Source organism: Ictidomys tridecemlineatus, chromosome 13 (assembly GCF_052094955.1).
Source record: "Ictidomys tridecemlineatus isolate mIctTri1 chromosome 13, mIctTri1.hap1, whole genome shotgun sequence".
In the NCBI taxonomy this organism is placed as follows: Eukaryota; Metazoa; Chordata; class Mammalia; order Rodentia; family Sciuridae; genus Ictidomys; species Ictidomys tridecemlineatus.
In genome coordinates, this window is record NC_135489.1 from 92,102,486 (window position 1) to 92,246,664 (window position 144,179).

Sequence of the window (144,179 nt, forward strand, 5' to 3'; positions counted from 1 at the left end):
AAGCTGGTAAAATATTGCAAATTTACATTTTTGTGCATTTTCTTGATATTATTCAAATGTGATTCACCTTACTTTGATCAGAGAATTTTTTTGGGGGGGAAAAGATTCTATTATGAAAGTGTAATGGATTTTTGGAGACCACTTTATTCTTTGTGTTTTTCTAGATGGGCAAAAGTCTTTTTATGGAACTTACATTAGCTAATTTTCTATGCTCTAGTGCTTTTGAACATATAGGAGGGATTTGGTCCGAAAATTGTCAATAGCTTATCTGATATCTTATTTTTCAACTTAGCTTCTAAAAGTTAGTTTTGGCATTTAAAAATATAATTGTAATCAAGGCTGTATTTTTTGTACTTAGTTAAAGCAATATTAATTTATTGAATTACATTTAAATTTTAAACCTATCTTTGTTTCTTTAAAGCTAACAAAGTTGGGTAGCATGTCCTTATATGGATATGTTAGTGTTCCATTTTAATTGTTTTCATAGTAAGTTAATCACACATGATATAGGCCTTTTATAAATGTCTTATGTTTGTAACTTTTCATTTAATTGTTATTAAATTAGAATCTTCTGTTAAATAAAGCAAAAGTATGCCAAAAGGAATGCTTTGAACATAACCACATATGCATCAGTAACATGCAAATTTTGACATGCAAACAATAAAATACAGTCACATTCACTTAAAGAGTTAGATTAAAGTCATGCATGCTAAGGCAACTTCTTTGCATGGCCCACTGACGGCATAATTGTTATAGTAGTTTTTTGGGGTAGGTATCAGGGATGGAACTCAGGGGCACTCAACCACTGAGCCACATCCCCAGCCCCTATTTTGTATTTTTATTTAGAGAGAGGGTCTTATTGAGTGTTGTGAAAAGAACTTGTTGGGTTTAAAAAAAAAGTCTTACAAAACAAGGCATGGTGGCACATACCTGTAACCCCAACTACGTGGGACCTAAGGCAGAAGGATCCCAAGTTAGAGGTCAAGCTAGGCAACTCAGTGAGACCCTATCTCTAAATAAGATAAAAAGAGCCAGTCAGTGATAGAGCGCTTGCCTAGCACACATGAGACCTTTAGTTCAATCCCCAATATCACCAAAAATCAAAACCACAAATATCTCACTAAATTTAAATCTTTTAAATGGTTTTGCATTTAGTTTTAAATTTAGTTGGGGCTCAACTTTGTGGGCAGTGTAGAGAAAAATTCAGTCCCATGTGCCTCCCCTGTATAACATTGATATTCCAACAATATCTGTTGAACAGTTCTTCATTTCCTTCCTGATGTCAAAGTTGCCTTGATTATTCCTAGCAGTTTATGTTTCATATAATTTTAACAAATATCCTTGTTCAGGTCCAGGGAAAGAAAGCTGTCAGTAATTTGGCAAGGAATCACACTATAAATTAATTTTGGGAAAAATGAAGTCTTTTTCATATTGAGTTATTATATCATGAATGTAGTATATCTCTTCTATTAGGTTTCCAATATAATTTTATTATTACCTTTATAAACATCTTGCACATATTTTTAGATAATCACAGTTATTCTTCTTTATTTTTATTACCACTATAAAAGTTCCTTTTTAAAATTATATTCTCTAACTTGTGTTGCGAATGTGTTAGAAACACAGTGACTTATCATTTGCCTTGTATCCACAATCAGTTCCCCTTTTCTAAGAATTTATCTGCATAATCTCTTGTTTTTTATATGACTGATAATTATGTTGTGAATAATGGCAGTTATAATTCATTCTTTCTGATATCCGTAATTTAAAATCTAGCACTGAGATTTGCCTTAAGACATACACAGGTCATGATCAGTTTTTATAAATGTTCACACACGCTCACAAAATGTTTATTCTGACAATAAGATTGAGTATGCTATATACATACATTAGATTAAGTCTATTAATTGTGTGGTACAAATCTATTTTTTTGTTTGGTTTTGATACCAGGGATTGAACTCAGGGGTGCTTATCCACTGAGCTACATCCCCAGCCCTTTCGTGTATTTTATTTAGAGACAGGGTCTCACTGAGTTGCTTAGCGCCTCACAGTTGCTGAGGCTGGCTTTGAACTCGAAATCTTCCTGCCTCAGCCTCCGAGTCACTGGGATTCCAAGTGTGTACCATGGTGCCTGGCTCAAATCTACATTTCTTCTTAATCTGATAATTACTAGTGAAGTATATTAAAAATTCCTATCATATTATGGACTAATCAGTTTCCCCTTGAAATTGTGACAGCTTTCATATTTTTGGAGATCATTTTTAGGTTGTAAGTTGAGAACATTTTTTACTTTCTTAGTTTACAAAAATAGAAACACCTCTTATCATTATTTATGTTGTTCATATACCTCTTCAACTTTTTGCATTAGAGTTTGCTTTGTCTCATCTGACATTTTACACATCCTAGACTCTTTTACTGTCTGTGGAGTCAGTTTTCCATAACAACTACTTGAGATAATTCAACTTAAAAGGAAAGAATGTTTGTTTGGGCTCAGTTTTGGAGGTTTCAGTCCTTGGCTGGTTGGCCCTAGTGCTCTGGGGCCTGGGAATGAGGCAGTGCGTCCTGGCAGGAGCGCATGGGAGAGCACCTTCCAATCTCACAGTGACCCAGAAGCAGAGAGAGGATAGGAGGGGGAAGGAGGGGCTGGGATCCTGATTTTTCCATGGAGAACACACTCCCAATGACCACTAGACTCAGCCTCTAAAGTTTCCACCGCCTCCCCACAGTCCAGAGCTGGGGACTAACTCTAACATAAGGGGACTTGGGGGACATTTCATACTGAAGCCATAGCGCTATCATTACATTTTTTTCCCATTATTGTGATGTATTTGAATTTCAGTATATTTTTTATACATCCAAATTAACTTATTCCAAGAACTTACAACTTGTTAATTCATACAGTCAATGGTTGTTTATCCATTTGATCAGGCTAATCATTCCTTCTTACATTTCTAATCTCTCAAGTTCAAAATCCTTAAAAAGGACCTGTAGTGACAGTGCATCGATGATATGTTTTGGTTTTGCCTGAAAAAATATTCTTATTTTCCCCAGATTAAAAGTTAGCTTCCTATAAAATTCCAGTTTGGCAGTTATTTTCTCTTTGCACTTTGAGGCTGGTGTCTCTTTGTCTCCAGGCATCACTGTCACTAAGAAGTCTGCTACTGTCAGTTAAATTGTCGTTTTACTGAAGAAAGGAAATCTGACTTTTCCAATGATCGTTTTCAAGATTCCTTTTACTTTCTTCTGAAATTCTGCTTCAGTGTCTCTAACTACTGAGATACCCTTTCCATGTCTCTAAAATCAAAACGACAATGGAACTCATTATACACCCTCAGTCTAAGAACACCAGGTCTTACTTCTTTGAACATACCCACTTCTCCCCTGGTCTCCCCTTACTTGTAGAACTCAGATGTATTTTTGACTTTTGCCTTCTATCCTCTGTTTTATTTCTTGCCTTCCTTTTGTGTTTTCCATCTTCTGGATCTTTTTACGCTGCATTTTGGGTCATTTCTTTAGATCTTTCAGTTTACAATTTTATATTAAGGCGTGTTTAATGTGCTCTTTACCTTACCATTGGGTTTTAAATTTCAAACATTGAAATTTTCATTTCTAGAAGTTCTTTAATAAACCTATTTGGTATTTGACAGTGCCATTTTTATTTCCTTTCCCATGTTTTCAGTTCAGTTTTTAAAATATCACTATTTTAACGACACTTAAAATTTTTTACCTGAGAGGTACCTGGGATTGAACCCAGGGGCATTAACCACTGAGCCACCTCCCCAGACCATTTTTATTATTTTTTTTTGAGACAAGATCTCCCTAAATTGCTGAGGCTGGCTTTGAACTTGCGATCTTTGGACTTGCCTCAGCCTCCCAAGCCCCTGGGATTACAGACAAGCGCCACCACATCTGTCATGAATTGTTTGATGGGACTTTTCTCCTGAGATGTCTGAGGAATCTCTAGTGTTTCCCTGTAGAATGGATCTATTTCCTCCTTTCTAGCAACCTGGGTATAATTAACCTGGCATTATAGAAATCTATTATCTTGATTTGGGGTTTTCCTGATCATGCAGGTTGTGTAAGTTCAAATCTTACATCTATTTGAGGAAAATTAACATCACCCCTAAAAAAAGATTCCCGTCCAGACAGACAAGTCCCTCTTTTTCACTTTCTCTCTTTCCACGGCCCAGACTTTCCTTTCAGCCCATCATTGCAGGAAGGATATTACCTTCACCATCTGAATGAGTTTCACATCCCCCATGTGTGAGCTTGTGTGGGCTTAAGACCATGTCTTCTGTCCCCACAAGACTGCTACATTCAGACCCTTTGGTAACCAAGATGGCCAAATGCCTCTAGGACAGTGTGGGAGAAGTGCCACCTAACAAGCTAGCTTTCACTTCCCCCCTTATTTATGGCCCATGAGTACTTCACACTTTTTTGAAAGCTTGGCCAGGCATTTTGAGTATCTTTATGAAACTATTTCAACCTGTAGTTTTTTTGATGTGTGTGTGGTGCTGGGGATTGAACCCAGGGCCTTGTACATGTGAGGCAAGCACCCTACCAACTAAGCTGAGTCCCCAGCCCAGTTCTTGGTGTTTTGTTGCAGAATTTCTAGGCTAATCAGCTGGCATGACATGAAATATTGCATGAAACAAAACTGCAGATTTAAATATTTTAATATTTTCTCCTTTCAGTCTTTTGTTGAATTAATTCATGGTTTTGGAGACCTATGAACCACACAAACACATATATTTAAACTTTTGCAGTATAAACATGAAGAGAAACATTTTTTGAATAAAATATTAGAGGGTTCAATCATCTTTCTTCAGAGTCTCTTTGATATTCAAGCAATATTCTTTTTGAAATGTATATGTTGTCATCATTGTATTTTTTCTTTTTGTAGTTTTTTTTTTTGAGGGGGAGGGGTTTAGGGCAGCCACTGCTGCTGAGGCTTGAACCCAGGGCCTTCCACATGCTAAATATGCTCTTATTACATAGTTGCATGTCCAGACCTATTTACATTTTATTTTGAGACAGGGTCTCACGCTACTAAGGAGGCTGAGGCCAGATTCAGCATCTTAGCAAGGCCGTGTCTCAAAATAAAAAATAAAAAGGATTGGGGGTTTATGTCAGTGGTAGAACATCCCTGGGATCAATTCCTAGTACTGAAAGGAAAAAGAAAATGCTGAGGATAGTTGGAGAGGGAATGTTTGAGGATGCCTAATTCTATGAGGTACCCAGTTCACTAAGATGTTTCCATGTCACAAGGATTACTGCTTTATTATACGTTATAACCATGGCAGTGAGGCTAAATAATGCTCAGAAAATTAGGAAACCTTCTCTCCTTTAGTTACAAGGGTTTTCCTCCAATCAGATGATCTCTTTCATTTAAATCACAATTTATGTCTATAATTGTCTTGTAGCTTCTAGTTACAAGGCAGCTCTGTAAGATCTACATCTTAAATCAATGTATCACACACATAATTATTCAAATGGGGAAAAGTCAAACTTCTCTGGTAGTTTTGGGGAAAAAAAAGCTTGACCAAAACTTCCATGTCATTTTGATTTTAGAGACATGAAGAGTTTGAGTAAAACATATACACTCCATCAATTCCAAGAGACGTATTTTTCTAGATTTTACAATTTCCAATATCAGGATGCATGTTAAAAGTCTGAAGTTACAATTATAATCAGTTTGTTTTAATTTTCTTAGCTATACGTGAAATACATCCTACAGTACCTGGTGTCGGAGGTCAGAATCTAGTCTAGAAACCTAATCTAGCAACGTACTATCAATGATTAGCTAAAATACTAAGCTGAACCCATGGCCGTGCGGCAACAAAGCTTTCAAGGGGATGCATTCTATCAGAGTAGAAATGCACATGTCGCTTATGGTGACCAGGCACTGTTTTTGGAGTTTTACTTCTTCATTTTATTTCTTACAAGTATCATTTTGACTTCATTTTCATTATTAGCTTCATTATTAGGAGCAGGGCAGTGAAGCACAGAGAGGTCGAGTTGGTCAGCATCCTACACATGATGGATGATTTAGTGTTTCACTTAAAGCGTTTATCTGCTGGAAAGCAACAAGTATTGCTGAAACATTTGATTAAAACATGCTAATTTTTAATACCTGCCAAACAGAAGTCTATTTGCAGAATGAGTAGTCAAATAGTTTTCCTGAGGCCCTACCAGCAGGCGGAATAATGATCCTCTGCAAAAATATATGGAACCCATAAATATACGACCTTACGTAGCAAAGGGACTTTGCTGATGTGATTAAAGGTGCAGATCTGGAAGTGGGATTATTTTGGATTCAGGTGAGCTCTTAAAAATCAAAGATTCTGGGCTGGGGATATAGCTCATTTGATAGAGTGCTTGCCTCGCATGCACAAGGCTCTGGGTTCAATCCCCAGCACCACAAGAAAAATAATAAATAAATAATCAAAGATTCTTTCCCAGCTGCAATGAACGGGTAGACGGAAACTGCCAAGGGCAAGCAAACAACATTTCCTAAATCCTCCAGAAAGGAATGCAGTCCTTTGATACTTAATTTTAACCTAAAGAGACCCTCATAGGACTTCTGACCTACAAAACTATAAGAAATGAGCGGGGGAAAAGGTGGTGGTGATTGGTTGCAGCAGCAGCAGCAGGAATTGAATCCAGGCTATCTGGGCCACCCTGAACCCAGGAGTACTACACAGCACATGAAACCATTTCAGCACGGGCAGCCACCGAGTCTGGCTCTCGCCACGGCGTCTGGGCGCTGTCGGACGGGCAGTAGCCTTGCGGACGGAGCCGGGTCTGGAGGTCCGCGGGCCCGCGATCCCGGGTCCTGGGCCTGCAGACCCGCGGCGAAGTTCGCGGGAGAGGAGCGCCGAGAACTCAGCGGCATTCCTACGCCCGCCTTCTGTCGACCACAACAGTGGCCGCAGCTGCGATTCACCCGAAGGTGTCTCACCCGAGGCCGCGCGTCCTAGGAGGCGGTCGCTACCCCGCTCCTTACCAGCCCTGACCCGACGCCAGTCCCCAAGCCTTTTCCAATTCCTTTCAGCAGCCAAAGCCGGCTCAGCACGGAGAGCGACTGCAAACCCCGCGATAGTTGCAGTTCCCGCGGGCTTTTCGGATCGGCGTCTCCTGGGGAGAGGATGTCCGGAGGTTGGCCCCGCCCACAGGAGCCGAGGTCTTCTTCTCGCGATACTCTGGTGACAGCTCGAGAGCCCATTCTCGCGGGATTTCCTCAGTCGGGCTTGGAAGTGGCGGTGGGCTGTGGAGGGAAGCCCGACCCTGAGGGGGAGATTAGCTGGGACCCGGTGCCCACCTCCGGTTCCCCACCGGCGGCGGGGCCCGCGTCGACGAGGGGAGCGCCACCTGGCCAGCCTCACCCAGTGCCCCGGCTCGGACGCCGCCGACCCGCTCGGCTGGGCCCTCTGACCCTCTCCCGGCCCCGCGAGGGGCTTGGGGGCGATGCGCGGAGCGCGGCTGGCGGTGGCGTGGGCCGCAGCTGGCCCGCACGCCCGCCAGGGGTTCGGTGCGGCTGGGCTGCCCGGCCCCGCCCCCCGGCCCGATGGATCTGGAGGCCCCGAGGTCGCGCGCGGAATCCGCCCGCAAAGGTATGGACTCCGCGCTTGCCGCGGCGGACACCTGCCTGCGGCGTCGCGCCCGCGCCCCCCCCCCCCCCAGGCCGAAGCGGAGCGCTTTGCTCCCTGGAGTGACAGCTGCCAGTCCGAACCCCTTTAGGGCTGGGACCCATTCAGCGATTCAGGGTGGTGGACCTGGCCTCTGCAGTCAGACTCCCTGCAGCACTGCCGAGCCACCTGGCGCAGTGTCCCCGTCTGTGAACTTGGCGTCAGTGCCGAGTTTTTGTGATTGTTAAATTAGACGGGTGTCTGCAGAGCTTTATGCGATTGCCCACGTGGTGCCGAGACGTCATTCTTCATCAGTGTACGCCCCGTGCCGGGCAGGGGGGTCGTTAAGGAGAGGGGCGAAGGTTGCGATATTTGTTTAGTTCGCTTACTTTTAGTGCACAGTTTTAATACGTGCTGTGTTGAGGCAGGGGTTTATATGCTGCCACAAGTCGTCGGGGAGCTATTCTTGTCCTTAAATTAGTAGCTTACCACATATTGAGTGTTTTTTTCTGATTGCTTATCGACTCGCTTTTCCGTTGAGTAAGGTGTTTATCTCATTAAATAGATGAGGAATTGAGGGGTAAGTCTCACGAAGGACAGTGCCAGCCTGAACTCTGAGGGCTGATATTGTTGACGTTGCCCTTCAGGGTCCTCTAGTATGTACACACGTGTGCCTATAGGAGTCTGCAGGTAAAAGCAAACAGATGAAGCTGCAGAGCAGAGATGGTCACTGGGATGCTCATTTGCAGTTAAATCTAGTCACTTGGCTATTTAGGGAAAGTGCCAGTGGAAGGAACAGAAAGCTTAGGGGCCAGGGGTGGGAGCCTGCTTGTCATATTCCAGTAGCAAGGAGGGTGAATCAAAGAGGGTGAGAGAACAGATCATGGTCTAGCATTACTTTCAGTCCTCCATTCAGTCCAACAGGAAATCCTCCCAATTGAAGCAGTTTGTTCTGGAGTCTGGATAGTGAGAGATTCCTCCCTAGCTCAGACCCTATCTGTTTAGTTCCAGAAATTATCCAAACTCAGGAAGCAGAAAGATACCCATAAGTTATGTGATGCCCTTCACGTTTTTTTTTTTTTTTTTTTTTTTGCACATGCTGAACCACTGAGACACACTTCTTAGACCCCTTTCCCTTTTTTTTTTCTTTGAAATTTCATGTTGAGACAGGATGTTGCTTAGGTTGCTAAGGTGATGGTGATGTGCATTAGGGCAAAGGTCACCAAGCTACTACCCACTCACAGACCAAATCTAGTCTGATACTTCCTTTTGTAAATAAAGTTTTATTAGAACTCAGCCCCATTTGTTTATTATCTGCAGTTGTTTTTGCCTTACAGTGACTAAAGAAAGTATGGCCTGCAAAACTTAGAGTTAGCAAAAAATAGCTAATATCTGACTTATTACAGATATTACAGTAGGCTAGTATTTGCTTTAGAGTGATGGTGGCATGGAGGAAAGTGATATTTTTGAAGTAGAATCAGAAAGATTCTGATGGATTGGATATGGGAGTAATATAAAAAGAGGATTAAGGGTTGACTAATTGTCTTCTACCTTGAAAAGTTAATTATAAATGATCCCAGTTAATCAGATGCAGAAAGACAAGTCATCATTTTTTACATTAATTTTTCTCTGCTTTATAAGATACAATGGCTAGTGAATAATTGGTGCTTCAATCATATGTTGAACAATAGATAAAGAATTAAGTCTTAAAAAGGAGAAGACATTTGCTAGGTAGACAACCTACATCAATCGATGTGTTAAGAGTTGTAGTAAGGGTAACTCTAGGTTTTAATTCTCAAACAGCACTATTGTTAAAACAAGACCCACTGACCCATTTGCTATTTTACTCTTACAGTAGATCAGAGTGTTAATTTCACATTAAAACTCTGTCTTTCAGAATAGTGTAACAGTTCTCAGTTTGGATTGAAAGATTAGTAGAAATGGGGTTTTCCCTGCTTCCTTATGATTGCTGTGATAAAACCTCCTTACCAAAATTAATGGGAATTATGGCTTTACTTTTGAGGAACAATTGGTGAAAAATATCATAAGGAGTTATTCTTGCTTAAGACAATATAAACGTCATATTATAATCATGGATGTTATGAAAATCTAATTAGAGATCATTAGGAAGACTCTAGGAAACTACTTATCTTAATGAGAAATGTGTAAGAAAAATAATTCTTAATATTCTTGTGATCATAGTCATATAATACTTTGGATTCTTGCCGTAGAAATTCCATTTGGAAAAATTTTTACTTAGCTTCCTCTATTTGGTACCTTTCAAATTGTACTAATAGTATACTTTATCAAGAACTCCTCTCCATTCACAGTGCTGTATCTTCAGGATGGAAAATAAACAGTTCAGCACAGGATAAGTTTACAAATATAGAGATCAGACTCCTGAAAGAACAATAGGGTCTTAGAGAACTTAGAATTTCCTAAAAACCTCACTATTTGAAACCTAGAAGGGAAAAGGTTGTGACAAAGCTGTGACATCACCCTGTAATTGGAGTTTCCCTTGTCTAGTTGAATACCAATTGGAACAGTGGTTTAGAAGCAGCAATATTGACCATGGAAAAAAAAGCACCTGTCTCCAGAGAAAGGAGGTGGGAATAATTTTAAAAAGATGCAGACAGATGAACCACAGAAACATTGCTGTCCAAAGGATTTAGCTTACTTTTTACCAAGTCCTACTCAATCTTAACTTTGTCATATCATGAATAATATATAATGTTCGTGAGTCAGTAGGAGTAGTTAAATCAGTGGTTCACCCTGGCTGAGCATCAATCTCATATTTGAATTCAACAATAACAATGAAACAAAATAATAAAACCAGATGCCCATGACCCATATGTACTGAATCAGAATCACCAGGGGTATTATGGCATATCATCAGGATAAGAGTGACAGGAAGTGAATTATATGCCCTTTGTTTATTATAGGACATCTGATAACATATTTTAGGAAAATATCTACACATAAATATATTTTACTTTGTCTCAGTTAATTTAAAAAGATTTTTGGATTCTTTTTTTTCTCATGGTAGTGGATAAGATGTTATTTATAAGCTAGATCTGAAAATTTTCTTTTCTTTATTATTGTAGACAGGTGGCTTCCAGGAGAAAGATGTCTTGCTCCTTCTCCACATGATGAAAAACTTTGTGAAGCAAGCATAAAATCTATTACAGTGGATGAAAATGGCAAGTCATTTGCTGTTGTCTTATATTCAGATTTTCAAGAAAGGAAAATACCTCTTAAAAGACTTCAAGAAGTAAAATCTGCTAAAGTTTGCTCCAGGAGTTTTATATTTGATGATGAAGATTTGGAAAAACCATTTTTCCCAGACCGAAAATTTCCATCATCTGCTAATGCCTTTAAATTATCTGAAGATGGAGACTCTATTCCTTATACTATTAATAGGTATTTGAGAGACTACCAAAGGGATGGAGCTCAGTTTCTCTATGGACACTACATCCAAGGAAGAGGGTGTATTCTGGGTGATGACATGGGACTTGGAAAAACAGTTCAGGTATTTATTCTAGTTAGATTATAATTAAACTTCAATAATGTCATTATATTATGTACAGGAGTGGATTCTGTGTGCAAATCTCTATTTGTACTACCATTATGATGGATATTTGTGTGTGTACATGTGTGTGTGTTTGTTTTTGTCTCACCAACTGGACAGAAAAATCTCAAAATTGACTGTCTCTATTTTATCTTCAATACCTATTTAGTACCTTTGAAATATATTATGTTTTGGCATTACTTGACTTTGGTATTATTTTACCTGTGGTAATATTTACATTATATTTATATAAATTAGTATATACTAATATGTATTGATATATATTAATATTTATATTATGATATCAATTATATTTAATATAAACTTTCTTAATAATACTTTAGGAAGGAAAGTATTCTACATTTGGTATAGGACATGGCATGATTTCCTACAGGTCTTTTATGCATATCATTTTGAGTTTCTCATATCACAAGTTTCCTGATCTGAAATGCCTGAACTACTTAGGTATTCAATTGATGGACATTCCCTTAAATGTATACCAGAGTTTGTATATTGTGTACTTTTCTATAGAGGGTATTTTGTTAGTTTTATGTTGGTGTAAACCAAATTACCCCCAAATTCAGCAGCTTAAAACAATACACATTTATCATCTCATAGTTTCTGTGGGTCAGGAGTCTGTGTGCAGCTTAGCTGGGCCCTCTGGCTCTGCCTCTTTCGGGCTGCTGTCTCATGTTGACCTGGGAGGATGCGCTTCCTAGCTCACATGGGTGTTGGTAGGATTTGGTTCCCTGTGGCTTGTGGGACTCAGGCCTCCCATGCTTCTTTGCTGCTTGGACCTTGTTATGGAACATCTCACAACACATAGCTTGCTTTATCAGGAAAAGCAAGTAATAGGGCAAGAGAGAGTGCTAGGAAATGGAAGTCACGGTCTTGTAACCTAATTACAAAAACGTTGTCCCCTCCTTTTGCCACTTTCTGTTCACTGGAAGAAAGTTGCTAACGCCACTTCAAGCTCAACTAGAGGAAGGTTGTGAATACAGAGAAGTGAGGATTGCTGGGAACTCTATCAGAAGCTGCCTGCCACAGGCTCCTTAACTTAGATGTTCAAAGAGGTCTGTGATCCAAAAGGATTTGAGTTTTGAATCTAGACTTTATGCTGAACAGTCACCCTGGGTTTCCAGAAGTGTCTGTCTAGATTGTGATGAAGGCCTTCTGTGTTTCCTTCCTAGTTGAAGTTATGCTATTTTATTCAGTGATACTTCCATTGGTTAGTGGAGCTTAAAGGTAAGTGAAAAACTCAATTTAACATTTAAAAACAGGGTTTTTGTGTGAAAAGGTAGGCTAAAATAAAATCCTCCAATATTCATAGCATGTTTGCTTTTAGCCATCCTCTGTGTTTCTTTACACCCAGGCAATGAAGGTGGTTTAGGCCTCCACACGGGAGGTGCTGAGTTGTTAGTGGGATAAGTGAATTTGTTTGCTTGGGAGGGTAGATAACAAGAATAAAGAAAGGAACCTTCGGGATTTGACCAAGATAAGTGGAGAAGTTCTAAAGGAAAATAAGAAAGCTCTGGTATGACTAGCTTTACATATACTTGTACTGTTTTGTATGTACTAGAATGTTCTTTAGTATTCTTTGACTAATCATTGCGTGTGTATCTTCAAAATCAGAAACGTGACGGTATTATAAAAAATGACCATCTAAAATGAATACAGTTCAAATTGTGCACATTTAGCCTCAAATTAGAAGCTCATCTTTCATGCCCAAGCTCCTGTTTACAAAGAAATTCCCTTTATTTTCCATTTTACAGGATTATTTTTAACGGCTGATCTTACTGCAGAGTTGCTGGTTTCCTTGGAAGGCTTTGAGCTGCTGTGTTATGTACTCTGTGCCATGAAAGTCTTAGGAAATAGTTTTTGTACTGATTTGATACCAGGCTGGATTTGTCTGATCCTTTGGGACTCACTTCTTTGATTATTGTTGTAACTTGAAGAATAATTTCTATATAAATAGACCATTTAGCAGAGCTTCTATAGATTAGATATAGATATAGATATAGATATAGATATAGATTGAACCAATTGAAGAAATGTGGACAATAGTTTATGAGTTCATTCGAATTTCAAAATACTATCGAATTGGGTAATGAAAATAGACCAGCGGCGTTTACTATTTTAACTATGGTTCTGTCTTCTTTTCTTCTTCATCCCCTGGTCCCTTTTCCTAATTTTAGCCTCTGCGTTTTCTCCTTTTTGTTTTCAAACTTGGTCATATAATGAAATTAAACTTTTTTTTGAGATGAGATATCACTACATTCTCCAGGTTATTCTAGAACTCCTAGATCGAAGCAATCCTCCTGCCTCAGCCCTCTGAGTAGCTGAAACTATAGGCACCCAGCTTTTTCTAAAGCTTGTTTTACATACCAAATAGTGTCTTTCCCTTATTTTAAATTTAAGAGGAGACAAATTTGATATTTTGTATTCCACCAGGGGTGAGGATTGAAAAATGTCCATTTGGTGTGGTGACAAAGAAGTCATTAGTATCTTCAGCAAAAGCTATTTTGCTGGAGTTTGTGTTAGTTTTATATTGAGTAAATGAAAACATGGAAAGGAGAAGTGTACTTACCTCTTTAAGAAATGTGACTTTGTGTACTATAGTGTCACAGCCACATCAGTGTTTATAGCAGCTCAATTCACAATAGTTAAGCTATGGAACCAACCTAAGTGCCCTTAACAGATGAATGGATAAAGAAAATGTGGTACATATACACAATGGAATATTACTCAGCCATAAAGAGGAATGAAATTATGGCATTTGCTAGGAGATGGATGGAACTAGAGACTATCGTGTTAAGTGAAATAAGCCAATCCCCCCCCAAACAAAGGCTGAATGTTCTCTCTGATATGCGGATGCTGACTCACAATGGGGTATGTGGGGAGAAGTGACCAGATTGAACAGGGGGGAGTGGAGGCACAGGAGGGGGAATGGGAATGGGAAAGAGAGCAGAATGAATTGGACGTCAATTTCCTATATTCATATATGAATACATGACCAGTGAATTCCACATCATGTACAACCTCAAGAATTGGAAGTTATGTTCCATGTACATACAATGTCAGAATACATTCTACTGTCATGTTTAACTAAAGAGAACAAATAAGAATAAAAAGAAATGTGACTTTGGAAGGGGACAGGAGTGACCTAGTAGCAGTTGAAGGAAGTGGTGTGGGATTTTAAGGGAGTTTCTTCTTTGTGGTTTTATGTTTGGGGATCAGACATTCTTAAGTATTTTTTAAGTGAATTGAAAGGTTCTAGTTAAGAGGGAATAGTTGAATATGCAACATATATAAATATATGTACACAAATAGAAATTAACAAAAAGTAGAGTTGCATAATCACTACTATTTTATAATCAGCTTTTTTTTCTATGTTGTCAAAGGTTTTAAACTGATTTTTTTCTCCAACATCTTATCAAACTTTTCAAACAAAAAGAAGAGTTAAAAGAATTGTGCAATGAAAAGCTATATATCAGCTACCTAGATTTTGTTAACATTTCATTCCTCATGGTTTTATCACATACCTATCCATCCATCAATCTAACTTTTGCTACATTTTAAAGTGGCAGACATCTGTATATTATATCCACAAACACTTAAGTATGTATTTCATTAACTAGAGTTCAATACTTTTAAATAGCCTCTGAGGAATAGTTGCCTAAAATTAAAGTGAATATATATAAGGAGTGAAAAAATATATATATATATACTTTTTAATGCATATATCATTCACATATATTTCAATGTATGTGTGTTTATGTGGGTGCCTGTATTTAATTAAAATAAGATTACAAATCATAAAAAGGAAATATCTTCAACATACTGTTCAAGGAGTTTTGAAGTGTATATGTCTGGTAATCAATATGTTGATCAAGATACAGAATGATTCTTTCATTCTACCAAATTTACTTATGTCCCTTTCCAGTCAATACCCTGGTTACCTGAACTTTTCATTACACATTGTCTGTGATTCAGTGTTAAATTATATTCCAAGATGTTGTCGGAGTCCAAAATGTTATGAATATTTATATGAAGAAATTCAATCATTTCTAAGCTTCAGTTACTTATTTTTGAATATAAAATTTTGAATATAAAACTTTAAGCTTAACTGATTCAAATACTTACAAAGTGTAAATTCTGAGCATGTATCAAAGATCTTTTACTTAGGTAATATTAAAAATATTTAAATTGTCTAATGCTTAAATAAGGTTATTTGCCTCCTTTAATTTATGTGAGCCAGTTTGTTCACATTAATCTAATGCCTGAATTATTTAATAGATGTTTATTTTGTATTCTTTTGTTTACTTTTTCCTACCCATGCCCCTTCAGTGTATATTCTCACCACCTTTTTGTCCCTAACCCCTCAATCAACTGAATTTCACATTACTGAATCGATCAGAATACCTATCATCTAGACTTTTCCAGCACCTAACACAGTGCCTGTCATGTAGTAGGGAGTAAATACAGTTTTATTAAAGCATTAATGAATTTTAGATTGAATTGGGTAATAGTATGGTTCTGTGGTTATCGCTTTTATTTAATTATGTGCCAGGCTTTTTAATGGACATTTTTCACTGAACATTTGTATTAATTAGGTATTATTGCCTCTATTTTATTGATGAGAAAGTAAAATTTATAGAGCAGTTGTATAAATTGCCTATGGTCACATAAATAGTATAAAGCTGGTTGGTCAAATTCTGAAGTTTTGCTGTAACTCTTGCAAATTAAAATGCAAATTTTGTTAGACTATTTTAAGGCTTAGGATAAGATTTGACCATTCTTGGTATAATATTATTTTGTAATCTTTTTGACAGCATAATTTCCTCAAAATCTACTATATTATAACACTTAAGATTATGTATAGGGAACCAAGTTTCCTTACTTTAAAGGAATGATACTACAAAAATAGCTACTGGTTATTGGATTATTGATATGTACTAAAACACATTATATTCTTTTTTTTTGCTTTTTCAAAGAACAAAAATAACTTTGATGATGCCATTGTACACAATGAGTTCTTATAAAAATGTAAGCTATAATTTTTTTTTTAATTAGGTGAAATACACATAACATAAATTACCATTTTAAAGTATACAATTTAGTGCACTTATAATGCTGTACAGCTCCCACTTCTCTCTAGTTTTCCAAACTTTTTCATCATACACCCATATCCATTGTGTAACAATTTTTTTTATTTCTCCCTTCCCTCATCCCATAGCAGCCGTAGATTTTCCTGTCTCCATGGATTTTCCTCTTCTGAATATTTCATATAAAAGAAATCATGCAATATATGACATTTTGTGACTGATTTCTTTCACTTATGGTAGTGTTTTCAAGTCTAATTCAAGTTGTATCCTGCTTCCTTTATATGGCTGAAAAATATTGCATTGTATATATATAACACAGTTTATCTTTTTATCCTTTGATGGACATTTTGACTATTATGAATATTTCTTCTAAAAACATTAATGGACAGGTTCTATATAGACATGTGTTTTCATTTCTCTTGTATGCAATTTTTGTAGTGGAATTCCTTAGAGTGGAATTACTGGGTCATCTGATAATTCAATTTTTTTTTTTTTTTTTGCCTTGAGGAACTAATCATACCATTTTCCACAGTGCCTATACCATTTTACATTCCCACCAACAATGCACAAGGTTTCCTGTTTCTCTGTCTCATAAATTTTATAATGTCTTTTCATTATAGCCTAGTATTTATAAAGTGATATCTCATGATGAATTCAATTTGCATTTCTCTAATGCTGTATGATGTTGAATGTCTTTTATGTGCATTTTGGCCATTTGTATATTTTCTTTGGAGAAATAAATATTTTAAATCTTTTGTCTGCTTTTTAGTTGGGTTGTCTTTTTTATTATTGAATTATAAGAATTCTTTAAATATCTTAGATATTAAACCCTTATATAATATGATTTGTAAATATTTTTTTCCCATTCTTTAGGTTGTCTCTTCATTTTCTTAATACTGTTTTATGATGCACAAAATTTTTTAATTCTTATAAGTACAGCTATTTTTATTTTGTTGAACAAGCTATAATTTTCATGAATGTGTGTATTAATAAAAGAGAGTCATTCATTCTATCCATTATTCTTCCTCTTGCTGATTTCACTTGAATATGGGTCTTGAAGACCTTCCTTTCTGTTATTAGGGTCTACTTTTTTATGACTTTTATGTCTTCTTGATGAATTCACCACTTTATCATTATGAAATATGCTTACATTTTTGGCCATACTCATTTTGAAATGTCCTTCACTTGATATTAAGATACTCACTCCAGTATGCTTGCTTTTAAATGGTATTCCCCCCCCCAATCCTTTATTTCAAGCTACCATTGTCTTTCAAAGTGTATCTTTTGTACATAGCTCTTTTGTCTGTTGTGACAATCTCTGACATTTAATTGGAGTCTTTAGTCCATTCTAAAAAATATCTATCAATCAAAAGAAGGCAGGAAGGAGTAAGAGTAGCTTTTACAATGTTGAGATATGTTCCTGTTATCCCTAATTTTTCTAGTGTTTTGAACATAAAGGGGTGCTTTGTTTTGTCAAATGCTTTTTCTGCATCTACTGAGATGATCATATGATCCTTATCTTTAAGTCTATTGATGTGGTGAATTACATTTATTGATTTCTGTATGTTGAACCAATCTTGCATCCCTGGGATGAATCCCATTTGATCGTGGTACATGATCTTTTTGATATGATTTTGTATTTGATTTGTCAGAATTTTATTGAGAATTGTTGCATCCATGTTCATTAGAGATATTGGTCTAAAGTTTTCTTTTTTTGATGTGTCTTTGCCTGGTTTTGGAATCAGGGTGATATTGCTCCCTTTTTTTCTATTTCCTGAAATAAATTGAAGAGTATTGGTATTAGTTCTTCTTTAAAAGTTTTAAGGAACTTGACTGTGTATCCATCTGGTCCTGGGCTTTCCTTGGTTGGTAGACTTCTATTTCGTCACTTGAAATTGATCTGTTTAAATTGTTTATATCATCCTGATTCAATTTGGGCAAATTATATGACTCTAGAAATTTTTTAGTGCCTTCAATATTTTCTATTTTATTGGATTACAAGTTTTCAAAATAATTTCTAATTATCTTCTGTATTTCTGTACTGTCTGTTGTGATATTTCCTTTTACATCATGTATGTTAGTAATTTGAGTTTTCTCTCTCCTTCTCCCTTAGCATGGCTAAGGGTCTGTCAATTTTGTTTTTAAAAATTTTTTCAAAGAACCAAGTTTTCTGTCAATTTTTTGATTGTTTCTTTTGTTTCAATTTCATTGATTTCAGCTCTGATTTTAATTATTTCCTGTCTTCTGCTTTTGGTGTTGATTTGTTCTTCTTTTTCTAGGGCTTTGAGATGTAATGTTAAGTCATTTATTTGTTGACTTTTTCTTCTTTTAAGGAATGAACTCCATGCAATGAACTTTCCTCTTAGAACTGCTTTAATAGTGTCCCAGAGATTTCAATACATTGTATCTGTGTTCTCATTCGCCTCTAAAAATTTTTTAATCTCCTCTTTGATGTCTTCTGCAACCCATTGTTCATTCACTAACATATTATTTAGTCTCCAGGTGTTGGAGTGGCTTTTATTTCTTATTTTATCATGATTTCTAATTTCATTCCATTATGATCTGATAGAATGCAGGGTAGTATCTCTACTTTTTTATATTTGCTTAGAGTTGCTTTGTGGCATAGTATATGGTCTACTTTACAGAAGGATCCGTGTGTTGCTGAGAAGAAAGTGTATTCTCTCATTGAAGGATGAAATATTTTATATACGTCAGTTAAGTCTAAGTTATTGATTATATTATTGAGTTCTATTGTTTTTTTGTTAAGCTTTTGTTTGGAAGATTGATCTAGTGATGAGAGAGGTGTGTGTCACTCAAAATTATTGTGTTGTTGTTTATTTCACTCTTGAACTTGAGAAGAGTTTGTTTGATGAATGTAAGATGCTTCATTGTTTGGGGCATATAGATTTTATAATTGTTAAGTCTTGTTGGTGTTGGTGTATGGTTCCCTTGATCAGTATGTAGTGTCTTTCTTTGTCCTTTTTGATTGACTTTAGTTTGGAGTCTACTTTATTTGATATGAGAATGGAAAGCCCTGCTTGCTTCCGCAGTCCATGTGAGTAGTATGATTTTTCCCAACCCTTCACCTCTAGTCTGTGGATATTTTTTCCTATGAGACATGTCTCTTGGAGGCAGCATAATGTTGGATCTTTTCTTTTTTTTTAATTTTATTTTTTTGATCCAGTCTTCTAGTTTGTGTCTTTTGATTGGTGAGTTTAGGCCATTAACATTCAGGGTTATTACTGAGACATGATTTGTATTCCCAGCTATTTTTGTTTAATTTTGATATTTAACGTGATTTGGTTTCTCCTCTGATTAAATTTTCCTTTAGTGTAATCCTTCCCTCTGCTGATTTTCATCATTGTTTTTTATTTCCTCTTCTTGGAATATTTTGCTGAGGATGTTCTGTAGTGCAGGCTTTCTAGTTATAAATTCTTTTAACTTTTGTTTATCATGGAAGGTTTTTATTTCATCATCAAATCTAAAATTTAGTTTTGCTGGATATAAGATTCTTGGGGTTGGCATCCATTTTCTTCCAGAGCTTGGTATATGCTGTTCCAAGATCTTCTGGCTTTCAGGGTCTGGGTTGAAAAATCTGCTGAGATACAAATTGGTCTCCCCCTATATGTGATCTGATTCCTCTCTCTTGTGGCTTTAAGAGTCTATCCTTATTCTGTATGCTGGGCATTTTCATATAATGTGCCTTGGTGTATATCTGTTGTAATTTTGTACATTTGGTGTCCTCTAAGCCTCTTGTATTTGGTTTTGCACTTCGTTCTTCATGCTTGGGAAGTTTTCTGATATTATCTCACTAAAGAGATTGTACATTCCTTTGATTTGAAACTCTGTGCCTTCCTCTATCCCAATAACTCTTACATTTGGTTTTTTGATGCTGTCCCGTAATTTTTGGATGTTCTCTTCATGGTTTCTAACTTTCTTCACTGTGTGATCAACTTTATTTTCCAGATTGTATACTTTGTCTTCATTATCTGATGTTCTTTCTTCCAAGTGATCTACTTTGTTGGTTATGCTTTCTATTGAGTTTTTAATTTGGTTTATTATATTCTTCATTTTAAGGATTTCTGACTTGTCTTTTTTTTTTTTTTTCAGGGTCTCTATCTCTTGAAGTAATCTTTTGCTACCTGTATTTGCTCTCTTATCTCATTGTTGGAGTGGTCAATTTTTGCCTATATTTGCTCATTTAGGTCATTCTTTAATTCACAGATCATTTTAATTATGAACCTTCTGAACTCCTTCTCTTACATTTCATCAACTTCACTGTCCATGATTTCTTTTATTATAGTGTCCTGGTTTGTTTGGGGGCACTTTCTTCCCTTGTTTTTTCATATTGTCTATGTGTCTTCCTTTCTTGCAGAGTGGATCTGAGATATTACAGTTTCTTCCCTTTATTCTTGTATACCTCACCTTGATGTGGGGCTTCTAGACCCTGCTGGTGTCCCTCAGTATATGCTACTGCATCTAAAGGTGGTGGTGGCAATAGCTGAGGTAACTCAAGATAACAGTTAAGGTGCCCCAAGAGGGAAGCAGAGATGGGACTGAAAGGGTGGGCCTCACACTCCCTTTGGGATGCCTGCTCTGAGATGCAGCTGCTTCTAGGCCCTGTCTGCTATCAAAATGTTAGGATTACTGCCTGGGGAAGGCTATGGTGATGACGGTAGTGTCCCAAGATGGAAGTGGGTTAGGCTTAGGCTCTCAGGTATGTGTGTGTGTGGGAGGTGAACTCAGACCTACACCAGACCTGGGTCCTACGAAAGTCAGTGTGAAAGGCTCTGAGCTGGGCCTGGGCTCCCGTGGTGGTAGTCTTTTGGTCGGAAGAGGCGGCCCTGTGACAGAGGCTAGGCTCTGGCCCGTGTCTGCCCCGTGGGTGGAGGGGTGGACCGGGGCCTGTAGTTATTTTCTTTAGTGTGGCTCTTTTAGTGATGAATTGACCCAGTTTTTTGTTATATAAAATTATCTTTACTCTTCATTCTTGAATATTTTTACAGGGTATAAAAATGTAGGTTGCTTTTATTTTCTATGAAACTTTGAGAATATTCTGTGTTGTAGGTCTTCCATTGTTTTTAGTGCAGGGCCAGCTGTTTATCTGCCTATTAGCAGCTTTATAGGTAGTTGTTTTTTCTTCCGTTTTTAATATTTATTTTTTTCTGTGTAGCACCTATTTGTGGATATTTGTAAGGCTTTTAAAAAATAAATTTTAATTGTAGATGGACACAATACCTTAATTTTATTTATTTATCTTTTTGTGGTGCTGAGGATTGAACTCAGTGCCTCACACAAGCCAGGCAGGTGCTCCACCACTGAGCCACAACCCCAACCCCTGTAAGTTTGTTTTTTATTTTTGTTTTGATTGGTCCCCAGCTCCCCTTTGGTTTGGTGTTCTTATTAGATATTGAATCTATGCTTTTTATTTTTTATTTTTTGGATAATTTTCAACTTTGATTTCTTCAGATATTTCTCATGTGCCATTCATTCTTCTGTCATTTGTGATTCAGATTATTGGTATTTACATGTTTAAAATATCTTTTTCTATAGTTTTTCTGATTCTCTCAGTTTGTTTTTTAGTTTTAATATTTCTATAATTTATTTTTAAGTAATGATCAGTTCTTTCCCCCATATAGAACCCTCATACACCTTCCCTCTAGTCTTTAAAACAATCATGCCAATATTATTTTGCCATTTTTATAGATAATATTTAGAGAGATTAATTACCTTGTTCATGTTCACGTAGCTGTCAAATATCCAGAGCCAGTGTCTTATTGATTCAGTATTTCTTGCTGCTTGTATGTGAAATGATGTGTTCTTTTTTCTATCTTTCTTTCTCACTTGATTTTTGGGTAGTAGCTATAATTCAAAGTGGTGGTTGTATTGATGAATTATATTAGATTATCTTAAAATAACATTCTGTCATTCTACTTTTATTTATTAGATGAACAAAAATGTACAGATTTATGAGCCAAATATTACTCTTGTTTTGGAGTTATTTTTCTACGAGGAAAGAAGAATTTATACAGTTTATTCTAATAGAGGATAGGAAGAGATAGTTTCATGGATAGAACCAAATAAGAAAGTAATGTCCTTCCTGATGGAATTACGAAAATATTCACTGAGTGGGTACTACCTAGCATGGAAGACATAGCAATATGCTTTTTCCTATTATAATGTACTTGTTTATTGATACAAGTGAGGAAAATCAATACTAGTTTTTCATTTTATATTTCCCTTCAACAAATCTATTTTTATGTACTTTGTCACTAATTGGATAGTCATGTAATCAGTGATATTTTGTATCACAATACATTATCCACAATGATTAAAAAAATATTTCCTTTATCCCAGGTTATTTCATTTCTGGCTGCAGTGTTGCATAAAAAGGGAACACGTGAGGATATTGAAAATAACATGCCAGAATTTTTACTAAGAAGTATGAAGAAGGAACCGCTTTCTTCTATAGCAAAAAAGGTAAAGTATATAGAAATATTCAACTCATGAAGCTGGAATTGCAGAGGCACAGAGGAACATTTAAACGTCACACAACATACTATAAATCTAAAACTAAGAATTTAAAAACATTAAAATATTTATTTCATAGACCTAATTTTTGAAGGATTACCAGTTTCATCCTCTAGTTAAATTTGATTGTCTCTCAGAATGGCAGAATATAATTTCAGCTTGAATTTATTTTGAGATTTAAATCTATTACTTGGTTATATTTACATGATTTGCTCAGATTTATTTGTTAAGCTTCCATGAATGCATATATAAAGTTAATTGAAGTCTTCATTATGTTGGTTTTTTTAATGCAAGAATGAAAAGGAGACAGTTATGGATATTGGTAATGAAAGTATGTCATTGATATTTAAAGTTGCTTAGGGGACTGATTAGGTCTCAAAACTATGAAACAAATTCTCCCTATTCAAGGAAGCTGAAACTTGAAAGACTAAATATCTGCTCGTCTCTGTCTGTGTGACTGTGACTGCTATTCATATTCTTACTCCAGCTTTCTACTTCATAAATATATGTTTATAAATATACACAGTTATTACAAAAATAAGATTTCTAATAAAGCAGTGCAATGCACCAAAAGTATATTATACTTCTGTGTCTTTTATATTATCCTCAGCATCCAGGAAACTGGATGAGAACAAGGATGAAGTGATTTTATGAGATCATTATTTTATTATGATAATGAACTACTTGCCACAAGTTTTAAAATAGCCTGCTTCATACAAATCTTATGTACAAGATTACTGAGAAGTCCAAGTTTACTTTTATCTATTGTAAGGGCTGTTTGTAGGCAGAATTTTGAGAAGTATTGACTTAAGTTATTATAATTAAATTCTCTTATTATTTTTAATAGCATTAATGCATCCTGTCAGATTTGATTGGATCCTAAAAAGCATGGTGATTGATAATGTATCTAAGTATTGGAGATTGAAGTATTGCTTTTAGCCCTGGATTTAGTTCTTTTGTTCTAAATTTAGTGCAGGGCTTATGTATCTTTTGTGTGCTACTTGTGATAATTAACAGATGGGTGGGGTGGGGTGGAAAGGGAAGTGTAAAGTAATATTTTAAAATTTAAATATAATTAAAGATATTTAAAATATTTTAGAACAAGAATAGGAGGAGAGAAAAGTACTTATTTGATGGTATGATAAAATATACTGATAGCTATCTCAGTTGTCATTAATGCCTCTTTTTCTTTCTTCTCTATGAATTTGTGTGTGTGTGTGTAAATTCCTTGCTATAATACATATTGCTATTATTCTGTCTTCTTTAGTTGACTTATTTATTGATTTATATTCAGCCTTTTTATATTCTAAAACATTTTGTTAAAACTAAAATGTTCCTTTTTTTTTGGCGTGGGACAGTGCAGATAGTGAGGTTTGAACTAAGGGCCACTCAAAAAAACTGAGCCACATCCCCAGCCTTTTTTTGTATTTTATTTAGAGACAGGTTCTCACCAAGTTGCTTTTGCTGAGACTGTCTTTGAACTCGAGATCCTCCTGCCTCAGCCTCTTGTGCTGCTAGGACTACAGGCATGCACCACCATGCCTGGCTTAAAATGTTCCTTTGAGAACTGCTTCAGCTGCATTCCATAGATATTGATATGATCTTTTCATTATTCTTTTCTAAATTATGTACAATTTATTTTTCTTCTCTTTTACCCAACTACTATTTTAAAGAGAAGTTTTTAAATTTCCAGGAGAATAATATTATTCCAGATGAATAATATAGCCTCAGTGTTTTCTCTGTGGTTAAATTCATGGTAAAGTGCCGGGTTTCTGTTAGCAACTAAAAGGCTGAGGGGGTCACTTCATTTGAACTGGGCTAACTGGGCTGCGCAAAATAACCACACAAGAGACACAAATACCTTTTTCTTTGGGTTCGCTGTGACAGCTCCTCTGACCTTAAGGGTCCACAGAAAGAGAGAGAGTGAGAGCACACAGTGACCCCTTTTATTGAGGAGAAACTATTCAAATGAGGCAAGGGGTCAGGTTTCAGGGGGCTGAGTCTATCTTCATGATGTCCACTGTCAGCAGGTTCACTGACACCTAGGTAGGCCACACCCAAGGGCACAGTAAGAGAAGAGGACACACACAAGGCACTTCCATGGAAGATTCTATCCTAAACAGGGCAAGGGGTTATATTACAAAGGAACAGGTGAGCATAGCTTCACCCATGGGGCTGTAGCAAGACACACCCATGCACGAGACATCGACCCTTGAACCCATAGTAAAGTGTTTTTAATGTTCTGATGTTGTACTTTGTGTAGTCTTTGTTTTCAAATGTCTACTTATGTCTTACATTCTTTGTTATTATGGTCATACAGTATTTGTATTTAATCACTTTGTTAATTGTATTAAAATTCTTGATGCTGTTTTGATTTTCTTTATATTTATTTGAGGATTGAATCCTAACAGAAATATAATAAATTTTCCTGCTGTGACTTTGAGTTTGTTCATTTCTTTTTGTGTTTGTAATGGTTTTTGCTTGTTCAACATTGTCAATTCTTGTTTCATACTTCTTGTTTGTATATTGCTCTCACACTTAATTGGCAGTTTATTTGCATGTAGAAATCTAAGTTTAAAGTTTTATCTTGTGAGTTTACCAAGATAATTTTATTATGTTCTGTTAATTTATATTGCATATGAAGGTTCAGTGCTGAACTGACTTGTTTTTCCTTGAAAAGGAAAATTTTTGAGGGTGTTGGGAGTGTTTAGGACTTTATCTTTGAAATTCAAACATTTTCCTTGTTCCTAACACTCAATGTAGAATTCTTCCAAATAAGTTCCACTTTAGAAAAATGTACCCAGTATTTTATGTAGGGGAAGCTGGGGACTAAAATCAGCTTCTTTGGCAGATAATTGACAATCTGTACCTTCTTAAGAGTCACTCAGCAGTTTCTTTTCTTGACCCTGAGCCTCAGCAGCTCTGTATGGGTTTGTTTTGCTTCTTGTTTCAGATTCCTTTTAGGAAAAGTGCCTTTTCCTGCTCTTTCATAGATGCAGGATGGACTCCTCAGTTTATGTCAGTTCTTATCTGCTCCTGTACTGTTTGGATTTGCTGATAGTGCCCCTCTAGGCACTCTATCACTATTAGAGATCTATTTTTATATTTGTTCTTTTGTTTTATTGGTGTCAGCACATACATGTGTTCAGTTAATCATTTGAACTGGAATTTAAAGTTTTTAATGAGCTCATCATTGACATCATATAGTATTTCCCAGAAATAAATACAAAGTTATGACTGATGAAATTCTGGAAACATCCGTCTGTATTGGTCCATTTAAAGCAATGTGCATTTTTGAAAGTTAGCTAACAGAACAAACAAGTTTCTTTACACTTATTATGCTAATGCCAAAATTACAACAGAATCCTGAAAAATTAATATCAGAACTCCTTGAACCCCTTTTCCTTTTTAATGAATTGAATGTTACAAATTAAGGAGTGGTAGATTTGAAGAATGTGTGCAGAATATGATACATCTCACATACATTTATAAACTTTTCAACTGAATAAATCATCAAAAATGCATGAAATAGATGTGCCAAGAATAAATTCCTAAAGGGAAAGACATGAACTGTGCATTTCAAATACTGATCTTGGAAGGATTCTTTAGATTTAGGCTAAGTTTAGATTGTAGTTCAGTCTGTATGAAGATGAATCATAGTAAATTTATTTTAAAGTATTACTATCTTGTATGATAAAACTTTAGAGATTCTAAGTGAAATTCATCATACAGAGGAGGAGCTTATTTTTGGCATTTACAAAACCAGCATAAGCAGTAATATTAGTGAATGAACATAAATACTTTCAATTATTTTATTTACTAAAAAGAATTTCTTTCGTCCCCCTTACTAGCAAGAAGATTATGTTGCAAACAAAGCCACTATGAACATCCTTATGCATTTATCTTGGCAAATTGTACAGTTTTAACTGTTGGATAAATTCTTGGTATTGCAATTGTATTATAGGTACTACTGGAATTGTAGAAAACTTACTTACAAGGGCTCAGGTGGAATTTGGACCTAATATTTTCATATTGTAAAATCCAAAATTAGAAGGAGGTCTACAAGTGGATTTAGTACTTGGAACCCTGAGTTTATATTTGAAAGTAGGAGAAAAATGGAATCATAGGATAAACTCCAAAGGGTAAAAGTATTTTAAATGAACCGACTATGACAAGAAAGTGCTCATATATGTTTCATGATGGGATGGGGAAAGGAACTCTCACATTCAGGAGGTTAGTCGTCTTCTCTTTCTAAAACATAGTCACAGATATGACTTCTTACAGGTGATTAATGGCTTAGATGAAATGTTGCACAGAAGGGAGGGCAGTATGTAAAGCAGTATATTATTATTTTATTTTCAGTATGTTTAATCGGATCATCTATCAGGTAACGTTTTTTTAGAAAAGAAGCTGATAATTCTGGTAAATATAGCAGGTTAGGAATATTGGTAATAGTGAGACTATTAAAAGTTAAACCTTAAAAGTTTCTGAAGACAGCAGTATTCAGAGTAAGTACAGGAAATATCAGTAGAATGCTAAAGCATTCATGTGAAAAATAAATATGTTAGTAATCTTAAAAAGGACTGTTTTTGCTGAAGGCTGTGCTAGTTAGCTTTCTGTCACTGTGACAGAATAATTGAGATAAATGTTGTATAAGAAGAAAAGCTTTAATCTGACTCACAGTTTTGGAGATTTCAGTCCATGGTCAGTTGGTTCATAAATTATGAGCCTATGATAAGCCATTGGAGAGCATACCAGAGGAAGCTGCTTATGTCATCATGGTTGGGAAATGAAAGAGAAAGAAAGGAATCGGGGGCAGGGTCCCAATATCTTCTCCAACAGTGCATCCCCAATGGCCTAAGGTCCTCTCAGTAGGCTCCACCCCCCTAATAGCTCCATGTGCTGGGGACAAATTCCTTAACACATGGGCCCTTGGGGGACATTCCATTTCTAGAGTATAGCAGAGGGTTAGGAAAGATGTCCTTTTTGCATGACTTCAAGAAGGAGCAGGAGGACAGTTGAGATAATAAGCATCTTGAAAATCATTGCTATAGAGTAAAATAATGGAGCAGTAGCTAGAGAGAGATGTAGGGTTGAGAAAGAGGATTTTGTTTTGTTTCTTTGTAGAGCTTGTTTCTTGAATTCTGGGAAATATTATGTTTGCCTATAGATGTGGTCTACTGAAAATAAGAAAAGTTAGTTCTTTAGGGAAGATTGCAGGCCATTTCTGTAGGTTATAAGAAAAGATGGATGGGAGCCACAGGGTTAAGTTCAAAGGTTGTCTTGAAGATGTGAACAGCTCATGCATGGGCACAGGTGGGAAGGCAGGACATATGGAAGTATGTAGGTTGGCTACTTACAACATGGTATGAGAGATGGAGGTTTCCTTCTAATTGCTTCAATTTTCCCAGTGAATTTTCCATGTCCTCAACTAAAAGTTTCTGAGGGAGGGATAGATGAAATGGGCTTGGAAACTGAAGAGGGAAGAGAGCTCCAGAAGACCACATATTTCAAGAGAGGTGACTGGCCTGTCTTGTATACTCACAGTATTCTCTTGGCTCTTGAAGTTATTACTGGCTTCCTGATTCACTCTTTGGGGAGCCGTTTCTCTCATCTTTCAGTGCCTTTTATCAGTGGGAAAAAAAAACAACAACAGCTGTTCCTTTGGACAAGATTGGGTACCTATTTTGTTCTAATAAGACCTATTTAAGGAGTGAGGTTGTAGCTTGGTGGTAGAGTGCTCGTCTAGCACATGCGAGGCCCTGGGTTCGATACTCAGCACCTCATAAAAATAAATAAATAAGTAAAATAAAGAAAATATATCCTAAAAAAAAATGATCTATTTAAGCCACAAAATAGTTAGCCTTTAAGGGTCTTCTATGGCCAAATACAGCCAGTCACTCAGTTGTATTTTTATTCGCTAGTGTGGAAATTAAATCAAAGGATTGTAGATATTTTGGACTTCACTTTTTTGGCATTATTTTTCATTTTTAAAAAACACCCAATGTATTTTTCCTCTCCTTTTAGATGTTCTTAATAGTTGCTCCTCTTTCTGTCCTCTACAACTGGAAGGATGAATTGGATACCTGGGGATATTTCAGAGTCACTGTTTTACACGGTAACAAAAAGGACAATGAACTGCTTCGTATAAAGCAGAGGAAATGCGAAATTGCTCTAACAACTTATGAAACACTGCGCTTGTGTCTGGATGAACTTAACAGGTAGGGGTGTAATGGGAATGATTGCATTAAATTTCTACTGGCATCAATTATATTTATCCCTTTGGATTATGATTTTTAGAAGCTCTAAATGTCTTTAGCTTCTTAATTTTATTTTACATTTATTAAAATATGTAGTTTATAAGAACTTATTTTCTGCGAAGAGAAAACCTCCATCAGTGTTTCCACAGTTTCTTACATGTTTCCTAAATTTAGCCCAGGATGTCTGCTGAAGATTCTCAAGACTTGTTGTAAGGCTTGTTTACAATCTTTTGTGCATATGGTGCCTCTGTACTATGACAGAATCCAGAGTTCACGAATGATTTTAATTATGGGAGTCTGCTGGGAATGGAGAGTGGTAAAAAGCATGTGCAAACACACACACACACACACACACACACACACACACACACACACACACACACACAGAGGCTGAGAAGTACTATGGCCTAAGTTGTAAAAGGGAAAAAGGGATGTGGCCAGGAGACAACACAGTGGGTAAGCAGGAACATATCATGAAGAGTACTGAAAACCACTTAAGAGTATTCTGGTCTATATCTTTAGAGCAAGAGAGTGCTCTGGAGTGCTTTAGCATGTTCAGGATGATACAAATGATCAGATTTGCATTTTTGGTATTCTGGCTGCTGTGTATGCAGACAGGAGAGCTGGGTTGAAGGAGAAAGACTAGTTTGGAAGTTTGGCTGAATCATGCCTCTACCCCAAATCCACATGACAGGTCCCAGCCACAGTAATTAAGAATGCAATTGTATTTAAAAGTGGGTCTTTAATGAGTTGATTAAGTAGAAATTAGGTTGGGTGGGGCTGTAACCTAATGCTGACCTGGTAAGAAGAGAAACTGACACCAAGCACATGCATGCACAGAGGAAAGCATACCTAGCATGAAGGTAATCATCTGCAAGCCAAGGAGAGAGGGCTCAGAAGACACCCAAACCTGCTGACACCTTGATCTTGGGATCTCTAGCTTTCAGGATTGTGGGAAATTTTCTCTTGTTTAACTCATCCAGTCTGTGATATTTTATTTTGGCAAGGCTTTTATAATAGTCTGGCTGAGGGAACATAGTAGTCAGGTCTAAACTCTTCATAGTTGTGCCAGCAACAGCTTGAGCCTTGGTAAAATTGTTAACTTTGATCTGCTGTTAGCTAAGATGTGTGTCTGCCTGTTAGGATACAGTTTATACCTAGTATGGCATTAGAAAAAGTTCTTGAATATCTTTAAATTGCTAAAACAGTATATAGTCAATTATTGTCAGTGAAAGAGTTAATGGCAGAAAACCACATTATTTTTAAAGGTGATGCTTTCAAATCAAAATATAAATGCTTTGACATAAGATAAAAATGAATAAAAACAACAATCAGTAGTTGTTTCATTAATTTTATAAGTATAAAATATATTTAAAATTACAAAAGCCACTAACTAACTATGTAACTTTTAGTAAATCAACTCATCTGGAAAAATGACAGGGTGGGTCCAAAACTGACTGTTCAAACCCATCTGGAAAATTTTATTAGATTCAACTTTAATAAGCACTAATTTGGTACAAAATACTTAATACTGATTATAAGTATGGTTAGCCCTTCATACCTGGAAGTTCTACATCTGGGAATTTAACCAACTGCAGATTGAAAATAAAAAATAATGCATCTATACTGAACTTGTACAGGCTTTTTTCCCCCCCTTACATTATTCCCTAAACAATTCAATATAACCATTATTTCCATATCATTCACATTGTATTAGTTATAAGTAATATAGAGGTGATTTAAAGTATATGGAAGGATGTGCATTAGGTTTTATGCAAATACTGTGCCATTCTATATGAGCAACTTGAGCATTCATGGATTTGTCCCCTGGACCCATCCCCTGCAGACACCAAGGGACAGCTATATATAGTTTGATGAATCTTGACTAAGAACTGGCAAACTTTTGCTGTCAAGTACCACATATTTGGGGCCAGGTACAGCAACTCAGGAAGCTAAAGCAAGAGTTCAAAGCTAGCCTCAGCAACTTAGCCAGGCCCTAAGCAATTAAGCAAGACCCTGCCTCAAAATAAAAAAAGGGCTGGGAATGTGACTCAGTGGTTAAGTGCCTGTGGGTTGATTCCACAGTACCAAACCAAGCCAAACCAACCAACCAAACAAAAACCCCAGATAATTTTGAGGGCCACGTAAAGTATCTGTCAAGTATTATTCTTTTTAATTTTTATAACCCTTCAAATATATAAAAATTATTCTTAGCTTGCTAACTATACAAAATTGGTCACAAGCTAGATTTGGCCCTTCGATTGTAATTGACTGACCTCTGCTTTTGACAAATGGAAACTTGAACTCAACTATCATTCTAAACAAACTCTAACATATTTTTGTTGTCCCCAGACTTTTCTCTTTATTGTCATTCCTTCTCCAGTCTTTACCCATTGATTTTGATTTCTGTCACTACAGATGAGAAAAATAAAATTAGAAAGCACTCTTCATTTGTTTCTGACATTTTTTACTGAACATGTTTGAGATTCATCCATGTTATTGAGTATATCAGTGATTGTTGGTTTTTTAAAAATATTTATTTATTTAGTGGTGCTGGGGATTAAACCCAGGGCCTTGTAAATGCAAGACAAGCACTCTACCAACTGAGCTATATCCCCAGTCCTCAGTGATTGTTCTTTTTAAATGTTGAATTGTATTTCATTTTATAAGTATACCACATTTTGTTACCTATTCACTTGAGGATGTCCATTTGGGTTTTTCTAGTTTGAAATTATTATAAATAAAATTTCAAGAAGTATTTGTTTTTAAGCCTTTTTTCTAAACTATAATATTTTCATTTCTTTTGGGTAAATACCTGGGAGTAGAATTTCTGAGTTTCCAGGTAAGAGAAGGTTTAATTTTAGAAGAAACTGCCAAATCATTTTCTAGAATGGTCCTACCATTCTACCTTAGAGAGAGTTCAGTTGCTGCACATCCTCACCAGTGTTTGCATTGTCAGCCTTTGTTTTTAGCCATTTTAATGAGTATATAGTAGTATCTTTTTTTTTTTTAAAGAGAGAGTGAGAGAGGAGAGAGAGAGAGAGAATTTTTAATATTTATTTTTTAGTTCTCGGCGGACACAACATCTTTGTTGGTATGTGGTGCTGAGGATCAACCCTGGGCCGCACGCATGCCAGGCGAGCGCGCTACCGCTTGAGCCACATCCCCAGCCCAATATATATAGTAGTATCTTGTAATGTAATTTGCGTGTTTCTGATCCACACATACTTAAAAAGTCTATTCTACATTTGTTGAGTATAGTGTTCTATACATATTAAGAAGACTTGGTTAAGGCATTATTCAAGTGTTCTCCATCTTTACTGATTTTCTTTGACTTGGTTCATAGTTTCTGAGAGAGAAGTGTTGAGATCAAAGCCTGATTCCTCCTTTCAGTCTGCAGCTTTCATGTAGTTTTGGAGCTATATTATTAGGCACAGGTGCAATTACTGTTATTTTTTTTTCTGATGATTTATTCCTTGTATTTAAAAGTGTTTCTTTTTATTTCTAATAATATTTTTTGTCTTTGATATTAGCATCTGTAACAATAGATTCTTCTTATGCTTATTGTATGTATATAGTTTTCCATCTTTTATTTCACATTTCTTTTTTATATTTGAAGTGAATCTCTTTATAGTTAGCATATAGCTTTTAAAATCCATTCTGATAATCTTTGCCTTTCATTCAGGGTATTTAGACCATTCATACTTAATGTAATTATTGGTAAAGTTGGGTTTAGAACACCATTTTTTCCAGGTCTTATTAGCCCTTAGGGTTAATAAGTTAGCATGTTACTGTTTCATGGATGCTGGCCGAAGACAGGCAATTAAAAGCTTGGAGTAAAGCTGGGCATGATGGCACACGCCTATAATCCCAGCAGCTCAGGAGGCTGAGACAGGACTAGAGTTCAAAGCCAGCTTCAATAACAGTGAGGCACTAAGCAACTCAGTGAGACCCTGTCTCTAAATAAAGTACAAAAAAGGTCTGGGAATGTGGCTCAGTGGTCAAGTGCCCCTGAGTTCAATCCCTGGTACACACCCACCACCACCAAAAATAAGCATGGAGTGATTAAGTATGTTGTCCAAGTCTACGTAATGAAGTTAGTCATGGACATGAGATTTATACATTGACCATGTGTGGGTTTTTAACAAGCATACTGTACCCCCCAAGAGACTTAATACAGTTAGGTGAATTCGATAAGTTGATTTATGATAGTACCATTCATATTTTCATTATTCTTTACCTGCTTATGCCTTTAGACTATAAGCTCTTTAATATAGATTTTACTTTTAATTTTATATTTTGGTGCTTATTACACTTTTGGCACATATTAGTTACTGAAGAAATATTTGTTAATTGGTTATTTTCTATGACTGCTATAAATATTAAAGAATTCCGAGAATTATGTAACTACTAATTCTTTATTTATCTGATTAGTAGAATCAAAATATTACAATATTTGTTTATTTATTTTGTTGTATTTATTCGTTCAGATGTCTTTATTTTGATAGTTTTTTTTAAAGAATAATGTTTTATCTGACTAAATATTATTGCTGTGATAATGATACTCTGTACATTTATCATAGATAATCCAAAGGGTAGAAAAGCATACTATAGAGTATGAGTAAACTATATGTTTTTCTTATTCTATTTTTTTACTTTATTTTAATCTTTATCAAAGTTATATATGCATATGATTTGAAGGCCAAATATGATAAAAGAGTTGTAGGAAGAGCTGCAGTTTATTCCATCTACCCCTAAACTCCTTACTTGTACCTTCAGCTCATACTAATTGTCTTATTTTTTACATCTATGATTATACTATAACTTTAAAATTTTCTTCAGATTTCAATAATATCTTAAAGAAAATGAAGACTGCTGTGTTTTGCTTTTCACTTCTTCACTTTCGGGTAACCTAGTCCGACTATTCTGTGGAGTGGGAATTGGTCTCTAGGAGATTCAGCTACATCTTGAACAGACTGCTGAGCATTTCCTCACTCTAGTTTCCAGAGGCATCTGGTGCCACCAAGTCCTGGCCTTTTAAGACCTAAATGTATAAATCAGATTGCTTCTTGGCTTTCTCCACTGCTGGCTTACGATACTGCTTTTTCTGCTTTTGTAAGTCATCTTATCCATCTTTCCAACTTTGAGAGTTTTGTGGCTGTTTTCTCTCTTCCTCTTTGTTCTTGAAGGCTTTTCCCTTTTTCAGTTTTGAATTAAGAACATTTATATACTTACCCCTTAGATTTATCAGTTCTTTATATTCTCTGTCTATGTACACTAGTGGTATTGAATCATTTCAGTAAGTTGCATATAGCATGAGAACTTTTATCTGCAAATATTTTACCATTGGTCTCACACATAAGAAAATTAATATCAGATAAAATGTACTTAGTTATCCTTAAAATATCTTTATTATCTAATGTTTGTAAAGCAAGATTTAATAAAGCTTCAGATAATGAATCTGGTTACTTAGTGTTTTTAGTCTCTCCTAATTTGTTGTAAATCATCTTATCCATCTTTCCAACTCTTTTTTTTTTTTTTTTTCATGATGTGACCCTTTGAGGGGACCAAGCCAGTTGTTCTTAGGATGTCTCATATATTAGATTTGTCTGATTGCTTTCTCAAGAAATTGCTTTCTGCCGGGCTTGGTGGCGCATGCCTATAATCCCAGTGGCTCTGGAGGCTGAGGCAGGAGGATCACGAGTTCAAAGCCAGCCTCAGCAAGGGCAAGGCACTAAGCAACTCAGTGAGACCCTATCTCTAAATAAAATACAAAATAAGGTCAGGGACGTGGCTCAGTGGTCCAGTGCCCCTGAGTTCAATCCCCAGTAACAAAACAAACAAACAAAAACTGCTTTCCTCTACCATCTGATTTCTTGAGTAAACTGATTCTAGCCTAAGGTCTTAATTAGATTCATGTTTTTGGGCAAGGTTGCTTCATGAACAATGCTGTAGACTTCACATCATTGCACTTCAAAGGCCTGTTCCTGTCAGGCTTTTGCACTGTTAAAGACACCAGGCCTGTCCCAGAGGTTAAGGAGATGGTCACCAGACCCTTCCACTGTAAAGGTGTTTCTCTTATAATGAGCAAATAATTTGTGAGGTGATATTTTACTACCATTTAAGTATTCTCTCAGCCCTTTTACTTAGAAGTATTAGCGTATTCAAATTCTTGCCTGTATTATTTACTTTATTGGGTTTTATATGTTTTTCTATTTTCTTCTATACTTACTAATAGTATTTTCCTGTAAAGAAAAGCATCTCTCATTAATTAGGAATTAAGTACAATTTTGACCTTTAAAGTGGCAAAGTGAGTGTGTACTTCTTTTGCATCCCTAATTTGGGGAGTAAGCAGTTAACGTAACAGTTGTCTCCAACACAGTTTCTCACTGCTCAGCCCTTTTCCCTCTGAAGAAGACGTTAGGCAAAATGTCTTTTGCCCACCTTTTAATTGGTTTGCTTTCTATTGTGTTGAGTTGTAATAGTTCTTTATGTATTCCATATTCAAATCTTTTATCCAACTAGTATTTGTTAAAGTCCAACTAATCAGTTTTTAAGAAATTTTCTCGCTGTCATATCTAAAAAGTTTGTGTCTAACCCTGAATCATGAAGATTTTTTTTGTGTCTTGTGAACTTTATAATTTTACTTCATATTTAACTCTCTCGTCTATTTTGAATTAATTTTTAGCATAATGTGAGGAAAGGGTCTAAATTGAACTCCTAACTTTTATTTATTCAGGGCTTTCTACTTTATTATAGCTATTATTCTTGATGCTTCAGTATTCCAGTTAGGCTGGCTCCTGTTTCCTTTGGACATGTCATTTGTCTTTGAATACATCTGGGTTTTCTAACTCTTAAGCATTTCCCCTGTTCAGTGCCTAAAATTGACCATTCTCCATTTTCCACAGGACTCTGTTTCTTGTTCGTAGATTGACCACAATGCACAGGACTCTGTTTCTTGTTCGTAGATTGACCACAATGCATGCTCATTGCTACTGTAGTATCCAATGGTAGTACACTTTTTCAGTAAGCAGAGTAACTAACGTATTGCAGCTTTTAAAAAATCTTGAGTTTGTGTTGTTGTCTTCTCATGCAGATTTAATGTTACAAAGTTTTCTTTTATTTGTATTCTTATTTCCAGTTTGCTGCTTTAAAAAATTTTGTTGTCATTTAGTGATGTTTAAATTTCTTTTTTCATTTCACTGTTATTTTTTAAAAAAAATTTTAATATTTATTTTTTAGTTTTCGGTTGCCACAATATCTTTATCTTATTTTTATGTGGTGCTGAGGATCGAGCCTAGTGCCCGGCGCATGCCAGGCGAGCGCGCTACCGCTTGAGCCACACCCCCAGCCCGCATTCTACTGTTTTTTTTTGTTTGTTTTTTTGTTTTTTAAGAGAGATGGGGGGAGAGAGAGGGGGGGGGGAGAGAGAGAGAGAGAGAGAGAGGGAGAGAGAGAGAAAGAGAGAATTTTTTAATGTTTATTTTTCATTTCTGGGCGGACACAACATCTTTTTGTTTTTTGTATGTGGTGCTGAGGAATGAACCCGGGCCACGCGCATGCCAGGCCAGCACGCTGCCGCTTGAGCCACATCCCCAGCCCCCAGCATTCCACTGTTATTAAGCATAATCTCTGTACCCTTTTATATTCTTCATGCACATTTTATTCTTATACCCTATTTAAGCCTGTGACAACTAACTAGGTAAGAATACAATGAAATGGCCAAAGAATAAATAATGATGGGGTATACAAAACTTCGGTAGGGAAAACTGTTCTCTAAAAATTTTAATTTTCGCAGTGTTTCCTGATTTTACTCTTACTTTATAGTTTGGAGTGGTCAGCTATCATTGTGGATGAGGCTCATAGAATCAAGAATCCAAAGGCGAGAGTAACAGAAGTTATGAAAGCGCTCAAGTGTAATGTTCGCATTGGCCTCACTGGAACCATTCTTCAGAACAACATGAAGGAACTGTGGTGTGTTATGGACTGGTGAGTGAAAAAACTGTTTAGGAAAAACAATTATTGAGTACTTCTTTCCCTTAACGCTCTCTTGTTAGCTAATTGTTAGTTTTAGGAAACAAAAACCAAAAGATTAGTCATTTAACTGCAGAATTATTTGATCCTAAACATGGTGTATAGAGAATCCTATGCAAACCTACCTTTACATGTTATTCTTGGCATTGTAAGTATAGCTAACTTACCAATGCCGTCATTATCTTTTTATAAACTGAAACCGTTCTCAAAGAAGAACACTTTTTTCTTGGCTTTTGTTTTTGTTGTCTTATAAACAAGTGGATGAAGATATTTCTTAGATACAAAAATAAGTGAATGTTTTTCTTTTTAGATGACTTAATCACATTTTTCTTATTGCTTTACTGAAGGGCTGTGCCAGGACTTTTAGGTAGCAGGATCCACTTCAAGAAGCAGTTTTCTGACCCAGTAGAACATGGTCAGAGACACACAGCAACAAAAAGAGAACTAGCTACTGGCCGAAAGGCCATGCAAAGGCTTGCAGAAAAGATGTCTGGCTGGTTTCTCAGGCGAACCAAGACTCTCATCAAGGATCAGTTGCCTAAGAAGGAAGATCGGGTAAGAGCTGTATTTGTGTATATTATTATTAAATTCTTGTCTTTTTTTTTTCCTGAAAATTTTTCTTTCCTAGAGGAAGTCTGTCTTCTATGGTATTTTGTGAATATAATTTTGTGCCTTTTATTCTTTGTGGAAAAAAATTATTATGTGTGGAATTTCAGAAAACATTAATTGAGCTCAGTTGTTTTCCTTCCTAGTTTTACTAATCTGTGAGCTAACAGGTTTGAAGTTAATATATGTGTTAATCATCTTTCTGTTGCTATGAAACACTTGAGATAAATCAACTTAAAAGGAGGAAAGATTTATTTTGGCTCATGGTTTCAGAGGTTTCAGTCCATGTTTGCTTAGCCTTGTTGCTTTGGGCTGGAGGCAACAACATTGTGGCTTGAGTATGTAGTGAAACAAAGCTGCTCATGTCATGACATCTGGGAAGGAAAAGGAAAGATAGGAAGAATCTGAGGGTCCAGTATTTCCTTCAAGGGCAAGCCCCCAGTGACCCAGCTTCCTTTCACTGGACCCCACCTCCTAAAAGTTCCAGTAGTACCACCAGACCAAGCCTGTAGCATAGGGGCCTTGGAGGAAAAGTTATGATCCAAATCATAAAATTAATTAAATTCACTTCTTATCAAAGCCCATGAGACAATTCTTAAAGGAAATTAGACGAGCCTCTCTCCCTAATGTATTTTCTGTTCATGCTCTGTCTTCCTCGTACTGTCTACTTTCTACCACGCCATGTATTGGTACCTTAATTCTAACTATAGGACCAAGATGGTTAAGGGCTTTATTTCTAGGTTTGTTTTATGTAGAATGATATTGGCAATTATATAATCTAATTTTTTATAAATTTTAATAATGTGAGAAAATTACATTATTAAATTTTTAAAGAAAAATTCAGTTGACTTTTAAGAGAAATTTAAAAAAATATAGTAGTCTTTTATAGTTTTTGGTCTTGTCAATCTTTTAGCTCAGGAAATGGAATGAAGATTCTATAAATTACTATGAACTAAACCTCGTTAGTATTCTCCCAAATAAGGGTAACACCATCAAATGCCCTCTAATCTTAGGATATCCTGTTTAGTATTACTTTTAAAAGATAGACTTCCAAAGAAAATCCAACACTGATATGCAAGATGGGGAAATTGACACAGTATGTGACTTTTGATATTCATCTAAAGCAAAAATTATTATTGTATTTAGATATTTCACAATCTCCTCACTTTAAAAAATATTTTATATAATTGTATGTTATTTAGTTATTCATCTAGTAGGAACAATGAAATTATAAATATATGAAGAGAGAATTGTGCATAGAGGTTTCAAACTTGGGCTCTAAAATCAGCTTGAAATGGCTTCCCCACTTAAAAGTTTTATGCCGAGGTTCTCAAACTTGGATTTTTTCATTTGTTAAATGGAAATAATGATAAGCCAACCTCATATGGTTGCTCTAAAGTGCATGGTACAGAAGAAATGTTTAGTAAATATTACTGTGTTTAATAATAACAACTCACAAAAACCTTTATATTGCAATTATTGACCATGGTCTTCTGTATTCTCTTTTTGTTCTTACATATACTTTTATATTCAACACTGGGGAGTCAAGATATGCTTAATATTATACATATATTTATTAAAAATCTAGCCTTGTTTCCTATGTTTGCCCAATGTCATGTCATTTTTCTACAATATTATTCTGTGGTGTTGATATACACATAAATATTCATAAACAGCTTTTCCTTTTTGCTCATATTCCTCAAAGTCCTATTATGAATGTGTGTATGAATGTATGTATGTTTAGTTTATGAATCTAGTAACACATAGCTGTATCTAGAAGAATTTTGACAATCTCTGGTGCTACCATGAGGTAAATTATATTCCTCATAACCTAGTGACATTGTTTCATCATATTTTCTTGAATTTGGGCACAAAATAGCAATTTATATTTGCTTTGATATACATTTACTTAACTCTTTGTCTTTCCTAATCTTAAAAGTTTATATTATGATATTAAATACAAATAACGATGTTTTCAGTTTCCAGTAATATGAAGTTTTAAATTTTTTTAAGGTTTCCAATTATTTAGTAGTCACTTATTATTCATACTTTTTAAATGAAATCTTTTATTTCCTTAGCAAGTTTTTTTTGTTTGACCTAAATTGAAATAATTTATTTGCATGATGGATTAATATATAACCTTGAAAAGACCCACAGTATATTGAAAAATACATAAGGAAATCATGTAACTTGATTTTCATGTTATATTTCCTTTTAATTGAAAGCCAAGAAATTCTGTGAGGTTTATTTGAAAATGAAATTATGATTTGGTAGCCAAGAGTTTAAGAGAATTGGGAAAAATTTTCATAATGAGGGAAAGTACAGGGAAAAATTAATCATCAGTTTTCACAAATTCACTAATATAATTTGTGAATTCTAATATACATTGTATTTATTATTATTGCTATTAAAATGATACTAATACTCGACTTGTATTTTTTCTTGGAAGATGGTTTATTGCTCTCTGACGGATTTCCAGAAAGCTGTCTATCAAACAGTGTTAGAAACAGAAGATGTCACTCTGATACTTCAATCTTCTAAGCCTTGTACCTGCAGCAGTGGCCGGAAAAGGAGAAATTGTTGTTATAAGGTAAGCATTTCAGTGTGTCTTTACCATCTTGCCTTATCATCTTGTATTCTGTGTTAGTGCCAAAGTAAGTAGTAGATAAACAAAATGACTTTTCCTCAGATAGTTTTTTAACTTTGGAAAGAAGTTATAAGTTTTAAAGAGAGAAAAGTTTTCAAAAATTGTTTATAATATCAAATAGTTACCACATATAAAATACAATATTTAAGCATTTTGAAAAATTAATTTTAGATGCTTCAATTTGATATCCTCTCTTTTAGCTTTTGCTGGAAAGTAGGCCACTTTTATCATGAAATTTCATTTAAAGTATAAATTAGCAAGGTGCAGTGGTGCATGCCTGTAATCCCAGTGTCTTGGAAGGTAGGAGAATCGAGAGTTCAAAGCCAGCCTCAGCACCACCAAGGCACTAAGCTATTCAGTGAGATCCTGTCTTCTAAATAAAATACAAAAAGGGCAGGGGATGTGGCTCAGTGGTCGAGTACCCCTGAATTTAATCCCCAGTACCCCCACAAAAGTATAAATTAATATAAATATTAGAATTAATTTTGTCATTATCCACTAGTGGTAAAATGATTTACTCCTTAATGACAGTCTTAAATACTATCAGATATATATATCTAATTATATTTATAATCATCTACTTTGGTAGTTTCAATTGTGTCTTAAATACTATTCAGATGTTAGACATAGTGTCAGTTTAATAGAAACTATATCAGTAGAATAAAAGTTTGTTTTAGAAACAAATTTCATTTGTACTTTTTTTCCTTGCCATCTATCTTTCCTGTTCTTTCTTCGCCTATTTTATGTCACATATCCATATACATACAAGAACCCTAAATAAATAATTAAGTAGATGGATATTTATTTAATCTCATCTACTTTACTATTTTAACTACTTCCCCTTTTTGAAATAGCTCAGTTTCCTGGAAAATGTTGAAACATAAATTGTAGAATAAAGAGGTCTGTGTAGTGCTGTAACTATGTCATAGCTTTGTCACCAGGAAACTTTTAATAGCAGCAACATTTCTATTACTATGTATTACAAGGATAAACATGCTCCAAAATGAGGATTTAAAAAGCATTATTATATTATGATTCACCAAAAATGATTCCATGTTATTGATTCATAGATATTTTGTATATAGTTGACCATCATTTTCTTAGAATTCATTGTGCCAAAGTAACTAGATAATAAATATTGTGAGATATTTTTTGACTTAGCAGTTACATAGCCATGTAAGTTCTTTTCTTGTTTTTAATTTCTACATTTTTCTGGTTACAGACCAATTCCCGTGGTGAAACGGTACAAACCTTGTGTCTCAGTTACCTCGCAGTCCTTCAGAAGGTGGCTAATCATGTCGCACTGTTGCAAGCTGCCAGTACCTCCAAACAACAGGTGTGGGTTGGCTTTTTACATTTTTTTTTATGATACTATTGGTATAAAAGTGATATTGCTATTGGTATAAATTGGTGTTTAGTATAAAATTTCTTAGCTAAATATTCCTAAGGTGTTTTTGTGTGTGTGTGTGTGTGTGTGTGTGTGTCTGTGAAGTTTAAAAGAAAACTGAGTTACTCATTTTAAAATTTAGGTGGCTGGGGATGCAGCTCACTGTTAGAACTCATGCCTAGCATGCATGAGGCCCTGGGTTCGGTCCCCAGTTCCAAAACAATAATAAAAAATAAAATGTTAATATTAAGAAGCATGTACACTTAAACTTTTAATCAAACTGAGAACATTTAAACTTAAAAACTTTTTTATGCTTCTTGGGCTGGGGCTGGGGCTCAGTGGTAGTGCGCTTGCCTAGCACATGGGAGGCCCAGGGTTTAATCCTCAGCACCACATATAAATAAATGAATGAATGAATGAATGAATGTATTGTGTCCAACTACAACTAAAAAAAAATAAATAAGTGTTTCGTTTTAAAAAAACTTTTTTATGCTTCTAATAATGCTCATTTATTCTCCCTAATATACTTTGGTATAATTACTAAGTAAGATATTTGATCAGGCTATTCCATTAATAAAATATCTAATTATATTTTATCTACTCTGGGTAAAAGTAGGATAACTAATATGCATATTAAATATTAGGACTTTTTCCTAAAGTGGAAAAAATCAATAATTTCAGAATTTAGTTTAAAATATAATCATCTACTTTGGTAGTTTCAATTGTGTCTTATCCTAGAGCATAACATAAATAAAAAGATCTTTTCAAAAGCCTTTTATGAAATGATTTTATTTTATTTTCATGTTATTGTTGATGTTGTTTAAATTTAATTTTGAAATTTTGAATTTAATATTATTCTTTGATAGTACTGTTATGGGGAGCCACTTCAGAAACACTCTAAGTCCAAATTGAAATCAAAGGGGGATTTATTTACCTGGCCGGAGATGGTCACCCACCCATACAGACTGAAGTATGTGGAAGAGCAGCAACCACTTGGTCTGTGTCTTGGAATTTAAGGATGAAAACCGAAGCTCAGGGACTTTCCTTAGTGTCATGTAAGCAAACCAGTTGTAGAAGCTAAGGCAGCAATTAGCACAGGAACTCAAGACAATCACATCTTGGGTTTGAGCAGGTGTTAGTCAAGCATATCCTGAGTTCGGGCAGGTTGTTAATGGAGGCAAGAATCTACTTCAAAGTCCTGGGTCATTAAGACCATCATATTCTGGGTTGAGTACATTTTGTGGGGTATAAAGTACAGCAAACAATATATTGTAAGAAAACAGCTTTCATTTCAGTCAGAAACAGCTCTTGTAATAGTTTTTTTTTTTTTTAATAGAAAACTGCAAAATGGAGTCTTAGGCCTGCCTATGGCCGTTCTTGCTTTATAATTGACTTATCTCACTTATCAAAATCTTATATCTATAATCTATATTTTTTATTAGCCTATAACCTATAACTTATACTCTTATTGATTGTATTTATCAGTACACTTACTCTTGGGGGTGTTTATTTCCCAGTTTTGGAAATTTTGAAAAAGTAATAATAAAGTTAGTAGTCATATTTATCAAAGCATATATCTTAATATCACTTTAAGATTTTCTGAGTTATTCTGATTTAGAGAAGGCAAAATCTTCAAAGTAATGCATTCCTTGTAAATATAACTATTTTCTCCACAAACAATTTCAATGTATGCAGGTTTAAATGTGTTAAGTTGAAATTCTTATCTTTTACCTCTCCCTCACAAGGAAACCCTTATCAAAAGGATATGTGATCAGGTATTTTCCAAATTCCCGGATTTTGTGCAGAAAAGCAAAGAATCGTCCTTTGAAACTCTTTCTGATCCTAAATACAGTGGGAAAATGAAGGTGAGTACTCCTTTTTTAGGTTGCACACAGATGGAGATGACATTCACAGTATTTATCCATGGTATGGCAGGGACACCAGCTAATCAGAACAAGTTCTCAAACGTTCAGAAGAGACAGTGGCTATGGATAGCTGGTGTAGATCTATTTGCATTTGCCTAGTCACTAGGAACCCTGCAAACAGATGTGTGCGTACAGTAGTTCTCAGTAGCAGTCATATCAAATGTACTTCAGCCTTTCCTTATTGATGTATTGACTTATGCCCTCTTAAAATGTGTGCTGTTACTACAAACATAATAGCTGTTCCTCAAAAAGGGGAAATGGTTTACTGAAAGTGTAAATGCAAGTGCTAGACAGGAAGGTGAGGATAGGTGTTGAAAGAATTCTTTGAAGAGCTCATGATGGGCAAAGTATCTGTGCCTATACTGAATTGCCTACCTTTTTTTTCACTTGGTGACCTAAATTGTAAGTTTGCAAGGAAACTTCATTGTGCACAGGGAAACTGACTTGTAGCCATGCTGAAGGAGGGCTGTGAGAGGTAAAGCTAGGTTCTCCACCCATGATCCCAGGCCTTCGACATTGCCTCTGACAGCTGCTTGAAAGCTGGCAGCTTCCAGCCTCCTGGCAAGAAAACACTTTTGCTTAGCTTCTTTATTACAAAGAACTTTTATTTATAGATTCAGAGCTTTTTGCAGAATAATTCCCAACTTTATAATTAATAAAAAGGTAAACTATTTCTTTTGGCAAAAAGAGTATAAAAAGGAAATAATTGAAAGTAGTTAGCTTTTTTTTTTTTTCCCCCCCCTGAAAATACCTTTAACAGTTAATCTAGATAAGCTTGTCATGGTTTGGTTGCTTGGGACCTCTGAATAGATATTTTAGGACTATTTCTCATCATTTGATTAACAACATCATCTGGTGATATATTGATTTGGTGATCTGAACCTATTGGTTTACCATAGAATTATTGCCTGTGGCATAAAGAACTCCAAGTAATTGAGTTGTACATTCTTTTTGAATTGAGGTGTCAAAGACTCAGGTTCTGCTTGTCTTATCTCAGGTCAACGTATACAGCTACAAGGACTGTGAACATAATGCCTGCTATAGTCTTCATATGCTCAAAATTATACTCATGACCCAGCTCTTTATCTTGAGTGTTAAGGTTATTGTTTATTTCAGCTACCATTCAGGGGATAGTCACAAGTTTCACTCATTCACCTGATAAGAATTCTCAGTTTTCTCCCATTGGGAATGCCACCTAGTAAGAGGGGCACAGAAAAAAAGTGTTGCTCAAATCACACAAAGTTCACTTTTCTAGGCCTGTCTGGCAAAGTTGAGAAAAGTTAGATCCACATTACCTTTGCTGTGAACCTCTCAAATTTAGGCTTTTTAAAAAAAATAGGTAGGTTGTCGTGTTCTGTGGAAGACAACTAAGTGGTAAAACTTTGGGTCTGTATTATCAAGGCTTCGACATGTGTTGACAGTATTGTCATTTTTTAAATTTCTTATAAGAGATCTTAATTTATAGTTATTTATTTAGTGAGTTTGTTTAAATTAGCCTAATGAAGATCTCCAATCTAAAAGTGTTCACTTTTCTTATGGCTTGTTTTTGTTTTTACTGTAAAATATTTGAAAATGCCTAAAGTTAATATGTAATGATACCACCCCAAACAATAAGAGTAGATTTCTTGTCCTTGTACATTCTTTCGGGGAATGAAAAGAAAAGTCACAGATCAGGAGAAAGTGTTTGCAAACCAATAAAGAATGGTGTTCAAAAGATAAAAAGAACTCTTAAAACTCAACAGTAAGAAAACAGGTAACCCAAATTAAAAGTAGGTCAAAGATCTGGATAGATATCTCACCAAAAACATGAACAGGTGGCAAATAGCATATGCAAAGATGCTCAAAATCATATGCCATTAAGGAATTGCAAAATAAAACACGATGCCACTGCACACCCATTAAAATGGCCGAATCCAGAGCAATGAAAACATGAAATGCTGGGGAGGGTATGGAGCACCAGGGCTCCCATTTGTTGCTGGTGGGATGCAGTGGTGCAACTACTTTGGAAGATAGTTTGGTGGTTTCTCACAAAGCTCTTATCTTTTGAGCTTTTAAATTTAAATATTTAGTAAAGATTTAAAATTTAAATTTAAAAAAATAATACCTTAATTATGCTCTTATCAGATGATCCAGCAATCACAGGTCCTGGTATTTACCCAATTGAGTTAAAACAAATTAAATTAATGAGTTTTCATGAGCTAAAAACTACATCTTCACAAGAACCTCTATGACTATATTTATAATTGCCAGAGCTTGGAAGTAACAAGGATGCCCTTCAGTAGGTGAATGGATAAGCAAACTGGTGCCATCAGACAATGGAATATCATTTAGCAATAAAAATTATTAGGCTATCAAACCATGAATTTCATGGGGAAACCTTAAATGCATATTGTTAAATGGAAGAAGCCAGTCTGAAAAGATTATATGATTCCAACTATATAACACTCTGGAAAAGGAAAAATTATAGAGGCAATAAAAGGTGGTTTCTATGAGTTCTGGAGGAAGGAAGGCTGATAGGTGAAGTACAAGGAATTTTTAGTGCAATGAAACTGTTTTTTATAATACTATAATTGTGTGTGTGTATGTGTATGTTATGATTCAGTTTTTTCCAAGCCCATAGAACCATACTACACAATGAATGAATCCTAGTGTAAGCTGCAAACTTCAGTATTAATATATTAATATCCTTAATCAGTTGTTACAAATGTGCCATAGTAATAATGATAAGTGATTTATTTTCTTGTAATGTTACTAGAATAGTAGGCCAGAGGCCTGACTCTGGGGATCCAGTAAATCAAGCCCATCTACTCATTGCAAACACCAAACTGAAAAGGTAATGGTAAAAAACTTGAAAGGAACTTTAATCAGTGCAGCTGCACCAGGAAGACAAGGAGGCCCCTGTCCATGGCCCTGAAGTTTAAAAAATAGGGAATGAAGGCTAAAGTTGGGGTGTTTGCCAAGATGATTGTGATCAGGTGTGGTATGTACATCCTTATCTCAGGATTGGTTCAGAGGGGACTTTCTTCCTCCCCCAATTCCATACAAAACTTGATGTTGCATGAGGAATAGCTTCTGCTCATCACAAGATGTTTATGAGATCAGACCTTTTCCTGGTATCCAAGGAGACTCCCAGCAAAGGAAACAGATGCAAAGTAGAGGCAGGGATGCCAAGCCTTTAATCCTGCTTTTAGCTAGTGATTGTGTTTTACATGAAATTCAAATGTACATAGTTTATGGGATTCGTGATTTTATTAATTATAAAGCTAAATGCAAGTTAAAACTTACTTTTTAAGTTCTTCAGATATTGAAATAATGTTTATTTTGGCAGTAACATTTTCATTTACCATTTGATTATTTATCTGAGTAGATTTCTTTAAAAAATCTTCACAGCTTTTTCGAGATATTGGCAATAGGAATCAAACAGCACAGCATCTTCTTCACTTGCTCAGTTATTAAGAGAGTGTTTTATTGGTTGTAAATTTTTTTTATTTAAAAGTTTGAATATTTATCATTGAATGCATAAAATTTCTTAAGTGTTTGTTTCATAGTTAAGAAAAACTTCAAACATAATTCAGAAAATTCCTTTTTCCCCCTCTGTGGGTTGCTTTTCCATGGTGTTCTGAAACTGTCATTGCCAGATGTGGAAATGTCTGTTTAAAAATAACAGCATTACTATTAGACTCAAGGCTTTATAAGTTTGCTTCCTCCTCAAATGCTTCATGTGTGGGGACAGATTATTGGCATTTTGAGGTCAAAATCCAATCTGGAAGTCAGGGTTTAACTATAAATAGAGAAACAAAGGGGAGAAAATGAGAAGAGGTGTATATCGGACTGATTAGTCTAGGAAAATAAATATCAAGACTTTTGGAACCTAGATGTAATTGTACACATTCCATCACATCTATCTAGAGACAGCATAAATACTTCCCAAAAGGTATGCTTTCTATAATTTAGTTTCTTTTTTTTTTTAAGAAAGAGTGAGAGAGAGGGGAGAGAGGGAGAGAGAGAATTTTTTAATATTTATTTTTTTTTAGTATTTGGCGGACACAACATCTTTGTCTGTATGTGGTGCTGAGAATCGAACCCGGGCCGCACGCATGCCAGGCGAGCGCGCTACCGCTTGAGCCACATCCCCAGGCCTAGTTTCTTAATGTATTATAGGTATAAAAAACATGTATTTTCGAAATTAAATTAATCCATTTAAATGCATCCTATAACCTAAAATGGTTCCTTTTTATTGAAACCAGATGAGATGAAAAAAGTTCTGACAGTATGATGAATAACATGTAATATTTAATACTTCTCTAACTTGGATAAAATAAAAGGAATTAGCAAAGATGACTAAAATCAGCACTGTATAAAACTAATTTTTAAGAAATTCTTAAGTGATGTTCATACGTAGAAAGTGTATTTTCAGCTGGGATTGGTTCACTCATGTTCTGTGGTTCATTTCCAGGTTCTTCAGCAGCTTTTAAATCATTTCCGAAAAAACAGAGATAAGGTTCTTCTCTTCTCTTTTTCCACCAAGGTGAGTTTTATCTGATATGTATTTTTGATATGCCCAGCCTTGGCTTCTGAGACATAAAGCAGAAGGGACATAATAGCTTACAGCCATATTTTTCTGTCTTCCATACAGTATTAAATGGCGACAAGGTAAAAAATTTGAGGTTTTCAAATAGACACTTAAATCTCAATTATATCAGGGGCTACTGTCAGATGTTAAATTCAAAAATAGATTTTCATTTTCTGTTGATTGCATGTTTATGATTAAGGTGTTCTCTGGGACACTTGAGATATTTTAGAATTTAGAAAATAATACTAATAATGTAACATGTTTACATAAATCATTTAACTAGTAATTTCTTTTTTTTTGGTTTTAGTTTTCAAAAGAGTAGATGATCTTTTCGATCGTTTTTTAAGCAAAGGTTTCTGAACATTAAAGCCAGTTTCAGAAAAATGGAAAGAAATATATGGTCTGATGTGAGAATAATATCTATCTATCTATCTATCTATCTATCTATCTATCTATCTATCTATCTATCTATCTATTTAGCGATGCTGGGAATCCAAACCAAGGCCCAGCATGTGGTAGGCAAGTGTTCTACCACTACTACACCTGGCTCTCAAAATATTTACTGCTCATGGAATTTTAAGATAGAAACCATGAGCACCAATAATACTTAGTAAGTCTAACGTTTGTGATGAAAAGAAACTCATAAACCAAGAATTCCCATTTGTCCCCCTCCCTGTCTTTCCTCCAGTTGCTTGACGTGCTCCAGCAATACTGTATGGCATCTGGGCTGGATTACCGGCGACTTGATGGAAGTACAAAATCAGAGGAAAGGCTCAGGATCGTGAAGGAGTTCAACAGTACACAAGATGTTAACATTTGCCTTGTCTCTACAATGTAAGAAATTAAATTTGATATCTTGATTTTTATCTAGTTGTTTTTAATACTTAAGATAATTTTTAAAAATGTTACTAGATTGATTTTTAGTGAATATGCTTAAATGCTTTTTTTATGTGAGTTTAAGGAGAAGCAGGAAAATGTGTTAAGTACAACTGATAAACAAAATCTTGAATTTTTCCTAATCTTTTCTCTCCTTTCCTTTATCATCACTTAATTCCCTTGTAAGTGTAGATTTATAGACATGAGCCTCATATCTTGTGGTGAGAACAATCAGACTTCTTATCCATTGGATAACTGAGAGTCACTGCAGAAGCAGTTTACCAAGTTGAGCACACTCAGGGGGCCCTTCAGAGCCTGTTGGGCGGGGGTTGCCCTCCCCTGCTGCTACCTTGTCTCAACTGGAACCACTCCACAGTTAGAAACTTTGTAAAAGGTAAATTTGCTCCTACACCTATCTGTGTATCTCTAAAATCCTTTAAAGAACATATACACTTTAGAGAAAGATTTAAGTCAATATAAATTCCTAAGTAAGTTGAATCTATTTTGGAGGAGTAATAAGTCTATAATTTATGACATCTTATTATTGATTTACTGCCTCCATCTTCCAAAAGGAATTTCAAGAGACTTTAAAAAGAAATAGATTTTTGTAAAACAAGACAGAAGAAAAATTATCCTTTTTTTGGTACTGAAGATTGAACCCGGGGGCACTTAACCACTGAACCACATTCCCAGCCCTTTTATATATTTTATTTTAAGACAGAGCCTCACTCAGTTTCATAGGACTTCACTAAGTTACTGAGGCTGGCCTTGAACTTGCAATTCTCCTGCCTCAGCTTCTTGAGCTGCTGGGAGTACAGGAGTGTGACATTGTGCCCAGCTAAAAAAATTAAAGTGAGGAGTAAAGATTATTTATAATGAGTCACTACTGGGGAACTCTAAAATTATTCTTGAATTCTTGCAACTAAGGCAAAGGGAGAGAGGCTTTGGATTCCCATTTCCTATAAATGAATTTGAGAAGTCAATTCTCACAAGGGTCCTTACATACAGAGCATTAAATGATGTAGAATACTATCTTCAAGTAAATTTTGTAAAACACACATATGCATTCTTTATTTTAAAATAGTGCGTCTCAAAGTAATAATATTAAACAGTCCAAATAGTACAGAAGAGAGTGTGACAAGCCCTGCGCTCTCCCCTCTGCTCACCTTCAGTCTGAGCAGCCCAGAACTTCTGTATAGCTCCTCATTATTTCTTCGTCAGTGTCTCAGAAATTGCTGTTTAACTCGTATAGTGAATTTTCAATTTTTAAAGACTGTTTTTTCTTTTTAGAAATTGTATTTGATTCTTTTAAATCTACCTTATCATTTCATTTGTATTTTGTTCTTTGTAATTTCTAACCTTCATTTCTCTAATACTTTTATCACACTTCTAAAAACCTTTTTGAATGGCATTTTTGCTCTAGTAACTCCTGTACTTGGGGATGCCGATCCTTCTACTTGTGTTTCCTCTGGCTCTTGGGTTATGATAAATGGTTTCTTTATGTGTTTTCTAATTCTTTAAAAATTTGAACTTCTCTTCAGTAGGGCTTTTTCTTCTGTGGAAATCCTTTTGAGACAGATTGCTGGAGTTTTCCACTTCATTTTATCTTGTGCTAGGTATCCCAACCAAGGGAATGGAAGAAGTTTTGGGTTCCTATTTTTCTGTGACAGAATTCAATAACTAATTTTTGCATTAGTACATAAAGATCCTGATTTTTGCATTAGTCGTTACATAAAGAACCTTACATAATACGATAAATACATCTCAACTATGTTTTGCAAAAGATAAATAAACTTAGTTTTTTTAATTTATTTTGCAATGGTTTATATTTAATTTCTACTGTAACAGAAGTGTTTCCACATTGGAATAGCTATTATTTTGCCAGAATTCTATCAACTATACACAACTTGAAATCTATTATGAAAGAGAAGGATTTAGTCTCCTTTCATTACTCCTTCCCTTTTTCGTACAGTGTTTGCTAATTTTATTATTATGTTTTGTCTATCAACTACTTTTGTAATTTTAAATCATTATTCTTCTATTATCCTCCCAGGATTTCATGCTGTCTTCATTTTTGTTTTTCTCCCTTGTTTCACTGGAAAGTGTTCAGTGTTAATATTTGGCCCATTGGTAGTCTACATATGTTCTAAGTCCTTGAATGTGTGGTATTAACATTAGTGCACAACTACTCTTTCTTCTGTTTTAAGACCTGCAGCATTAATCAGATTATTGTCCATAGGCTGGCTCTGAAGTTTGAAGGCCAAAACCAGCACTTACATTATTATGATTTTGTATACATTGTTTAGTCCTAGGCAAAGTATGGCTAGGACAACCTCTCTGAATGTTCATGAGTTTTCAGCCAGTTCTGGGAGTTCTCAGCATCGTCAAATAAGTTCTCTTTTCTAATACTCCATCCATAGTTCATATTTGCATGGTTCAGTTCAGTTCACAGTTCAGTCATGACTTTCTTTCTTAGCTTTTTTCCCTTTTGGATTTTTGCACTTTATAATAAATCTCACTCTATTATTAATTCTTATTAGCATTCTGTCCTCTGTTGAGTCATTTGTATTCTTAAGGTCTTTATCCTGAAGCCTTTTATCCTAATTATTTCTAGGCCTGATGAAGTACTGCTGTATGTAAGCTTTCCTTTACTACTTTATTGCACTGGATCTTTTTCCTGGGTTTCATGCTGTCTCCATTCTTGTCTACCCTGTTGTTTTGTTGGAAATATTTCCTCAAGTAACTTTGTTAGTCAGGATGAATAGAAAGCAAACTCTCTACATCTCTGACTGTAGGAGATGTGTCATCTCACACATATGGCATTGCAGCACAGTCTGCTGGTATTTAGTGTTGCTAAATAGATGCCCAAAGCCAATCCGATTCACATTCCTCTTGGGGAATTCATAAGGGTTTGTCTTCATCTGTGGTATTCTGAAATTTCACAGTGACATTTGAGTCTTATTGTGGATCTTTGATTCTTCTTTGTGCTAGTCATAATCTGAAGACTTATTCTTTTTTAGTTTTGAAAATTCTGTCTTCTTATTTCTTTAACAATGGCATCTTTTTATTCCATTTTCTTTGTTCTTTTTTGCATGCCAAATTTTCAAAGTTTAGAACTTCTGTATTAATTCTAAAATTTCTGAACTTTTTCCTCATATTTCACATGTTGTTATCTTGCTCTGTTCTGGGAAGTATCATTTTTCAATATAATTGATTATTTTATTTAAAATAATCACATTTTTATTTTAAATTATTTCTAGCTTTCTACACTCTTGTTCTTTAAATTATCTTTATTTTTTCAGTACCTTAAATCTTAGCTTTCCATAATAGTTAAATTCAGTTTATTTGAAGAGCCATTTAGCACTTTTTTGTATGTGTGGTTGGATTTTTTATTGTAATCATTGAGTTTACAAATAACTTTCAGGAAAATTGATGTTCTTATGATACTAAGCTTTCCTACCCATTAATATGGTGTCTCTCTGTAATTATTTCAGCTTTCTTGGAAGCATTGTTAAATGGATACTTCATTTGATTCTTTATTAATATTTGATATATAACAATAAAGCTTAAAGATGTTTTTGTGGAACAGTAAGATATGGTGAAAGTATGCTTTTTGATATTTGGTAAAAGAATAGAATGTGGAAGACCCATTGAATGAACAGCCTGCCTGTTCATTAGGTTTCTGTCTCAAATATTACTCTTCAGCTCAAAAAGGGCAGTATTCTATTCTACTGCGTAAAGAATAACACATTTCGGTTAGCCATATAACAACAGAATGATGGATTTGAAAGTAGGCTTCTGTGTTGTGTTGTCATCATGGAATCATCTCATTCCTAGAGTTAGAGTTGAGACATTTTTCTTTCTTTAAAAAAAGCTTTTTCTCTAATTTAGCCAGGTCCCAGTAGTAATTTCAGAATCTCTTAGAAGATTATTACCTCAAGTATTGGAGACCTTCTCTGTGGCTCATACAGGGCATCTGAGAAGAATTCATGTCCAACTTTACCAGCTAGAAGCTAACTGGAGCAACTGATGAGATTTATTGGACAGATAAACCTTTAACTTCTACATGTTTGGCATATAAATCCCACCCAACTTACCCATTTTTTAAAATGCTTTGCAAAACTCTCCCTATCCCATCTTCTTCATTTGAATTTAAGTCTCTGTGACATCTTTATACTATAAGTAATTTTCCAAAGTACAATATTCAGCTTCTGCAAGCACTGAACTATAAGTCAAGATGCCTAGATTTGAATGCAGATACCTAGCACTTAGGAAACCTTCAATTAGTTATTTTTTCTGATTTTCAGTTTCCTTATCTGTAGGATGAAGATAATATTTAGCTCATGGAGCTAGCTAGTAACCAGTAAATATGAACTAGTAAATAAGGAAATATCTTGCACAGTTTCTGGTGGGTACTCAGTAAATGTTAATTTCTTTCCATTTTGATAACAATTGTAGGAGAGAAAATTATTACCATCCCTCTAGATGATTATCATTCAGTGTTAACTTAGCATCAGTTAAGTGATACAGTTAATTTTGTGATACAGTAATGCAGCCGAAGAGGAAAGCTATTAGTATAAATCTTCAGAGAAAGACTTGAGAGGCAGGACTAGACAAACAGCTGAGGAAAAAAAGGAAATCATTTAGTTCTTGGATTTTAGTTTTGCTTTTCTTCTTAAAAAATATTAAATTTTATTATTAGCATACTATTAAATATAGGGAAAATTGAAAAAATGAAAAGATCACAGTTGCATCAGATAAAATCTGATGAGCTGTGCAGGAAGCTGGAATCTAAAACTCAGGCAAACATTACGTACATTCAGTTTCACTATAAGATTTCTTTACTTCGGAAAGAGTTTCATTTCAAAAGAGATGATTATGCTAATAATATTCAAATACATTTGGTTGGCAGAAAAATGAATCTAACAAAACCATAGGTATTTTTAGTAAATGCATCTTTAGTGGCTTCTGTTCAATATGTACTCTAACTGTGGGTCATGTGAAATGAAAATGAAATTTTTAGATTTTATATAAGTGGCAAAAAGACTATGTGTAGCACATACAGTGTTCAACTTCATTCTTCATGCTGAGTATTAGAATCATATATTGGTTGACTAGAAACAGTTTTCTAAGCAAACTTAGAAACCATAATGCTTTCATAATTATTCACTTACAAGGATTAAGTTAAGGATCAGGGGTACTGTGCTCCAAAAGTCATAGGTGCAACTCAATAACACAACATCATGAATCATAATTTTGAGAGACTCTGGAGAAAAGTTGTTTCCTACTTCTTTTAGCTTTATTCAAAAATCTGTATCTTAAATTCCACAGAAAGATGAGGATGCTTCTTTTGTTAGATATCCCAAGAGATTCTAAACCACTCTTTTCAAATAGATCACTGGAATCATATGGTTGAAATCTGCCTCTACTGCTTGATTTTATCTTAGCTCAGACCTCTTTGTTCAGTTCAGCTATCTTCATTGACCCTTAATTTGGACCAAGAAGAATAAGAGATTGTTTTTTTGTTGTTGTTGTTGTTTTTGGGTTTTTTTGCCTTTGAAAAGCAATATAATGCAAGTAAATGCTTTACAGGAATTATATGTGAAGTTCCAAGAGTATATAAGGATTAGGTAGATCAAAGAAGTCCATAAAAGGATGGCAGTGTTTAAACTGGCCCTTTCTGGAGAAGGCTTCATTAGAACGAAGAGGAAAAACTGTTTACAACTTCATTCTTCTTGCTGAGTATTAGAATAAAAAATGGATGAATGGCATTTTGGGCATTGAGAAGAACATAGGTAGGCAAATGACTAGAGGAGCTGGGTATGAGCTAGGGCTTAGGACACCTGCGGGAGGAGCTGGGTATACAACTAACAGGCAGAGTCATTAGCTAGTTAAACAAAGGTGGTAGTGAATATCCACTGTGACAGGTCCTGGAGAAGGGAAAATGTATAAGATTACACCCCAGCGCTTTTAAAAGTTATAATTCAACAACTTTGGGTATGGAGGAGTTGTTTAGAAATGTGTGAAAGTATGGTAAATGCAGGGTAGAAGGAGGCACAGAAGAGGACTATTTCCTTCAGGCTTTATTAGTGAAACTTGAAAGACAAGTAGAAGTTAATCAGGCAAGTAAGAGAAAAGAAAATTCTGTAAAAGCAGTGTATGAAGACAACTTACAGTATTTTGGTGATTCCTTGGATAAAGTCAGGAATGACTGGTGTGATAACAGTTGCAGAGGTGATAGACCCTGTATTTAGGCCTGAGGAATTGGCCTCTGATGGATAGGAATTGAACGTTTTTAAAAAGAGAAGTGGCATACTTAGTTTTCCATATTTAAATAATTTTATGTAATGTGAGGGTGAACTTACTGTCTGAGGTAAGGGAGTAGTGAGGAGGCTGATGAAGTCATCCACATCAGTGCAACATATGATGCCCTGCTTAGGCAGTGGTAACACAAGTGGAGAAGGACTCACAGAAAAACATTTCCAAGGTAAATCTGACTGTATACTGATTGGCTTATAATGAGAAGGGGAACTGTGATAGTGAAGAAGCATAGGATGGCTTTTGACTTTGATGAATGGGTATATGAGTGACGTCATCAGCCAACTGAGGGAATACATGGAGAAAAGAACTCTGGGTCCAGGATGGTTTAAGATGCAGTTCATTATAAAATAAGTATTTATATTATTCATCTTGTTCTCTCTCTCTCTCTCTCTTTTTTTTTTTTTTTTTTTGCTTGGTACCAGGGATAGAACCAAGGGGTTCACATCCTTAGCCCTCCATATTATATATATATATATATATATATATATATATATATATATATATATACATATATGTATATATAATTTTGAGATAGGGTCTTGCTAAGTTGATTGGGGTCTTGCTAAGTTGCTGAGGCTGGCTTTGAACTTGTGATGCTCCTGCCTCAGCCTACCAAGCCGTTGGAATTACAAGCATGTGCCACTGCACCTGACTTGTTCTCTTCTTAATAGACAGAGAACTTGTGACATCTTTTTTTCAATAGTTATAGTGATTCCTCTACGTTATTGTCTTATACCCTCAAGATTGTATTAACTATTCCATGACTTATACTTTTCACTATAAAAATAAGCTTATATATGTCTATGAAAAAACCTTGCTGCGCTTTTCATAGGAATTGCTCCATAGCTCAATTTGGGGATAATTGGCATCTTTATGTTGAGTTCTCCAATCCATGAACATGGTGGATCTCTCTATTCAGATCTTTATCAGTGTCTTTCATCAGATTTGTAATTTTCAGCATACAAATTCTAGACATGTTTTGTATATTTAATATTTAAGCATTTTTTTTTGGTAATGATTATAAATTGTATTATGTTGTTTTTTTGATGCTGAGGATTGAACCCAGGGCCTTGTGCATGCAAGGCAAGTACTCTACCAACTGAACTATAGCCCCAGCCCTGTATTATGTTTTTAAATTTTAGATTTCACGGATTCATTGTTTTTATGGATTGAGCATCCCTAAACCAAAAATCTGAAATCCAAAATGCTCCAAAAAACTTTTTTGGAATGAGTATGAACTCACAAATGGAAAATTCTACACCTGACCTCATCACAGTCAAAACACAAGTGCGTAAGACACAGTTAACTCAGCATCCTCATAGGAAAAAAGATTCTCTAGCCCCTTTGGCTATGATACACAAACTTTTTTTCATGCATGAAATTATTAAAAATATATAAAATTACCTTCAGGCTATTTGTATGAGGTATATATGAACATAAATGAATTTGTTTTAGAGTTGGGTCTCATCCTCAAGATAACTTCTATGCAAATATTCCAAAATCTGGAAAAATTCTAAATCTCAAATACATCTGGTCTCAAGCATTTCAGATGAGTAACCTTTAGCCTATATATAGAAATATATCTTTAAAATATTAATCTTATACCCTGAAACATTGAAGTTAGTTCTAGCAGATTTTTTCCCCTAGATTCCTTGAGATTTTCTGCATAGATAATTATGTCATCTGCAAATTCTGTCAGTTTTATTTTTTCCCAATCTGTATATCTTATTTTCCCTTGTCGAGGAATTTTTCCTTGATTTTTAATTTTCTGAGAATTTTTATTAAGAATGGTTGTTGGATTTTACCAAATAATTTTTCTATATCCATTGATATTATCATACAATTTTTCTTCTTTAGCCTGTTAATGTATTAGATTACATTGACTGATTTCAAATGTTGAGTCTGCTTTGCATCCTTACAATAGATCCCAATAGGCAATATTATAATTATTTTAGTATTTTGCTGGATTTTATTTATAAATATTTTGTTGAGGATTTTTGCGTCTCAGTTCAGGAGAGATATTGGTACGCCATTTTTTTGTTCATTTGTGTTTTTTATTTTCCTTGCACTGACTTTGTATGGTTTTGGTGTCAGATAATACTAGCCTTATTCATTGAGTTGAGAGGTGCTCTTTCCTCTTCTATTTTATAGAGTATATTGTATAAAACAGATATTAATTCTTCTATAAATGGTACACTTATCCAGCAGAATCATCTGAGCCTGGAGTTTTATTTTGTAAGAGCTTTTTAAATACTTATTTACTTAGCTAAACTGTGGAATCAACCTAGATGTCCTTCAGTTGGTGAATGGATTACAAAATGTGGTATGTATACACAATAGAATATTACTCAGCAATAAGATAATAGAATCATGGAATTTGCAGGTAAACTGATGGAGTTGGGAGAATGAAATGCTAAGTGAAGAGAGCCAATCCCAAAATACGAAATGCAGAATGTTTTCTCTGCTATAAGGATGCTGATTCATAATGGGGTTGGCGGGGGCTGGGGGAGCATAGGTGGATTAGATGAACTCTAGATAGAGCAAAAAGGAGGGAGGGGAAGGGAGGTAGCAAGGGGGTAGGAAAGACTGTGGAATGAGATAAACGTCATTACCCTACGTACACACAAATAGTGTGGCTCTACTTTGTGTACAGAGATATGAAAAATTGTGCTCTATATGTGTAATATGAATTGTAATGCATTCTGCTTTTATAAACAACAAATTAGAATAAAAAGTTGAATAAAGAGGATATTTAAAAACTTAAAAAAATAAAAAATAAATACTTATTTACTATTTAAAATCGTTATAGCAATATTCAAGTTGTTTGTTTCATTTAGTTGTGTTTAATAGTTTGTGGGTTTTGAGAAAACTGTCCACATTTGAGTTGCAGAATTTATAATCATGAAATTATTCATAGCACTCACTTATACTTTTAGGATCTGTAGTGGTATCTCCTGTTTTATGCTTAATATTGGTAATTTGTGTATTCTTTTGTCATGCATGCTAGAAGTATAACAAAGAATCAGCTTTTTGTTTCATTGATTTTTTTTCTCTCATGTTTTCAACATTCAGATATATTCATTTCTGCTCTTATGTTATTATTTCCTTTAGCTTTGTGTTTTTGCTCCTTCAGATTATTGACTTGATGCCTTTATTTCTTTTCTAATGTAATTATTTAGTGGTATTCACTAGTAGTGATATAAAAACTACTTTAGCTGTATTCCAGATATATTGTATTTTCACTTTTTTAAATTAAATGTTTTAGTTATAGGTGGACACAATATCTTTATTTTACTTTATGTGGTGCTGAGTACCAAACCATGTGCCTCACGCATGCTAGGCAAGCGCTCTACCTCTGAGCCACAACCCTGGCCCATATTTTCATTTTTATTGAACCATCTTTATTATTTATGATTCATTATATTTTAAATTTTATTTTAAACTTGTTGAGACTTCTGCTTTGTTCCTTAATGTTTACATGGTATATCTTTTGTCCTGTTTTTACTTTCAGCCAATCTGTATCAGTGCATTTAAAGCATTTAGTATTTTTAAATTTTATTTAATTTATTTATTGTAGACAGCATATTGTTGGATCATGGGTGGATTTTTTGTTTTGGTGTTTTTTTTCCTCCCACTATGCTAACCTCTGATTTTTTTTTTTAATTTTAATTTGTTGGTACCAGAGATTGAGCTCAAGGGTGCTTAACCACTGAACCACATTTCTTTTTACTTTTTATTTTGAGATAGGGTCTCAGTTGCTTAGGACCTTGCTAAGTTGCTGAGGCAGGCTTTGAACTTGTGATCCTCTTGCCTCAGCCTACTGAGCTGCTGGGATTACAGGCATGCACCACTATGCCCTGCTAATCTCTGATTTTGAAATGTTACATTTAGGCCATGGTAGTTCAGGTAATTATTAATATATTGTATTTTTAGTTTTACTATTTATGTCCCATTTCTGGTTCTATTGTTTCTCTTGTTTGAACCTTTTAAAATGATTATTTATTTAGACTTCTTAGTATATTTCTTTCTACATTTTTCCTAGTAGTTGCTATAGCTTTTACAGTACACATAATAACTTCTCATAGTCTACTGGTATAAAGGTTTACTAGTTTGAAGAGTAGAAACCTTACTTATATTTAAGTCCCTTTGCTATTCTACTTTTAAAAAATAGTTGTCATAGTTATTTCTATCACATATAGTAGCATATCGGGTGGCATTGTGATTTCGCTTTAACCATGAAATGTGATTTATGAAACTCATGAGAAATAGAGTGTTTTTTATATCCACCCATTTTTTTTTTTTTTTACCAATTTTGATATTCCTTTTTCTAAAGTTCCAAGCTGCCTTCCGTTTTCTTTTCTTTCTTTTTAAAGAATTTCCTTTAGCCATTCTTTTAGGATAAGTCTGGTGGCAAATTTTTGTAGGTTTCCTTAATCTGAGAATGTCATGATTCCTCTTTCCTTTCTTGGGGTATTTTCACTGGATATAGAATTTGCTGTTGAAGTTCTTCTCTTTCAGCTGTTTCAAAATGTTGCCACTTCCTCTGGCTCTCTCCTTGCTGATGAGATGCCCAGTAAATTGTATCGGTATCCCCTGAAAGCAATGCGTTCTTCTTCTCTGGTCACTGTTTTGCCTATTCTGTTTGGATTCACTCAGCTTTTCGAATCTATGAGTTTGTATCTTTTGCCAGATGTAGGAAGTTATCAGCCATATTTCTTTGAGTATTTTCATACTCATTCTCTTCCCTTCCAGGTACTCCCATGACATGAGTGTTAGCTCTTTTTCCCTCAGGTCTCTAAGGCTTTGTTAACTTTTCCATCTGTTTTCTCTCTGTTATTGGGAAATGACATTGTCATTACCTTTACTGATTCTGTTCTTTGTTATCTCCATTGTACTATTGAGCCCATCCTGCAAGTTTTGTATTTCAGTTCTAAAATTTCTATTTGGTTCTTCTTTATGTCCTCTTTCTTGTTGCTGGGACTTTATTTTTTAAAAATTTTTCAAGCATATTTGTAATTGCTTATTGAAACATTCTTATGATGACTCCATTAAAACTCTTGTCAAATAATTCCAACATCTGATTCATGTGTTGATTTCTTTTTTTCATTCAAGCTGAGGTTTTCTTGGTTGTTGGTACAGTGACTGAATTTTTTATTATAGGCTGGACACTTTGAATATTATGAGATTTCATATCATATTTAAATTTCCTATATTAATATACCCCCTCTGACATTGTGCCAGCCAAGTAGGGCTGGAAATTCAGGTTTCCATTTGGCCTCTGCTGACACCCTAAGGTAGTTTCTTCATTACTGAAGAAACTGTTCCCACAGTTCATTACTGTTCCCACATGGCCTTCCCTTACCCCTTGGAGGGCAAACCTGTTAAAATCACAGCATCACTCTTTCTTCTCTGACACCACCCTACCACCTCACCCCATCATAGCCAGACAAGGGTAGATTATAGCACCTTCACATAGCCTTTGCTCACTAGAGGGGGATGAACCATAGATTATTCCTTTGTGTTTAGCCGGAGCTGGGTGGTTATTGTCTAGCATTCTTTCTATAACTATTGTCATTTCTAGTTCACTAGCTTCTCCAGAATCTGTCTTTGGTTATCTTAAGCAAAAAGAAAGCCAAGGAACTCACTATTATGTCATTTCTTTGATCTTGTAGATGCTAGCCTGTTTGTCTTCTCTCCATCTTTCAGTGTATGTTTTTTTTGTTTGTTTGTTTGTTTGTTTGTTTAACATATAATATCCAGAGTCTTAAACTGTGCTTAGTGGAAGGAATAAAAAGATTTACATCTATTTCTGGATTAAATTTTAAAATATATATATTACTTTATTTAGTTAAAATATGCTAACCATTTTTTTAAAAAAATTATGTTAGGAAAATCTTACAGAAATAATGTTCAAATATCCAAAAATTGTAATAACTAGTACAATGTATTTATATGGACTTGATTCGCAAATTCTTACAGAGATTTTTTTGAAGTGTCAGAAAAAGAATTTGCCAGAGTTATTTTCTTTGTAAGATATTTGTGTTTTAATCACTCTCCTTTTATGATGTTAATGTAATCTTGTAATGTTTTGGCTGTAGAGACTTGACAAAATTGAGTTACAGCACAACAATTAGTTTGTGTTGTTTTAATGCTTTCTACTCTGTTTCTTCCAGGGCTGGTGGACTCGGCCTCAATTTTGTTGGTGCCAATGTTGTTATATTATTTGATCCAACTTGGAATCCAGCCAATGATCTTCAAGCTATTGACAGGTATATAATTGAAATGACTTGCAGATTCCTTTAATTTAAAAATACTCCTAAACTTTTAAGGTTTCTTATGAAAGGACTGATTAGAAGAGAGAGGGAATTTTGTAAGAACTTCTGTTTAAAGTAACCCTGAATTATTTAATTGAAATAATTTCAAATAAGTAGCCATTTATTTTCCATCCATCACAAAAACCTACTAATATGACAGAAATGACTTAAGAAGAAAGAATAAACCTATAAAACTAAAGGAAAATAAGACATTTCACTACTTGTAGATCAGAAATTTTGAGAAACTTCTGGAAGATAGAAAGCAAATAGAATCTGCGTAATCAAGAAAAAAAGAGAAGCCAGGTGCGGTGGTGGCTGCCTGTAATCCCAGTGGCTCAGGAGGCTGAAGCAGGAGGATCCCGAGTTCAAAGCCAGACTCAGCAACTTAGTGAGGCACTAAGCAACTCAGTGAGACCCTGTCTCTAAATAAAATACAAAATAGGGCTAGGGATGCAGCTCAGTGGTTGAGTGCCCCTGAGTTTAATCCTAGGTACATGCCCCCCCACACACACTGCCCCCAAAAAATAATGAAGAGAGAAAAACTAGTCCAGAGTCTGCAGGAAAGACCTTGAAGTCTCAAGCTGAGATTGTACCTGGAGGATGTGGGAGTAGATCACAGTCTGTCCTTCTGGGGAGTTAACTAATGAATATGCTGAATCTGAAACAAATTTTCCTTTCATATTTACAGAAGGGTTGTCTATACCAAGTCCTCCTTCATTATTTCTGAAAGAATAATCTCATAAATAAGCAGAGGATCTGATTGTAGAAAGGTTCCTAGAATGAGCCAGATCATGAAGTAGAGCCAAGCCTGAAGTGATCCCAGGTCTCTCCAAAGTACACTAAAAGGGGAAGTAGTTCAATAAAGCAGTTACCTGCATGGAAATCTACATCACATTTCTTTTGTTTTTCAATTTGTGTTTTTAAGATATACATGACAGTAGAGTATATTTTGATATATGTATATAAAATATAGCTAATTCTAATTATGATCCAATTCTTATGGTTGTACGTGATGTGGATTTTCACTGGTTGTGTATTCATATATGAACATAGGAAAGTTCTCTCTGATTCATTCTACTGTCTTTCCTATTCCCATCCCCCACCTTCCCTTATTCCCCTTTGTCTAATCCAATAAACTCCTATCCTGCACCCCCACCCCACCCCATTATTGTGTGTCAGTATCCACATAGCAGAGAGAACATTTGTCCTTTGGTTTTAAGGGACTGGCTTATTTCACTTGGCATAATGATCTCTAGTTTCATCCATTTACTAGCAAATGCCATAATTTTTTCTTCATTGTAGCTGAATAATACTACATTGTATGTGTGAGTGTGTGTGTGTGTGTGTGTGTGTAAATATATATATATATATATATATATATATATATCACATTTTCTTTATCCATTTATTTGCTGAAGGGCACCTAGGTTGGTTCCATAGCTTTGCTATTGTGAATTGAACTGCTATAAACACTGATGTGGCTGTATCACTGTAGTGTGCTGATTTTAAGGTTTTTTTGGCTATATACCAGGGAGTGGGATAACTGGGTTAAGTGGTGGTTCCATTCCAAGTTTTTTGAGAAATTTCCATACTACTTTCCAGAGTGGTTGCATCATTTTTAGTCCCACCATCGATGTATGAGTGAACCCTTTCACCCACATCCTCCCCAACATTTATTGTTGCTTCTGTTTTTGATAATTGCCATTCTGACTGGAGTGAGATAGAATCTCAGTGTAGTTTTAATTTGCTTTTTCTAATTGCTAGAGATGTTGAAATTTTTTTTTCTTCTGTTAAGTGCCTGTTCACTTCATTTGCCAATTTATTGATTGGGTTGTCTATTTGGTTTTTTGGTATTAAGTCTTTTGAGTTCTTTATATATCCTGGAGATTAATGCTCTATCTGAGGTGCAAATGGCAAAATTTTTTTCCCATTCTGTAGGGTGGTCTCTTCATGTTTTTGACTTTTTTCTTTGCTGTGAAGAAGCTTTTTAGTTTGATACCATCCCATTGATTGACTCTTGTCTTTACTACTTGTGCATTCAAAGTCTTGTTGAGGAAGTTGGTTCCAAAGCTGACATGATGGAGAGGTGAGCCTACATTTTCTTCTCATAGGCCCAGGGTCTCTGATCTAAAGCCTAGGTCCTTGATCCACTTTGAGTTGAGTTTTATGCAGGGTAGACCACCTTCCTAATACAATCCCTAGTTTCTCATTTTAATTATGAGTAGGAAATTAGGAATTATGAGGCATCTTCATAAAACTAGCTTCATGAAAGAAAAGAGCCAATGGAAAAAACAGACACAAAGGGACTAAAATAAGAATAGAACACTGGGGGGTGGGGGAAGCATATAGAAAAACAAAGTTCTTAGAAAATAAAATTATTGCCAAAATGAAAAGACTCAGAAATAAAGAGGGCTAGTGGTGGAAATTAATATTGGAATATAAAAGGAATGGATATTTTAAGACATAAAGTCAAGAAACAAATAGATATAAAATATGAGTAAACAGAAGTTGAGGGAAAATTCCAGAAACCATCATCTGCCTGTATCAGAAATAAAGAACAAAGAGACTGGAGGTCAGAAGAGATAATTGATAACATAATGAATAAGTTTGTTGATTTTGAAGGGCCACAGCGCACTAAAAGGGAAAATATCTAAGAGAAAGAGAATATGTATCTTGGGCATATGTCTAGGTCCCAGGGGTAAAGAGAAGGATTAAAATATTCCAGTGTGTGTATGTGTATGTGTGGTGTGTGTTTGTGTGTGTGTGTGTGTGTGTGTGTGTGTGTGTGTAAGGGGGTGGAGAGACTGAATTATAAAAAGCAAAAAAGAAAAAAAATCAGTTTAACAAATAAATGATAATCAATCTCATTTCTGCAGATCAGGCTTTGAAGAACAGACTTTTCCTCTGCATTATAGGATCCTAGATAAAAATAGAGTTGTCAAAGTGATGAATTTAAATTTACTATATATGAAAGAAAAAATTATTATTTTTTGACTAGACTTGCTCTCAAAAGAAAATTATTTTGACTCTTAGTTACAATCAGTGGCCAACATATCAATATGTAAGGACAAAATAAAAACCCCAACTTTGGACATTAAGGAACTCAGAAAAATTATTGCTCATGGTCCAAAAATGTTGCTTAATGCAGCCAATGAAATATGAACTTATATACAGAGAACCCAAAATATATAAAAATATGATAGTCAAAGAAAGTTCTAATAATTATGATTAAGTCTAAAATTATTGATAGCATGGCTGAGAGGCTTAGTACCATTATAAAAAGGAATTCCCCAGAACATAAAAGGATGGTATAAAAAACAAAAATATATTAGTAACAACTTAGAACTAAAACTCCATGTAATTTTAATAAAACATGAGGATTGTGGTGGGGAGGAGTAAAATTGTGTTCAAATTTTTACCTTCTTGGGGAAAGATCAGAGTATCCTAATCAATTCTCAAAATATATGCCAAAAAATATTTCAAAAAAATTTTTTTAGGGGCAACAACTAAAACTATGAGTCATAGTAGGCACCTGGTACATTTTCTAAAATAGATGACCAGTCCCCATCCTCTAGGTATTCTGATTCTTAGGGTTAGAAGAAGACTACAAGTTTACGTTTTAAAAATCACTCAGGGTTATAGATCAAAGGACACTATCAGCAGAGTGAAAAGATAACCAGAGAATGGAGAAAATTGCATGTCTGATAAATATTAATATTTAGAATATGTAAGCAGGTCTTAAACAAGAACAATAAAACAACCAAATAAAAAATGGGTGAAGGACTTGAAGAGACATTTCTCTGAAAAAGATTCATAAAAATAACAGTAACAACAAGTCTTGGTGGGAATGTGGAGAAGTCAGAACCCTTGTGCAACTGGTGGAAATGCAAAGTGTTGCAGCCACTGTGGAAAACAGTATGGTAGTGGTTCCTAAATATTAATCACATGTCACCATCTGCTCTAGCATTACTACCTCTTTTCTGGATTCATATCCAAAAGAATTGAAATGAGAGAGTTGGACAGATTTTTGTATAGCACCTGTGTTTATAGTAACTAAAACATGGAGGCAACCCAAATGAATGGATAAACAAAATCCACTTTGAATAGATAAACAAAGTGTGGTGTGTACATATCATGGAATATTATTAGCTTTATAAAGGAATGAAATTCTAATACATTCTAGAACATGAACAAACCTTGAAAACATTATGCTAAGTGAAAGCCAAACAAATAAGGACCAGTGTTTTTTGATTTCACCTGTATAAGGTCCTGGAGTGGTCAGATTCATAGTGATGGAAATTAAAATTCACGAAGGGATGAATGGAGAGTTACTGTATAATAAGTATAGAGTTTTAGTTTGGGAGGACAGAAAACTTGTAGAGATGGATAATGGTGGTCATAAAACAGTGTGAATTTATGTAATACTTTTTGCTAAAAAAAATAGTTAAAATGGTAAATCTTATGTATCCTTTACCATTATTTTAAAAAAGAATACTTAAGGTAGTTATGATACAATTGGTCTTCAGCTCTACTTTGAGAAACACTGAGAATTAGGTGTCAGACTTCCAACTTCCAAATAGTAACTACTTCAACATATGATAGGAAATTCAATATTACTATCAAACAAAATGTTAATACAATGCAAGACGAAAGCATTTTTCAGTAAGTGTTAGGGTCAGGATTGGAATCCATGCAGCTTGGCCAGAGAGCTGACGCTGTGAATCATTCTCTCTCCACTGACATCTGTCAAGGAAATGGTCATGTGAAAACCACAGAGAAATCTCCTTTGTTCTTTTGTTCTGAGGACATTTATTGTATTTTTGTACTTTTTCATCTAGATCATTAAGATGTATTATCTTATCTAAATCATTGTTTCCTCAAAGCGCAGTGAATTCCTCTTCCCTTCCCTTTCCTTCTGTTGACTCTCTGGCAGGAAGAACCAAGAAGAGAAATGAAGATGTTGACCTAAATATTATATAATTGTTTCTCAATACTTGTTTCTACATGGTAGAAGACCCATCACTTACAGATTCTTGTTTTGTGGGCCAAGAAATTGACGAAGCATAGGTACAAAGTAACAGGCATAAGAGTTTTGTCTGTACAAAAGATCAAAGGACATGCATTCCAAGAGAATCTGTCTCATTAAGCAACAGCTGGCTAAGCACATATCCAAGAGACATCTTAGATCCACTTCTGATTTCTTTGGAGCTCACATACATTGTGGGGAGGGTGGGAAGGATTATGAGCCCCTTCTCTTCTCCAGGCTGCAGGATGGGAGAGATCTTGTCCAGAGCAGCAGGAGCAATGACTGAATCAGGGTCTTGAGCTTTCCTGTGACAGAGGCGATGCCTCTTCTGGAAACTCTCAGCTCCAAGGCACCCATGGAGACCGTTCAGTTGCTGTGATGAAGCTCTGTTCTTAAGGAGCTTATAAGTTCTTTACCTTGAGGTTCAGACAGCTGCTTAGGGGTACAAAGTTATGGGCATAAGCTGGTAATCATAATCGAGCTGTTCATACTTAATGACATTGGTTTGGCTTGCTTTGAACAAATTACCTCACAACAACCCTTTTAATGATAAAACCTATCGGATCAACATGCTGAGCTGGTTCATGGTCACTATTTCCCTATCAAGGTTTAGTGAACCACCAAGACTCAACTTCATCTCAATTTGTGTGACTGTCTTTTCCTCATCCCCTCACTGACCAGTCTGGTTACCAGAATTAATAGTTGTGCATGTTGAGGCAGCTTCCCCCAGCTGTGAGTAGGCAAGAACCTTCGTTCCCTTTTGGGGACATGAGATTTGCAGGACCCAAGATACTGCCTAGTATCTCTCATATCTTCTCCCTGTGTGAAGGAGACAGAGGGAACATAAAATATAACAATAGATACAGTGACCTTACAAGTGGAAAAATTAGTTTCCCCCAAAAGTAACATTTTCAAGCACATAGGCAGTAGGGACTTGCTCCTGTTTCCTTCAGCAGTTATAAAAGGGATTTGGGAACAGGTGACCTCATTCAGAACATTTGAAAAAGCCCACTATGAAGCACTTCAGGGAACAGACCACAGTTTTAACCACCATGGTCAGCCAGGTTAGAGCTGAATTAGTGTACTGTGGTCCATATCTGAATACCTGGGGTTCCAGTCAACAGAGGGCTGAATCTTCTCTGAACCAATACCTCTGTGGATGTGGTCTCCAGATCTCCACTTGCCTACTTTTTAGCTCATTCACTGCTTTTCCCCAAGGTATATTTTATTTTGTATGGTTTTTGCTTTTGAACAGTTTTACTAAGGCATACTTGACATACATACATACAAACTTATTGAACGTATATAATTGGTAAGTTTTGATGCATCTGCACCTATGAACCACGACCACAATCAAGATCCATCCATCACACATCCAAACACATCCATCACACTCAGAATTTCCCTTGTATCATTTTGGAATTAATCCCTTCTGTCCCTCCCTATCCCTTTATCCCCAGGTAACCAGTAATTAGCTTTCTATCACTCTGGATTAGTTTACATTTTGAGGAGTTTTATAGAAATGAAATTATTTGAGAACAATCCATTCATAAAAATTGCCATAAAAGAAAATATTGAATTTGTGAAGTTCTTAGACACTAGACAGTGGGAACAAAAATGAAATTGATATGTATATTTTCCTAACATACTTTCTCCTTAATAATAATACTTTTGTATGAATTTATGTTTTTGCATTATTACTGAATAATATAACATACCTAAACAAAATATTTATTTTTAATTAATTAAAATTTTAATAAAGCTCCATTTTTATATCCAAAACTATCTCTTGAATCCAAAGTTGCTTCATGTGATTTTTTTGGTTTTGTTTTTAATCTTACAGAGCATACAGGATTGGACAGTGCAGAGATGTTAAAGTGCTTAGGCTGATATCCTTGGGAACTGTGGAGGAGATCATGTATCTACGACAGGTATACAAACAGGTAAATATATTTCCCGGCTTCTAATTAAGAAGCAAACATTTTTCTGTTTTCAAAAATTATGAGCAAATTACTATAATAACCTAAAATTTTACTCTAAAATATGGAATTTAATGAGATTATGAAACATGCTCTTGGTTACACTTCTGTGAAACAGATTCATTCTTGGGTTCATTAAATTTTAGAACTGAAAGTTTCTTAGAGCAGTACTTCTTAAACTTTAATGTCCTTATGAATCAGCTAGGGATCTTGTTAAAATACAGATTCTGATTTAGTAAGTCTGGGTTAGAGATCAAGATTATGCATTTTTAACTAGTTCCCAGGAGTGCCCATACTACTAGTCCACAGAACACAATTTGAGTATCGAGGTCACAGCTCCCCAAACTGGGCCAAGACGTAGAGCATACCACAGATGGATCACAAGCACACTGAGATGTTGATCCCATCATTGTCTGGGTAGCAAGGGCACCTAAGTAAGCTTCTAGCCTTGAGTAACCTCCTCTGTGTGTGCCAGGTAGATGCTCACATTGCCCTTTTCTGTATGTGCCGTGACATGAAGATTGGGGAGCACTGCTTTAGACACACCATAGTGAATGAAACTGAAATTATAGTACTAGAACTCAAGTACACTAGCTACTGTACTATATTGCTTTTAGTGTTTATCTAAAATTGCATTAACTCTTCATTGTGCTCAGGATATCACTTACTGCTTCATTTCTACCTCTAACTAAACAATATTTATTTCATTTATAACTGTTCACTTGAGAAGATCCAGAATGAGGTTCAAGTTTAATTGTAAATATTAAACTTGAATTGCTCCCTATATGTTCAGTTGGCATCTATTTAAGAGCAAACATCTGCCACATGTGGTGGTAGTTAGCCTAAAAATGGTCCAATCTTATATTTATGCTGTTTTCTTCATTCTATAAATGGAATTGTACACAGCAGTTTTTGTTTTTTCTTAAGCCATTTAGCTCTATAAGAAGTAGTTTATCTTTTTGTTCTTCAGTATAACACAACTACTGAAAATTATTTTTTTCTAAACAATTATGAAAAAGTAAGGTATTTTTCAAATTAGGAGCTATTCTGTAGAATATTGTCACAGTGAGAGTGTCTTGTCAATCTGGTAATCTTTCTCAACCCATTATTTTATATATTTCCTTTTTACTTATTTATCTGGACTCATTTAATGGCCTATTACATAATATATGCCATGTAATGATATGTAATAAAAAGTTTTCAAGAGACAAGGTAATTTTTCAGAACTTGTATGATACAAAGATGACTATCTCGTAAATGTAAATAGGTTTTAAAGGTGGTTTGGAGTTTGAATGAAGGGTGTATACGGAGCACACTGTAGCCTCTCAAATGTTCTTCAAATCTTTTAGGGAAAAAAATCCCGAAATAAGTAAATGAATATAAGTATGTCGGAAAGCAAAAAGAGTTTTCCCAGGGGCCCATAACTTGTAAGAAATGCTTAAAGACAGAAGGCAGAGAGTAGGCTGAAAGAAGAAGCAAATATGTGCTGTCCTGCCCTGCTCAAGTAACTATGGCAGTGGGCTGAGATAAGCAGTAAGGTATTAAAGGCAGATGAGCAGCCAACCAAAAATAATTACTGAACAATTTAGGAAAATAAGCACCATGAGAAAGGCACTGTAGTGAACTGAATAATAGCCCTCAAAAATACCAGGTCCTAGGTAGGTATGGTGGCACACACCTATAATCCCAGCAGTTTAGGAGGCTAGAGGCTGAGATAGGAGGATCACAAGTTCAAAGCCAGCTTCAGCAATTTATTGAGGCCCTAAGCAACTTAGCAAGAACCTGTCTCAGAATTTAAAAACAAACAAACAAACAACAACAACAAAAAAACATTAAAAGGCTTAGGGATATGGTTCAGTGGTTAAGCACCTCTTCAGTTCAATTCCTGGCATGCATGCATGCATGCACGCATGCACCAAAGAAAGTGCGCATGCACACACATACGCAAAAATCCTGATCCTGGGCCCTTTATAAGAAGAAAAGGATCTTTGCATAAGTGATCAATTTAAGGATTTTGAGATGGGGAGATTATCCTGGATTATGCAAAACTTTCCTTATAAGAAAAAAGAAGAGTAAAACTGGACACAGGCAGGAGGGAGAAGGCAGTGTAACCAGAGGCAGGCACTGGAGAGATGCAGCCTCCACCTGAGGAATGTGGCAGCCTGCAGAGGCTGGAAGAGGCACGATCTGTGCCTGGAGCCCCACTGGAGCACAGCTCTGTCAGCACTCTCGCTTCCGCTCAGGGGTCTTGACTTCAGACCTCTGGCCTCAGAATCGTGAAAGAATAAGTTTCTATTGTTTAAGGGCATTGAGTTTATGATCATTTGTAGCAGGAGCCATAAGAAACGAATACAGGTAGGAAGAAGAAAAAGAAGAGGAGGGGGGAAGGGAGGGGAAATAAACAGAGAAAACAGAATTAAAAGAAGAAAGAATAAGAGACTTTGAGAGAAATATAAATAATATCTCGAAAGGGTAAGTGAGGTTTTAGGGTCCCAGAAACAAGAATAGGATTCCAGAAAAAGAATCCACTAGAGAGATTCAGAAAATGAAAAACTCCAGACCTAGAAGGCAGAGCAGCAGGCAGATCGTCCATCTAAAAAGTAAAAGCTAAATAGTAGTTCTAGACTATACAGCAAAGAGCCAAAGATAGAGCATAGGTAACAAAAGTGAGGAGATGCAACGACTAGATCCAGAAGTTGAACATCAGTCTTAGAATTAAGAGGAGAAGAGAGGGAAAGACAGGAAACCCTAAAAAGGGACTGGGGCTGGGACTGGGACTGGGACTGGGGCTGGGACTCCGTGGTAGAGCTCTTGCCTTGCATGTCTGAGGCACTGGGTTCTGTCCTCAACACCACATAAAAATGAAGATATTGTGTTTGTCTACCTACATCCATTCGACCCAGCTATTGCCCTTCTCGGACTATTCCCTGAAGACCTTAAAAGAGCATACTACAGGGATACTGCCACATCGATGTTCATAGCAGCACAATTCACAATTGCTAGACTGTGGAACCAACCCAGATGCCCTTCAATAGATGAATGGATAAAAAAAAAAATGTGGCATTTATACACCATGGAGTATTACGCAGCACTAAAAAATGACAAAATCGTGGAATTTGCAGGGAAATGGATGGCACTAGAGCAGATTATGCTTAGTGAAGCTAGCCAATCCCTAAAAAACAAATACCAAATGTCTTTTTTGATATAATGAGAGCAACTAAGAACAGAGGAGGGAGGAAGAGCAGGAAGAAAAGATTAACATTAAACAGATACATGAGGTGGGAGGGAAAGGGAGAGAAAAGGGAAATTGCATGGTAATGGAGGGAGACCCTCATTGTTATACAAAATTACATATAAGAGATTATGAGGGGAATGGGAAAATAAACAAGGAGAGAAATGAATTACAGTAGGTGGGGTAGAGAGAGAAGATGGGAGGGGAGGGGAGGGGTATAGTATGGGATAGGAAAGGTAGCAGAATACAACAGTTACTAATAGGGCATTATGTGAAAATGTGGATGTGTAACCAATGTGATTCTGCAATCTGTATTTGGGGTAAAATGGGGAGTTCATAACCAACTTGGTTCTAATGTATGAAATATGTCAAGAGCTTTGTAATGTTTTGAACAACCAATAAAAAAAAAATAAAAATAAAAATAAAATTTTTAAAAAAGGTAAGAAACATGAAAAAGTGGAAAACAAGAATCTGGATTCTGTGGGCCCAGCAAGTTCTAAATAGAATGAATGGACATGGATTTACATTTACACCGTCTCTCTGTAAGCATGAAACACTCAAAGAGAAATGGAAAAATTCTTAAAATTTCCAGAGGCAAACTTATATGGAGGAAAAAAAATCATCACTTATAATACTAGAATTAAATAGAGAACTAAATTCTTATTAGTGGTACTGGCTACTTAGAGGCAATAATTCAAGTGAGGGAAAATTATAGCTTTATATTGTGCAAAGAAATTGAATTCTTAATTTGGAACTTTCCCACAAAGAAAGATCCTAGTCCAGATGACTAGAGGGCTGGATTCTTTGAAACATCTAATATTCTTTGTGAAAACAGAGGAGGGAATGCTTCCGACTTATTTTAGAAAGAAGATTTCTGACATCAAAACTAGACAAAGGCATTGCAGGAACAGAAAATTACAGACCACCGCCTCCCAGGAACACAAACACAGCATCTTTCACAAAGCCTCCACGTGAGGAATTGAATACTAATCTCACAGACAAGGGAGGCAGAAACAGGAGCCATGTGGCTGCAAGGAAGGACCAACGCCCAGAACCTTCCAAGAGGCCCAGACATCTTGATTTCCAACTTCAAGCCTCTAGAACTGAGAGACAATAAATTTCTGTTGTTCTAAGCCCTCAGTTTATAGCACTTTATGACAGCCAGTGCACTAAGAAAGTAACACAGTCTCTAAGGCAAATCTTGTAAGGTTGACTACATGTTTGTATGAAATTTCTGTACGGCACAGGAACTGAAAACCAAATGAGAGACAAGGTTGGAATTTTGTCATATGTAAAGTTCGAACAGCATCTACAAAATATTAAAATTTCAAGGGGCTGGGATTGTGGCTCAGTAATAGAACACTCATCTCGTGTGTGAGGCACTGGGTTCAATCCTCAGCACCACATAAAAATAAATAAATAAAGGTATTACGTCCATCTACAACTAAAAGAATATTTTTTAAAAAAATTTTTCCAAAACCCATAAAATGACTCTAAGTAGGCATTTCTCTGAAGAAAAAATACAAGTGGTTATAATGCTCATGTGGAACACTAACCACACACCTAAAGAAGCAAAATAAAATATTATCATGTCCTGAACATTCTACATTTTTAAATTATGGTTTTGTTTTGAGGGTTGCTGGACAGAGTGCTGATGCTGTTGGAATACTCACATACTGTTGCTGAGAATACAACTTGTTACACTTATTTTAGAGGCTAACCTGACAAAAATGCTCAGAAAGGGTTGACAAGGATTCATATTCAGCACTGTTAGTGTTTGTTTAAGAATAAAAAAGGAAACAGCTTGCGTGTCCAACAATAAAGGAATGATAACAAAAATTCTAGTAGACCCAGGGGCTGGGTTGTGGCCCAGCAGTAGAGTACTCACCTCGCACATGCGAGACCCTGGGTTCGATCCTCAGCACCACATAAAAATAAACAAGTAAAATAAAGGTGTTGTGTCCAATAAAATATTTTTAAAAATTCGTGTAGACCCAAATCACAGACTACTCTGCAACAGAAGAAGAAGAAGGAAAAAAAGAAAAAAAAGACTAAGATGTCGGGTCATATGCAATGATGTGACAGCATCTCTGAGACATTGTTAAGTAGGTCAAAAAAGCAACTTGCAGGACAGTATATGCAGGTATAAATAGTATCTATGCATTATACTATTTTAATATGGTTATAGAAATAGCTGTAACTACATTGAAAGAGATCTAGAGAGTTACACCTGGCATTAGGATTCTAGTAAGGGGATCTGTGTTGTTCAAGAAGGACTTTGACTTTGATGTCTTTGTTGTTGTTGTTGTTTTGCATCTGTTGTGATAATGCATTCAGATATTTTATACTTTTTTAAAAATGAAAACATCACTTATTTAGCAACTGTACTTCTTCAGGTTTGAAGCATTATATGCTTTCTAAAATTTGCCATTCAGAAATTCATCTCGTTAAAAATGTATTTGCAGAAACAGCATAAAGAACCCCCAAACTTCACCGTAATCCCCCAGTTGGTAATATTTTACATATTTGCTTTCTCTTTCTCTTAAATCTTATCTTTTATCTTTTTCTGACCTACATGAGAGAAAGTCACAGACTTTATCTCTAGTGTATATTTCTTCAAAAGCAAGTCACTCTTCTATTAGAAGAACATATAAAAATGGCTTTATGCATTAAGAACAGTTTTACGTATTTTTGTACAACTCACCCCTCTTCATTTCAGTTTCCCAGATCACTGACATTGATGCATCATTACTTTGTAACCCTTAGGACCTGTTTAGTTTTCCCAGCTCTCCCCAGATGTCCCCTTTTTCCTTTCTGGTTAATGATGCAATCCAGGATCATGGCTACATTTTTACTTAGGTGTTTTCTTGTCCTTCATGATGACAGTTTCAGACAGGAAGCCTTTCCTTGTGTGGGATGTCCCTTGACCTAGCTGGATCCATTAGCTTCTTCTTGTCCAGACTCAAGCCAGGAATCTTGGCAGGAATGCCATAGACAGGATGCCGTGCCTTCTCATCACATCAGTCAGAAGGCACAGCATGGTGACCTGCGGGTTTCTCCACTGCACAGTGATCTGTTACCATTTTAATTGATAAGTAGTTCACGGGGAGGTCTCCAGAATCACACCAATATCCCATTTATGTGTTCATCAGCCTTTCTGCCCGAGTCAGCTGCCACTATGATGAAAGCCAGGTGTGATTTCTCTATTTCCATTATTCTTTCAGTTTTGCTATTTGGCATTCTACCATTAAAAAAAAGTTTCCCCTTCTATGTATTTATTTAATCTGTGTAGATTCATGGGTTTCTATTTCAGTAACAATTTTCAACCCATTGAATTTTGCTATTTACTTTGATCTTCAAATCATCTTGTGTCTAGCCAATGGGAATTCGTTGAAAGAAGCTTCGGTGTCATTTGACATGTCCCTGTCATTCTTTTTGCATACATTTACTGTGATAGGCTGATTATGGTCCCCCAAAGATGTCTACTTCCTAATCTCCTGATCCCTGTGGATTTGGGGGTGGTCCCAGTGTAATCACGAGGAGACAGTAGGGTCAGAGATAGCAGAGAGGAAGATGTGAAGGCAGAAGGTGACACAGATGAGACAGCAAAGCTGCTGGCTTTGAAAATGAAAGAAGGGCCCTTGAACTTCTTAACATGAGCACATCCTTTTAACTTTTTTCTTGCATATCTTATCTGTGGTCATGATGAAATCCAAGCATTTTATGACCTTATGTGAATTTTTCTTATGCTAGAATGTAAGCTACATTTTCTAGTTGTGGTTTTTTTTTCCCTTACCCTCTTGAATTCTACAATGATATTTTTATGGTTAGCCTACTGAAGGAAAAACCTGATTTTTCTTGTACTGAAGCCACTTTGGAAAACTTAAAGTTTAAATGTAAAATAATGTACTTTTAATAAATTTTGTGTCTAAACCTTTGCTAGGAAAATTACAAAGACTCAGGGCTTGCAGCTTCTCTTAGTAATTGTAGTTTGTAGACCTACAGTCCAACAATGTCAGGGTTAAAGGTGGAGTCAGCAGCAAGGGTAAAAGAGACAGCTGGTCATTAGTCTTATCAATTGCTATTGTGAATCTGTATTCCGAGGATTGTAGCCCCCATTTCTGGGCCGTTGATACTGAACTGATCAAGTTGACATGTTGATTTATAACTTTTTAAACTAAAATCATAAGGCCTTGTTTAAAAGAGCAATCCTCTATGTGAGAAATTGTTGAGAGTATCAATTTTCAATTCAGCTAAACCCATGTGCAAATTCCAGCAATGACACCTTGCTGACACCCCTAGGCAAACCAATTTCTCTAAACTTAAGTTGCTTTATTTATAAAATAGAGAAATTCTACATTTGTTACTTCTAAAATGGAGATAATATCTTATGAAGTTACAGAGGTTATATATGAGAGAATGTAAAATAAAATGCTGTAGTCGTAGGAAGTGTTCAATAAATGGTGGGTCTTACTAACAAGAATTTTAGTTGTCTAGAATAACATGACAGTGCAGATCAGCTCCGACAATAATGAAAGTTAAGCATCACTTCTTACTAATTCCTCCATCCCTAAACTGAAGTAATTTTCCATTCTGTAGATTTTTTAATTTGTTTCTTCCAAGATACTTTTAAGGTATACATGGGATTAATCAGGTTGTATTTTAAGTTTACATATTTACATAACATTTAGTAAATTATCCAGCATATAGTGCACATGAATGTTGATCCTAAAATGGTAAATGCCCTTAAGGACCCTATGTCAGTGTTCTTTCTGTATTCGACATTGTTTTCTACAACAGCAATAGAGGTTTGGCTGTTAGTTGACAATGTAATTGTGATACAATCAGTTGGACACAAATGGTTATTGTATTACTTTGGATTATAATTTAATTTTAGTGACACAGTGATTACTTCTCTCAGTTTTAATAGTCTCTGTGTGAAATGAATTTAAAAAGTAAAAATATATTGAAGTGTATGTTTTTATTAAACATTCATGTCAGGTGCATATATTATATAAATATGTGATTTTGATTCACTTCTTAGAAAACAGATAAAACAGGAAATGTAAGATCTCTACTTCAATCAAACTGGCCAATTATTATTCTCTCACCAAAATGGCAACATCTGCCAGGGAAATTAAAAAAAAAATTTCCTCCCTAAGGAGATTCCAAGATTCCACCTGCTCTAGCTAATGCTGTATATATATATATGGAATGCCAGGAAGTTCTGACATATTGTTGGAGCATATACTTCAAAAACATCTTGAATTTTTTGTTGTTATTGTTCTTGTTGTTGTTCTAGCAACTTCAGTGTGTGGTAGTTGGAAGTGAAAATGCCAAGCGATATTTTGAAGCAGTTCAAGGATCAAAAGAGCATCGAGGAGAACTTTTTGGGACCTATAATCTCTTCAGACTAAGACCCCAAGGATCTTGTCTTACGAGGGACATCCTGGAGGTGTGAAATTATTCTTTGACCCTTTCAATAATATTTTAACTACAGTTTTATCCCACAGGAAACTTGAAATACAATTGGTGCATTTTCAGAGAAACTTTTGGTTTTCCTTATCAAAAATACCGATCTTTAGAATTTCTACTTTTAGAGAAGTAGGAAATAAACTGGTATACCTCTAGACAAAGATTTTCTCATGCATAGTTGTAAATAATGCACATACACATACACACACACATACAAATATATGTTTGAGATAGTGTGATTCCAAAGGCCATTTCAGACAGGCATAGAGATGTTTGTTATTTTGAAAGCAGCTGCTGAAGAGACAAGAACTAATAAAATAAAATAAAATCCTGAATAAACAGAACTATAAAATATGTTTTGATTAGAAGTTACCACATACTCCTTGAGATGTACTCTCTTGTCTCATGGAGATTTTTGTTTTCTGTTCCCAATAAAAATTCCATACCAATATTTCAAACTCTCCCAGTTTTGTTCATCCTCTGCATACAGATGTTTCTTATTCTTCAAATGAGATATCTACTTAAAAACTAAGTTTTTTAATATGCTGGAGTACTAAGGATATTAGTCTGTTTTCTAATTAATGTTAATATGGGTATCATAAAGTCTTTCTGAGTCTTCTTTTTTAATCTCCTTACTACATCGATGAGGAAGTTGAAACTCAGAGAATTTCAGGAATTTGTAGTAAAACCTTAATGTATTCATTTAGTCAGTACCATAAAGTTTAAGGAAAAATTGGTTCTTGTCCTTGAGGTACTTTGACTATCTTGATGGAAGGTGGAAGAGATTGTTTACATAATGAATAAAGTCACTATACATTGAGCAAGTTCAGTGGTAGTTCAAAAGGATCACTGGTGGACCTGGGACCATTGTACATACCTGTAATCCCAGAGACACAGAAGTCTGAGGCAGGAAGATTATTGAGTTCAAGGCCAACCTGGGGAACATAGACCCTGTCTCAAAAAGGATTGGGGATGTAGCTCACTAGTAGAGCACTGAGTTCAATTCCTAAGACACCCCCCCCAAAAAAAAGGATCTTCTGTGGATAAAAAAAGAAGTTATATATTAATTGTATCCTGCAAATATTGCAACTATTAAACAGTGTTTGATGTTTATTGCTGAGTTTTTGTTTTATAGTAACTATCTGATTTTGAATTGAATGACCCATTTAAAGTTATTCCCCCCTTTTCTTTTTCTTTCTTTTTTCCCCTTGTTTTTGAATATGCCATTTCTTTCATGTACTTCTTCATCCCCATTTCTCTTATTTGTCCTCCATCTTTCCACTCTACCCCTAGATAGTCCTTTCATCTCAGAGTACTACCCAATATGCCTATATTCATATTTATAATTTAAAATCATTGCCTGTAAAAATAGCATTTGATTATTTATCCTGTCAGAATCACCATCTATTCCTTTGTTAAACAAGTATTATGTAAAACAAAATAGGAAGAGAAGTTATTAAGTGGAAAGTTCTTTTGTTCTCTGGTTGTCCACCGTGCATCTTGTTTCTTCTTCAGAAGTTCTTTTTTTAATGACAGGGCCATCCTGTCATTAAATCCATTTCATTTGTGGTAAAGTATCTTTAACAACTTGACATATCACTGGTATTTGATTATTAAATTAAGTTTGGAATTAAGATTACTTATTTGTCACCAACCAGAATTTAAATTATTCTGACCTGGTTAGATTCATGGTGCTTTTGGCGAAAAGATATTTTATTATTCCAAGGCCTGCATTATGGGGGCCTTTTGAAATATTTTAAGATGTAGAAATTTGAATTATATTGCACTTTTAATCTTAGGATTTCTGGGCAATTTAATTCTATCTTGTATTGACCTTCCTCTTCATGGTTTCCTTTAGAGACAGATATTGAGAGTTCATTTCACAGATATTTATTGACTATCTGTTCCTAGAGCTAGACATACATAAATGAATAGATTAAAAACTTCTTTCTATAAGAAGTTTACATTCTATTGGCAGAAACAAACAATAAACAAAGTAAGTCAGTGAAAGGTACAGTATATGATGATAAGTTCCAAGTATAAAAATAGAGAAAAGAAAGGAAATAGGGACCTTCAAGGAAAGAGCATCACAATTTTAGACTGGGATGGCTAAGGATGGCCTCCTTGTGAAGGTTGCATTTGCATCTCCAAAGAGGTGAGGGAGGAATGTGGGTCTTAGACCAAGAGAACAAATGCAGAGTCCCTGTGAGAGGAGTATGTCCAGCATGGTTTCCAATGGCTGGGCGACCAAGGCTGTTGTGGAGTAAAGGAGACAGCCAAGCCCAGCAGTGAGACCAGAAAAACAGAAGCAATGGAGAGTTCTCTGCCGGTAAAAGGCTAAAAGGCTCAGGGTTTACTCCAGTTGAACTGGGCTGACTGAGCTGTGCAAAATAACCACACAAGAGACACAAATACCTTTTTCTTTGGGGTCGCTTTGACGGCTTCTCTGACCTTAAGGGTCTGCGGGAAGAGAGAGAGCAAGAGCACACACTGACCCCTTTTATTGAGGAGAAGCTATTCAAATGAGGCAAGGTGTCAGGTTTCAGGGGGCTGAGTCTATCTTCATGATGTCCACTGTCAGCAGGTTGACTGACACCTGGGTAGGCCACACCCAAGGGCACAGTAAGAGAAGGGGACACACACAAGGCACTTCCATGGAAGATTCTATCCCGAACAAAGGAACAGGTGAGCATAGCTTCACCTATGGGGCGGTAGCAAGACACACCCATGCACGAGACACCAACCCTCGGACCCAAGAAGGGTGGGGAAAGCTCTGCCACATTCTGCGACTGAGCGCCTCAGCACCCAGCCGGGAAGTGTGACTCAGTCACATGCAAGGTTGGTCTCCCACAGTTCTCAACTGAAGAATGACGTAGTCTGATTTACATCAGCTTCACTGTGAAAGTCTACTAGCATTAGACTACAGGAGGCAAAAGCAAGACACCTGTTAGACGGATGCTACAGTAATCCTCCTGAGAAACCATGGAGGCTTAGGCCAGGGTGATAGTGGCAGATGGCATAAGAAGTGGTTGGATTCTATATGTTATGTAGGTGGGCTGAGAGAACTTGCTTATATATGTGAGGAATAAAAAGAGAAGTTCAGGGTGGCTCCAAGCATCTGATCTGAACACTGGAATGGCCATTTCTGTATCAGAAAGGAGTGTCAACAGTCTGAGGGTTTCTCATGCTGCAGTTGCATCTCCTACAGCCTGTTAGCTTCTGTTGAGATAAATGGTAGTGCTGGGAAGGGGGCTCCCCTCCCCTTGCTACAGTAGCCTCAAGGTGTGGGGGCTAAGGATTCCTGACAATCTAGCACCGTTCATCACCCAGTAGATTTCTGTAGGGAGATTCTCACTCATGTCCCTGGATACCAGGTGGCTGGAATATGCCATTAGTATGCTGTCTATTTATAAGCTGGGCATTGGTAACTCTGGTGATGGTAGTTTACTTCCCTTTATTCTATCAACAAATACAACCTTAGAAATGCTGTCGTTCTGGTCACTGCTGTGGTCAATTAGTTGCTCAGCTACCTCAGTCGCGGGGAGTAGACTCCGGGAGTTGGTGAGAAAACTGGCAGCAGACAAACCTCAAGTCATCATCCAGTAGCTCAGTTTATTTTTGAAATGCATACAATTGTTATAGGATTTGAGTGGGGCATGCCTATCAATCATACACAAGCAAGATAGTATCTGTAAGCCAATCATCTTATGCCTAATATAACCACACTATGAGAATGCTCTAAATATTACTATCAGGAAGGGTCTTTGTCCCTAGGGGAGAGGGCTTTTTAAGTTAGGAGTTCCATGCCTGAGGCTCCTGACTATCGGTTTCCTGGCCTGGCAGCTTGGCAACGCTAACCACAAATGCTAAGGGTGTGATTTCACTAATGGCTCACTAGAACAGAGCATCCCATCCTGCAGGTGTTGCTATTAGGCCTGAACGAGTGTAGATTCTTCAAGCACTTTGAGCTGCTCATAGCTGCTAGCTTATAGCTGCTAGCAAGCTGTAAACTGAAAATTATTCCAACATAGAAAGAATTAATTTCCTTTAGAAGAAGAATTTAATATTCTGGAATCTAGACCATTAGATACCTCTGTTAAATGATGCACCAATGGATTGGGAATGTAGTTCAGTGGTAGAGTGCTTGCCTAGCATGCTCAAGGCCCCGGGGTAAGTCCCAAATGTAGGAGGGGGCACAGGGAAATATACCAAATGCTTTAAAGTGCAAATGCTTTCCAAAAAGCCTGTTATATAATTAAGGTAGTTGTTTAGTTTCATATTAGGATGACCTTTTCATGTGACCAGTAAATATACTAGTTGTATCACGTTTCCAGTGCTCGACACTGTGGTGTTGCCAGTATGTTCCTTACTATAATTATTAAGTAGGAATGGCTATTATGGTTATGATTCTTGGGTAACTTTTTTTTCCTCTCCTCCCCACCAATAATACTTTTAATGGCATTCACTATAAAGTATTATTAGTTTTCTGCTTCTGAAAAAGTAAACTGCTAGAGTATTTTAAAATGTTATATTATACTGAATATTGGTTCTTTAATTAGCAAATTGAAAGTAGCATTAGGAGTGCTAAAGCAAGTTCCATTTTTTCCTGCTCTAGCTTGAAGATTTAACTTGTCATTGCTGTTGTTTACTTGGTTGCTTTTACCCCTTATTTTACACAGCTATTTACTTTCTTTTTTGCTGATGTTCCAGAGAGAAGGCCAAGTGGAAGCAGGAATCATGACTGCCACAACATGGTTGAAAGAGAGACCTCCAGCGCATAACCCAGAAACGGTAGGCAGTGTTGAGTCTGTAGCCCACCACACCTAGAAAACATGTACTGTGACAATTTTAAATTTCATTTCCTTTTTCTTCCATTTTTCATCACATTAAAAAACACAGTTTTTTGGTTTTGTTTTATTTTTAATATTAAGGACACTAAGTCAGAGAACTGCCAGTTAAATTTATAATTTAAGCTGATTTGATATTGTGTCTTAAAGTTAACAAATTCAGGAGCCATCATCAGACATATACATCTAAACTGGAATTTTAACTAAACCAAGTTAAATCCAAAATTAAATGTACTGTGTAAGTGACCAACCCAATCCAAATAAATAATTTTTACTGAATAGCATATTAAATGGAAAAATAGCCATCAATGTGTGTTTGATTATTAAATCCAAATATCAAAATCATTCTTTAAATCAGAACATATTTGATTTGATTTGAGTCCTTGATCTTGTGATCTTATTAGTAGTATCTTATCTACATAACACAAAAATCTGTATTTTCATCAGAAGGCTTTTTGAGAGGTGAAAAGTATATATGAAAAGGGAAAATTTTTATGTCATTGTTGCTAATTTAATCTTGTTTGCTTTTACAGATTTAACCATGTGTTTTTATCAGCCCAGTAATCTACCTGAACATAAGTTATCTGCCCAAAGTTAATTCTCTCCAAGTAAATTAGGGTGAATATTTTTTTAAATTTAAAGATATGAAGCTGGGCATGTGGCTTGGGAGGCTGAGGCAGGAGGATCACAAGCCAGCCTCAGCAAAAGTGAGGTGCTAAGCAACTCAGTGAGACCCTGTCTCTAATACAAAAAAGGGCTAGGAATGTAGCTCAATGGTCAAGTGTCCCTGAGTTCAATCCCCGGTACCAAATACATACATACATACATACATATATGAATATCAAATATTAGCAGAAGTATCACTGGATAATACTTTCCCCAAATCACTTACTTCTCAGTTTTAGGAGACTGAGATGTCTGACTAATTCTGATTAAAGTAGAAAAAATTAAATATTGGATTTAAATTTGTTGTAGATTTTACTCTAAAACTTTCTCAATTTTAATGATCCTACTGGACTTTATTTATTATCTTATTTTAACAACTTGAACCATTTTGCAGTTGTGAATTCTTTATCTGTAAGGTTTTTTTTCTTAAAGCATGATTGGAAGAATCTGCTGGACCTCAATAAACCCCAGTAATTTTTAAACAATGAGTTATGTGCTTTTACCTTTTGAGGCTAGAATTGTGAGTCCCTGTATATTAGAAGCTGAGCACCCCACTCTGTTTTCCTTAAAAATGATTTGATCACATGATACTCTAGTTTAAACTTTTATTTATTTTGGAAAGTTTAATACTTTGAAAGAGAAAAGACTGTACTAGACCATAATATTAAATCCTTTACATTTGTTTATTAAATGTTACACTTTTTAAAAATGCCAAGTTGCGTACTTACACTGAAATTATCTGTCCAAACTTAATTCCCTTCCAGTGCAATAGCTTGTGTATCATTATGTTGTCATTTTATCTATAGCCCAGGGAGCCTGACTGTCAAGAACCCAGAGGACAAGACCCACCTGCAGACCCACTGGCAGTGGACGCCTATGATCTCTGCAGTGACTTTAGTGATGACGAGTCGGTGAGAGCCTCAAGAATAAAGACTTCTAATGGCAAAGCATCTGATACAAGCAAAGCTGCAGGTTCTTCAGGGCAGCTGACCTTACTCCAGTGTGGCTTCTCTAAACTGCTGGAGGCAAAGTGTACAGCAGTTAGAGATGGCAAGGGAAATACTGCGTCTGGTGGTGAAAGTTCTGATGAGCAGCCCGTTTGCCTTCCAGCAGAAGCCAAAGATGCTGGTTGTCAGAAAACTCAGGACACTGTTGGTACTTCAGAACACCAGACATTAGATAAAATCCTAAATTCAAATGAGAAACGTGTTTTTGATAAAAGTGAGAAACTATTAGAACAGAATGCTTCTTCTGAGTCTGATGTTGAAAAAAACTCTTCACATCTGGTGGGACGTCATTGCAATATACAGAATGGCACAGAATCAGAAGACAGTGATGTCATCTTTCCCACACAATATGCAACTCCACGATTCCCTAACAATAGAATAAGGTGTAAGCAACTCTTAGATGAATCTGAAGATTCTGAAACAGAAAACCCTGTCAAAATAAGAAACAATGGTAATGGTGAAGAGACTAATGACAGAAGACATGCACTCATTTCAAAAAATTTAAATCCTGAGAACAGGACCCTGAAACCTATTATGAAAAGCCAAGACACTGGTGATATTAGTGACGAATCTGATGACATTGAAATGTACCCCAAGATGAGGGTAAGAAAACAAAGATCTACTAGTCGATTGAGGCTTAAGAGGAAAAAGGAAAACAAAAGACAACTTTTCAGTTTTCCTAAAACAATGAAGAAAACAAACCAATTGTGTGCAACAGATGAGGGTAGTAACTCTCAAATTATTGATGACTTTTCATCCTCAGATGACAGTGTATCTGTCAGCCACTTCAGTGGCTCTAAACAGAGCCATACAGCAAAAACTATAAAAGACAAAATCAGTTTATCTGCAACATTGCCTAGCCATCATAAGAAAATTAACACTTTTATACCAAGAAAACCAATGAAATTTTCAAATGAGAAAGTTGCCAATCAAGAGCAGATGTATGAATCAATGGATAAACTTTTAGGTAACTTCAGACACATTTTGAGTTTTTTTTTTCTTTAAATAATTGTTTTGCTCAATCAAACAGTTCTGTAAGAGGTTATTGAATTAGCTTGTAAAGTAGCTCTAAAAATAAGATGCTACACTGAGACACAAATAAGGAGGCAGGTGGGTGGCAGGATTAAGGGAAGACCACCTACCTGGAAACAAAGAGCTTTGCCATCTACCTCAGGACCCCCTCTATGCGCCCCATCCTAATCACAGCCTTTCTGCTCCATAAACATCAATTATTCTGACTTTAATAGTAATTATTTACAAATTTAGTAATTTCTACAAATTATCTGTTGCAGAACCTGGGCCATCTGTCAAGTTTTCCTCCATCTTCATTTTGTTGAATGTACATTCTCAGTGCACTTGGGCTTGGTCCTCTGCAAATGAGCAGTTGGCTCTCAAGACTATGTCAAGCTGAGGTTCATTGCCTTCAGCAAGACAAGAGTTAAATGTTTGGCAGGAAGATAGGAGGCATAGAATGTTGCTTTTCTCTCTGTCTCTGTTATTAGCGACCTTTAATGCTTAATTTCTGTATCTGTTTATTTATTCAGCATAATAAAATGATATTTTCTGCTCTTCTAATTTCCATTTTTTTAGAATACTTTTATAAAGATATGCTGTCCCTTATCTACTAATGCTTACCTAATGGTAGAATTTGTATAGGAAAAATGCTTAATTCCTTTATTTGCCAATGTTCAATATAATAAATTGGTTCTATATCATTTAAGACAATCTATTTTTTTTTTTTTAACCAAGGATTGAACCCAGAGGCACTTAACCACTGAGCCACATCCCCAGCCTATTTTGTATTTTATTTTGAGACAGGGTCTTACTAAGTTGCTTAAGGCTTTGCTGAGTTGCTAAGATTGGCTTTAAACCTTCTGCCTAAGCCTCCCAAGCTGTTGGGATTATGGTGTGCCCCACTGCACCCAACCTTTTCTTTTCGTAACATCATTGTAAATTTTCAAGCACAGTTAATGGTCTCAATTTATTGCAATTAATATCATGGTTAAGGCTCTGCTATCCCTTCTTTGGCCAGAGCATATGACACGAGTATTTTAGTTACTGAGATCTCAGGCACTAGGATAATCATCTTTGAAAACTTCCTTGTTACCTATTATTACAAGGTGTTCCAAGATTATTTGTACATTTTCTGCCCCAAACCTAGAATCAGTTATTTCTCCAAAAACCTGAATTTCTTTTATAGAGAAAGTGTGTTTCAAGACCACAGTCAGATGCTAGGAATGATTGTTGCTACTACTAGCTTATTTATTATTTCTGGATCTTTTCAATGATCAGATTAGTTGTATGTATTGTGTTTACACACATACCTTAATATGTCTACATACACATATTTACTTATATCTTTATATGTGTGTATATATGCATATATTTTATGTGTGTATATACATACATACCCATGTTCAATAATGATAAAATACCTCATGAACTTTATATGATACTTCACTTGAGAGTATGGAGCTTCAGCTTATCCTCTTTATTTTATTTGAATACTGTTTCTTCCATATTGATAATTCTGGTTTGGAAGCATACAGGGAATAATTTAATTATAATGTCTCATAAATGCTCATTTGTTTTATCCCATACTACACATCAGTCAAAGAATAAAATTGCAGTACTTGTATGCTCTCCCATTTCTTCCTTGTTGATGTTGTTTTTTTCAAGATATAGGAATATTCTCCCTTTTTTCCCACATTTTTAGTGGTACATTATTTTAGTTGTATGTAGTGGTGTTATATATTTTATATATAATATATATTTTTATATATAACATATTTGTCCTAGCATTATATATATTATATATTTTTATATATTATGTACCACTTTCTTCCCATTTCAGAATACTGAGATTGCATTATATACTCTCCTTCTACTTCATGTCCTGGTTTATAATTAAAACTGTAAAGAAGACAGTTAAGATTTCCCCATCAGTCCTTATGTGAGTGTTTCTATACTTATTGAGTTATCTGAAGCTTGCTTTCTAATAACTGTTCATGATAATATTTTTGCCTGAGATTCTTGTGATTACAGTATGAGTCCTTATACCTAAGAGTCAGTTTTGCTGAATGTAAAAACACCCTGTTTTCTTGAGTGTTTTAAATACGTACTTCATCTTCTTGTGTAAAAAATTTGTATCTCTTGTATTTTTTCTTTCCTACCTCTTTTTCTGCTCCCTTGATGCCCGGAATTTGGGTGTATTTTGTTGGTTTGTTTGCCTGTTTGTTTTCTTTTCATGGTCCAATAATTTTACTAGATTGTGTCTTGGTGTTGGTTATTTGGGTCACTGTTCTCACATGCACAGTGTAGCTTCCACTCAATTTTTATGGAAAGCTTTCTAGTTCTAGTGTTACTTGTGCTTTGTCCTGTTTGTTTGCTTTGGCCTTCTTTAAGGCCTCCTGTTATTCACTTGTTCAATCTTTTTTTGCCTACCTTCAGAATTTGTTTCAGTCTCTTTTATCTTTTTTTGCTTTGTTTATTTCTGCTTTTTCCTTTAAAAAATTCTATTTATATAAAGACATTATCTATTGTGTTTATTTCCTCTTATATTCCTTCTAAGTTTATTCTTCATCTCTGAAATAATATTTAAAAATATTTAAGTCTTTCTTGAGTTCAATTATTTCTGAGTTATAATTCTGATTTGTGTTGTTGATAAATGTCACTTTCATGTTCTTAAAGTCTTTTACCTCATTTTGAAGCTGATTATGGTTTTAATCTGTGTAGCGAGATGTTTCTGAGATGTTTTCATAGTAGAAATATTATTGTCTATTCTCTTTCTCTTAATAATTTTTGAAACTTGACTCCGATGTTTTTCTCTTGCTCCTTTTTTATATGAAATTGTCTCTTCTGTTTAATGCCTGTCCTGCTCATCTCGAGTCCCTGCCTTCTGTTTCTCCTCTTCTGTTCTGGCCTGGGCAGGGCCATGGTGGGTCAGTACTACGGCTTCAGGAGGATAGTGCCTCCAGTCCCCTGGGGTCTTCTTACTGCAAGCCCCTGGAACCTGCTCAACTCTGGCCAGTGGAATACCTTCTCAGACTCAGCTGCTGACCTCACGTTGACTGGCTGTGCTTTCCAAGAAGTACCTGTTGGCAATCCTGGGTCACCTGTTCTTAGGTCTGCCAGATCCACCTGTTGCTTGCATCCTCCTTCAATCTTTGATGCTATGCAGAACTCATAGCTTTGGGTTGTTTCTACCTACTTGTATTTTAGGGCTTATAGGGATATCTTGTCATCTAATTTTGTTAGGATGTTGTTCAAGAACATGGCTTGGTTTTTCTTTTAGTGCTGTTTTCATGTGGGAAATCAGAGGTTGAAAAATTACATCCTTGCCACTAGCCTCTGCCCAAAATCTGTTTAGTGATTTTAAGAGTTAGCATCACTTTTACAAACATCTTACTTAATAAAAAAAACAAAAAAAGTAAAAGAAGCTGATTTAAAAGCAGGAATATTTTGCTGTAGAAACCTTGGTTTTTTGTTTTTGTTTTTTTAACCCATTAAACTTTCTTTTATGGTTAATGGTCTCATTGAAGGATCCTTATGATATATATTTTGTAACTAAGTACTGGATTATGCTTAGGTTTGTGTGTAACAGAAGCTTTTTTTTTAACAGTTGCTTTTTTTTTAACTGTGAAAGTTGTCAGTAGTGTGTAACAAATCTCGTTTTCATTAATGCATAAAGTTTGTGATCAAAATTAAGAAAAATCTGGAGCTGGAGTTGTGGCTCAGTGGTAGAGTGCTTACATAGCACATGTGAGGCATGGGGTTCAAGCCTCAGAACCAAATAAAGATAAATAAAATGAAGGTATTGTGTCCATCAAAACTAAAAAACAAAGGAGAAAAAAAAAAAAGAAAAATCAGTAAATTTTCTATCGGAAGAATAGTTTTGAAACTACCATACTTGCTACCTGGGGTATTTAAATTTAAGGGAAATGTTTTCCTAATACTCTTTCAATCATATTATATAACAGTGTCTTGTGTTGCATGATTGGCAGTTTCTGGTTAAGAGGGGTTCAGGGCTGAAACAGCACAAGTGTTGGAGGTCATAATTGAGGTTCATTGCCAGAGCTGTTTGAGGGAGCTTTTACAGGCCTCAGTTCTAGCCTTCTCTTTTATGACCACAATTTAAAAATAAATTATAGGTGCCTAGAAGCAAAGCAATAAAAAATGTAGCCATTTTTTAAACCTCTTTCAGATAAAAGCCATGAGTTAACTTTTTTCATTTCCTAAAAAGCTCCTATCTTGACATTCTCTGGGCATATGTACAAAAAAGACAAAATACAAACAATAAAACTGAGCAAAGCCAACCAAACGAAACTCCCTGGTCATAAACCCCATGCTCCCATTCCATCACTGTAATCAAGTACATGTTTAAAGGAACAGATAAGGCTAGCGCGACTCCTTCAATTACTAAACAACTTTTTGAAACTAACCAAGATGACAAATTCATAGCAAAAACCTTTGACTATGACTTTCTTGTGCCCAAAATCCCCTTTTCAGGTCTAAATTTTAAAATTCTTACCTGGTCTCAGCAGTTCTCATATTTATGGTAAGGAACTGGGGGTGGGGGTTATTTTCATGATAATCTAGACCAACGCGTTTGAACTCAATCTCTTCAGGGTTTTTTGTTTGTTTTGTTTTTTTAAGAATATTTCAGGGTTAACATAATTGCATGTTTTTTCTTCAGGAGTAAAAATTCAGCAAAGCATAACCTATTTTTGACATGATTCTGATAATTTTTAAGGTATGCATGGATCAATTTTCCTTTGTGATGATAAATCACCTAGTGAACATCAATTATCTCCTAGGTGCTGTTCAGGAAGTGGCTTATATTCACTCAAACCAGCATGTGATAGGATCCAGCAAAGCTGAGAATCATATGAGCCGGTGGGCAGCGCGTGATGTGTTTGAGTTGAAGCAGTTTTCCCAGCTTCCTGCTAACATAGCTATTTGCAGTTCTGAGGTAAGAAAAATATGGGGTATATCACTTACCTGTATTATAAATTAGTTTTTATCTCATTTTCATAGAAATTCTCAATAGGATCTTCTAGCACTTCCTCAAAAGTTCTGCTAAAACTCTAAGTTACATACAAGTAAGTATAAAAAACAAAATACCATTTGGGAAACTATAGTCACTGAAAATGTTTTGGATTAAATGATAAATCTTAACCTAAAAATGCCTAATAATATTGAGTTGCTTAATAGTTTTTCTCAAAATAAAAAAAGTTCCTATCTTCCAAAAATTCAAGAGTCTGAGGGGATCATGCAGTTAAATCAGAACCAACTGTCTGTGTTCATATGGAAAGAGTGTATGATAGGGGCTGGGGATGTAGCTCAGTGGGTAGAGTGCTTGCCTCATATGCACAAGGCCCAAGGTTCAATCCCCAGCACCACCACGAAAAAAAAAAAATGTATATGATTAGATTTCCTCAAAAACTTTTCATGTAAAATGAAGACACTCATAAAAAAGGTAACTTCATGTAGAATTTGTTTTTAGCAAAAGGATTTTTATAATGTTAAAAGTAATAAATACTTTCTACAGGCTCTTTCCACTTGGCATTGCCATTGTATGGAAATAAATAATTATGTAAATGTGGTATTTTTTGTTTATTCATAGTCACTTTTACCAAAGGTTTTTAAAATATTATGTTTCTTTGGTGTATTGTTCCTTATTAATTTCTGACAGTTAAGTGTCTAAGATGCAGTTTTACTATTACTTTATGAGTGAGAGTAAAGAGTACATACTATATATAACAGTGATATTTTAACTTAGTATTACTTTTTTGTTCTAATTAGTTATACATGACAGTAGAATGCATTTTGACACATTTTACATAAAAGTATAACTTCTCATTCTTCTGGTTGCACATGATATAGAATCATACCAGTCATGTTATCATATGTGTTCATAGGGTAATAATGTCTGACTCATTCTACTATCCTTCCTGCCCCCATTCCACCTCCCCTCCATTCACTCCCCTCTGCCTAATCCAAAGTATCTCCATTCTTCCCTAGCCACCCCCTTGTTGTGAATTAGTATCTTCATATCAGGGAAAACATTAGACCTTTGGTTTTTTGGGGATTGGCTTATTTCGCTTAACATCAGCTCCATCCATTTATCTGCAAATGCCATCGTTTCATTCTTCTTTCAAACTGAGTAATATTCCATTGTGTATATATACCACATTTTCTTTATCCATTCATCTGTTGAAGGACACGTAGGTTGGTTTCATAGCTCAGATATTGTGAGTTGAGCTGCTATAAACATTGATGTGACATCATTACTGTAGTATGCTGATTTTAAGTCCTTTGGATATAAACCAAGGAGTGGGATAACTGGGTCAAATATTGGTTCCATTTCAAGTTTTCTGAGAAATCGCCATATTGCTTTCCAGAATGGTTGCACGAATTTGCAATCCCACCAGCAACTTATGAGTATATATTTTTCCCCCACATCCTCACCAACATTATTGTTGCTTGTATTCTTGATAATTGCCATTCTGATTGGAGTGAGATGAAATCTTAGAGTAGTTTTGGTTTTTTTTAACTTTTTTTTTTATTATTAGTTGTTCAAAACATTACAAAGCTCTTGACATATCATATTTCATACATTTGATTCAAGCAGATTATGAACTCCCATTTTTTACCCCATATACATATTGCAGATTCACATCAGTTACACATCTACTTTTTTGATTTGCATTTCTCTAATTGCTAGAAATGTTGAACATTTTTCATATATTTGTTTATTGATTGTATTTCTTCTGTGATATGTCTGTTCAGTTCCTTAGTCCATTTATTGATTGGGTTATTTGGTTTTTTGGTGTTGCAGGAGAATATCCCTCTGAAACTTCAAGCTCTCTTCTTTTATTTGTACCACATCTGGTTCAACAAAGGATTTGAATTGTCTTAATAATAAAAGCAGAATATAAAGTGAAATTCAACACCAGAGAAAATATAAACTAAACTGAAAGTTCAAACCTTAGAATAAGTTGAGATACTGATATGACCAGAATATTCTACCCAGATATTTTATTAACATGACAAATTTAAGTTTTCTTATAGACAAAACAAAGGAAGCAAATTGGCTCTTTAGTGATTACTCAGTTGGAAATGTGTGTGGGCAGTTTGGGTGGTCATGGTGACTACATGCCCCACCTGGCAATCGTGTCAGCAGGCCAGAGATACTAATAGCTGTCCTGGGTAGGGTGGGCGGTGGGTGCAGAGCAATCCCATATGCAAAGAACTGTGCTGCCCCAAACACCATAACACCCTGCTGAGAAACACTGATCCTTGTCCTTTTTTTTTTTTTTTTTAAAGAGAGAGAGATAGAGAATTTTATTATTTATTTTGTAGTTTTCGGCGGACACAAGATCTTTGTTTGTATGTGGTGCTGAGGATCGAACCCCAGCTGCACGCATGCCAGGCGAGCACACTACCGATTGAGCCACATCCCCAGCCCCTGATCCTTGTCCTTAAGGGGGAAAAATATAACAAATTTTCTAGCAAGAGCAAAATTTTTCCTAGCATTTAATTTGAAGGGAGCTTGTCACCTGAGGTTTTAAATGGAAACCACTAAAGGATCTAGGGAAGAGTTGGTTATCTTACAATAGCCTTAGAATAAATGTAATAATGGAATTGGAAAGACTGTGTTTTTTAGCATATTTCAAAGTAATACAGAGACCCATTGCCAGAATATAGCTCATGAAAGCATTCATGACCTGAGTGGGCTGCTTGAGATTCTCATTTGATCTACAGACAACACTTACAGACAGCATTTCTACAATGTGACTACCTTGTAGGAAATGTTGAACACTTTTATATTTTATTTTATATTTTAATACAATAATTATTTTATATTTTAATACAAAAATGTATTAGGCTCTCCAGAAATTTGCTTTTTTAAGATGTAGAGTATATCAAAATCTTCAGAGTTTACTTTTGATTAGGGTATTTTTTTTTTCAAACATGCCCTTTTCCCAAACAAATTGTAATGTGAAAAGTCAGATAATTTGGCAATCCCTGTAGAGTAAATGTTAATGAAATAATTTTCTAGGCGTTGGTCATTAGCTTATCTAAATATTTCTCAGAGAAGAAATTTATAGGCATATAATTCTCCCTAAAATGCAGACCCTAGATCTAGAAACAATAAACAGTCCCTTTGGAACCTCCTTAAGGAAATTGTAAAAACAGAAATACACATTGCCTCTAACACTTTTCAATCTCAACATTTTTGAGGGGAACAGAAAATATCAGCAGAAATCTTGGCCCTTAAAAGTGATTTGCAGAGTGAGGAACATTTGTGACAAGCAAATTGAATATCTACCCATTGGGCTTTGTAGCCTCCCTTCCGAGTCCAGGTATCCCCTCATCACACATACCCCAACTTAGTAGATATTTTTCCGGGAATTTAAAGAAATGTGTTGTTTAACGTTGAAGTCATGGTGAATGTGAAACATTCAGTGAAGTTTTAAAGCCACTAAGTAGGAGGTTTAATCCATTGCTCGAAGGCCAAGAATAGTCCACATAAACACTCATTCGGTGGTTGACTTCTTTAAGTCAGCACTTGAAACAGTAAAATTCCATTCCAGCATTTCAGTCATCTCACAGAATTTCTGAGAAAAAAGGCGTTCCCAGTCACTGATTTCATCATATCCAGGCAATATTACTTCAACACTCATAGGGGAGGAATCACTGACACATCACTGACTTGGGTTGGAGATATTTATGTCACTCACTGAAGGACTTTGCAGATGGGTTGTAATAATTGAATCTAAAATTTTGAAAAATTTTAAAAATAGTTATGGGGAGGAAGATGCTATAAAGAAAGGAGAAAGGAAATGAACAAGAACAAAAGAGATCCAGTCATATATTAGCACACACCTACAAACCTTTGCTTCTCAAGTCTCAAAGGACTGTAGACCTTCCACCTACAGTGTAATATCTTTCATCTAGGGCTCAAATCCAGAATCTTTTTGATTACTGAGAATTCTTCTGAGTACTTCATGTCTGTCATCAAAGTTTTATTAAAGAACTTTACTTGTGTTTGAAAAGATGTGTGCTTGTAGGCATGTTCGGGTGCATGTTTGTGTCTATAGCCAGATTCAGAGGTGCTGCCTCACTTTCTGAGAAAACAAATCAAATCCTATATATTTAGATGAGGCCAACAGATGAACAACAGTGACCATCATATGCTGGTGTTGTGCTTTCTGAGCAATGCTGTAGTCAAGTCTGAGCCTTTCACTAAGTTGCAGAGGAATATGTATACTAGGTGGAAACCTGCCGAAAGAAAACTCTGCCACCACAGTGCTAGGTAAACCCTGTGGTCTTCCAGAGCTCTCACTCTTTTCCATGTAATTATTGATAATCAAAATGATAAAAACTATGAACCTACTTTTCAAATTCACCTACTTAGTTAGGAAAGGCTGGAGATACATTATCTTTTCCATGTTTTCTATAACTTATACTTTTATGAATTGATTTCAACTTGTAGAATATTTTATAGATGTCCTAAACTAAAACCTATTTCTCCTAAAATAAATTTCTAATCATACCTTTGTTATTTGATAGTGTGGACAATGCAAAATAACATGCAAAATAAAAATATATTTTGCCTTAAATCATACTTGGGTTTTTGAGAACTGCTCATTTTAAAAGATATGGTGACTGGAGGGAAACCCTGTGCTCTTAGCTTTAAGCTCAGACCAAAAAGAAATGTTTTAAGTATTTGAAGGAACTGCTAATACTTTGATTAGAGTTAATTTGTTCTTTTGACATACGGAAGTATGTCACAAAACTCAACTATACCTGTTTGTGATGTGGTGCCTCCTTTTTTCAATCAACTGCATGTTTTCAACTTAAGTTTACTTAAAGTTTTCTGAAAAGAAATGTACAAAGACAGCATTCAATTACGGATTAATTGCTATGGCAACTGAGATGTGGTGACTGAAGGGGGAGGATGTATTCTGCCCTCAGTTTCCTGCCAGCTGTCATAGTCAACCTCTGCTGCCTGAATCCAAGCCAAAATATAGACTGTGACCAACTCCAAGAAACTATATCTGTATTTTTATAAATTGGTACAAGTATCAGACTATAAAAGAAGACTTAATCCCCTGAATTGGATGACAGACACTTGGCACTCTTGCCTGTGTTTGACAGAGAAATAACGGGTGGCTTTGTAGTAAAACCTGGATTAATAGCAAACCCTTCTTTATGTTATTGCAGTGTGGTGTAAATGAGAGAATAAGCGAGCTGTCGGTCTGGGGTGGAGGCAGCGTGGGGGGAGTGCCTTTCTGTAATCGGTGCAGGTTTAAGCACTGTTCAGAATGCTGTAAATACAAAGTGTTGTGTTAGTAAGAAATTCTCTTTCTTGTATTTGTATTAGATTGGCATTTTGTAGATTACCTAACATGAGGATTTCTGTGAGCTATGGTGGATTTGGGTGCAGTATGTCTATACAGCTTTTGGAGTCAGCAAGAAGGGATGGGCTGTTTACAACTCACAGACTTTGGGGAGACAGAGCATTCCATTATCCTGGCTTTCAGTGTAATGAATGGCATGATGGTTTAAAGTAATTGTTCACAAGTGACTGGTTTATGAAGCAGTCCGGTAAGGAAGGTTTATGGCTCCAGCATGTGACAGAATGAATTCTTACTGGGTGGGATTTCTCACAGTCTCATTTTTTCTTTCTCTAGCTAGATATTAATTTTATGGTCTTTGTATCAGAAAGTTTTTCTTCTAATAATAATTTTAGTGGAGATTAAGTGTTTTAAGATTGTTGCATTATATGCAGGAAATGATGTGACTAGTATTGGCATGAAAAAGTCTTTTGTGTTGCTGACCTTAGAACAAGGATGGCTCAGAGATGGTGTTCTGTTTCAGAAGATGGCATATTAATTAAGTGAAGAATACCTGTTTACTGAGCCAGGGGAAGGAGAACCCCGTGTTGCCAGTGATTGTGTGTACCTGTGCCCCTCCTAGCTGGAGGCTGGGAGAAACCGTGCCTGCCTTCCCCCCAAGGTTCATGGATGCTGTCACTGTTGAGCTGCTGGGTGCAAAACACATTCAACTCCTTGTATTATTCATAATATAGTTCAGATTTCCATTATCTCAGTGATTGTTGCTTTTCAGCAAGGATGATGACATCCCTACTGTGACAGTCTGCGTACAATGACCTGTCAATGTTTTTGTTGCTGATAGTACCAGTAATAGACTGTTTTAAGATATCTTGAAAGATATCTAGTCCAGTTCTCTATAATTTTATACAAGAAGGACTTGCCTTGGACCATGGGTGGCTTCCTGTGAAGAATTCTGTGGAAAACTATGTATTTAAAGGAATTATAAACTAAGTTAAAAATGAACTAGATTGACGAAAATAATCTTTGCTTATTAGGAAGTTGTATGTTTCTAACTTCTAGCTGGTTTTTATGCTGATTATGTAGATGATAAATTGGCTTCTCAGAACAATTTCTCTGTTTAGAATAATGGGAAGATTCTAAATAGTTTAACAAAATGCTATTTCTTTGGGTAGATGAACAATATAAAATTTAGAGATATAAGGCCTCATTGAACTGTGATTAAGTCCACCTAGTGACTTAAAGAATGTTAAGCACTTAGCAACCTTTTCAAATTGTACTTTATCCCTCTATGAAAACCGTGGTATCCATTGGACATGGCCACTTAGGGGAACACCTACTGCCTTGCCATCTGAGAGCCCCGCCTCCACACACAGAAGTTCTGAATATTTATAAGATGAGTAAAGCAACGTTGTAAGGTTAGGGAAACACAGCATTTCAGAATCTGAAGGATTCCTGGAGACTATTTAACCCAAACATCTTATTTTATTTACGTTTAAAATCAAAGACTAGGGGCTGGGGCTGTATCTCAGTGATAGAGTGCCTGCCTCGAACATGTGAGGCACTGGATTTGATCCTCAGCACCACATAAAAATAAATAAATAAAGATATTTTAAAAAATAAAATTAAAGGCTAAATGGCTCCCTCAGGCCACAGGACTTGGCAATGGCAACCCTTGTCATCTTTTTAGTCTTCTGTCTTATCCTTTTATCTCAGTTCCCTGGATCTCTATTTGGAGACCTCAGATTTACTTTCCCAGTATGACATATCAAGCTTTTAAATTTCTAAGATAACTAGTCTGTGAAGAATTTTCTTTACTTTAGCAGTTAGATGGAAATAAAATAAAACCTAGTAGATTGAATGCATCTTTCCCTTTTGAAAAAGTTTAGCTATTTCTTAGTTAGTTAAACTCTGTCTTGTGGACTCAAGAAATACAGTGAAATTGTTGGTAATATCTACTTCACCAAAGGTACATTGCCAACGGCATGATTTTTCACCTTTTCCTTTTATTATGGTAGTTAATCTTGGTTGTCAACTTGCCTGAATTGAGAGACAAGAAAAATTGGTAAGGACACTTCTAGGTGTGTCTGTGAAGCTGTCTCCAGAGATGACTGGCATGTGAGTCAGCCCCCTGAGTGGGGAAGACCTGCCCTGAACACAGTGGTACCTCCCACCCACGGGGGCCCTGGGTGGAATGAAAAGGCAGAAGAAGTGGGGGGCTCTTGACCCTTCTTGAGTGGGTACATTTTTTGCTGCTGTTGTCACCTGTGGTCATCAGATTCCAAATTCTTGATCCTTTGAACACAGATTCACACCAGTAGCCCTCCAAGGGGCTTTCAGGCCTTCAGCTTTGAACTGGGGCTGCATCAGTGGTCCCTCTTATTAGGAAGTTTCCAGCTTTGGGACTGAGCAGCTACTGGATTGCCTGGCTCTCCAGCCCACAAAAGGCCACCGTAGGACTGGTTAGCATCTGATCATGTGAGCCAATCTAATAAATCCCCTCTTATATACATCTATATAGACATATGTATCCTTTTGGTTATATTCCTCCTGAGAACCCTGATACACCTGTGCCTTTTAAAAAAAAATTTTAACCAGGAATTATCTTCATTTTTACATTTATAATCTCCCAAATCTCCAAATCCTTCAAGATCTACTTCAGATGTTTCATGCCTTCCTCAAAATCTGCCCCATTTCCTCCCTCATCAGAATCAAGCTACCTTTTCTCCTGAGCTCTGCTTTGCACAGTAGTACTTTTGCCCAGTAGTACTTTATACATCTCGTTCTTATTCTAAAGTATGACTTTCAGATTTTTATTATAGTATATAAGTACATATCTTCTTTTCTAATAAATCCTGAGCTTTGAAATAGTAGGCTATCTCTTGATTCATCTTCACTAACTTAAAATGATATGTTACATGAATTACTACTTGCTGAATAAATACTTTTTTAAAATAGATTTAGGTTTTCATTTGTTGTCTGGGTATAGTAAACTCTGCCACTATGTTCTGAGAGTTTTTAAGTGGTTTAAATCATCTTTTCCATGATCAACTTTCATAGTTTTCCTGGAAATCTTCTGGACCCAAGGAGGGGTCATGATATCCCCAATATATGGCCAGTTGGTCAAAAATAAGTAAAACAAACTGGGGCTTGCAATTGGCACTAGAAGTGGGGAGAGTCCAACTGAATCCTCTACCTGTGGATTCTGACACTCTCTAGGTATCCACCTGACTCTCCAGGTATATAGTGTCAGAATTAAACTAGAGGACACACAACTGGTGTCAACTGCTGCAAAATTGGCTCCCTCCTTGCTGGTGGGAGAAGTCCTCACTCTAGTATCCCAAGTCTTCTGTGTTGACTATGGTGAGAACAGAGGAGAACACTTCATTTTTTCCTAGACACAAAAGTATTCTCAGGCTTGAGTGGCATTCCTGGTCTTCAGTTGATTTGCTCTGCCTCTGCCTCCAACTGCATCAGGTACTGTCTGATCCTCTACACCAGTTGGACCCAGTTCAAGTTCCATTTCTTCCATAAGTCAGTCTTTAGGGTCACTCTCTTCCAAGCATTTTTAGCACCATTCTCTGTGCCAGTCATCATCGTTGAAATGGGTACCTTGTGTGTACTCGTTTCCTTCAAGGTATATTATAGGACCACAGCTTACGCTTCAGTGAATACCACCACGTGGCAAGGACACCACTGGGTGGAGGTTCAGAAAGCATTTGTTCTTGATAATTCCTGATAATTGCATGAAAGTACAACATAAGGCAGGTCCCCACAACTGCTCCTCCACTCAGCCACACAATTCAAATGGGTAAACTGACAGATAATGTAGAAGTATTAGTGTTGTTTGCACAGCATAAATCCTGGTATTCTTCATCTTCATTCGTTATGAGTCATTTCTTGGCCATGGTGCTCATATAGGAAACCAGTCAAGAAGGAAGGACCTGGGGAATGGTGTCAGAAAGACGTCCCTACCCATGCACCATCATCTAGCAATAAATCTAAAGAGGCACTGTGTGGCTTAACTTTTTGTCTTCCAAATTATGTGGAGTGTCTTATTGTGTCCTTTCCATGACATATACGGCCTGTTTTAATCTGGCCCTTGCCCTCTTCTCTAGCTTCACTGAAGACACTCACTTCCTCAGGATTATTGGTACTAATTGTGTATGAGGCACTGTGCCTGGATCCAGGATACAAGATGAACAGGCTCTTCCTGGACAGTCTGCAGCTCAGGAGCTACTCTCCAAGCTCACTTTACCCCACACCTTCGCTTCTGTGATTATTTTGCTAAAAATTCTTTTTCACCTGTGGCTGCTTGTTGAATTCCTACCCTTGTCCTCTGTGACAGCTGTCCCCCAAGTCTTCTCCAAAGCAACATAAATTTCTTCCTATTCTTTGTGTATGTGCATATGTGGCTGCTGTAGCACTTAGGATGTTGTATAATGCAACACTGTATGTGTATCAGCAAAATACTTTAAGCTATAAGGAATAGAATAACCATCTAAAAGTAGGTGACAGCATAGGTCACTGAACAAATTCATGTAACAGCATGTCTGATAGGAGGCATTTTCAGGGTTGGTGCTATGACCCAGTGATATCATACAGATTTGGACTCTTATCATTTTCTGTCCCACTGTCCTGAATAAGTTAACTTTTATTCCTTTAGTCTCATGTTACCAGATCACTACCGCAACTGAACAACTAGTTTTCTCGAATAAATGTGTCCAAAGGTCAGGAAAGTGTGATTCCCCTTGTATCTTTCTTTTTGTTGAGAAAGAAACTCTTTCTGAAAAACTATGATTGACTCAGCTCGTATGTGCCTTATTGCCCTAGAATTGAGAGAGCAGCCCACCTTCCCTGAGTGCACTTGTAAGAATCCTAGCTTCTGCCAGACAACAGAGGGAGGCGGTGCCCTTGGGGAGGCCATCAACACTGTCTGCCACCATTTATCTGGTTGGACAGTAGTCTTATTTTTTTTTTTGTTAGGACCTGAATCTTAGTCTGTCTTTTTATTCCCAGAACCTAAAATGATACCTAAGTAATCAGTTAAACTTACCGATTTCAATTGACTTTCCAGTGGTTACCAAGGGGAGCCTTCTCAAAGAGATTCTATAGAGATGTGAGGAATTACCCTAATTTATTAATATATGCATTAATCTTGTGCAGAGCGTCAGCACTGGGTAGGATAAATATGTCTAAGTAAAATTTGTGCCATTTTTAAAAATTTTTTTATAATATTCCCTATAATGTAATTTAATCAACTGTTGCTGCTTCTACAGCAAGTTTGTTGGTAAGATGATGTTTTCTTTTAGAGGTATCAGTTATCTTGTAGGCAAGTTACCATAAAGAATCAAATTTTAATTTGTAAACAGTTCTAATGACCGACTACTCAGCATTAAATGCTTTAAAATGTGTTGGAAGACCATGTCCCAGTGTTTCATTCTATATGCAGGGCTAATCTGATACAGGGAAAAATAACAAATGCCTCAGAGACAAGAACGTTTTATTTCTTTCATAAAAAATATTTTGGTAAATATCTTCTAAAAATTAATTTTCTTTAGTTGTGCTATTCATGCAAGTTTGTTGAGAGCCTGAAGAGTCTGTAAGTCAGGGCTTGGTGTGGCTGCTCTCTGGGTCAGGAGAGCAAATGACCGAGTTGAATAGATGAGACACAAATAGCTGAGATAGTTTACAGCCGCACTGGAGCTTCCCATTCAGAGCGACCCCTTTGACTTGTTGTATTATTCCCTTGGTGGGTAAAATTAGGATCTTGGACCTGCAGTAGCATCATTGGTTGCTAGGTTTGGTGTGATATATGTGATTACATAGAGTCTTCAAGCAGATTCCACAAATAAAATAAAGCTGTCATATAAGAAATTGGAAGGAAAATATGCAGAAGTCTCATGAAGCTGGGTCTTCAGGCTTGGGTGAGGCAGATGCTGGGGAGAAGGCAAGTTTGAGGAAATTTGGAACCAGGAATGAGAGTGCTCATGTGTTTGGTAACCAGTGACAAGACTGGCCTGAAGGCATGTGCCCTGGACAGACAGGAGCCATGACCTGCACAGGGCACTGTGAACAGACTCCGAAGGCAGTGCATGTGTGGGAGTGATCTGATTCATAAGTGTTAATACTGACCTGAGCAGGTTCCATGCTAGCGTTTGTGTTCTGAGAGGTGACACCAAGATGTATCAAATACCTGACCATTCCCCAGTGAAGGCTCCTCCCAAAGCAGGTTTTGGATTTGAATCCAGGTGTTTTCAGATTGGAATGTCATTTGTAAAACCATGCAGAAAATTTGACTTCACTGTATGTGTGTGGTTGTCCTCTAATCAGCCAGCTTTCCTCCCAGAGAGTGAGTGGACAAGATACAGGGTGGCTCAATACTGCCTTGGGTTTTTGACAACTATAGAAAGCTGCGTCCCAGTCACAGGCAGGCACCTTGGATGACTGAGGATTTTCACACTTGTACAAAGATCCTTCAAAGTGCTTGTCATGTTAGACTCTCATAGGTCATTTGAATGAATTTTCTTGCTCTGTGTTTTTGTAGTACTCCTGATTCCCGACTTTGCAAAGATAAGCAAATTTTTGACTTTTTATGTATTCACATATTCGCCCTTAACCAAAGAGAGATTTCTTTTATAATCTTTTGTTTGAACACATGTTAAACAAAAGCATTGCTGCCTTCAACTTTACTGTTCAAGGTTTAATGAAGAAGGAAAATCAAAGAGGACTGGATTTTCTAGGCTTCTTGGCAGATGAAGTGATCTGGCTGAGGTGAGGGTGTGGCCAGAGGTAGTGGAGGAGACCTTTGTGTTTTCAAGGTCTGTGCTGGTCTCAAGAGCAAGGCAACTGGCAGACACTTCAGTGACCTAGAACCAGAACACGTCATCCCCCTCAGGCCTTGCAGAGGGCCAGAGCTGGGACCTCCTAGTTCCTTTACAGTCTGCCCATTTCATCCCCTTGGACTATGCTCATTTCCTTACCATTTCTACCCAGGTGCCCTCGCAGGTCTTTACTTCCAGAATTAGTGTTTACTTCAATGAATATAAACAGAAAGAGGTTCTTCATTTCCTTAAACTTTCTCTGAACTATTTTGGTTTCCTACTATATAAATATAGATTCCTTATGTAATGGAGTAAAAAGAAAAATGCTAATGCAAGTCATTTGGATGTGAGGATGGAAGTCTTCCTTTTTTTTTTTTTTTAAGGACAATGACATCAAGAGTTGCCATCTGCAATTTTTTTTAAAGTCAGTTTTTATTTTTTTCACTTTCATATTGAAAATCTGTAACTTTTTTAGTTGAGACTTCCAATAAATAGCTATTGTTTTATTGAAAGTAAGGCAATTTGACTTAGGTCTACTTTTGAATTGCAGAGAGTGCACTTCTGGTTTAAAGAAATAAGAAAGAGTATTCAATATCAAAGGTCATTTGAATGTTGTATCCCACTGGGCTACCTGAGGAAGGGAACTTTCCTGCAATATCCAGTGTGAACCGAAAGCTTCACGGCCAGAGGTAAGCTATGCAAAATTAGGGATCCTTATTATGCCTAGTGCAGATTCTTTTTTTTCCCCCAAGTTTTGTTTTGGAGATTTTATTTGTGGGGTCCCCCTCCCATTTCCTTCTTTTAACTGTGGAAAGATTGAGTTGGATCACCTGGAGTTTCAAGTTTGTAGACTATGTACAATGTCTAAGAGTCAACTGGTCATATGATATATAAAGTAAAATAAAACATTTTTTAAAATCCTGAGATATTAGAGGGAAGGGGAGGTACACAATGAACACATCTCTAGCATTTTTCCCTGCAAAAGTGACCTTATATTTATTGTAATCCTAATGTATGTCTTTTATAATTTAAAATAGTAAATCTATTCTTTAACAGATTACACGCAAACAGTAATATTTATACTTTTAAACATTTTATAAGTATATCAGAAAAAAATCAACGATGATTTGATAACTTTATCAAAATTATGTCAAAGCAGATATTAAGTCTTTGAAATGAGCCTTTTTTTAGGAATCACACCAACGGGCACTCTACCATTGAGCTATATCCCAGCCCTTTGCCTTTTTTTTTAATATTTATTTTTTAGTTTTAGGTGAACATAGTATCTCCATTTTATTTTTATGTGGTGCTGAGAATTGAACCCAGTGCCTCACGCATGCTAGGCGGTCGCGCTACCACTTGAGCCACATCCCCAGCCTGCCCTTTTAATTTTTTACTTTGAGACAGGGTTTTGCTGAGGCTGGCCTCAAACCTGAGTTTCTCCTGCCTCAGCCTCCAAAATAGCTGGGATTACAGATGTGTGCGCCCACACACAGCCAAATGATCCGTTTCAAGTTAAACATTTAATCATGGCTAAGTGAAGAGACTATTTTGGCCAGACCGTATTAGAACAATTACCATTTCTAGAAATAATATTTTAATGTTTTAGTTGGATTAGATAATTTTATATGCTAAATTTTATTTTTAATAATTATTTTTATAAGGATAACATTTTGTGTTTAAAGTTTTGACTGTATAAGTGAGATTAGTATCTATATAACTAGCCTACCTTTTACCTTTTTAACTTATTTAGCTGTGGTCTAAAGGGGAAAGGGCTTCTCCCTCCTCTTTCAGTTCTGCCTGACTGCTCCATCTTAGAATGTGTATGTCTAAAGAAGGAAAGGTGTTACTACTCAGAAGTTAGAATATTAGTTCAACATTTGGCAATAAATTCAACTTCACAAGCAGCCCCATTTTTTGTTCAATTAGTTTTTATCATCAAATGGATTTTTTAACTGTTTATATTATCTAAGAGTAGTTACTGCATTTCTTACATTTCTTAGTAGATTTTAGTTTTGATATATATTCCAAAAATAGAATTTGATTTTTTTATATAAATACTATAGGGGAAGTATCAAACAAAGTCTAATAATTTGTGGAGCTGATCATGAACATAGCAATTACTAAGTGATAAATTATGCTTTAGTAGTGTAACACCTTCTAAAATAGAGTATTAGCAGAAATACTTCTACTATACAAATACTGCACAAAGTATTTGATACTGGAGATTGAATCCAGTGGCACTTTACCACTGAGCCACATCCCAGCCCTTTTGTATTTTGTATTTTGAGACAGGGTCTTGCTAAGTGGCCTAGGTGAAGCTGGCCTTGAACCTATCATCCTCTGTCTCAGAGTCCTGAGTCACACAGGTGCTTACCACTGTATCTGGCTGCACAGAGCTCTTGTCTTCATAATTTCTTCCTTGTTTTATTATCATAACCATAATCAGAATCACAGAGTTTAGTACCTTTAATTCTTGGTAGATACTTTTGAAGAATCCTTTTTAGAAAAGTTAGGGGCAGTTGGGAGCTTTCACAAAAACTGGGAGTTTTGCTTTCTTCCTTCCTGTTGTAACACAATATTCTCCATGCAGTACACACAGCACTCTAGTTGCCGGCCACTCTGTCCCCCGGAGGAAAGAGGGGTGATGTTATTTTGCTTTCTTGAGCAGCACAAGCAGCTTCATCCTCTGTCCTAACATTAAGAAGGACTTGTGCCTTTTCAGTTCCTGCTCCGCCTCGTCTTACTGCGCTCCTCCTTCCTTGGGTCTTCATTACTGTCGCTGCTGCACCGTGGTCTTTCCACGTCTGGATTTTATAGCTGCCACCTAAGTGGGAATGAACAAATTTTGAATCTAGCCACACAATCTAGAATCTCTTGGTCTGGCTTACAGACCTTGTACTTCACAGTGCAGAAGAGATGCCGGCTTTCGCTGCAACAGTGGCTGCACTGTGGCATATTTTCCTCGTGTAGACTGTTGTAAAAGATTGACTGTACTCTTACTGTAAGGCAGGAAAATTTTACTTTTCTAACAAGAACACTAAAATGCTTATAAATTCAAACAGGTATTGTTTTTCAAAGAAAAATAAGACTTCTTGAAAATTACATAAACAGTGTTGCCACTTAAAACAGTCACAGACTCTTGGGTCTGAAAAGTGTGGTTGTACAGCTTCAAGATTCATAGACACCCCTTCTGAAATCACTGACACCCATCTGCATAACCTTGAAACCCAGGTTAAGAGTCCATATTCCCCCCACAATGGGAAGCAGAATAACGCCCTCCCCAAATATGCTCATGAAGTAATTCCTGGAACCAGTTAATATGTTTCTTTACCTGACAAAAGGGAGTTAAAGTCATAGATGCAATTAAGGTTAAATCAGTGGCCTTGAGATAGCTTCTTTGCATGGATGCAGTTAAGGGTTCTAATCAGGATCCTTTGATCCTGGATTATCTGGATGGGCCCCGTCTAATCATGTTAGCTGTTCAAAGCAGAGAACCTTTCCTGGCTGAGGTCAGAGGGTGATATGACCATGGAGAAAGTGTTAGAGAAGAATTGCTGGCTTTTGAAGAGGACCACAAAACAAAGATTGTGGACAGCATCTGAGAGCTAGAAGAGCAAGGAAATGGATTTTCCCCTACACATCCAAAAAGGATCACAGCCTTGCCAGCACCTTGATTTTAGCCCAGTGAGACCCACATCAGACTCAGTGACCTATAGAAACTTAAGATAATGAGTTTATATCATTTAAAGTCAATAATTTTGTGGTGAATTGTTATGGCAGCAACAGGAAACTGACACACCCTTCCTAGCGCACAGTGTGTTATGTGTTCTCCCTTGGAGCTGCCATCCCACATCAACCTAGGCAGCCACTGCATTCCTAAGAGCTAACAGAACCCAGGTAAATTCTAGACTGTGCTTCACAACCTGATTAAAGTCTCTTACCAAATGGAAATCTGAAACTAGATAGATTTTTAAAACACAAAAGTTAGGATACTGAGCCCATTTAATAGAAAAATAATTTTACCTTTTTATTATTGGTTGTAAGAATTGGGTTTTGAAATGGAATACTTGGCAAAATGTAAAGATCCACTTGTCTGATAGTTGTGGTTGCAAAGCCTGAATTTTTCTGACGAATTTATAAAAGTGATTGAAAAAAAACATGTTTGTACAAAATGTGAACTTTGTACTGCTGCCATAGTCAGCAATATCCAGTGTGATCATGTAAATAATCGAGAATTGCCATTGCCTGGCATGATTTCTCCAAGGCCCCAGGAATTTACAGGATATGAGGAAGGGAGTGTTCCTGTTAGCCTTCTCTTTCTGCTAACTTGCTTTACTTTCAGATAAGTGTTCCATCTCTTCTTAAAATAATGGAAAGTTATTTCTGGGGATCATCTAAGGTTATCAGCCTTTAGAAACTTTGAATGTTCATCTGATTTCTGATGGAAATAATGCATCAAATCTCTTTTAAACTTATTCTTAATGATTCTACATTTTTCTCTTTATTAATAATGTTTTAAGGTACACTTTTGCAAAAAAAAATAAGTCTTTAAGGAAAGTATCTTTAATACTACTGATTACTGCAAAGCCCTGGTTCAAGCTGGTCAGCTGTCATTTTGTGTTTATCCATCTGAGTCACAAAACTTGTAAAGATGTCAATTTATTTTCATTAGAAATGGATTGCTACTAAAGAACATACCATGTTTTGTCTTTTGGTCAATAAAATGAACTTGAATATAAGTTAAACAGGTAAATGTCTAAAAGAAAAAAGCTAAATATGCCATATATTTTTTAAAATAGGCTGAACATTTAAACCCCTTAAGGGTAGGACCTTCTTGTGGATGTAAATATACTCACATCTCTATAGCTCAAATGCATAGCATGGTGGCAGAAACATAGTATTTAGTGAATACTTGAGGAATTAAAAAACATTTCCTTTCTATATTCTTTGAATGTGTACCACTTCAATCCAATAGAAACCCTACCAAAAGAAATAATAATAATTATATCATTAGCAAGAATCTGTGTCGATTAAACTCTGGTGGTCTTTGTATGCTTGAAAATGATAGTTTAACTAGGTATAGAATTTCAAGTTGACAGGTTTTTTTCTCTCTGCATGTTAAAGGTATTATCCCATTATCATCTGGCCATGGGAATATTAATGAAGAATCTGATGTTAGTTTGTCACTTCTGTGCAGATACCTTGATTTTTCTCTATGGGAATTTTTAAGATATTCCCTCTAAATGTAATCCACCAAAATACAGACTATTTTAATTTTTGCCAATAGGGATTCTCTTTCTTTTCTCAGTTTGAAGATTCATGCCTTCTTTAATTTCAACTATTATCTCATTAACATAATCTCTTCCATTTTCGCTGGTCTTTCCTTCTATCATTTTAGAAGTTTTGATATGTCTTCTGACTCTTAATTTCCCTCCTTTTCTTCCTTTTAAATTCCTATATTGCATTCTGAGTAATTTTATTTTTCCAGTTAGGCAATTATTATAAGGATATTTATTCTACTACTTATCCAATGTATTGAGTCTCTTTCTATTTTTTATTTCAGAACTATATTTCTTTCTCTCTCTCTTTTTTTTAAGTTTACATTTAGTTCTTTCCCAAATCTATCTATACAATGCCTCATTCTTGCTAGTGGATTCTATTCCTTCTTTTATCTTTCTAGACCTGGTGAAAGTTTAAAGTCTCATTCACATTGCTTTATTTACAATTCCTCAGGTATGAGCTCTCATCTTTGTTGCATCTGACAGTGTTCATGGTGTCGGGTTTCATATGTTCTTTATAATTTTTATCCTAACTCTTTTTACCCCCATTGGAATCCTAACCATTCTTTGGATTATGGAAGTCTTTCTATGGTATGTTTTTGTAGTCACCCCTCATTTAGATCTGTAGTTTTCCCTGGTTCTTAGCCAAACTTTTTTATGTTGGTTTTCAGATTGGGTTTTCCATACTACCCAGGTGGTGCAAAATCAGACTCCACAATGGCATCAGCTGGGCATTTCATTTTTTTCTGCAATAACTCTGTCTAGAGGAAAAAAGTGGCTTGTGTCTATCCTGTGTCCTAGTTTAGGCTTTCCTTTGAAAATCAGATATTCTTCTCATACCTCCTGTGTTTTTTGTTTGTTTATTCAATTTTTAATGCAGGGAGTTGAATCATTTCCATCTTCCCTCTGCCCTTTGTACCTGTGGATGAGGTTCTGCCCTGTGAGTTGCTTAGTGTCAGCTCTCACTCACCACTGTGTCACTTCTTTGTTGTTCACACCTAGAAACTTTCTTATTTTTGAGCTCAAATATAATTTTATTTTTGTAATTGTTGTGGAGCTGTTTCCAGTATTTCTCTTTGGGGAATGGAACGGGGCTTTCCACCTATTCACAATTGTCAAGGAAACTGGAACCATACTGTTTAAAATTATTTTTTAACCTACTCTTGCTAACAATTTACATTTAACAAGCAGCCCATAGTCTAAAATGTTTGATTCTATCTATAGTTTACAAACTGTAGTAGCCTCTTGAAATCACTAGATATTCTTGCAATCCAGCAGAGTTTGAAAACTAGGATTGATGAAAATGATTTATTCGTCACATGAAATTGTTCCTTTTTATAAGTTTGGCTACTTTGTAAAATTAAGTAACAAAGACTACTCAATAATTTTGAGAAAAATCACCACTCAAATGTACTGAACTTAAAGATTTTAAGAGTACCCATTTTTATTCCATCATTTATATAGTCATTAATTGGTACCTTTATTTGGGACAGTAGCTCTCAACATGTGTATCAGTATGTCCAGTCTCAACAATAGAAATAGTTCCTATTTTCCTCATTTCATCTTTTTAAAGGTCTAGATTGACATCTTCTGACAATAATTTCAGATGGAGAATGTGTACTTCATTAAAAAGAGCATATTGGGGGAAAGTAATACATCTTCCTTCTTTGACCAAAACCAACCTTTCGTTCCTTCCCTTTTTCCAGACATATGAAGAAAAAGCAAACCCAGCTACAGTGACACACACGAGGACAGACCAGCCACCGAGTGAAGGACCCGTTTCCTCTCCCCTGTGCGTTTCACACCCTGTAAGTCAGAAGAAGAAAAAAGTCTACCGTACAGACCAGACGACCTTCATAATTGGAGAAACACCAAAAGGAATCCGCAGGTATGTCACATGTGATAACGTGGAACTTTAGCAACAATTATCAAAAGAAATATGGATCCTTAATAAAATATACAAATTAAATTATAACCATACTTGACATAAATGTTTCAGAAAAATCTGAATTTGCATACTTTAAAAAATAAACTTCAAATATTTTAGATGTTTTTAAAGGGCTAATCCCTAAATTGGTTTTTTAAAAATGAAATCATTGTATATAAAAAAATGAGCTCTTAAGTACACTTTTTCATTCATTCATCATCTATTTATTGGGCACCTAATACATGACCAGGCATTGTGCTATGTGCTGAACATACAGAGGGAAAGACAGGCATAGAGCTCACAATGTGGTAGGAAAGGAGCTGACGTTGAACCTTAAGGTTTTAAAAAGTAAAAAAGCACATACGTGAGTCATTATAAAGTGGTGTTATAGGAAAGAAACGGACTGCCTTGACCGGGGAACTGAGCTGCATGGCAGGGTGGATGCTGCTCTGTAGTGAGCAGTCAGGAATACCTCTCCATACAGGTGGTGTTTGCACTGAAACCTGACAGATGACCAGGCCCAGAACCTGATTAGGAGTATCCCTGAGAGCAGCTGGGTGTTCAGGGACAGTGTCAGACTCCCGAAAAATAAAGCCAACAGCCCATGAGATGAGGATGAGACAGGCGGGGCTGGAGCCTGTGGGAAGGACTCGGACTTTGTTGCGATGCATTGGAGACTTGTGGAAGAAGAGTGGGGCCTGCTCCATGTGTTTAAAGGGTGGCTTCTGCTTCGGTGTGGGAGGGGGAAGTGGATGTGGGGAGACAGTGGGAGGGATGGGGACGATAAGGAGCCACATTAATGAATGCACCAAAGTGGTTGCCATGGCAGTAGAGCCAAATGGATAGTTCCCTTTGGTGATGGACTGACTTGGGGAGAAAAGAAAACAGGATTGCCCCTAACTTCCTGTCTTAAGCCACAGAGTAGATTTTCTGAGTGAGAAAAACTGGGAGAGAGTTTGGAGTGAAAAACAAAAAATCAGTTCTTTTTCACTCATGTGAAGTTTGATATTCTATGGAAATGTCACACAGGCAGTGAATATGCCACTCTGGGGTTGGGGGTTTGAGTTGTAAATCTGGGCATCAGGAGCATATAGATTGTAAATGGTTTTGGACCCACAGCACTGTGCGAGCAGCCGGGGAGCAGAGATGGGAAGGAGGGGAAGCCCCGACAGCATGGAGCGGCCCATCCTCCTGGAGCAACAGCAGCAGTGTGGGCTGGGGCAGAGGCAGTGCAGGGCCTGAGGCCCCGGAGGTTTGAAGTAGGGAGCGTTCACTTCATCTTACGCTGCAGCCTGGGGTGGAGCAGAAAGTGCCCTCGGTAGCTGCCAACAGAGCTCTTTGCCACTTGGCACGGGCAGTCCGAGAGAATCCGTGGGTGGATGCCAGGGTGAGGGGTGCTAGCAGGGAGCCGGCAGGCCCTGGACAGCTCTTTGTGTTTGGATATGGAAAGACGCAGTAGCCGGAGGGTACCATGGGGACCAGGGTGAGGTGTTTTGAAGTTGGAAGATAATTGAACTACGTAGGGTGTGTTGAGGGAGAAGACTCATGGGAAATGGACCTTGCAGAGAGGTGAGGTCAGCAATGACACCCTGGAGAGGCAGTGTCCAGACCAGTGGCCACAGCTGGCCTTGGAGAGGCACTGAAAAAGAAGGGACCATCATGGACACAGACATGATGGATTTTCTCAGTGAATCTGCAATTAAAGCCATATTCAGAGGGAACAAAGTTATCAGATAAATTACAGAACAGGAAATCAAGCTTAGCTGGACTGGAATTCCTGGGCGATGTGAGTCCCCATTTGAGAGTGAGTTTGTACAACCATCCATCCATTCCTGCAGATTTTGTCCAACGAGCTCCAGTTGCTCTGTTGCAGGCACAGAACAGAGAGATGGCCAGGTCTTACCAGGGGCTAGAGTAAGGGGGGAAAGTTAAGAAAGCTGAAGGCTGTTTGTAAAAGAATGATTACAAAATGAATCTAAGCTGAACAGAGGAGGAGAGTGAGCCAGTGGGAGTGAGTGAGCGGTGGTCTGGAGGGCTCAGTGAGGCCAGGAGTTCTCACTGCTGTCCTGGGCTGGGGAGCAGCTGAGCGGGAGCATAAGACGATTGCGTTCCAAGCCCTGTAGGTTGTGCAGCTGGTGGTGATGACAGTGGCAGATAGGACCCTGGAAGCAAGCTGACATGAACTGAGATGAGTCTTTGGAGGTATGAACTGAGATGAGTCTTTGGAGGTCAGTGACGAAATGGGTGGGCCGGGTTTTGGGTGGCAAGGCCACGTGGACACTGATGTTATGGATACTGATAACAGAGGGTGGAGCAGGAAGCTGCATCAATCCAGGATCTGGAGTGTTCAGCAGGAAGCAAAGGCCAAAGGAGGCTTACGGGGCTGGCCCTGGTGGCCCTGGGACAGTGGGAAAATGATGCTGGCTCTGTGGGTTCAAAATGCTTCCCCGGCGAGGGTTGGGGGCTTGCACCTCCCAGGGAACTGGTCTTCAGCTGCCCTGGAAAGACTGGTCCCTCAGCTCCTTGGGAAGCTGGGGTGGTGGCTCTCGAGAGCTGCCTGCTGTTGTGCAGACGGGCAAACATGTCCCTGCCTGCACAAACATTGGTTCCCAGGACTTTTGCAGGGTCTTTCACTCTGGGCAATTATGTTTCTGAGGCTACCCATGGACATCTCATCAGTCTTTAAGGAATACAGGTGCCTTTATTCCCTTGGGCAGTGTGTATTTTTTATAAAAGTGTAACAATTAGTTTTGCCTCCTTTTTTCTTCTTTCAGATAGATAGATAGATAGATAGATAGATAGATAGATAGAAGATTGACTCCAGGGGCACTTTCCCACTGAGCTACATCCCCAGCTGTTTTTATTTTTTTGTTTTGGGGCATGGCCTTGCTAAGTTGCTGAGGCTGACCTTAAACTTGTAATCCTCCTGCCTCAGCTTCCCGAGCCACTAGGATTACAGGCATGTGCAACTGTACCTGATGCCTCTTGCTAAGTATAGGGGTGAGGATTGTCTAATATTAGAGTGCCAGGGTCTGATTCCCCTGGTCCCCACCAGTCATCCTGGTCAGTCATTTAGGCTCTGAGCCTCTGCAACCACATGATCATCTGAGTGCGGTTCAGCTTGCCGTTCCTTCAGAAAGCCTAGGCAGAGACAAGGTGACTCCAGTTGTGCTGCTCCCTGCCTCCTCAGGGAAAGGGGAGAGGTTGTGGAGTTTTCTCCATGATACAGAACTACTCTTCATGCCCTTGCTGAATGATACCTATCTTTGGTTTCCCTTTTTCCTCTTTCCCCAAGTGGTTTATGGTAGTTTACTCAGGCTTAGTGATTTTTGCTTGCAAAGTGACTAGCTTTTGCCCCTGGTTGTACTACCTTAAATTCTTGGAGAAAATTCTTTTGAAGACCCAGAATTAGGAAATCAAGTTAAAAGGCAAAAATAAAATGAATGATAATCATTACTTTTCCTGTTAGGGGCAACCATGTGGCATACTTTTCTTGCAGACTACTCAGGCTAAACAGAGTTTGAAACAGCTGTCCTCCCAGAGGTGACAGACCACAGGGTCACGGGTGAGGTCATGGTTTCAGCCCAGCAGAGGTGAAGTTTCTTTGGCAGCTGCCAAGACACTACCAAGTCTTGGGTAAATAAAAGACATCAGCTCGCAACCCTGCCAATCGCTAACTCTTTGCAAGCACAAATATTTGTTAGAAAGGTCACAAAAATGGATTTGGAGATGATTAATAAACAAAATAATATCATATTACCTCATTTGAACTAAAAACTGGAACCTTTTAAGAACATGCTCGCTTTCCAAAAAGAACATTGGCAATTTCTAAGAAAAAGGTGTGGGAGCACGCACATGTGGGTGAGTTAGTATTGTGTCTGAGATGAGAGTCGCTGGTGGTCAGGTGTGTGTGTGTCTGGATTTGGAACATTTAATAAGACACTCTAGTGAGTACTAGAAGCCACAGTGCTCATCTGAAGTCACAAAAGGAAGAAGCAAGCACCCACTATGGAGTGCCACTAAAGCCCAAGGAAACACACACTTTATGTAGCCCAGAATGGCTGGTAAAAAAATAATAGTAACATGACATTAAAGCTCCTACTTACTTATGTACACTAAAAAGAAATCATTCTTTTATCCTAAGAACTCTCTGTTTGCATCACATAAATTCAGTCTTCTCACCTTGGCTGTTGACCCTTTATGATTGTCAGCTGTCCCTTTGCAGTTTCTCCTGTCCCTCCATGCACCTTGTCCCCTTGGAAGTGAACCTGTGTGTGTCCCTCTTCCCGGCAAGCTTCCTCACTCATCTTCACCTGACCTGAGATGACAGCAGGGAACCCCACCCCCAGCTTGCCCACCAGTAATCCCTGGCGTGGGTGCCCCTGCTGTGGGTGCCAATTGGGCTCTGTACTTGGTATCTCTGCCCTCTTGTAGTTTGACTTTCCTGCATTTGTCCTCCCCAGTTAAGACTATAAACTCCTTAAGGAGTTTTGTTCACTGGTGTGTGGTACTTAGCATATAATAGGGCTCTATAAATATTTGTGGAATGAATAAATGGGTTTTTAAAAGAGCTACTGTATAAAATACAAGTAAAAATCCTAAAACTTTGGGATTTTAATTATTGTGCTACAACACTATCTTTGGCTTTTTTTAAAGAAGTATTTACAAACATAAATTCAGTATCAGCAATCAGTACCCTCTGTCTTCTTCTTGAGCTACCATAATGGATAACGTAACAACAGAGATTAATCCTCAGAGTTCCAGACTCAGGAAATCCAAGATCAGGGCATTAGCCAATTCAGTCTTTGATGAGGGTCTTCTTTCTACTTTGCAGATGGCCTCCTTCTCACTGTGTTCTCGTGTGGCAGGAGGGAGGGGTGGAGCGGAAGCTATGAACAAACAGAACAATAACATCCCATTACTTTAAGGGCAGTGAAAGCTGTAAGGCGGCCCTGGGCCAGCTCTGTGGCCTCTCTTCTCATGAGGACACTAATGCTGCCAGATTGGAGCCCCACCCTTACAACCTCATGACCACTGATCCCCTAGAGGCCCTGACCCTAACTACTGCCAGATGGAGTGTTGGGGCTCCAGCATAATTTGGGGGGAACAACTCAGTTCATAGCATGCTCACCAATGGAGAGGAGTAGTCTGTGGCCCAGGTGGCCATGTCATTCCTCTGCCTCCATCTCACCAGGGTTCCAGAAGGCCCGCCTCCTCATCCATTCATGTAACAGTGTTTATTATTAATATCCTATACTAAAACTGCAACTTCTTCAAATAATATCTCACCTCTAAGGCTATCTATACTAAAAGTGGACCAATTGAGAAAAAAAGAATCAAGGCTTAACAGTTTACAACTTTCCTTTTAGACTCATCAAAAAAATCTTATAAAATTTCTATGCTGTATTTGTAGAAAAAGGGTAAAGGAGAGAGAAAGAAAAAATATTTTTTTCTTAATTCTTCAGAATTTTCTTTCTGTTCACTGAAACCCTTTGACAATATTATTTCATGGATTTTAATACAATATAGATTTTCAAATATGCATTATGATTCTCATGTCAGTCATAAATTGGCTCACTGGAGGAGTAGCCAGCTGGAATCCCATAATTCCCAGAAAATACCTGATAGCATAAATCAGAATAACTTAAGAAAGCTGGTGATTTCATGGGCTAACATAATTTTCCTAGTAGCATAAGGAAAGAGGCCACGATAAAATGCATTCTTGTGTGGAATTAAGCAGACATAAACTAACAGAACAAAATTACATAACTTTGCCTCTACATTTCCTATCATTGATGATGATTTTTCTAAAAATAAAATATAATGAAAATAACCACTGATTTTCTTCATTCAATCTTTAGAAAACAATTTGAAGAAATGGCTTCTTTCTTTAACCTGTCTTCTGTAAAGGAATTCGCTATACATATAACTAACACCACTTCAGAAGAACGACAGAGAATGCTAAGAGACTTTTATGCTTCTCAGCATCCGGAGGTGAAAGAATTTTTTGTGGATTCTGCTTCAGAATTCATCAAATCTGCCCACAAGGAAGGAGAGAGTACCAGAAATAAATGTAAAGAAAGAAACTCTTTTATAAAAAGAAAACCATCACATTCTAAAAGTTTGTCCTTTAGAGATTGTACCAACCAAATTTCTCAAATTTGCAGTCCAAAAGCATCTAAAGGAAAATCAGTTAAGTTTCAGAGTGACGGTGCGTGTCAGGAAGAGGCACTTTCCAGTGATGCAGAAACTGCAAAATCACCAATTAGCTCTGCTCACGAGATTGACAGTGGGGACGATGGGCGAGCCTCCAGAGACCCGGCGGCCTCCCGCTCTCCCAAGGGCAAGTCAGAGGCACAGGAGAGGCAGCTGGAAAATACCAAGCAAGTCCCAAAGGACCTCACAGGGACGGGCACCTCAAGAAACAGACCCCTTTGCAAGTCAGAAGACAAAAAGGTAGAAAATCCAGAGTTTGGAAATGCTTCTGTGGAAGGCTTGCTTGGTGACACCTCTATTCTCGATGACCTCTTTAAAAGTCACGGGAACGGTCCCACACGACTGCCAAAGAAGGTTCTTTCAAGGCCCATGGAAAAAGCAAAACAGAGACCAAAAGACTTCTGGGACATCTTGAATGAGCAGAATGAGGACAGTCTCAGTAAACTCACTGACGTAGCAGTTATAGAGACCCTGTGTGCAAAAGTACCCCTTGCCGTACACTGCAAAAGGAAGGAAGGGCAGGAAACTTCCCTCTGGAAACCCAATGAGAAGTTTCTGTGGAAAACATTGAACTCCAGTGATACAGAGGAGAACACAGCCAACACACAGAGAGAGTGACACACAAGTGTGTGAATGAATCAGTACACCAGTGAGCTGCCGCCGTCAGTGTCATCAGCACTGTGTCCACACTGATGATACTGTCCCAACACAGTGGTCGGCTTATATTTTTATTAAATTCTTATTTTAGGGTCTGTTAGTTTTAGATGTCGTGATTTGCTTTCCTTGATATGTGACTTGATCTTTTGGCTTTAGTTTTGATTTGGGCACTGGGGACTGAACACAGGGCCTCTCCACCACCAAGCCATGTCCCCAGTTCTGTTTGTTTGTTTGTTTGTTTTGAGACAGGATCTTGCTGAATTGCTGAGTTTGGCCTCAAATTTTCAGTCCTCCTGCCTTAGCCTTCCAAGTTGCAGGGATTACAAGCATGCACCACTGTTCCCAGCTCATATCTGGCTTGATCTTTCAAAAAATATGATTATATTATAGTATAAACATTATGAAATGAAAAAGATTCTAGATTTGTTATCAGAAGACCTTCTGTAACTTTAGATAAGTCACTTTCCCTGGTGTACATTCATTTCCTAACATGAAAGATTCAGGGTTTGAATCTTTCAAGAATATCAATCAACACAAATATCCTTTCAGTTTGAAAAACCAATTCACTCTCCAAAGTGCCTTTTAGTCGTAGGTCAAATCATGCCCCCACATCAGGAGGGCTACCCTGATGTGTTTCTTTCTTACAAGCATCTGGAAAATCGTTAAGTGCTTTCCTTTTCCCTTGGTATCATGTACTATTATTTAATAATTATTTAATGATTGTTTCAGATGAAATTAGTACTGAATGTATAGTATTGTGTTAAAATGCTAATTTTATAAATGCTTGAAATCAAAGGTAAATGTTGGATGGTTATATGAGATAGGATGCTAGAGTAATAATAGGATTGCTAGGTACCAACACTCAACTTTTTATAAAACTATTAGGATTTAATTAATATAAATAAAGTTTTGCATAGTGCTTTTATTTATTTAAGAAGGAAGAAATGAATAAATATGTGATTTTATTTGAAGCTGGGCCATTTTGTGGAATTGAATTTAAATGGCTTATACCCAACCTGAAAAGGGCTCCTTGTTGAATTTACTTGTTTAGGAACATTCCTTCCGCCACTGTGTTCTGAGCTGGGAGCTTGAGCCCCAGAGGTCAGGCACAACTACTGGTAAAAGCAAAGAGGTCCTGTCTATAAAGAATCATGTGTGCAGAGCCCCAGCATCAGGCCCGGGCCCGGGGCAGGCAGGGGCCTGGGGGAGGCAGGGACTCCGTTATACTTGCCAGCTGCATTAGGAGGCAGTGTCCATCCAGAAAGCAGAGTGAACCAGGTTGTACTCAGACATCACTGTTAGGAAAAGGGCCTTGGGAGTACCAGGGATGGGGAGCTGTTGCTCAGAAGTGGAGAAAAAAAAAAAAAAGAAAAGCAGAATCTTTTCTCAAGGCACTGAATGGCCAGGTGTGCTCTGGAGCAAAATATTGCCCTCAACATGGCGGAGCAGGCAGACACCTCACGACCAGAAAGGGGAAAAAAGAGGAGGGGATTGGGGCCCACAGTCCCCTTCAAGGGTGCATTCCCAGTGACCTAAAGACCTCCCACTGAGTCTCACCTCCGAAAGACCCCACGACTTCTCAGCAGCACCTTGGGGAGCAAGCCTTTGCCACGGGGACCTTTGTGGGGACGCTTAAGACCGAAGGCTCAACCGCAGGAGTCCTCCAGCCCTACCCACGGTGTGTGTCACCAGCTGAATGGGTGGCCTCAGGAAAATGTGCTGCTTTCAATCTTCGTCTTTCCACTAAATTAGAGATGGATTAAATTGTTGGTATTCAGCTTTTTTTTTTTTTTTTAAGCAAATGAACTTTATCAGAAGCTCTGTGATTAAAACAATTCAAGTCAGGTCTGCAGGGCCAGCAGCACTGCTGGGCTCTGAGGAGCAGGAGGCTAGTGTGAAAACCGCAGGGATGGATGAGATCATGGCTAAGGAACCTTCCAACTCCAAGTTTCCATGGTTCTGTTTGCCACAGTCTGTCTTTTTTACTTCTTTTGAAAGCAATGACGGTTTCTGGCAGCCAGCATTTACCACACAGCTCTGAACAGTGGAAACTGAGGCAGGGTACAGACACTTCAGCCTTTGAATTCCTCGGTGTTCCCTTAAAATCCCTGAGACCACTTCTTCAAGGAAATTGATAACATCTGCAATTGGTACAGCTGTCCTAAAATATTCAAGGCAGAGGAGCCTCAGACCTCAGAGACAAGTTGGCGATACACTTTCCTTGTGTCTAGAGAGAAGGAGGAAGCCACAAGCAATACAGAGTTGTTCTTCCAAATTCAGGGGTGGAGTTTCCAGACTCAAGGTATCCTTCCTTCTGATGTTAAAACAACCCTCCTTATGAAATGGTGATAGGAGAGCATAGTTTTTAGAATTTTTATTGTCCTTACTTCATATAAAAGCTGGTAACCATATGTCAATCCCAAAAGTTTTATTTGACATTTACTGGTCTATAAAATCCCAAAGAATGGAGATCACAGCCTGCCTTCAAAGTCATTTTTAATATACAAGCAAACGAGCTCCATCAGTTAGGATGTCACAAATCCAGTTAAAAATGGATGTGTGGGACTCTGCAGCAGTGTCACTGAACCCGTAGGTCCTACGAGGTGCACAAAGAACCTCAAAGAACCCTGGGGGCAGGTGCAGGTCTCTGTCCCAGCTCCTCGCCTACCTCTGTGATCACCACAAAAGTGACCTTGTCCACCTCCCACCTGCTCTGCAAAGCTCCTTCCATCTGGTGCTCTTGGGAATTCTGACAGGACGGTTCATAAGCCACTTCCCACTGGGTGACTGCCCAGTGCACAGGGCCTGTTCATGACTGGTGGGAAGAACATCTCACTTCTCCCTTGTTCAAGGGCAACACGAAGGCTGTCTTGCCTCCTATGGATTCACAGAGTTTCACAAATCAAAACAGCCCCTCTTGACATTTACCTTCCCAGAGGAGGAAAGAGGCACATTGACTTTTCCTTCCATGGTCCCAGGCTGTGCTGTCCCCAGCCCTCGGCTGTCAAGTCAGAAGCACCTGCAGAGGCTCGACAGTGCACAGACACCAGGTCCCCCCTCAGAAGACTGCTGCAGGGGTCTAGAGCTGGGCACTGGCGCCCTTGTGGCTTTCAGCTTTCACAGTCACTCTGACATGCCGGTGCTCAGCCTGATGTTTGTTCCTGAGCAGGGCTCACCTGCTGGCCTTCTGTTCACCTGAGAATCACCATCTCCAGAGAGGCACTTCAGCAGCTCCCCGACCCTACCTCCTTCCACACGACCCCACCCATGCCACCTCCAACCCTGTGGAAATCCAGTGACACGGGGCCAAGTTCATGATGGAGCCTACTCTCTACTTTGTTTGAAAGCCCAGAGTCATCGTTCCTATAGAGATGTCCACACACAGTTGTGTACACATGTTCAAGACAGCATGATTCACAGCAACCAAAACAGGGGAGCAACCCAAGTGTCCATAGATGGGTGAACAGATGTGCAAAATAAAGCATGTGTGTGTTACATGATCCAGCTTTCAAAAAGAAGGAAATTCTGACGCATGCTATGACACAGATGAACCTTGAGGACCTTAGGCTAAATGAAATAAGACACAGAAGAACAAATATCATATGATCCCACTTACATGAGTTAGCAGAGAGAACGCAGACCGGGGGTTGCCAGGAAATGGAGGGAGGGTGCAGATGGGTGTGGAGTTTCAGTTTTCAAGTCCTAGAAATAAATAGTGGTGATGGTTGCACAATAATCTGATTGTATTTAATACCATTAATGGTACAGTGTGCTTAAAAATGGATAAGATGGTAAATTGTGTTATATATATTTTGCAACTTAAAAATGGGGGGAAAGATAAAGATATAGCCAAAAGCAACTCACTCAATGTTCCATACCAGATTTTAAATATGTGAGATTGACTTTCTATCAATTTCATTTATATATTTGGAATTACAACATAAATTGCAGTTTTGGTTTTTACATTGCAATTCCATATGACATTTTTTAAAGCTTCCCTTGTTTTAAAAATTTTGGAAAATAAAATTTATAGTATTATTTTTTCTGATTATGCTTGTCAATATGAACTTTGCTTTGCTGCAGGCTTACCTATTATGATGGCCATTTTTATTCTCTACATTTCCAAATTTAAGACCAGACTTAATCACACGCCATTCCCATCTTAAAATGGTTCAATTTAGGATTTTTTTTTTATTTTTTATGATGGTGCAAAAAGCAATCCACATTCAGTAGAAACCAAGCTTCAAGTTGTATTGATTGAGCAATACTGCAGTTAGGATACTCTGTCAATATGCCCACCTGTAGGTTAATATGAGTTTTCCAAGCCTGTTTAAGAAAGGCTAGCCTAAGCTATAAAACTCCCTGGGTATATTAAACACTATTTTGGTTTATGATATTTTTTCAAGTGATGATGGGATTAGGCATGTGTAGGATGTGCAGCCCATTATAATCAAGCAGAATCCTGGTGTGAATATCAAGCTTTTCTGGTACTAACAGATAATAACACCAAACTAATAGTCTTGGATTTCAGGATTCCCTCTTCTAGTTCCCATCTTCTTTTTCTGCAGATGTCTTCTGAGTTAGCTAAATGTCCCCTCAGTATCATAAAGAAATGAAAGAAACTCACTTTATATTGTTTCAGTTTCCCTAGTAACTTCTATACGAAGTGTGCACCTCTGAATTTCTTACATGTCTCTAAGGAAGCTCTAATGAGTCCTCTTGTAAAGAGAAAATATGAATACCACCCCTGCTACATCTTTTAACTCTGGATTTTCTTTATTTTTTGGTTGTGTGGAACAGACATACACCTGGACTGAAAACTAGAAACATCAAAAGAACTCTCATAATGGCTGATTAATATGTTTTTTCTTCTTTCATAACGTTGTTAGAGAACATCTGGTCCTATGGGACCAGAGTGGACCCTCTGCCCACCTACCAGCATCCTCACGTCCTTGGGCTCCCACTGCCAGGGCCCTGGGTGCCTCCAGCTGCCTGCAAAGCCTGAACTCCCCCCAGAGTTCTGGCGCCTCCTCCTCACTGCGCTCCAACCCTGGTGGCTTCGGTGCCCTTCCCAGCAACCCAACAGCGTTGTCTTCTCAGTGAGGTCTCTCCCACTGTCCCAGCACTACATCAAACCTGTTCCCCAATGCCACTGTGGTAGTCACTCCACCCTTCTAGTAGAGGAAATGCACGGGTGAGCAGAACACTCCGGATCATCGAAGGTCACCCCTGGGCAGCAACTGCCAACAGGCCAGGACTAGGCCACTGCTGCCAGCCCCGTGGAACCCTAGCAGAGGAGCCACGTCCCTCGAGAACTGGCCCTGAAAGACACCCGAGGGTGCAGTGGGAGGTGACCAAGCCCGAAGGCCAGACCGCTCTTCCTCCAGTCTAGCTTGGCCTGTTAGCTGGGGACCGTGCTGGGGCCCCAGACCCGAACCGGGGACGCACCACCCCCAAGCAGGGGAGAGAATCTGTTCCTCCAAAGCAGGTTTATTGTTTTGGAGGAAAAGAGAGCGCGGACTAGGTGCTGCCCTGGCGGTACCCAGGGAAAACCCGAGAGCGAACCCCAGGAGCTGGCGAGGCCCAGGTCCCTGCGAGCAGGAAGCAGGCCTGGCCCTGCCGCCGTGAGCCTCGCGGCTGGTCCTCCGAGGGCAGGGGGAAAGAGCCCCTGTGGTCCTCCGTGGAGCTGGACGGCTCCGCGCTCCGCAGCGACTGGCGCCAACTGGGGGATCAGTGTGCCCAAAGCCAGGGATGGAGATACGGCGTCGTCACACGGGTGGGGCTTGCGACGTGGACCCCTGGCGGTGGGACCACCCTGCGCGGACAGCACTCAGGCCCGCGGGGCAGAGTCGAGTCGGGGGCCTTGGGGGGCCAGGGGGGCCCGCCTCTGCCCTCCCCGCCCTGGACGCCGGGTGCGCGCGGCGGCGGCCCGGGGTCTGGCCGACTGCCCGCTGAAGCCAGCCTCCACCTGAAGGGCACGCGGAGCTGGGGGCGGGGGCGCCAGCAAGGTCGGCGGGATGGCAGCCCCGCCTGCAGACCGAGGTGCTGAGGAGGAGAGGGGACACCAGCCGGTGCCCGCACAGGGTCACCTGCATCCTGGGCCGCTGCGGGAAAGCGGCCACCCTAAAGAAACGCCCTGCGGCTGCCCGGAGGCCCCCCACCCTTAAGACTGGCCTTGAAGCTGCCAGCCCTGTCTTTCTTCTCCTTCCAGCAGAGCCGGCAGGTTCCCCAGCCTAGATCCAGGCCTGCAGAGAATTTCTCCAAAATACTTCCCGAACTCCAAGCCAAGGGCCCTGTTCCCGCCCTCCACCTATAGACTTCCCCTGGGCCCTAGTCCTTACCCTCCTTCCTCTCCACTGGGCTTCCCCAGGCGCTTGGAAAGACACTCAGGGACCTGGCTGGTGCAAACCTGGCGTTTTCTCTGTTCCAAAGGCCAAGGGAGTCGTCTGGGAAACAAAGACTAGAGACATGGCGCACATTTATTGAGCACTTACTAGGTGTCATTTAACACTCGGAGTGGATTTTCCCTTTAATCTGTCCAACAGCCCTTTGGGGCAGGTATTATTATCTCTGTTCTGTGGAGGTAGAAACTGAGGCAGCCTGAGAGCAGAGGCAATCCAGAACGACTCAGTTCCACTTCAAGTCTGTTTCTCCGCCATTGCAGTGTGCTTCTGCAGGAAGTCAGGAGTCCTAACGGGTGGCAAGACCCACAGCCCTAGCCATGCCCTAGGGCCTGATGGCAGCTAGTAGTGTCTGTTAACAGATCCAGCAGGTGGATGTCAGGTTCAGTTTGATCTGGCATGTGTCACAGCCTGCCTGTAGAGGATTAGTGGTCTGAGTTCCTTGGGGTGGGTGAGCCGCTCAGTCTCCACCTTTGACTCCTCAACCCTGGACATCCTCCTTCAGCGTTCTGGGTTGGCAGCATCCTGAGACACCCCAAGGCCCTCTCATTCCCTCTCCTCCCTCCCCCAAAGACACAAGCTCAGTAGACACACACACACACACACACACACACACACACACACACACACACCTGCCCTCCCCTTCCCCTGCCAAGCTCCAGCCTGCATGTGGATGAGGCCTTGTGTGGGCTCCACTAATGCCCTTTGTCCTGGGAGGGGAGGGCGCACCCACCTTGAATGAGTGGCTGGGAAATCAGGGACCAAGGGCAGTCCCCCTTCCGGTGCCTAGAAGTGACACCACAGGGTCCCTGGCCCCCATTTCCTGCCCAAGAATTAGCAGGATCACACATGCACATGAACACGCACTCCCCTCCCCTGGCTGGTCTCAGGCGCGGCTTGATGCAGCAGCTCAGTGGACATCAATCCCCCAAACCCAGTGTCTCCAACTGACTCAGTTCTGCTCTCCATCAAAAACTGGCTTCGTTTCTTTGTGGTGAAACCTTTGAAATCCTCTCTTCTAGTTTTTGGAAATATATAGTAGAGCACTGTTAACTGGAGTTGCCCTCCTGTCTAGTAGATTGAGATGGGAATTTGGGGATACAGAAAGAGAGAGACTGGGTTTCCAAAGAGAAGCACCCATCAGCTGAAACCTTGGAAATGCAAAACAAGCTTGAGTCACCCAGTCCGTGGCCTTAGCCCACACCCTTGACCCACGTCTTTGATCCAGGCCCTTGGCCCGTGCCCTTGCCTGGCAAAAAGTACTATGAGGGCAAGTTTCAAATGTTGTAAACAACCTGCGTGGAATTTTGTAACTCCACCCTGGCTCCACCTCTGTTTCAGCTCCTAACTACTGCCACTCTTTAAACATAGCACCCCAGGCCAGGAGGTCACTGCCTCACCCTCTGGAGAAGGTCTGCATTGCATTCTCCCTTAAACACGGATCCTTGGTTTTCCCCATAGGCATCTCCCTTGACACGGCCCACATTCTCCCTTGACTGTGTATCCACTTTCCTAAGTAAACCTCTGTCCATTCCTCTGACGAACATGTGTTGAAATTCTTTTCCATCCCATAAGCCAAGGACCCACGGGTCCCGAGTCAAGCTCCCCTTCTCTCCAGGAACTCCCCTGGACCCTTCTCCAGGCACACCTTCTCTGTGACAGGACCACCAGCACTCATTCCTCCTGCTAGCTTCGTCACTACTGACCAACTTCTTGCTGTCCCCACCCCTGTGACCCCAGTTCTATCCTCAGTGTCTATGAGGTCAGCTTTATAGCTTTGAGATCACATGGTATTTGCATTTCTGTGCCTGGCTTCTTTCACATCATATAATGTCCTATAGGTTTACCCATCTTGTCACAAATGATAAATGTTTCCGATGATGGACGTACTAATTACCCTGATTTGATTGTTACACAGTTTATACATGTATCAACATGTCAGATTGTAGCCCATAAATTTGTACAATCCATGTGTCATGTTCTTTTTTAAAAAAAAACATCTGCTTTGTTCTCTGCTTGCATAAGTGCCAAAATGGCTGCCGAAGCTCCAGCTCACTTGCTTCCAACATCGAATCCTACGGGAAGGAAGCAGGCAGACCTGTGTGCTAACTCCATGGCTGGCAAGAGGAGCTCCCTCTGAGTTCCATGGCCTGAAGGGGTGCAGAGGTGGAGCTGAGGTGAATTCTGGGAGCAGCGTGAATGGACACTGAGCAGCCCCAACACCAAAAGCCCACCATGGTCTAATGCCGCCTGTTATTTTCCTGCATAAAATTCCTCAAGTCACATTTTCCCAATTAAAATTTTGTCAAGGTGACTTGATCCTCCTGTGGATACAAGTTTAAATCCTTGTTGGGCTTTCTCTTTGTTGGCATTGCTGTTTCCACCAGTTATGTTCAATCAGAATTTAGTTTTAAAACTGGTCACTTGGACACATCTCAGCCGGCCAGGAACTGTGGGCAACGCAGGAAGCCAGTGCCTGTGAGGTGCCTGCAGGGAGATGGAGATGTCTAGTCTGAAGACAAGCCACTGTCCTTAGTTTAACAGAGACTTCAAACAGCTGTTAGAATGGCCATGGCAGGACAGACCTCGAGGTGCCCACTGGAAGCAGCCCAGAGTACCACCTGGCTCAGACACACCAGGCCACACCACACACCCTCTCCATGCGCACACACAGGACACTCCACTCATGCACACACACACCACGTGGCCCGTGCCACATGCATGCACACACACACCCACACATGCACAGACACAGGCACACCATGCTTTTGCTCTAGACATTCAGTGGCCAACATCAGCTCCTTCTAGTCTCAGAGACAAAGATTCTTCTAGAGGGACGCGTTAAAGAAGATCTGCAAGGAGACAGGTGAGAGGAAGAGAGGCAGGAGGGGCCAGAGGGAGGCCCGTCCATCCTGAAAGGCAGCCATCCCTGGTGAAGAGCCTCCAGGGCCACCAGGGCAGGAGGATTCGGGTGGTGCCTGACACCCAGGGACTGCAAGTGCTTTTGCCCTGACTCCCAGGGACAGGGGTGTGAAGACCCAGCTCCCTGGTGCAGGCCAGGCTAATCCAGGGCGCAGCTACCACTGTGCAGGGGCAGCAAGATCAGGCCAAGCCTCAGCTGCCGGCCCTGCCCCCACCTGGCCCTGCCCCCACCTGGCCCTGCCCCACTCCCTCCAGCCTCCCCAGGTAGCTCCTGGGGCCTACTCAGACCCTTCAGGAAGCAGATCCAAGATGGAGTCAGAGGTGCTGGAGATGTCTCAGGAGCAGCCCGCGAGGGCCTCCGCCATGATACAGACCTGGCCTGGGTGAAAGAGGAGAGCAAGGGAGGGGGACAGGGAGGAGGGGCACGGGACTCCAGCAGCCCAGTGTGGGGCCTCGGAGCTCCCTCTCCCTGCCTCCTGCCCCCCTAAATATGCCCACCGCCCAAACTCCTGTGACCTGGCCTGCTAAACCCTATAACCCAGACCCTTGTTGCAGCCCGCTGCCATTTTAGCCTTGAAAATGTGCCCCTCTGATGCAGAGCGTCGCTGTCCCTGAGGTCTGCCTCCGTGTCCTCTTCCTGTTTGTTCTTTTGCATGTGCTTGCAGGGCCCAGTGGCCCCCAGAAATGGTGGGCCCTTTGCCTCCACCCTGCTCAGTCAGGGGCCGGGGCTCCCCTGGGAGAAGGTGGCCTGGGCCCCTGCCCTCTTGGGGAGGTTACTAAGGACAGAGCTGGGCAGTGCCCCTGGAGGGCTGCCACAGGGACAAATACCCAGAGCCTCCGCGACTGCGGCTGCTCCTTCTCGGAACTCTTGGTGGGCTCCCCTTCATCTGTGGCCTGCAGGTCAGGACCTCCCCAGCCCCACCTTTTCCCGGCTTTCCGGTCTCTCCCTCCATCTCATCCACACTGTGACTTCAGTCACCGTCCTGCTCCATGTGAGTCTTCGGGTGGCTGCAGAGTCGGCGGCAGCAGGTGCAGTTTTGCAGATGAACTTGGGTCTGAACCTTCCCCTGCCCGCCACCCTCAGTTTCCTGAGCACAGGGTACTTCCCCGCCTCTGGTCTTCAAGAATGAAGTCCTCCTTTCACAGCGGATCAGGGTGGTGTGCTTGAAGGTCCCTTAAAACTAAAACTTTTTTTTTTTTTTAAAGAGAGAGAGAAAGAATTTTAATATTTATTTTTTAGTTCTCGGCGGACACAACATCTTTGTTGGTATGTGATGCTGAGGATCGAACCCGGGCCGCACACATGCCAGGCGAGCGCGCTACCGCTTGAGCCACATCCCCAGCCCCTTAAAATTAAAACTTGAAGCTGCTCTCTTGTAGCACTGGCCAGGCTACCATTCCTAAAGATCATCTATGTTCAAAGTTTCCTGTTTTCCAGAAAAAAACACCCCAAATCCTTATGATTGCACTAAAAAGAGCCCCCAGAGAATTCCCCCCAGCTCCCCTCGTTCACACACTGCTTTGCCTGGGCATTTTCAGAGCTCTGTGCCTTGGAACCTAGTGCCCTTGAAATATGACCTTAAGCTTCAAGGGAAAAAGTCTCAAATCTCAGGAGCACCCTCCCCTGGAAGGCTACCACTTGTTCCCTCATGTTAAAGGCCTGAGAAGTACGGGCTGTACTAAGGGGTTTCCCAACTAAGCCGCAGCCCCCTTCCCCCAGGGTCCTCATGCCACTGAATGAGAATAGTCAGTGGCCAACAATCAGGGAAATGGGCCCCAGTTAAGGTCCAGTTACATGTAAAGACCACACCTGAGGCCAGCTGGTAGGAGCAAGAATCCCCTGCCCCCAATAGACCTTTCTCAAAAGACACTCCCTGAAGCTCAGCTGGGGGATAGTCCAGCCAACCCCTCTGCCCCAGAGCAGCTAGAAAATGGGAGGTGGTGAAGCCAGGATTAAAGGCAGGTACTTCCTGCAGTCAGGTGAAGGGGTGTGATATCAGTAGATATGAAGAATGGGGTTCAGGAAACCAGAACAGCACCTGGGGAAAGTGAAATGCTAATGTCCCCAAGGCTGGGACCCATCCTAGAGAACTGTTAATGCAAACAAGGAGGTGCTAATCAAACCACCCCAGGCCCTTCCTGCCCAGATTACCCCAGTGACCACTCATGAACTGGCCGCCCTAAGGACAGAGGCGATTTTCTGTAGGTATATTATGGTCCAATAGAGTTCAGAGAGGGTAGCAAGAAGGATACTCACTAAGTGGGTATCAAAGGGTTCTTGTGGGTTTCAGAATCTGTAGAAATGGGGCAGTACCAAGTTGTCTTGGCTCATTTCAAACGCGTTTGACTCTTCCATTTCTCGAAGCTTCTGCATCATGACTTATGTCTTTGTGCGAACGCCAGGGCCACTCTATATGAAGTCTGCGTGCTGCTTTGTATTTTCTAGGTTTGATAACACTCTATCCTGGAGGCCACAGGCCAGGCAGGGCCTGTCCCTCCCACAGTAGCAGATCCTGCCATTGCAAAAGCCTGGAGCTCCCTTTCCTATGCAGAGTAACCAAGCCACCTCCCTCAGGCTGCCTGCTGCGCCTCCCAGAGGCCATACTCCTCTACCCTAATCACCAGGCCCAGGATCACAGGGGACCACAGCCTAGGACAATTAGAACCAGAATTCTTCAAGCCGTCCAACCCTGAGCCTGGTGAGCTGCCTCATCAGTCTCTGGCAGCGAAGCCACAGTAAAGCTTTTGTTGATGCCCCACCCCATCTTGTGCCTCCTGACAGACCCTGGATTCCTGAGTATGAATTCTGCTCCTTCCCCATCCCTGTGCCCCCTGTCTGTGCCTGTGTGCCTTACCTGTCTCCTGTGTCTGTGGGCCTTTCCTGTCCCCTGTGCCTGTGGGCCTTACCTGTCCCCTGTGCCTGTGGGCCTTTCCTGTCCCCTGTGCCTGTGGGCCTTTCCTGTCCCCTGTGCCTGTGGGCCTTACCAGTCCCCTGTGTCTGTGGGCCTTACCTGTCCCCTGTGTCTGTGGGCCTTACCTGTCCCCTGTATCTGTGGGCCTACCTGTCCCCTGTGCCTGTGGGCCTTTCCTGTCCCCTGTGCCTGTGGACCTTACCTGTCCCCTGTATCTGTGTGCCTTACCTGTCTCCTGTGTCTGTGTGCCTTTCCTGTCCCCTGTATCTGTGTGCCTTACCTGTCTCCTGTGTCTGTGTGCCTTTCCTGTCCCCTGTATCTGTGGGCCTTTCCTGTCCCCTGTACCTGTGGGCCTTTTCTGTCACCTGTACCTGTGGGCCTACCTGTCCCCTGTGCCTGTTGGCCTTTCCTGTCCCCTGTATCTGTGGGCCTTTCCTGTCCCCTGTGCCTATGGGCCTTACCTGTCCCCTGTGCCTGTGGGCCTTTCCTGTCCCCTGTGCCTGTGGGCTTTTCCTGCCCAATCAGAACAAACCCCTGGCACATTTTAAAGCACATTTACTTATTTCACAATTTTTAAGGTGCCCACTACCTTTCAGCCATTGTTTAACTACCAGAGAAGGAGCAGTGAACGCGCAGGTCCCTGAGCGTCTCGAGGGCAGAAGGACAAAGAACCGGTGGAGATGGGAGTTTCGTCATCTGAGTCAAGTGGGCCAAGTGGGTAGTTTGTTGTTGTTGTTGTTGTTGTTGTTGTTGTTGTTTTTAAAGAGAGAGAGAGAGAGAGAGAGAGAGAATTTTTTAATATTTATTTTTTACTTTTTGGCGGACACAACATCTTTGTTTGCATGTTTGCATGTGGTGCTGGGGATCGAACCCGGGCCGCACACATGCCAGGTGAGCCACATCCCCAGCCCCAAAGTGGGGAGTTTTGTTTTGTTGGCTGGTTTGGGTCTTTTGGGTTTGATTTTTTTTTTTTTTTTTAGGAAAAATGGTCAGGGAAGGTCACTGTAAGGAGGTGACCCTGAGCCAAGGCCTGCACTGTTCCTTCTACACCCAGGGCACCCGGAAGGTCTGTGCTGGTGTCTGGAAATATTCAAAGTAAACAGAAAGTCGTATCTTTTGCTCCTGCCCAGCCTGAACGCGCTCTTTCCCAGCAAGCACAGGAGGGCTGGGTCCAGGAGAGAAGAATCTCCCAGCATCTGCTGCTCCAATCGGTGGCTTTCCAAATGCCATAAGGCTGAGGCGCCCCCAGCAGGGGTCCTGCGGGTAGGCTGGCTGCTCACCAGAAGCCCGGGGGCAGGGTCCAGACCAGCGTGCACATGTGCTTACACACTGGCTTACACACAGGAGCGAGGCAGAGCTGCGCCTCCACTGCGTCCCATCACCTCCAGGGACCCACTGCCTCCTGCATCTTCAAAGTCCCGCCAACCCGGCCCTGGTCACTGCACTCATGACCCCATTGCCCCAAGCCTGGTCTGCAGGCCCTTCGCCTGGGCTCATCCCAGAGGGGCAAGCTGGCCACCTTGAGTCCACATTGCCAGCAGGCAGATATTTAATGGTCCAACTCATTCTGGAAAACATTAGAATAAAATAATCATAGGGGAATTTAAATCCCAGGCCCTGAACCAGGCTCCCTTCTCCACAGGGAAGCTGGCACCCCCAGCCCTGCGACCAACACCCACGTCCCTTCCTTCATTCAAGGAAGGCTAGGGACCCTGATCTGACAAGCTACCCCAGCCTCCCCTGGAATCCTCCAGGTATGGACAGAGCCCTTCACGTGGGCAGCTGGGGCCAGGTCGCTGAGCTTGGGGCCTGGCCCAGCTCCCTGTCCACAGCCATCCTCCCCTCAGCATCTGTGCCAGTGACTGCTCCTCCTAAGGACATTCCCCAGGAGCCCTGGAGGTCCGGCTCTGCTCTGCAAAGGGTTGTTTATCTTGCCTGGGATTCCAATCCCTGGTCTCCCGCCATTGATCTCCCTGGGGGGTTTGCTTGGGTATTTACATAAATGCTACTTTGATAGTCGCCCTGGCAGAGACTTGTTGTCTATCATGAATGTCCTGCTCCAAACTAGAAACAGCCAAGAGGGCCTCTCATACCTTGAGACAGTTTAAATGTAAAGCATCGACAACGTTCCAAGAGCCAGGGAGCTGCAGAGCCACAGGGAGAGGAGAGGGGAGCCTCTGTGGGTCTCGAATATAATGCTGGTCATCTCTGAAATGCTACTATCCTCCCCCAAAACAGCATAACGGCCTGTGAAAAGGTCTGTTCCCTCCTAGTAGATCAAATCTCCAATTCTCATGTCTCCAAGCTGGCTGCAAAATGTCGGCAGTGAATCTTTACATGTGAGTCTTTCTATATAGAAAATAGGCCACAGGGAGGAACTTCCCTTACTGTTCCCCTACCTCTCTGCCCCGTCCTGAACGAGCCCACCACCCAAACTCCTCTTCCTACGAACTGGCCCTGCCTGCCCAAAGTAACTAACTCCCTCCATGACCTGGCTAAGTTAAGGCCCTGTGAACCCAGATCCTCATGGTGGCCCGCCGGCCATTTTCTCCCTGAAGATGTGCCCTTCTGGTGCTGAGTAAAGCATCGCTTCAGGTCTGCCTCTATTTTCCTTTTTGTATTCTCTTTCACGTGCTTGTGCTGTGTATCAAGTATTTTCTGTTTCCCACTTAATCAGGCAGCCTGCGGAGGCAGGACCCCACTTCTGGTGGACTAAGAACCAGGCCTCAGGGTTGGCATTCTCATTTGCAGCCCATGTGCCTGGGCCCTCTTTGGATCAATGAAAGCCTTAGTGGAAAGCACTTAATCCTAAACAGTAGTTTATTGGCTCATCCTCCAAATTATAATATCCATTTGCTTGTGTAAACCCAGCAATCACCAATCATAAGCAGGAACCACAAAAACCTGCTTCAAGTAGGATTTAGGCCCAGTTTTCATTTTGGGTCTGACATATTATACCTGATCACAGGAAACCATAAATAATTCCTAAGCTGGGTGTACATCTAACAAAGATGTTTTCATTGTTTGCAAAACAAAACTCAAATCAAGGAGGGCCACCAGGAAGTAGCTGTCCAGACAGGGAGAGCTGGGCCTTGGTACTCACGGCGACTTCTATCACCAGGTAAGAGAAGATGCCCTGTCCGTCTGCAGTTTCACTTGGGAGATTGTTTTTTAGAAACATTCAGTTAGGGGTTTAGGTACAGCCTATTTTAGTTTGAATCTAGATGCTTGGCGCAGACTCTAGGCCTGCCTAGTCATCGGCCATCTCATCCGCAGGGGAGGGAAAGGGAACCAGGGTGAGGAGCCATGGGGCAGAACTTTGGGAAACCGCTGGGCCTATGGGAAACCTATTAGAAATTTGTCCTGATAACTGTTGTTCTGGTTTGGATGTGAGGCGTCTCCCAAAAGCTCAGGTGTAAGATAATGCAAGAAAATTCAGAGAAGAAATGACTGGGATAAGAGAGCCTTAAGCCAATCAGCGCATCATTCACCTGATGAGATTAACTGAGTGGTGAGTGAAGGTAGGGGGGGTGTGGCTGAGGAAGGTGGGGCATCGGGCATGAGTTTAGATATGTATTTGTGTTTGGCAAGTAGATCTCTCTCTCTCTCTCTCTCTCTCTCTCTCTCTCTCTCTCTCTCTCTCTCTCTCCTCTCCTCTCCTCTCCTCTCTGATCATGTGAGCTGCTTCTCTCTGCCACACTCTTCTGCCATAATGTTCAGCCTCATCTTGAGGAATGGTGTTGAACTTCTATGGACTGAGACCTCTGAAACCGTGAGCCCCTAAATAAACCTTTATAATTGTTCTAGTTGGGTCCTTTAGTCACAGTGGTGAAAAAACGGACTAAAATAGAAATCAGAACTGGGAGTTGGGGCTGTAGTTGTGATGAACCTGACTGTGTGGTTCATGTTTTTTGGAGCATTTTGGAATTGATGGGAGGAATTTTGAGATGTTTAGCAGTTCAAGCTGGAAATGCTTTAGATTGTTGTAAATTGAGCTTAATGGTTGATTCTGTTAGAAGCTCAGACCAGAATGTCAGAAGGACTGTGGCCAGTGAAGACAGAGCTCAAGAGGGTTCAGAGAAGGAGGTCTCTATTGGAATTTTGAATAGAGGCCATTGGTGTTATGTTCTAGCTAAGAAGTTGTCTGCATTTTGTCTGTGTCCTGAGACGTTCTATGAGGCTGATTTTTAAAGTGATGGACTCTTCATCTGGTGGAAAAAAATACTTAGGCAGCACAGCATTCAGGAGGTGGCATGGATATTGCTGGCAGCTTTTAGCCAAGTTTATTGTGATATTCAGGAGCAGAAAGCAGAGCAGAAAGATTTCAAAAACTTGGGCTTAAAAGATGGGAATAAAACTGGGCCTAAAGAAATTGTAGTTGTTAAAGACTTTACTGCCACTAAGGAAATGCTAGAGACTTTGCCCAGAGACAATAAGAAAGATGGCTTGAGAGGCATCTCTGGAGCTCGGAAGACCACACCCACCTCAGGCTCAAAGGAGTAAAAGTGGAAATTCTCTGGAGACCAGTGGGGGGTCCTTCTTGCACAAGGAGGCCTGGGAAGTTTTTTCAGCATTCTCAGTCACCCAGACCCTCGGAGGCTGCTTCAGCCAGGGAGGCTTGGCTGTGTTCAAGATGGCGGCAACCTTGGTGTCAACCATGTGGTGCTGGTTCTGTAGGAATGCAGGTTGCTGCAATCAGGGGGCCAGAGAGGCTTCCAACAAGATTTCAAAAGAAGGCCCTGGAGCCCAGGCAAAGTGCAGCAGGATCAGAGGTACCCCCTGAGATGTCAGAGTGTGGAAGTGTGAGGAAGAAGCCGAAGCTGCAGTGGAGACCCCCAAGATTAAGAAATGCCGATCATGTGGGGCAGTGTCCTAGGAGAGCTGCGGGAATCGAGCAGAGACAGGCCCACAGAAAGGCCACGTGGGCTGCAATCAACAAGGGCACAGAGGCAGAGCTCTAGAAGCTCATTGAACAGAACATCACAGTGCCATGTGCCCCAGAAGCCAGACGTGGAGTCACAGGAACTGTCTGTCCAGCTGGATTTCAGTCTTGCTTTGGTTCTATCTATAAGGTCCTTACTTAGAAAGACGGAAGGCTTCCTGTTCTGGCTTGAGTGACCTCTGAGTGGAAAGACGCCCTCTGCCAGCACAGGACACACAGCCAGGGCCTGGTGTGGACCGAGGGGCATCATCTGGCCTTGGGCCTGTGGTGAAGGTACACAGGATTCCGCGTGGAAGCAGCACTGATGGGCAGATGGGCCAGAAGTGCACTGGGCTAGAGGTTCAGTTGAGGCATATCGTGGTGGGTTAGTGGGGTGCCTCGTGGGGGTTATTGAACCACAGGCAGATTAGTATTTCATTTGCATTTTAAAACTAAGTGAAAGATTGGAGCATCCTGAGTCCACCCGTGACTGGGGAGCGGGCAGGGACTTGAGCCAGTACCAAGGTAAGCAATGGGGGAGGAGTGGAGAGGGCGAGAAGGATGGGAAGTGGTATCCAGAACAATCCAGCCTGAATTAAAGGAGAGAAGGAAGACAGAGGAAGGTGGGACCAGGACAGCTTACCACACAGGTTCCTCTGTAAGGGCAGATGGTGTCCCTGAAGTCAGAAACAAAGTGTCCACAGGCGGGGTGGGGGGGCTGCAGGGGGGACACTTTTTCTTAGATGTGCCGCCAAGAAACAGCAGCATAGACCACCTGGGGTGGTAGAGATGTGCAGAACATGGGCATGGACACATGGCCTGTCTATGGGGTCATTCTCCACCCTCTGGGGCTCAGCTGCCCACATGCAGGAGGAGAGACAGCGGGTGAGGGCTGGGTGCAGGACCAAGGCTTCAGGCCCACTCTGGCTGCTGTCCTGTGGGCAGGAAGCAGAGAGATGGCTGTCGTGAGAGGAGAAGAAGGAAGTGAACTGCAGTGGTTTTAAAACATGCCCCCAAGTTCTTTGCCGCTCTTCTCTTCAAAGATGGAGTCTCAGCCCCTCACTTTGATTCTGAGCTGGACCTACCAACTGGCCTCTAAGGCACGTGGAAATAACAGTGTGTGACTGCAATTCTAGGTCACAAAAGACTTTGAGTCGTCCTCCTTGCTCCTCTTGCTCATTGCCCTTGTTCCAGGGAGGCTGCAGCCATGTTGGAAGGATGCTCAAGGGGTCCCGCAGAAGCTTTGGCTCCCCTCAGAGGCCACCGCTTCCCACCAGCAGCCACAGAAGGGGACATCTTGAAAGCAGATCCTCCAGCCCCAGGGCCCTCAGATGACAGTAGTCTGGGCTGACACCTCCAGGGCAGCCTCCTGAGAGGCCCTGGGCCACCACCACTGAGCTGAGGCCACAGACACCGTGGGAGACAGGAGGTGTTGTGGCTTTATTTAAGCTGCTAAGGCGTGGGGAAATGTGTCATGAGCCACAGGCAGCTCTTACACCCCAGGTGGAGTAGAAGAGGGGAGCATGGGGGGAAGCTGGGGGGAGTGGGGGAGGCGTCTTGGCAGAGGTTGAGGGGGCAGGAAGGTGAAGCGATTGGGACCAAGAGAAGAAGAGAATGAGGTGGGATTAGAGGAAATGGAGGTGTCACAATGCAGAGGTCTCCTGAAGTCCAAAGGCCCATGGCGTGGTGTGGAGGGAGCAGCCGAGGCAGAGAGAGGGTGGCGGAGTGCGTTTGAGAGCACACTTCCGGGTAGACATGGTCCAGGTGTGGCTGAGGCTTGGGGAGGCGAAGGCCAGTGGGCCATGGCTGCTGGACAGCGATGCCAGAGCAGGTGGGGTGGGGCTCAGCCGGGGAGAAAGACCGCCTTCTGGTGCCAAAGGCCCCAATAGTGGGGGCAGTTGGGGCCAGAAGAGGGCAGGTGGCAAGTGCGGCCTCTCTGGGTGGCTTGAGCCTCCAGAATGGTTCTACCAAAAATGGGAGAGGCCTAGCAGCCTTTAGACAGCCCGGGGGACTCAGCACACAGGCCCTCCCCAACCAGCCCAGGAGACGGGTGAGAAGTCTCCGGTGCCAGGGCTGCAGGGCAGCAGGCCGCAGAGAGGTGGCAAAAGGTGGCACTGGCACGTAGCTGGATTTGCTACATGCTGGACACTAGGACCATGATAAGGACCATCTAGAGGAGAATCAGACAGCAAGGGAGAGAGACCCACAGGGCAGTGGGCCTCCTGCCTGCCTTCGTTGGGCGGGTTCTCCTGAGCCTCCGGCACACCTGGGCTTTCCTGGGGACACACTTCAGCAGTGCTGTTCCCTCTCCTGGGCTGGGTCCTGTCTCCCTCCTGCCCTGTTGCCTGCCCTATACCCCACAGTGGTTCCTTATTCCTTAGGTGCCTCCGGGCTCGGAGCTCACCCAGCCAGGCGGGCTTCCTGCCTTGTCACCACCCCCTTCTCTGGGTCTTCTACAGTCCAGGCTGCCGGGGACTCTGCTGCTAAGGTCCCTTGGAGTCCCTGCCCCCTGGGTCCACTTGTCTGCTGGTCTGTGCTCACTTAGTGAGTCCTACCCAGGAGGCCCTGCGGTTCCTGAGGGGAACCATCCTCAAGGTCCAGCTCCGCCTCCAGGCCCGTCTGAACCAGACTGGGGTAGAGACCAGAGCTCTCCACCGAGCACTGGCCCCCCGCTCGGGCTCTGGGCTGTCACCCTGAAATCCCAGGCTTTGTCTCTCAGGCTGAACTCACTAAGGCTCCGCGTCCGGGCTTACCCTCCAGGTCAGAAGCCTTAGAAAGGACAGGAGTGACGCTCAGGTGGCCCCTCACTCCTTCCTGCCTCTCGCATATGCATGCATAGTCCCTGGCCACACCTCTTGGGGAAGAGACGCCAGTGACATCTGCAGAGATGCAGATATTGTGACCTGACAAACCAGAAAGAAACACCTTCTGCAAAACCCCCGAGAAGTGCAGAGCCGGGCCAGCAGTGCCCTTGGACCCCAGCCTTATCCGTCTGCTTTTGCAGTGGTTGAATGTTGAAACAAGTCGACTCGAAGCTGTATAATAAATGAATTCCAGCTTGGGTCTTGGCAGGATTTGTTTTGCTTGAGGGAAGTTGTTTATGCTAGCGGGTCCCCCCTCTGCATAGCTCCATCTATATTAAACAGAGTCTTGTCCATCATCTGGATGCTGCTGTAAACAAGATAATCTTTGTCTACCAGGAACGAGCCCGATGCCAATAACTTTAAATAAACACAAGCACCAGTTTTGTATTTACGTTGTCTGAGGTAACCGTGGCCAGAGTTGTTAATGGCGCCTGGGCCCCTCCCTGGCCAAGGTAGTGTCGGCTTTCCTGCTGACCTTGTTTGCAGAGAACTCGCTCTGGGAAAAGGTCTCATACCTAGCAGATGAGTGCTACCCCAGGGCCGCATTCTTTTGTGTGGTGTTGGCATTTTAAAATTCCATTTAGATATCGTGACCTCTTTTGGTGCTGGCTAGAGCAGGGCCTGGGTCAGGGCAGACCTTGGGCACATAAAGTAAGATCATGAACTTGAGCTATTAATGCCTCGGGAGCTAAGACTCTAGGTGCGAGTGGGCTCCACGGAGTCCATATCCACAGGGCCGTGACTCAGCTCCAGGGAAGGAGCCCTGCACTGAGATGCATTCCAGGAGGAAAACAAATGGAATTCTGCAGAAGTCCAGACCAAGCAGCCACAAAACCTACCACTCTTCATAGAGTGATAAATTATCTATGTGGAGGAGTGAAGAGAAAAGCCCCCCCTTTTTCCCCCTAGCTAATTTTCCTCACCAAGAAAGCAAGAGTTAGGAAGTGTGTGAGATTCACCTCCCATCCCTATTCAGAAACTAGCGGAAAGTGTCTTTTGGGGTCGCAACTATCTGGTTGGTATTCCAGGTTTCAAACACAAGACACAAGCAGTTCCACCAGCTCGACGGCTGCTGGTGGAATATCATTCAGCTGGGGGAGGGGTGGGGGTGGGAGGAGGGTCTGAATGGTCCATGAAGAGGGTCACGATGGGACAAGGTCTTCGTGGACCCTTATAGGAGAGTCTTAGGGGTCTGAAAGTGTCTCAAGTCTGATGTGTAAATCCTCCAACTAAGCTGGGCAGAAAATAGTTTCCCAATCAAAGAGGAAAAAACAAACAACAGCAGCAAAACTACTTTAGAAACGGGGACTTTGTGGCTTTGTGGGCTCATTTCATGCAAATGAAATGAGCCCTTAGACTAGCTATGAGATGGTAGCAGCAAAGGGTAGCAACGAAGACGGCAGGCCTGGAGCCACACTGCGTGGGGACCAGCTTGGCTCCGCCTGTCTCTGTTTGGGTGACCTCAGGAGAGTGACTTATCCACCTGTGACTCGGTTTTCTGCTAGGAGGATGCATGGTACAGTCACGTGCTGGTGAAGGACAGGGCTCCATCCCGGGAGACGGCCTCAGGTGATTTCACCACGGGGCGGGGATCCCAGGGTGCACCAGCCTTGGCATGTGGGTCAGCCACGTGACCTGGCCTCTCCACGCAGCCAAGAGCCATCAAGGCTGCCGAGCCGGCAGCAGAGGCTGCAGGAGCTTTAGAAACCGCAGCAAAGCAGATCTGTTTCCATCAGCATCTCCGTGGACATGAGCCACGTGCCGCGCCACGTCGTGGCTGCGAGGTCCCCAGACAGGAGGAATTTCTGCTTTTATGATCTACGGGACCAAGCTTTCTATGCAGCCTGCCATTGGATGAAGTGTCATCATGTGATGCGTGACCGTCCTCAGCTCAGGTGGCACTGGGAGGACTGGATTCACCCAGTGCGCTGGTGCAGGGCGTTCGTGTGCTTCCTTGATGGGCCTTTTCCACCTGGCACATGTGCACTCCGACAGATGCTCTGACACACTCACCTGATGGAGTCGCTCTAATGGCGGCAGAGAACAGAATCCACTCCTGCTCCTTTGAGTTGGGCTTAAGCAAAATGTCTTAGAGAACTGGTGAGAGGGCGGGAAAACCAACTCTTACTTCCACTTTCACACACGATTTCCAAAGCCACCATGTCACAGCAAGCCACCAAAGGAGCTGCTACCTCTTCTGTACCCAAGAAACGGCCACTGCTGCCACAAGTTCAATGACTTTCCGCCCCCGCTAGCGGGAGGCCTGATGCGGCCAGTCCACCCTCCAAAGCTGCCCGAGTGCCCCTGAGTGTGAACTCACACTCACGCAGAAGCTCGGCTGTAAGAGTGTGGAGAAGCCGAGTGTCCCAGCCTCTGCCCAACTGGGACGAGAGCCAGAGGAAGCAGGACAACCCCAGGCGCAGGGACCAGGTGGTCACGAGGGAGCTCCAAGGACAGGCAGAAGGGACCCAGCCCCAGGTGTCCCCTTCCCTCCCTGCACTCCCTGTCCTCAGGTTCCTCAGGCATCTGTGGCCATGGCTGAATCCACTGTCCTTCCAAAGCTGTCTTCTTTTACATCGTAGAGAGTACAGAAGTTTCCAGAAACTTGTTCAGAGAAGGAAAACGGAGTCTAGGAGCAGACACAAAGCTAGACATCCAGATACATTAAAGGTAAGCATATGTACATAGAATACATATATTCTTTAATGGACCATGTATATGAGATTGATGTATGTGATTTAAAAATGCATTTTAAAAATAAATACACAAATATGTTAAAAAAAAATCCAAAGGTTGTCCACGTTTGTAGTGTGGACTCTTTGGGGCCTCAGTACGGTATGAATTCATATTGTTTTTGTTGGTTAAGAGGAAACCCCAGAGGGAATGCGACAAAGTCCCACCAGGGTTCATTTCTGAGCAGTGAGGACAAGAGTGACTATATTCTTTTCTTTCTGATTCTTTGCAGCCCCATCAATATCCTTGTACTAATTTTATCTATAAAAGAGCAATTCATATGATTTTTGACTCAGCCAAAAACCGACACTTGCTTTCTCCTCCTTACCCCCTTCTCCATCATTTGCTGATGTTTTGAAAACCTTCCCAGTAGGTTGATGGTTACCTGTGGAACTAGTAGACCACTGGGCGTTTCAAAGTAGAAAATCATACAACTTCTAAACCAAATTGGTGTGCTTGCCAATGTCTCTCTCTCTCTCTCTCTCTCTCTCTCTCTCTCTCTCTCTCTCTGGATTTGTGGCACTGGGGATCTGACCCAGAGGTGCTCTACACTGAGCTGCCAGCCCTTTTTGTTTGTTCAGTTTTGAGGCAGGGCCTCCCTAAGTTGCCCAGGCTGGCCTTGAACTTGCGACGTTCCATGTGAGCTTCGGAGTCACTGGGATCTCAGGTGAGTGCCACCGCTCTGGGCTTTGTCTCATCTCCACAGCGAATGCATCTGTCACCATCTTCAAAATGAAGAGCAGATGAGAAGCCATACTAAAACTGTTTCTGATGTCACTTGTGTCACTAAAATCGATGGCACAGTCCTGTGGCTTCGTCTCACTGCGGGGAAGGCCAGGCACATGTGCTGGGGTGCCCTCAGGAGAAGAAGAAGGCAGACGCTGGTCATCACCGACACTCTCACCACACCTGTCACAACTTCTAAAATGTCACTCCCTTCTCTGATGCCCTCCAGAACGTCCTCCAGAAACCTGGAAAGGGAATGTGTCTCTGGTCCTGGGATACAGTCTGGATCTGGAACAGCCTCCGAAAACTCGGGTGTTGGAGGTGGGGTCCCCCAGTGGGGGCACTATTGGGAGGTGGTGGACATGTTAGGAGTTGGGTGGGCTTGGAGGAAAGAGGTCCCCGGGGACATGCTGTTGAAGGGGATATTGGGACTCTGCTCTCTCTCCTCCTCCTCCTCCTCCTCCTCCTCCTCCTCCTCCTCCTCCTCTTCCTCTCCTCACTCCTTCCTGGTTGACAGGAGGTGAGCAGCTTTGCCGCACCTTGCCTTTCTGCCATGATGCTCTGCCTCACCAGGGGCTCATCCATGAACGGTGGGCGAACACCTCTGAAACCACGAGCCAAAATAAACCTTTCTTCCTTGAAGTTGATTTTCTCAGGTATTTTTGTCACAGTGACGGAGAAGCGACTAAGGAACACCAACACATGTTTGTTGACATTTTGCAAAGGAGGATGTTCCTTCCTCACCGTCCTGCAGGAGCAAGATCCCCATCTCTGTTTCCGTTTGGAGAAGCTGCAATTTTCCCATTGCTGCTGGGAGGCCTTTGGGGGAGGGTTGGCCTGGGTATGGCCCCACGGGGTCATTTGAGAGACTGAGTCTCAGGAAGGCGCCTGGATGCCCTGGGTCCTGCTCTGCACTCACCCTGAGCCCTGCAGGAGCCTGCCAGGAGGGGAGGGGCCGGACAGAGCAGTGCCTGTGGACGAGGGGCAGGAGGTTGCACACCTTTTCTGCAAGGGAGGGAAGGCAGTAATCAAGAGCAGCTCCTGGATTGAGGAAAGGGACAGGAGTTATCGTGTGTGGTGACACCATTGTGAGAGTGGGAGGTGGCCACTCCACGGGAACCTTCCAGGTGGGCCTTGTTCCATTTTGTGGCTCCTGCTGTAGCCCAGGGGAGTCGGGTGAATGATCTCACCACTACGAGGTAACTTCCGGAAAGCTCTGGAAAACTCAGGAGCTAGAACTGATCCTCCCAACCGTCTGCACTGCTTGAGGTGGAGGGTCCCGGGCCCTGCTGAGGCCTTCCAGAGCCACGTGGGGATCTTGGTTCCAAACCAAACCAGAACTTGTGAGCTTCCAACTTTTTATTTGTCAGCAAAATCATCTCATTTCAAAAAATATGGGTGTGAGAAGAAGGAAGGTCACCGCAAGTCTTCTCTGCAGGCGGGATTCCAGCGGCACCCAGGGAGAGAAAGCAAGAACCTCAGGAAGTGACCGGTCCCAGCTCCTGGGGGGGGGGGGGACAGAAGCATATGGCAAAGGGGACGGGGACCATGGAACACCCCGAGTTTGCCCACAGCTGTGTTGGCCAGCTGCCCGTCACTGTGGCAGACGCCCAGGAGCATCGGCTTTCAGGCTCACCGTTTTAGAAAACGCAGCCCACGGTCACTTGGCCTTGTGGTTTGGGGCGGGCGACAGCACAGTCCATCAAGGCAGAAGCAGGTGGCAGAGGGGACCTGAAAGAAAGAGAGGAAAAGACCGGCCTCCTGTCCCCTCCAAGGGCAGGTCCCCAGGGACAGACCCAGCTCCCAAGTTCTCCACCTCTCAACAGCGCCACCAGCCAGTGAGCGAGTCCTGAGCATCTGGGCCTTTGGGGTCATTTGAGGTCCACACCATAACATCAGGGCGATGCTGATGTCTCCCTGGGCCTTGGATTTGGAGAATGATATGGTTTGAATCTTGAATGGCCCCCAAAGGTTTGTCCCCAAGGTGTGAGTACTGGCAGCAGTGGGACCTCTAGGAGTTGGCACCAGCAGGAGGGCTTTATGTCACCGGGAGCATGCGCTCAAAGGGGATCGTGGGACCCCAGCCCCTTTCTGGCTCTCATTTTTGCCTCCTGGCTGTGAGGGAAGGGGTCTCACTCCACCATGGTGTGCTGCCCTGCCTCAGACCCAGGGAACTGAGCCTGCCCATCACAGAGCAGAACCTCCCAGACTGGGAGGCAGGAGAAACCTTTTTCCTTTATAAGTTTATCATCTCAAGTATTTGTTATAGTTACAGAAAGCTGATGAACACAGGGCAAATATTCCTTTAATAAGGAGCTTCGGCATCTAAGTAGGTCCCGGGGCTGCAGGGGTGGGGGCTGTGCTCCAAGCCGCTCTGCCCCAGCCCGCCCCTCCCCCACCCCACATGTTACCACCCCCAAGTTCATTGTATCTCCGAGACGCCGTAAATATTTCTTGAATTTAACTGCCTCATTCCCCCTGCCTAGCTCGAAGCTTATATTGAAATAAAAGTTCAAAAGGAAAAAAAAGAAAGAGAACTTAACATCTTCCCAGCTTCCCACAGAGCCCCCGTCGGATGCTGCTGGGTCTGTTTGAAGTCTGCAGTGGGGCCCGGCCGAGGGCAGGAGGAGAATAAATCACTCGGCCCCAAGGGCGGCTAAAAGAAGCGTGCTCCCCACCGTCGGGTCCCTGTGCGGCCCCACATGTCCCCTGGGTGCAGCAGACCCTCCCCAGGCTGCGGGGAGCAGGGGCCGGGCCACACCAGCCTTGCTCCCGGGGACCTGTCTCCTGGCCCTTCCAGAGGTGGTTCAGCTGTGCCACCCGGCTGCAGCTTCTCCTCTCAAGGCCTGTGTGGAGGTGGCCCTGGCTTTTGCGGGCTCCCTTTAGTTGGGGGCCCACACTGCAGGGATCCGGGTTTCCACGGGCCCCTGGCTAACAGAGGGGCCCCTGAGCCTAGGAAGCCCCCGCCCAGGCCGATCACGGGCGTCCTGGGGTCAGTCATGGCTGGATTGTCAGAGTGAGGGCTGGGGACAGTAGGGTGAGGGTGCGTGTGTGTGTGTGTGTGTGTGTGTGTGTGTGTGTGAGAGAGAGAGAGAGAGAGACAGAGGAGGGAGGGAGGAGGGCTGGCGGAGTCCAGAACTCTCCGTGTGTGGTCCGGGCTGGTCCTGTTTCATGAACCCCCGCTTCACTCCTGGCTCTGGTTAAACTTCAGCGTCACTGAATGAGTCCCTTATCCACTTTCCAAAACACTGAAGAGGTTTGAAAGGGCTCCGTGGGCAGGCGGTTACTATCAGCAAAAGCAAACAAGCCGGGCCTTCGGCTAAGCATTTTTCATGTTTCAACCTCACGCCCTTCAGCTGTGCGAAGAGCGTGGCCCCCAGGAGGGCGGGCGGCAGGGCCTGGGGGCGCGACGTCCTGCAGGTGGATCCACTGTCCCTTGGCGGGCCGTCCCTGGGCAGCCAGGCTTCTTACTGATTCCAGAGCTGTGTGGTCTCCGAGACTGGGAGCCCCTGGGGACAGTCTGGGTGGCCACCCACTGTGGAGGCCACTCAGGGCCTTTGAGAACCAGACGTGGTTTAAGTGGAACTTACTGTTTCCCACTCCTCAAAACCCAAAGCCAGCCTCCCCCGCAGGGAAGGGGGCTCTGGTGGCAGTGTGGCCACCACGCCCGGCAGGAAGCTGCGGTCCGGAGCCAGGAGCAGGTACAGCAAATATTATCCTGAGGTCCCCGCCCAGGCCCAGCCCAGGCCCAGCCCCCGGGGGACCAGGGTCTGTAAAAGGGCCTCCGCAGCGCGGGGGAGCCTTCCCTGCCCGGACAGGATGGCACCAGACACCGTCCCACCAGCTGGAAGTGGCTTCCGGTTTATGGAGCAAGACGGGCCTGTGAGCGCAGCCGCTCTGCTCGGCCAGGGTGAAGCCCAGGGAGGCCTCTGGACCCCCACAGGCCAGCGGGAGCCCAGCCAGGCCTCCCGGGCCAGATCCCCCGTGCCACCCCGGGGTCTGAATGGGCTCCCTGTCTGCAGGACAGACAAGGCCCTGGGCGGGGCACTCAGGCTCCAGCTGGCGCAGGGCAGGCCGCAGTTTAGCAGGGACACACGGGGGGACAGGGGCTTTCCCATTAGAGCAAGCCGGCCAAAGAGCTGGCCGGGAGGCCACTCTGCCCCGGGTGACAGACCGCCCATCCAGGGCCCACGCCAGGAGGAGGAGGCCCACAGGGCCTTGCTGATGGAACTGGCTGCCCGTGCCCACCCCCGGCTGCCCCCAGGGCCCCTCCTCTGGGGCAGGCTGACCGGGCATTCTGCCGAGTCTGAAGTGCCCTGTGCTCCTGGACAGGGTTCCTACCTGGAAAACGAAGGTGTGGAGAGCTGGCAGCCAGGCTCCTGGGGTCAGACTAGGGCCAGCTGAGGGAGTGCCCGGCTTGGTGA

General features: G+C 39.5%; 1 protein-coding gene across 3 annotated transcripts; it reads left to right on the top strand.

Annotated features, from left to right (window-relative positions):
- The first annotated feature begins 7,194 nt into the window (after positions 1-7,194).
- On the top strand, positions 7,195-117,247 carry Ercc6l2 (ERCC excision repair 6 like 2). Of its 3 annotated transcripts, XM_078030544.1 has the most exons (20): positions 7,196-7,613; positions 10,733-11,157; positions 22,659-22,781; positions 28,860-29,053; positions 36,920-37,081; positions 37,474-37,681; positions 40,182-40,322; positions 41,602-41,715; positions 43,512-43,631; positions 48,148-48,219; positions 48,953-49,098; positions 61,635-61,730; positions 68,645-68,744; positions 77,315-77,467; positions 82,198-82,278; positions 83,807-84,974; positions 89,824-89,978; positions 109,183-109,364; positions 111,519-111,605; positions 115,265-115,397. In XM_078030544.1, exons 1-19 carry the CDS (start codon positions 7,568-7,570, stop codon positions 111,559-111,561), a joined length of 3,729 nt encoding a protein of 1,242 aa, XP_077886670.1. In that variant the 5' UTR covers positions 7,196-7,567; the 3' UTR covers positions 111,562-111,605; positions 115,265-115,397. The 3 variants fall into 3 exon arrangements, with proteins under 3 accessions (XP_077886671.1, XP_077886670.1, XP_077886669.1); XM_078030545.1 differs by lacking the exons at positions 111,519-111,605; positions 115,265-115,397 and adding an exon at positions 102,745-102,883 and having other exon boundaries at positions 7,195-7,613; positions 109,183-109,353; XM_078030543.1 differs by lacking the exon at positions 111,519-111,605 and having other exon boundaries at positions 7,197-7,613; positions 115,265-117,247.
- The last annotated feature ends 26,932 nt before the right edge of the window (positions 117,248-144,179 follow it).

Bases quoted from the DNA above. Each gene is read 5' to 3' on its own strand.
- Ercc6l2 (XM_078030543.1), top strand. From the start codon at position 7,568: ATGGATCTGGAGGCCCCGAGGTCGCGCGCGGAATCCGCCCGCAAAG. The intron at 7,614-10,732 runs GTATGGACTCCG...TTATTATTGTAG, and splicing joins CGCGGAATCCGCCCGCAAAG to ACAGGTGGCTTCCAGGAGAA. The intron at 68,745-77,314 runs GTAAATATATTT...TTGTTGTTCTAG, and splicing joins TACGACAGGTATACAAACAG to CAACTTCAGTGTGTGGTAGT.